This window comes from Anolis carolinensis, chromosome 3, assembly GCF_035594765.1.
Source record: "Anolis carolinensis isolate JA03-04 chromosome 3, rAnoCar3.1.pri, whole genome shotgun sequence".
In the NCBI taxonomy this organism is placed as follows: Eukaryota; Metazoa; Chordata; class Lepidosauria; order Squamata; family Dactyloidae; genus Anolis; species Anolis carolinensis.
The window spans coordinates 237697694-237841872 of NC_085843.1; the positions used below are offsets into that span (position 1 = coordinate 237697694).

Consider the following 144179-nt stretch of genomic DNA (forward strand, 5'->3'; position numbering starts at 1 on the left):
TTTGGTTTGCTACAAAAATATACGCTGGGCTTAGTATAGTACTTGCTGTTTTGATCATATTTGGCTTATTAATGTCTCTCTCTCTCCCCCTCCCTTCCCTCCGTTTTTTACATGTTTACAGTTTTAAAAAGATCCAGCTAAGTTGAGTTCTCCTGTATAAACAAGACAAGAGCATGAATGAGCGTGTGTCTTCAGAGGAAGAAGGGAAGACTGAAGATTTGTCAAACACTTCCAATCACAGCTTAACTGATGTTTATTTCCACCTCTAAAATTATCAAGTAAAAAACCCACCAACATTCCTCTAGGGCTATGAAATAAAGTAGCTGCTGTTCCTCCATGTCTTGTCTGCTCGATTGTTATTTGACAGGCACTGGTAGAGCTTCAGGTTGAGTTTAGCACCAGAAAGGACCGCAAAAGCTGGCTTTGACAAAAGCAAACAATATATGCTCAGATATAATACAACCAGTTTTTATTTAAGTTGTCTCTCTCTTGTTTTGTTTTTTTTAACCCTCATACTAGCAAGGGTTCAGAGGGAACTGAAAGTTCTGTAAACAAAAACTACCCCTTTGCCCCCTTTATAATTTTACAAAGCAAAGGAGATCAGGAGACCAGATCTGTGACAGCACCTAGACTCTCTGTGCTACTGGATCCAAAAACTATATACAAGTCTGAAATTGTATCTGTATAGTTTCTGTCCATGTTGGGGGTGAGGGTGACCAGAGAGAAAAATCAAATGAAGAAAAACCTAAATCAAACTGCCCTGGAGCAACTCCTCTTGTCTTCTTCAGGCAATGATGGCAGAAAATGTCTTCACACACAGCAGCAGCATCAACCTCCTTGGGCGTCTTGTGACCCTGTGCAAGTGGGAGCAAAGGGCAGGGGCTGGGAACTAAGTGCACGAGCCTCTTTGGCCTTTTCAACATTCTGGGGTGGGAACATGAGACTGAAGACAGAATACATAAATATATAAACACAATGGACTTGATGTAATGAGAAAGTGCACCATATCATTTTTTATATAAACAGAAACGCTGCCAATGCTCAGGTTCCTTGTCTCGTTTATTTCAGTATGAAGATGACAGCTCCCTGTTCCTGGGTGTTAAATGCTGCTGCAGGACTTACAACATTCCGAACCACCATCATGTGTAACCAGGTAAGATCTGGCTAGGTGTCAGGTTCCAAAAGTAGTGTCAACTCCCACGCAAAACCAACGGGTGAAGATACATATATATGGTAAGGATCCTATGCGTCTCTGAAACGAGACAAATTCATAGCAGAAGGGTCCAAAATAACTGGCCCAATCATTCTGGAGGAAATATAACTACAGGAGAAATTCAGCCTGAAGGAAGTGCCTCCTCCCACAATTTGAGACCCCCATTGTCCAGGAAGGCTGGAGTACATTGAAGCAGGAACTTCAGAAGCTCTGGCATCACCACCCAATTGAACTTCTCCAAATTCAGTGTGCTGAAGAGGGGCTGGCAGAGATGTGCAATATCAAACCAATCCAAAAATGAATGCTGCACACAGTCATCATTCCTTGCTGTTGCCAGCTCTAGTCAGCTTATGAATGCACCTCCTGAAATTGGAAGGCATCCTTTACCTTGATAGAGCGTAGAAGAAGTCAGTATCTGCATGGCATTTTGGTTCGGAAGGACACCTGTTAACCATGAGCTCTCCACCATGATTGCACCAGTTTAATGGGGTGAGAATGACAAGGGGAGGAGAAGAAAGGAAGCTACCATATGTAGACCTCCAAATGGCTTTCCAAATAAGTTTGGGAGAAGAAATAATTGCACAGTGAATTGCACACAGCCTCATGAATAAATCTTTCCCACCTATTCAACAGAAAAAAACAGAGGCTGATATAAATGGAAGTGGTTGGGCAGAAAGAGGTGTTGAGGCTGGAGAAATGAGCCTGAGATGATTCATACTGTGATCCATTTGCAAAGCAAAGTTGATTGCAGGGAATTGGAAGTACTCGGTCCAGCAGTGGAGAATGCATGGTTAACAGACACAGGAAAAGCCAGTCAAACTGTGTGTACTTAGTAGTCATCCAAAGTCTCTATTTCTCCCATGTTGAGCCGCTCCGATGAGGCATTGACTGAGAAACCTACAAAACAAGACAAAACTACATTTTTACTACACAGGTATGGTACATTTTGATACTCTAAGACTTTACAAATCTTTTAAAATAATAGCAAGTATAGATCAGGACAGTGTTTCAACAACTGCTTTATGGTGATTTACATTTTACAAGCATAGGGGGAAATCTTCCCAATAAGACCACATGTTATACAAAAATAGTAAAAAAAAACTATTCTCCCCATAGACAGAGAATAAATAATTTAAAAGCAGGCTGTTAGATATACACAACAAATCATCTGAACTTTTATCAGTCTGGCTTCTTGAATGTAACATAGTGTGGAAATAATAATAGTAAGACTGAGATTTGAACTTGTAATTATCTGACAACAGCTATACTTGAGATTAGAGCAGAGTTTCTCAAACTGTGCTCCTCCAGATGCTTTGGACTTCAGCTCCCACAATTCCTAACAGTTGGTAAGCTGGCTGGGATTTCTGGGAGCTGAAGTCCAAAACACCTGGAGGAGCACAGTTTGAGAAACACTGGGTTAGAGAATCACCAGCTTATACTAGAATCATAGTTTCCATTGAACTTTGTCCCCATTTATTTAATTCATCTCAAAACAAGCTGCAGTTGTATCACAGTAAAATGCTGCATTGAGACATTTAGGATTCGGATAGTAAAGCACTTTGGTTCTAATTGTGGATCACAGAACTCACCTAATAAGCTGGGATCTGCACGAACCATTTTTTGCTTTTTCTTCTTTTTGCCACTCTGTACTGCCTCGAAGTTGGATTGTTGGTTGTTACTCTGATTAGTTTGAAACACTGAATGCAATGAACTATGGTTCATCCCCCATACAGAGTCCTAAAACACAAATAAATTATGTATTACAAGCTAAAACTTTATTGCTTTCCCAGTCACAGGAAGCACAACAGCATACTTATTGGGAGTCATAATTCCTTGTAGCAATGGATTTTTTTTGTTTTTTGTTGTGTTGCAACATGAAATTGAAATGGATTAAATTAGCACTGTTACCATTTGTAAAGATGTCAAATACTTTTATTGTGGTACAGAACTTAAATAGAAAACATTAACGAGTATTTGTTGGCTATGCAAGTATTCCAGTCCTTGCTGTGACCAGCCTAAGTAAGTTCTGGTGCAAATCAGTACCTGCAGAAGTCACAAAAGAAGCTGAACAAAGTCCACCTATATTCAGTTCCAGTACTGAATGGTTAAAGACACTTATTTCTGAAAGACCCCTGAATTTACTAGAGTGTATATAAACAAAAAGCTTAATGAAGGCAAATAAAGTATTTTTAAAAAAAGTCAACGATAAAGTTGTGCAGAAGCATCAAAGAGGACTGGGTAAAAAAACCACTGGCCCAAATTATGAATATACCCAGAGCAACCTTAAATTAAATCTATTATTAAAAATAGAATGAATACTACTCAAGACATCTCTGTCCAGAGGATATCAATCAAACTTCGTGACTGGGTAATTAATGACCAATTAACTACCCAGTCACAACCAAAAAGAAACCAAAAGATCAATTAATTGGAGAAGCAAGCAAAATTGGATTCAACAACCAATACTGAATGGAGATTTAAAGCTGAGAAGATAGGACAAATCATAAACAGGACAACCATTACACAGACACTCCACAAAGCTGTCTGTATGATAGACACAATGGGAAAAAGCCTTGCCAAAACAAACTTTTATACCATAATAAAAATATCTGACACTTCAAAGTGTCAAGTATCTTGCATGACTATAGTGGTAACAATGTCAATTAGATTGATTTGAATTCCAGGTACAACAACAAAATATGGAAAACATTACAAATATAGAAATGATTTTTTAACAAAGCACTTTGTTCCTATTCTGTTTCACTGCACTGCCATGTTATATATATGAAATTTTAACAACAGATGTACCACTAACACAATTGTTGTCTTCTAAACTAGGAGACAGCAACAATTGGGGAGTAAAGGGGTGCCAAGTCCCGCCCCTCAAGGACCATTGATGGCCACTCTGATAATATTTTAAGAAGTTCTTTTGTCCTCAAATTCTCCCCCCGTGTCCTCTGGGCTGTGGATACCTGTCTCTCTGTGTGTCTGTCTGCACATACATACTTGTGAGAGCCACAGGGATAGATTGTTAGTGATGTGGTGCCCTCCAAAAGGTCCTTGCATATTTCCTATTCTAAACAATTTGCTTTTACAGTCATGAGGGCAATTTGCAAATGTTTTCCAAAACAGAAGTTTGCACCTGTTGCTGCCTTTGCTGGTTTGCTTTCTGTTTGGCACGGCGCTCAAGAAACTGCTTGGCAAATTCCTTAGCTTCAGGTGTATCCCCAAGGTAGGCTCTGATGTAATCATGGACCTCATAAGGAGATTCCACTTCCTTCAGGAAGGAAACAAATGTGGGCACTAAAAAAGGAAGGGAAGATGAACTGTGAGACTCATGCAAACACTACACAGATAAAAGAGCGTTTCAATATTAGCAATATTTTCCCATAAGTATTATGTAACAAAATGCAGCTCTGTAGGACATAACTGAAAGATAATCACCAGGTGACTGAGACAGAGAACAAGTTTACGATCTGAAGAGAATGAACAAGTTTATTTCTTTCTTTCTTTCTTTCTTTCTTTCTTTATTTTCGTGTCAGGAGCAACCGGAGTTGCTTCTGGAGTGAGAGAATTGGCCGTCTGCAAGGACGTTGCCCAGGGGACGCCTGGATGTTTTGATGTTTTTACCATCCTTGTGGGAGGCTTCTCTCATGTCCCTGCATGGAGCTGGAGCTGATAGAGGGAGCTCATCCACACTCTCCCCAGGTGGGATTCGAACCTGGCAGCTTTCAGGTCAGCAACCCAACCTTCAAGTCACTTAGTCCACTACGCCATCTGGGGGCTCCGAGTTTATTTATTAATGAATATAGTGGCATCAGTTTAACTAGCAGTCCTTTTGCCATGAATTTTTTTTAGCAGTGGCTTAAGCCCTAGGGAAGGATTTGCAATTTAACAATAAGCAGGATATAAACTGTAGCAATATTTTTCACCCCAACATGAATACTGAATGGAAAGCAGTTCTTTTGTCATTTTCTGCACAGTTTTGTACAAGGTGCAAAGGAGTACCATATAGTCAATTGTGTCAGTATCAATTCTCCATCATATATGCCTGAATACACTATAAAATGTGCATCCTCCTTTATGCTGCTTACCATCCAGGTTGTTGGCTGTATTGAGTGCATGAAGCATTTGTTCACACCACTGAGTGAATCCATCCTGGGCTTTATTAACACCTTGAAACAACTTCAACAATTTCTCTTCTTCTTCCACCTTCTTATTTGGCCTGCTTGTAACACCTACAGATTTACTAGGACAGGACAGAATGTCACAGGAAAATATGAGGAAGAGATTTTCAGGAAGCACCACACAAAGTAAAGAATTCTGGAATATTCAAGCACCTCCACAGATGTCTCCCTTTGGTCAAAAACACTATCTTTCAGGCACCAATTAAAAGATCTATTTATACAGACTTTCAAGAAATAATGCAAAAGATTATTTGTCTTTCACAGCTGCTTATGACATTATAGCAAATTATCAGTTATTTATGATGTTAGAGATTAAAAATTTTGGACATATCATTTTAGATAATTTCTTATTTTAACTATATGCTGTTACGTAAAACTGTTAGTGATCCTGGACTTTTATGAAGATGGTTGGTGTATAAATCAACATGACTCAACTCAACCAACGTGAAAGCATATTGAGATGAGAGCCTGGGCTAACACAATGCTGAATTTCCTACTGTGCTTTTACAGCACACTGCTAGTCCTGTAAAAAGATAGGTTTTACATGGTTTGAAATTGGCTTGAACTTCTACACTGAAAGAACGGAAGCTCACTATAGCCCAGTTCCTACCTGATGCTAGCATTGCTCTTGTTTTTATTAGTTGCATTACGAGGTCCCACTTCTTTGACTGCATCATCCCAGAATCCTATGTTTGAGTTTTTTGTGTCAGCATTGCTCCAAATGCTGCTGACGAGGTCTGATGCCCACTGACTGTTAGGACTTGTACTTAGAGTGCCCCATACTGAATTGCCGATGCTGGTGTGCAGATTAGAATGTTGCTGGGAAAAAAGTAAGCAAAATATATTTCATTAGTATAATGTTGAGAGAGAGAGGAAAAAAAAACAGTACAAAACAGTAAGTCCGATCATCAAAAGGAGAAGGGAAATGGAAATCTGGAACTGTACTCACTGTAGTGCTACGGGACCTGTTCTGCTGCTGGTGTTGCTGTTGCTGTTGCTTCTGCATGTGCCTTGCCTCCTCTTGCTGAATCTCCAACAAAGATTTTGTAGTGCCTGCAGGTTTGGCAACATTTCCCCAGCCAGACAGTTTTTGTTGCTGCTGTTGCTGTTGCTGCTGTTGCTGGAGGGCTTTCATTAATTCACGTTGCTGACGCCTTTGCTGAAAGACAGCATTCCAGTTGCTTTACATATACATCTATATTATTATCTTTTATCACTTTCTACAGAAAATATCTGCATTATAGGTGAATGAAATGGAACAAAAATATGTTTCATTAATGGTATCCATGAGACCCCCAACCCACTGATCAAAGTCAGAAAGAAATGCTGTTAAACTCTGATTTGCCTTCTCAACAGGCAAACAGCTCTAGTAGAGCAAACTACTTCTTCAAAAATCTTTATTCTGGAATTCGTTACTAAATCTCATGAGTAACTGATAGTTCATGTTTAAAATTAAAAGGGAATTAAGATGAATTAACAATTGCATCAGTTATTTTTTATCTTTAGTTGCTGTTGCCTTCAAGTAGTTTCTGACTTGTGGCAAATCTAAGGAGCATTTGCCAAAGGGATTTTGACAGGATTTGTTCAAGGGTAGTGGTGGTGGCCTTTAAAGCTGAGAAAATGTGACTTGCTTCATGTCACCCAATGGTTTCCATAGCTGAGCAAGGATTCAATTCCTGTTCAATAGAATCAGTTCAAAGACCACGCTACTATACCACACCAGCTCTGGGTCTAGATCTAGGATATATTTCTGAATATTTACGGTAGACTCTCACTTATCTGACATAAACGGGCCGGCAGAACATCGGATAAACAAAAATGTTTGATAATATGGAGGGATATTAAACACATACACCTTTTTTTAGGGGCTAAAAAAGCGCATCTGTCCCCACTTTGTCCTTCTCCCCTTTTCCCTTCCTTCCTGGCCCACCTGATGGATTCACCGCTGGTGGGGGCATCATACCATCCCTGAAGGGCACCCTCCCTCCTTTCATCCTCTGCTTCCCTTCCCAGCCTCTCCAGCCTGGGTTTTCCTTGCAATGTGGATGGGGAGCCCCGCCAAGGAGGGAAGCTGGTCCCTTGTTCTTCTCCCTTGGGTTGCAGCAACAGCAGCAGAGATGGACGCCAAAGCAGACCCCACCCCCTCAGTCCAGGAGCCCCTTCTCTTGGATCCTTGGGAAGCCCTCAGCTGAGATCTGTCATCCTTTTACCAAAGGCACACCAAGGAAAAGTCTGTGGGGCTCTCTCACGCTCTCCCTCTTTCTTTGGGGAAGGATTTGCAAGGTTTTGGGAGGGGGTTAACAATTGGAGAGGGAGGCAAGAAGAAAAGGAGGGCCCTCCCTCCCAGGAGCACTTGCTTCATTCTCTTTCTCCTGTGCAACATCGTCATCCTGATGGGCGTGGCTAAGGGCTATGCGCCCTGGCCAGTGCGAAGCGAAGGGGACAGGAGAGACCTTTAAGTACACATTGATTGGAGTTTCTTGGGGTTAACCTGGCATGATGTGAGTTGTAGTTCACCCACAATCTTGTGCATTTTGTAAAATTAAAAACTGACTTTTTCAAATACAGCAAGGCCTTCCATACCCTTCCGTAAGATAAGACGGAATGTTGGATAAGCGAAAGTCGGTTAAACAACTCTACTGTATAATATTTCTAAATGATTTAATCAGGTAAGTATCATGCTTCCTTAAAAGTTTCCAGTCCTGGTAATCTTAATAATAGAACTAGTCAGGACTATCAACTGAATTTAGGCTTAAAATCTCCAATTGACCATTGCTCCGCATTTTGTTCGAACTGGAAAATTGCTGTTACCAGTTTCAAGACAAGAATTAGAACTTGCTTTAAGGTCAATTTAGGTTTTTTGTATTGTTTTGAAAAGAAAAACTACATCATGGTAAGCACTATTTTTAGTTTTGGTTAAAGGGGAAGCCTGTAGTTAAGATTTGTTGAAATTTTGAGTTAAAATTGCTTCTTGCCAGTATAGGAAGAGAGAAGTAGTTCTGTGCATTCTGTACACATAAAGGCTTGTGTATCTTGTCTTATTGAGCTTTCTTATATGAAAACTTTTACTAAATGTCACAGTGACCCCTAGCAGTTTCAAGCAACAATTGCAGGCAAACTGTCAAATAAGCAATGACAGATTTCTTCAAAGAAGAAAAGGACAGGAGGACACCAAGAACAAATTATGTTTCAAAACATGGTCATCAATGGTTACAGCATCTGAACTTTATTTGTTCCAGAAATCTAGGTATGAAATTTACCTCTTCTTGAAGCTGTCGCTCTCTTTCTTCTTCAAGCTTCTGGATTTCTGCTAATGATAATGCTGCCTGAGATTGACACCCTCTTGAATTGGATTGCTGACCCCATGTTGAAGAAGAAGGGAGCTGGAAACAAAAACACACAGGATATACACCAAAAGTGTGAAGAATCAATCACATAACTTTGCTCTAAATAATAACTAGAAAGGTATCACAATGAAACAGGAGTTCTGCTGAGATAGCTAGCTTCTATATCAAGGAACCTTTGAAGTAAGCTGTAGAGATTTTGCAATTTTTTTTACCTATCTGAGCAATCTTAATGCCTCTCTGCATACCAAGGACTTTGATCTGTTCTGGTTACTCTGTTATGTGGTTTATTTTTTTATCAAATATCCTGAAAAGCCTTTAGGGGCAAGAAAAAACTCCTCTTAGTTCTAACCAGTTTATGATGTCATTGGAAGGAACACATTTTTAGGAGCAACTAGTTAATAGGTTTTTCTGTGTGTATATATGTATGTGTGTGTGTGTGTGTGTGTGTGTGTATGTTATTTTAAATGAAACACTGATAGGAAATATGTCTTGGCCCTCCACAATTAAGCCTGCCTTTGCTCTGCACTCACATTTCTAAAGTTACAAGGGTGCAGGAAAGGCACATTTTGGCAAAGGAAGTGTAAATCATTTTACAAGTAGCAGGCAGATTCCCGGCTAGGCTGGTTTGAGTACATAATCTATTCAAATGGCTATGGGGAAAAATACACACAGGAGGAATAAATACCTTCATCTGTGCAAGTTGTTGCTGCTGCTGCTGTTGCTGCAATCGACGCAAGGCCTCCTGCTGCTGTTGCCGCTGCCTCATAATTTCTTTCTGCCGTTGGAGTTCCAGCTCCTTACGCTTTCGTTCTTCCTCCTCATGCCGCTGCCGTGCTGCTTCCTCTTCCATTCGCAACCGGTTTTCTTCTAGTTGACGCTTGGCCTCTTCTTCTTCACGTGCCCATTTGGCCGCCTCCTCTTCCTTCCGAGAATAGAAATAATATGCAAATTCTTCAAAATTCTTCAGTAAAATGCTTCCTTTAATATGTTTTAAATATTTAAACATTTTAAATTATACAATATTAACAAATATTCTTTTCTTCAAAGAATATATACAGTTTTGAAATATGATTTCAACTGAGTATAGCTCCTTTTCTTAATCAATATTTTCCCATTATATCTTGTCAATTTTGTTTTGCAAGCCACAATATTGAGATCATTTATCAGTCTTGCATTCAACCAAAATCAAGGGTTTGTGCAGTATTATGTAAATATAAGTACACTTGAAAACATAAGTAATGCCTTGTTGCAGCCACCATGTGGTGAACATGCAGTTGTGGCTTCAATTGTTTCAGTTCCTAATTTTTGCCCTTTTTTCACCTGTTTACGAAGCAACTCTTCTCGTTGCCGCCTTTCTTCCTCTTCTCTCCTCCTCTCCTCTAGTCTTCTAAGTGCTTCTTCCTGCTGTTGACGTTCTTCTTCTTCCCGTTGCCGTCTTAGTGCAATTTCTTGTTCCCTCTGCCGCCTTAGGGCTTCCTCCTATACACAGAAATAAAATTATCTATTTATATCTGTAGTACTACTATATTTAATATTAAAACCATAAGCAATTCTGAACCCATTTGTCTTAAGTGGAATGTAGTATCAAATTTAGGCAAGGCATGAGGTACTCACAAAAGACTCACTTTTCATGAGTTGATTTAATGGGGCTCCTCTAATTTGGACTAATCAACACATTTCAGCCATTGTTTGTTATACTCCCAAGTTTATTTGATTGACATTACATTATCCTATACAGTGTTTCCTCACTTATCACGGGTGTTACGTTCCAGGACCACCCATGAAAAGTGAAAATCCGCAAAGTAGGGACGCTATATTTTAATATTTATACACGTTATTTTAGTAGTTAGACACTATTATCCGCTGCCTGGCTGCTTCTCAACATGGAGGGGGTGGGGCCAGCGATGACGTCCCTCCCACCCTTCGGAGAAGAAGAGGCTTGTGGGAAGAGGAGGGGATTCCTTCCTTTCTTCCTTCCTTGTAGCCCCTCCTTGCCACCTGCTGTCAATCAAAACTGGAAAGCGGCAGGCATCGAATGGGGGGGGGTCCCCCTCGGTGGGTGGGCGGGGCCTGACAGACTCAGCCAATGGGAGGGCAAAGGCCAGCTTCGAGAAAGGAGGAGGAGGAGGGAACTTCTTTAGCAGTTTCAGCGCCCGCCATTTCTGTGTGAAGACGGAGAGCGGCGGAGGAAGCAGAGGCACACACACACACAAACAGAGGTACCGGTATGTGAATCTTCTGAATATGTGTATCTCCGTAAGAAGCATCTGAGAAAACCCACGAAACAGCAAGTCCACGAAAAGCGAACCACGAAGTAACGAGGGAACACTATACTATCAACTAAACTGTAATCCTAATTACTGGTGACATAACTGCTTGGCCTATCATTGAATTTATTGCTGGTGATAGCACTAGCAGTAATGGAAGTTTCCCTCTTATGAGTAATTGTCATACTGGAGAACTGTAATACAGAGGTGGGGAAAGGATTGACCCTCCTCAGTGCAATCCCAGTTCTGTTTTCTCTTCTCACAGTTGCTGTTCTTAAATAAAAGTGCAGACACATTAAATGCAATCATTTGTTTAATCATGATCACTTTCAATTTTAAAGATTATCTGGGCAAAACAGAACCTGTAAGGTTTCTGTTCAAGTACAGGCAGTCACTGAGTTACAAACATCCGACTTACAAACGACTCATAGTTAAGAATGGGGGTGAGACAACAAGAAGTGAGAGAGATCTACGACTAGGAAGGGAAATTCACTCCTGAAGGAGTTATCATGGGAGAAAAGTGTCTCCACTGAAGATTTATCACCAATTCAAGCCAAAAATTTTCAAAATCCAATTGTCACAAGGATAGAAAGTGAAGTGAAAACTTCTGAACAGAGGCACAGACAGCAAAATAAATATCACAGGGGTGTTAACCCTTCCCTATGCTATCCAGAGCTAAAATGTACCTTTTCCGACTTACATACAAATTCAACTTAAAAACAAACATAAAGAACCTATCTTGTTCGTAACTTGGGGACTGCCTATACAGAAATGTATGTTAAATCACTGGAGATTTTAGTTGATAATTTATTTTTTAAATGAACATATAATTTTGACATGTAATATGAAAGTTAACCTTTGTAACATTGTGCAACATATTAAGCCTGTAAGAAAGGGCTACTGCTTTACATATTAAAAATGACTGAATAAGTTATTGCTACTCATTCTGAATTTATCATTCTTGAAGGTGCAGCAGAGCATTCTACATCACATGGAGTTCTTTCCTTGTGCCAAGTCAGAGACAGGAATCATTTAGCTCTCTTTCTGTTAATCACCTTCACATCACCAGGTTCATTACACAGGCTTGTTAACAATATAAATAATAGCACAACAGAAAAGACAGGAAATTAAGGCATTTCCCTAATTGAAGAATCTGAGCTGAGCAGCCATTATGTTTGGGTGGGAGTGGATTGGTTCCCTGCACCTCCAAACTGTGTCAGAGGTTAAGTAAGACCTTCTGAGATTGTAGTTCAGGTATCTTAATTATGCTGCTCCTGCTCTGGGTAGGTTAGCCAGTGTACTGTAGCGATTTGAGCACTGGACTCCGAATCCCCACCTCACCATGGAAAGCCATTCTCTCAGCTTCAGGTGGAGGCAAAGGCAACCCCCGTCTGAACAAATCTTGCTGAGAAATCCCTGTGGAAGGGTGGCCTTAGGGTCAACCTAATTTAGTAATGATTTGAAGGCACACAATAACAATTAGGAAATTTAAGTATGTCATGAGAAACTCCGGCCAGCCTTACCAGCAGGCTAAATTTCCAGTCATTTCCACCCAAACTTCTCTTCGTTGAGTTTCCACTGTATATGTTGTTGTTATTATTGTTATTTTTGTTGTTGTTGTTATTATTATTATTATTATTATTATTATTATTATTATTACACATAAAATGCAACTGATATACTGCAACATGTTTGTAAGCTGCCTTATGAGGGCAGTAAGTACATCTTGTGAGCTAGATGGGCATATGGAAAAACTAAAAACCTCCACCTAACAAATTTGATTTCCAGTAATCACAAAGCTGGCATGTATATTAAAATTAGAGAGAAGACAACGTAATAGTTAAACTAATTACTTGTGAATATTGTTATATAATTAGTGTTATACATACATTTCTAGGAATGGCTTTTCTTTATACTTATTGTACATATGTGAGTTTTCACCTGCTTCCTGCGTGCTAATTCCTCCTCTTCTCTTCTTTTCCTTTCTTCTTCTTGCCGTCTGATTATCTCCTCTTGCTGCCTCCGAAGCTCCTCTTGTCTCTTCCGTTCTTCCTCTTCTCTTTTGGCTCGTAGTTCAGCTTCCCTTCGCTCCTGCTCTAGCTGAAATTGTAAAAGTAGTGTTGGAAATGAAGATCACAATGAAATATTCCGGCAACTAGATGTATGAATCTTGCTAATTTGAATATTAACCATCCTATCCATCCTACCCCTCGACCCATCCTTACCCTTCTACCATTTCCATCACCTACCATACCTGAAATTTCTACCCACACTTACTTTACTCCCTTACAGGTTTTTCCTACTATCCTATCATATTATTGTTCTCCCACTTTATTTGTAGAAGAAAAATACCCCTCCCCCTTTTTTATTTTCCCTAATAAAAATATATATTTAAAAAAGAATATTAAATTGATTCTCATTGCCATTTTTCCAAATAGGTAAACTTCAACCTGGTCCATCTCAAATCACATCCTTAAGTTCACTTATCTGTAAATAGTGGTATCTAAAATTAGAACATAACTACTAAAACTTATTGAACTCCTATTATCATAGATCAGGATAGATAATCAGGATAGCTAATGTCACAATTACTTAGACAACATATAATATGAAATTAGTAACTGGAATTCCCAATGACATATTCGTATATATAGCTTGAACATCCCTTATTTGGAATTCTGAAATACTTCAAAATCTGAAACGGGACACGTAGGTGACACCTTTGCTTTCTGATATTTTAATGTACACAACTCATGTTTCATACAGAACATTATTGAACATTTTGTATATAAAATTACTTTCAAGCTATGTGTATATGGTGCCTGTGAAATGTCAACGAATTTCATATTTAGACTTGGGTCCCATCTCCAAGATATCTTATTATGAAAATACAGGTATTCCAAAATCCAAAGAACAATCTGAACTCCAAACCACTTCTGCTACCAAGTATTTTGGATAGGGGATACTCAATATGTACTGTTTCTTACCTTTGCAGCTTTAGCCTTTTCAAGCTGCTGTAACTGTTCTAGAGCTGGTCCCTGAGCCGCAGCATCAATTGGGAGATCCCAGACACTGCTCCCTTCCCAAACTACAAATAAAATGGAGAAATACAGTATTTAAATAATTTTTCAGAAAATTGTGATCTTTTGAACTGTAGCAAATTTACTGGGCATTTAGAAGTTTGAAGCTGAAGTTTGAGATCCTGGTTCAGTGATACCTTGCAAACTGTTTAAACAAACAAAAGTTTGACCTTACGCTTGATTGTTGTCAGTATCAAAAAGGTTCAACATTTATTTCTTACCTGTGGCCTGTGGAGCTGGCGACTGAAGTTCCCAAATTGAGCCATTGTCTGTTACAGACCTTGTTACAGGTGGCACCATGTTCTGCTCAGCTTTTCTGTAATATAAAAGTGAAGATTCAACATGATACCTCAACATTAATATAATTTCCCCCTTTCTTCAAAATCAGTATTATTGCCAATTTTTCTGCTAATACTAAAAGCATTATTTGATGCATGAGCTTCAAAAATTGTTCTTTTATTAATTCTGGCCAGAATATCATCATAGTATTTTCTGATACTAGTGCAGTGGTAACCTTCAACTACTAAAAACAATAAGTAGAGTCTCACTTATCCAACATTCACTTATCCAGCATTCTGGATTATCCAATGCAGTCTGCCTCCCACCCAGATCCACAGATATTTCTCTAGAAACTGAACTTTTTACGCATTTAATTTCTGACAATGTTGTTACTGTAAGTTCATTTTTTTCCATTCTATCTTTTTTGTAGTCAATTTGTTTGTAGTCAATGTTTCTGCAGTCAATGTTTTCAATACATTGCAATGTTTTGATGCTAAATTCGTAAATACAGTAATTACCACATAACGTTACCGTGTACTGAACTGCTTTTTCTGTCGATTTGTTGTAAAACATGATGTTTTGATGCTTAATTTGTAAAATCATAACATAATTTGACATTTATTAGGCTTTTCCTTAATCCCACCTTATTATCGAACATTTTTGCTTATCCAACATTCTGCTAGCCCATTTATGTTGGATAAGTGAGACTCTACTGTATATTTGGGCATGACTAAGCAACACAATGAATGTGATACTCAACCGCTAATTAAACTTGACTGTTACAATCTGTTTCAGAAAAGGTTAGGGCCTCAGTACAAAGGATTGAATCAAGCTGGTGCCATCAAGCTATCTGAATGCTCTCAAAATGAAGGACATTTTAAGCAATTTTATGTCCTCATATGCCTTCTGCACCACTCTTATGCTGCTGTGCAGCAGATTTTGGAGGCACAGAGCTTGCAGAACAGGAGGAATTTCTGCAAAAAAAAAAATTCCCTCCCCATTTCAGTGATGGAAGTCTTTGATGGCTCAAATAGCATTCCAAAAGGATACAATGTGCAATAATTCTGACCTGTCAGAGTGAAGCTCTATCTATATATATAAAAGAGTGATGGAATCCTGGCGACCGACAAAACAACAAAACTACAGGCCCCCCAACCTCGAAATTTGACAACACAATCCATCATCCACGCCTCTAGGTTGATACAACAAAAAGAAAAGAAAAATAAAGTCCTAATTAGAGGGAGAGGAATAATTGTTTTTATCCAATTGCTGCCATTTAGAAGGCTAAGCTCTGCCCACTTGGTCTCCTAGCAACCTACTCAACCCAGGGGACAGGCAGAATTAGGCCTCTTCCACACTGCCTATAAAATACAGATTATCAGATTTTATTATATGGCAGTGTAGACTCAAAGCCCTTCCACAGAGCTATATAACCCATTTATAATCTTATGTTATCTACTTTGAACTGGATTATATTGACTCCACACTGCCATATAATCCACTTCAGTGTGCATTTTATCCAGCTGGGTAGAAGGGGCCTCATATAATCCAGTTCTAAGCAGATAATATAAGATTATTAATATACAGTACAGTCTCACTTATCCAACATAAACAGGCCGGCAGAACGTTGGATAAGTGAATATGTTGGATAATAAGACGGGATTCAGGATAAGCCGATTAAACATCAAATTAGGTAATCATTATACAAATTAAGCATCAAAACATCATGTTATACAACAAATTTGACAGAAAAAGTAGTTCCATGTGCAGTAATGCTATGTAGTAATTACTGTATTTACAAATTTACCACCAAAATATCAATGAATTTAAAACACTGACTACAAAAACACTGACTACTAAAAGGCAGACTGCGTTGGATAATCCAGAACATTGGATAAGTGAATGTTGGATAAGTGAGATTCTACTGTAATATGAAACAATTACTGTGATAGAATAATACAGAACAATATAATCTCTAAAACCAGGACAGTAAATAAAGAGCAACACTCTGAAAGCAGGAAAATGGGAAATTCCACAAAGGAAACAATCAGGGCCAGCTAACACTTCCCAAGGAAGGATTCTTCCAGAAAGGAAGCTGCCAATGGAGTTAAACAGTGTGTATTACCAAAGTCATTTTTATTACTATTATTATTATTATTATTATTATTATTATTATTATTATTATTATTATTGTGTTGCTGTGAATCGTGAAAATGAATACAATCTGCCTTCAAGTATTCAAAAATACTAAAATCAGAATATATAAAAATTACTGTGGTATAATAAAACAGAACAATACAATCTCTAAAATCAGAACACTAAATAAAAAACACTCTGAAAACAGGGGAATTCCACACAGGAAACAATCAGGGCCAGCTAACACCTCCCAACAAAGTCTTCCCATCACCAAAGTCTGGCAAATCCTGTGTTTTCTGAGGGCCACAGACAGTAGAAGCACATAAAATATCGCAAACAACACCACTCTGAAAACAAGGGAATTCCTGACATGAAACAATCAGGGCCAGCTAACACCTCCCAACAAAAAATTCACTCAGGGAGGAAACAGCCAGGCTTTAAAGCTGCAAGGCCATTACATGCTAATCATTTTCCCTAATTACAACATTCATTCAGGTTTGAATTGGGGGAGCGGACAGAGCCCTCACTGTTAGCCCCAGCTTCTGCCAACCCTAAAGATCAAAAACATGCAAATGAGAGAAGATGAATAGGTACTCCTTCGGTGGGAAGGTAACGGCGCTCCATGCAGTCATGCCACATGACCTTGGAGAAGTCTACAGACAACACCACCTCTTCAGCTTAGAAATGGAGATGACCACCAACCCCCAAAGTCAGACACGACTCAACTTAATGTCAGGGGAAAACCTTTACCCTTTACCTTAACTACCATCAATTCCTCAGTACTTTATTTCCCATACCACCATACTTTGCCACAGCAACGCGTGGCCGGGCACAGCTAGTACATTATATATCTTTAGTGACATTTTAAGAGTACAAAGTGAGACATGTACAAGAAGGTTTTTTTAATGGAAGTATGTTCGCAATGACTGTGGTGTGTTTACTACCATGTTATAAGTCAAATAGCTCTGAAATGTGTATTCTTACCTCATTTTCAGTGCCTGGAACTGCTGTAAAAGGAGAGCCAGCTGTTGTTGTTGCTGAGATGAAAGGGCTGCTTTTTGCTGCTGTGCCATTACTTGTGCATACTGTTGTCTGGAAATGAGAATGGGAGAAGCTAGCTATATTTACATAATTAATATAAATATAACTTATAGTGCATACCACAGTAATATTCCAATACGTCAATAAAAATCAGGAAATACACACTTTATGAGAAATTAGAAAATAAGATAGTATGTAATAATGTTGATCTTGGATTATAAATGTCATTTCCTAATTGGTTCTATCATAAAAATATGGAAAAAGTTTATTAAACTGCAAAAACTGTGTTTTTGCAAGACATCCCATAGCACATTTTGCTATACTTTTCCAATGACTATCTCATCAAGTCTCAACCAATTCAACATAGTTTGTGGCAGCCACAAAAATAAAGTTTCTGAAGTTTAACAGCTACTTTCAAAGTAAGTATCACACAATTAAACAAGAAATAACACTTTCAAAACAGGAACCAAAAAAATTCAAATTTTCTTACATAGTGTAATTATTCATCGTAACAACTTGGATATGATTTCCTCTGTGAACAGCTTTCTTTCCATTCACATAATACACTGAATCAGCACAGCAGGTATAGGAGACGACTGTTGCTAATTATTGCATACACTCAAGTATAAATCAAGACATTTTAGTCAAAATATTGTTCCCCAAACCATGGGTCACCTTATCTACCAGTCAACGTAAATACTCTATCTGAGCTCCTAATGAAAAAGAAGCCTTTCCTTTTTTTGATAGGAAAAGTGGTAAAAGGTGAGAACTCAGTCCACCTTAGAAGAACATAAAAGAAGCATCAACCCCCTCTACACTTTCCAGCATATATTTATCCAGGAGTCATACCATACCAAAATCCGTAATTTTGGCCCCCAAACATGTCCTCAGTTTACAGTGGGGGAAAAGTATTAAGTCAGATACGAATTGTACAAGTTCTCCCACTTTAAAAGATGAGAGAGGCCTGCAATTGACATCACAGGTAGACCTCAACTATGAGAGACAACATGAGAAAACACATCCAGAAAATCACATTGTCTGATTTTTCACAAATTTATTTGCAAATTATGGTGGATATAGTTCACTATGGTTACACATTCTAAGGCCTCTAAGCAGTCATAATGTAAGAAAATACAAGCTTTAATACATCTTGCCATACTCTTAGGATAAAAGGAAACAAACAAAACCTTTGTGTCGTATTGGGCCTATCCTCTTTACATAAATTCTGAGAGCTCTCCTAACATCTACGGCAGGTCTGCATAATTTGCGGCCCTCCAGGTGTTTTGGACTTCAGCTCCCAGAATTTTTGACCATTGGACAAGCAGATTAAGAATTCTGGGAGTTGGGAGTCCCAAATACCTGGAGGGCCACAGGTTGTGCAGTACTGATCTACAGAGTGCCACTTCCTTTCCAAATGATGTAGCCTAAAGGGTGGATTTAGGGGTTGGCTATTCATGTGTTTGCCGCCTCCTCTTTTTATCTGAGAGCAAGTGCATGGATTCTTGTTCAGGATCTTCTATATCCTTAGCTTTTATTTAGCATCACAGTGATGCCATTTTTATATTTTAATACCTGTTTATGGGATTTGATAAATTCAAAATATAGAAATGTTTAAGATAGAGAGAATGAGAAAACCTTGACCAACTGATAAGGACTAATTTTTGAAATTGAGCTGAGAGAGTGATTTTTTTTAAAAAATAAAGAACTTTAAATCTCTGTTTTGATCAGATTGCATTAGGGGAAAACTCATGAGCCTGAATGGCTCAAACAATTATCCAGAGAATGGTCTTACGAATGCGTGTTTGCAACACTGAATCAGTGACGCACACAAAAGTCCAGGTAACTAAAACAACCTAGCATAACTACTAGCAGATCTCAATGAAGACTTACTGTAACAAAAACTGCTGGTACTGGAGGTGCTGCATTTGATACATGGCCGTGTATTCCTGTTGTCTAGTGAGTCGTTCCTGGTCCAGCTCACCCTGATGTTGCAAACAAACTATTAGCTAAATATTGAAAACACGCATCAACTATTTTAATGCATTAGATATTTATAGCAAGAATCTTCTCAACAATAACTCAGTGTTATTTTTCCATTTCAGTTCCATTCTCTAAAATGAGAATCATAATACAGTGCTGAGGCATACTCTAAAAACAAAGGACCTGATCTATCATTATGAAAATTGAACTGTGACTTGCTTCCATTAGGAAATGTAAGTAAAGAACAAGTAGTAACTTAATTATATGTAATTATTCTGGGAATAATGGAAAAGAGTTCCTTGCAACTACTCAAAATTCCTAGCCAGCCTCATCTCATTAGATTTCATAAGGCATTGCATATTCAAGGCTATTTTTCTGTAGTCACCAGGAATAGAACACTGGTTGTAATAAAGTGTATGAAATCATATGTTTGTAGTGGAGTAGATATAACTATGGGTGATATTTCAAGCCACCTATTTAAAAGTACTCCTCCATCTCTCTTATGCTGATAAAAGGAGAAGTAGATGTATCTCATATGCTCAACCAGAGTATAAAAGAAAAACAAGGCAGAGTAGAGTGGAAGAGAACAAAGAAAAAGGAAAACAGAGAGGGGATGAAGGTGTAGGGAGCCTGAGGACAAGCCCAAGCTTTGTTTCCATGTATTATTACTACAACTAGAGTACCTGAAGGTCTAAATAAGAGTTCTAATTAAACTAGTGGAAAAGAAAATGGTTGCCTGTTTTACTCCTCTAAGTACTGTGGGTCCACAATCTTTTCTTTATAGGAGATGTATGACACCTTGGTTATAGCTCAGCATTTCAACATAGGCAGCACTCCTAAAGGCCACTGCAGAATTATGCCCTTGTTTCACAAAAAGATATAAATTTCTATAATTAGCATATTTTGTCTTGGTTTTCTAATTTATTTGCACATTGTTTCTCACGTATTTACCAAATGCAAGGGTGGTGCTGGTCCTGGAGTAAAAGGGACCCTGCCCCACATTTTCATTATATCTCCAAGAGGCTGAAAGTTTTCATCACATGCTCTTTTCACCAACAGCGACATTGTGAAATACCCAGCTTGGAACCACTCTGTCATCTCCTGGTTACTGAACGGACCTGTGGAATCACCCACCAACACACAAAACGGTGACAAAAGGTGAAGTACATAGAAACAACAACAACACAGGTTTTTTCTACCTGCAGCCCTCCATGTGTTTGTGCCTCCAACTCCAGAATAACAAATCAGAAGGTCTGGAAGCTGAAGTCCAAAATACCTGGAGGAACGCAGGTTGAAGAGGCCTGCTTTATACGTCCTATATCCTCAGAAACACAGCTGATGAGCAAGAATCTATTTGGAAAACCACTGTTACATATACTGTAATAACATTTCCCAGCCGCACAGATATACATATTATATTTAATGTTTAAGTTTAACATTTATATTTTGCTTTTCATTCAAGGAACTCGAAATTATGTACCTGCTCACTCATATGTGTGACTGAACCAGGATCATCACATAATGAGTTTTCGTGGCTGAGTAAGAATTTGAGCCAAATATTCTCCAGTTCTAATCTGACATTTCATATAGTAGAAGACAAGCACAAGCTGGTTTGTGTGCAGAAAGCACGGTGGTTGACAATATTTTCATATAGGAACATTTATTATGTTAATACTTTAGGAACATTAAACAAATAAAGAGGCAGCAATAACGCCTTACCTTGAATTTCACCTTGTGGGTCTTTGTAGAACCACTTTTGCAGGGCTTCTGGATGCAATGATACTGAAGTACCCTTTGCTCTTTGCTCTTGAAGCTTGGCGGCTAATCTTTCATCATCCAGGGCACTGTCTTGTAAATATGCCACCATTTTCTCTGCTTGCTGCAGAAAGAAAAAAGGCAATATCTTAAGAATTATTTCTGGTGCTATTGCTAAATTAAACAGTCACTATAATAAAGCTACATTCAGGGAACAATATTTTGAACAATATTTTCAGATCCACTGAGTTCCAATATAAAAAGAAAAGAAACCTTTGTTGAAGAAATTTGAAAACACATTTATCAGGATTCTCACAGTGCGGTATAAATACTCAAGTTGTTGGAGTAACTTTAAAATTAAGCTCATGCTGGGACCGCAGAGCAAGTCAAATCCAAGTCTGAATCTGAACTCGAAATGACCACAGAGGAAAAAGATGGGATTCAAGGAGCTCAGAATGAAAAGTAGGTGGAAGGGGCATGAGTATTTATGGCTGAATCCATGACTGGTCTAGAAGATGGAGGCTGAGGTTGAGTGCCCCACTTCTCCAGGACAGGAGAACTTTACCCACTCCAGAATGGCAGACACATTCTTGTTGTATTTGGTATCGATCACCCACATCAAGGCAATGTTGAAGAGTATTATGTGAAGAGGTTTGATGAGGACATCCATCTGAGAGATACTGCTCCTTATCTTTACGCCGCCTCCCCCCTTCCTTCTTTTGTCTCCATTGAGATACAGATTCCATTTCAGAATGTTTTCATACAAGAGGGTTTCAATCCTAAAAGCCCTATCATGATAGACTTGTGGCATAAAGGCTCTACAATGAGAGCTAACATCCACAATGTGCCCTTCTCCTAAGCAGGGGGGACACTTAAAGTGGACACTTCTTGAACTAAGCCAGCAAGGCTATAAACCCCAAAGGGCAGGAGGAACCTACACTGCTCTACCATACTGAACTGAAGTCCAAGATGATCAAATCCAAATTCTTGTTCAAGTCAAATCAAAACGAAAGTCCTACAGAACAACAACACAAGGGAAATCCAAAAATAGCAGTCAGACAACCCAGAAGTCAAATACAATAAAGCTTAAAGATCCAAAAAATGTTCTTATTGGTATTGCTACAGTGGCACACAAAAAAACCTTGAGGGTTTAGGCAAGAATTGGTATGGTATATGCAAAACAGGTGGGGCTACCACCAAAACACACACATAAGAACTCTAAAAGATTCCAAATGGTGTACTGTGCACAGACACAAGTAACCCATTTGTGTGACCATGAAGAAGCAGCACGATACTACTCAAATCATCTCTCAGGAGCAACTTTACCTTCTAGTTCCACCCAGCCATAGATTTTTAGCTATGATTATTTTAAGTGTTCTAAGTCCCAAATTGGAGAAAAAGTGGGATATGAATTAATAAAAACACCCTTGGCTTGATACCACATTTTTGTTTAGGAGAGCTTTGGGGCAAAAAAATGTATAAAATAGTGGCACTGCACTGATTTACTGTCTAAAGTTTTACAATTGTTTAAATGACTGCTGTACATTCTGTTGCTTTTTGTAATGTTTGTTTTAAGCTTACTGTTATTATTGACTGAACCTTTAAAGGAAACACTGAAAAAAAATTAAAGCATTACTTCTATGTCATAAGCACAAGCTCATAATGTATGCATCAGAATCTGGATTAAAAGGAAAATTACACTATAACAAAATTTGAAGAATGTTCTGTTCCCGGTTTGAAAGTATTATTTCCTGTTTAATTCTGCGGTACTTACTTTGAAAGTAATTGCCATACTCTAAAAACTCTGTTTTTGTGGCTGCCACAAACCATGTTGAATTGGTTGCGACTCGATGAGATATTATTTGAAAAATTATAGCAAAATGTGCTGCAGGATGTCCCGCAAAAACAAGGTTTTTGTAGTTTAATAAACTTTTCCCATGTTTTCATGATAGAAACGATTAGGAAATGACACTTATAACCTAGGAACAAAAATTGTGTAAAGGTATTATTAGATACATTTTGTTCAAAAATGTTTTTGAATGTAGGTATCTAATTGAATATTATTTGGAGTTTCAGAAATGAAGTTATGGTTCTCTGTCTCCAGAGTGGAATTCACAAATCTCCCTCCAGTGAACAATTTATGTGAGCAACTTGAAGCAAGGCTTGCATGACCATCTAAAATTGTAATTAGTAAACATCTAAATTTGGCACTTTGCATTCTAACATCTCCTGCTTGTGAGTTTTGGGCACTGATAGGAACTGAATTTAATGGACTTTTGTTGCTGGAGCAAATCTGGTTACTAGAAAAGTAATCACATTTCTGGCTACAAATAAAAGTGTCTGTGTTCTATATAATTACCCAGACACTTCCTCTGTTGCAATCTGTTGCAAGACTACATGATTCCCAGAAATGGTGTGCATACAGCATGGCTTTTCAGATGGGAAATAGATTAGGGGTGCATGAAAATTGTTTGACACCCTTCATTCTAACCATTATCTAAACATTCATGTTGGTTATCGTCATATTGTTTTTATTAAGGCACAAACAAAAACTACATGAGAAAATAAATAAGTGACATTTTCTTCACGTCTTTGGGAAAAGGTAACTACAGTAGAGTTTCACTTATCCAACACTCACTTATCCAATGTTCTGGATTATCCAACACATTTTTGTAGTCAATGTTTTCAATGCATTGTGATATTTTGGTGCTAAATTAGTAAATACCGTAATTACTACATAGCATTAATGTGTAATGAACTACCTTTTTTGTCAAATTTGTTGTATAAAATGATGTTTTGGTGGTTAATTTGTAAAATCATAGCCTATTTTGATATTTAATAGGCTTTTTCTTAATCTCTCCTTATTATCCAACATATTCACTTATCCAACGTTCTGCCGGCCCATTTATGTTAGATAAGTGAGACTCTACTGTACCAAAATCACAAATGAAAACAAAGTTGGTAATTCACAGAGGTACTCTACCTGTTCTAAATGTTTAAGACCCTCTTCATCATCAGGATCAGTAGGAATATTTCCCATCCCTGGAGCAGCTGTGACCAACGTCTGAACTGGTCTTAAGGCAGAATTTGGATTAGATTCTGAAGGTGGAAGATGAACAGGAGAAACTGCTTCTGGAAGAATCTGTGGTAAAGGCTGGGCAGCAGAAACTGGATCTACTGGGGAGGAAATCAATATGAACTGCCTTGTTATTCTCTAGAAGTTTTGTATACCACAAGAGGGAGGCAATGACCCTCCTTTGATTTGCTTAGCTATAATATTCTGTAGTGTGCTGGCATAAAATAACTTTAATATTGCATCAAATTTTTTAGTTTTCAGAATCAAAAGCTACAAAGGGAAATGTATTACACTAAGAAAACAAAATTAGCAGGCTACAAGTCACAGATAATCACTTGTTAGCTTACCACATACATCGGCTTCCTTGGGAGACCATACGAGTTTCACCACCTACATCTTATTAGAGGGTATCTCTTCCTTTTATCATTGTTCATCAACTATGCATATATGTACATTACAAAGGGGCTAAATGGATCAAACCAGAAGCCAAGTACTGTTTTATATTGCACTTGTGTTAATATTTGAGTAAATAGTTACACAATATACAATATTTACAATTTTTTGAAGAATTAACAGACCAATTCTCAGTTAGCCCCACTTATCTTGTGTTGCCAACAGTTTTATAAGCATTTGGCTATATGTTTTTCAAAAGTACATTAAACCTCAAACACCCCAATATTGGTTTAATTACCTTCTCTACTGGGCACTTTGGCTGGTGGGATTTCCTCTGTTTGGTTCTCTTTATATTCCTTTTTTTCTATTACTTCTAGTACACAGTCTTCCCGCCTTTCGTGCAAGCTTGTTGGTAAAGGCTCTTGTGATAGGGGTTTTGGTGGAGTACCTGACCTAGTGGATGGTGAAGATTCTTTCACTGTTTCTTCTGTTACTTCTGAAATGATTGATAATTTTACTTAAATGATTTGGGAAATGTAAATCATACATAAGGGGTAAACTTGAAAAACTTTCTTACCCAAAACTGTTTGGTCTGTCTTAACCCTTTCCCTTGCAGGGGTCTTATCCAGTTCTTTGGCTTCTTCACTGTGGCTTCCTTCTGAATCAGATCGGTCTTCCCCTTCTTCAACTGGGCGGAAATCCATTTCCTGTTCCTCAGGAATTGGCTCCTTTTGAACCTTCTAAGAAGAAAACAATATATACATCAAACTTCATACTTTTAATAACAAATAATGCAGATCACATTATGTCAAGTCCACAGTTTCTCACTTTTAAGGACAGGAATGCTCCAGATGAGTCAAAAGTCCCCATTTCTTCTTCAGCATCTTCTAAGCACCATTCAGGAAGGCTATCCCTATCGTCATCCATACTGCCACTGCCACATCGTACTCTTCGGTAACCTCGTTCATCATCCCGATCTCGGAAATCAAATTCAAATCTTCTCCGTCGCTCCATATGCTCTCTCCAGCCTGCAGAACGAGGGCCGTCTAAGGGGGCGGGAAAGTTACTTTACAAAACAGTTCCATAGGGCAAGAACTTGTTTGGAAGGAGAAAAGGATGGAGGAAAAGAGGATAGGGAAAAGAGAGGACAAAGTGACAGAACTTCAGAATGTCACTAACCTGCAGACTACCTTGAAATAGGCATTTTATAAAATATTATTATTATTACTATTATTATTGTTGTTCTTCTCCAGAATGTGGAGAATATGCATATCCTCTTCTGAAAACATGTTATTAATGTAAATAACTGTCACTTACAAATTAAAGCAACTAAACCAATAAGAACTAACAAAAATGAAACTCAGTTTATTCCACAGTTTTCTGACAACTACTGATGCCATAACGTGATCAACCATAGGGGGCAGTCACTGCTAGTAAGACCACTCTACAAGGCTGCACCTACCTAGAGCTCCAGTCCACCCAAAATAACTTGTCAATGTCATCCTTTTCTATCATCAGCTAACAATCCTCTTTTTCTGGGGGCTGAAGTATAGACTATAATTTGTGCTTCCTAACTCAATTTATTAAATTCACCCCTGTGAAAGATTTTAGAGCTGAATAACTTATATCTACACTTCGCTTTTAATGGTGGTGCAAGGGTAACTGAGCTTGTGTGAGAATAAGGAAGAGTGAGGGGTGTGATTGGAAGGGGGGTGTTAAAGCTTAAATTGGGTTCTGCTAGACACTAGCTGCATAAATAACTGCCAGAATACAAATGCAAACCTCTCACTCACTGAGTACAGCCTATAATATACAAAATATTTAGTCAAAATGCACACAAAACATTTTTTTGAAAATGTAAAGGGTGTGCACTCTGCTGATCTAGAAATTACTAACATATGTTTTATAGTGCTAAATGACCTGTGTATCTTCTATCTATAGCAGGGGTCCCCAAACTTTTTAAACAGGGGTCCAGTTCACTGTCCCTCAGACCATTGGAGGGCCGGACTATAGTTTAAAAAACAAACAAACTATGAACAAATCCCTATGCACACTGCACATATCTTATTTTGAAGTAAAAAAACAAAACGGAAGCAAATACATCCTCAATGTCAATAATAATTATAATCATAATAAAAATAAATAAGAGGTTTGGAAGAGACCCCTTGGGCCATTTAGTCCAACCCCCTTCTGCCTTTGTGCACCAAAAGCACAAGCAAAGCACCCTTAATAATTATTAAATAAATAAATAAGCAATAATTAAAATACCGTGACAAAGAGCACAAGCAAAACATTGGAAGGCGTGCACCGGGCGAGAGAGGAGGCAGGAAAGGCATGCGCCTTCCTTGGCAGCGGCAGAAGCGATGGGAAAGGTGCCCTCCTCCTTCGCACCACATGTGGCTTCCTCAGCGGAGGAGGGAGCCGCCACCGTGGGGACAAACCTTGCCGCTGTGGGGACAAACCCACAGGACAGGCAGCGGCAGATAAGTGGTTTCGGGGGGCTGCATATGGCCCGCAGGCCGTAGTTTGGGGACCCCTGATCGATAGTATCCAAAATCTGCACTTAGCAGTAAATTGTTTTTCTTATTTCTGGAAATTTCCTTTCTATTATATCATACAAAACGTCTGCATAGCCCAATGAGCTAAATATTAGTATTATATACACAAAAAGAATGACACCATTCTATCACGTGTCTATAAAATCTTAAATCCAATTGCTTCATGTCTAATAGTATTATCTTGTAGGAAGGTGGCAAAATAATGCGTGCTAATTTATCTAGAAAGGTTGGCTTTAGCTTGAGTCTGTGAGTTTTAAAATTCAAGCTAAACAATACTCGGCTTCCAAAATAAGGGAGATATTCCACCATTACATGCAACAAATACTGAGAACATGTGGGCCTTCAGAAGGCTGCAGCATAAGAAATAGCCTAATAGGCCATCAGATCAGCCTAGAACTGTGGACACTAATTAACAGTCACTTTCTAGGGATACAGGCAGGAATGTTTCCAGTTCTGTCTGGCAATTTGTGATTTTCTACAAACAAAGTATTTGCTCTACCATTGAAACATGTCCTACTTTAGATACAACTGCCATCTCCCTTGAAAATTTGTCACACTGTTGAAGGCTGGAGCTGATGGACTTTCATAATATGTGGAGGATCATGGGATTTCCACTCTTGCTACATCCTACCAGTCACTGTAACATAGTGATTAGGGAGATACAAGGTTCAAGTGCTCAATGAACCATGAAATTCTTCCTTGTTGTGAGAGAGTGGAGAGAGAAAGCCATGTGCACTACCTTGAGTTCACAGGAGGGGAGGCAGAATAAAAATATAAATAACAAAGCAAACAAATAGTGCTGGGAAGATTCAAATTAGGCCTGAGGCCTAAAAGCACCAGATCATATCTGAGCTTGGAAACCAAACAGGTCCAGTCCTGGTTAGTACTTGGATGGCAAACTACCAATGAAACCAGACTTTATTTCACAGGAAGGAATTGACAAAACCTTGCCTAAGAAAATATATGAAGTTGCCATAAGTCAACAGATGACTTGAAGGCACATATGAACACACACTTGTGGACAAACATACCTGAAAAATGGGCTTAAACACTGTATCTAATCCCTGTTTAAAGGAATGTAGCTCTTCGAAAATGGCATTTCAGTTCCATGATCAGTAAGATCCCAAAACAATTATCTGCAAATTAAAGGGAAACTGAAAGAATATTCTAATATTTGACAAAACGCAGCATTATCTGCAATGAACATTTATTTCTGCCTCTTGTCAAATAGCAGAAAGTAGCCAACAACAGGACCTGTTATACAGATAGTTATTTAGTAGAATCATAATGCCATAAAGGGACTGCAATAATCCATGTCCTAAGTAAAACCCTGACATCTGACCATCATGAGGTGCTGGTTCAGCTGCTTTAATACTATTCAACTTAAGACACACTGCTGCTTTATTGTGCATTTATCAGTTACATCTGACGTCAGGCAGACACACAATGCAGCATTTTCTACAACAAAGATTGCTTTCCACTTCTATCAGAGTAGAAGGAAACATCTGATAATACTTTTGCTTCAAGATCTAGGGTGATTTGAAAAAGAAATAAGACTGGAGATCATTTAAAGGAAAAAGAATCAGATACGGTAAGGAGAGCTCTCTTATTCTTTAGTAATTCTGGAAAAAAATAGATTAAGACAAAAAAAAATTCCAAAAATTTACATGGATGATTGCCAACACAAAGGAGCCTTGCAATTTTTTTATGGTTTGTTCATTTCTTTACTAGTATCTAGTTCTCTCTTCTATATTTCTTCTCACCTGGACTATGGGGACGCCACCTCTCACCATCTCTTCGTGAACCAGCAAGTCGCCATCCTCCATCCTCCTCCTCACCATTTTGCTCTTCTCTGAAGATGCGCCAGTTCTCGCTCTCAGAGCGTATAAATTCGTGCTTCCTTCCTGCTGTTACAGTTCCAGAATCTTCAAAGTTTGGCCTTACTGCAAACAAAATTAAGAATTCAAGTGATGAGTATGCTCATCGTGAATGGCATCTATAATATAATTTAGAAATGTGCAATTTGAATTACACAATGTTAAGATGAAACAACAGTAGACCAAATATAGTGTTTATTTGCTTCTCTCTTAATAATGATAGGTTTATTTTCTTGAAGCGATTGTCATGATTTTTGTGCAGTAAAAAACAAATTTAGCATTTTAATCTTCAACAAGAAGATTTAGTAAAATAGCTAAGCACAGCTGTAACCATTTAAGAATGTCAAAAGTTCACTCTGCAACAAGTGATGGAAAAGCATCTGCAAAGTTTGTTTGCATAAACAAATGCCACCTGATGTTCAATGAGATTGCTTTACCATACTTCAGAGGTATCAAGACACTATTCCTGGTCACTGCAAAGTTTATAATGGCACAAGGATCCTGTTGTTCTTTGTATGGGAGGTGTTTTAAGCACTGCATAGTCTGAATCAAAAGAAAAGTTCTATTTTCTGTTCAAAAACATCCTATGAAGTGTAAATCAACATAATTTTCTACTTATTCTAAAATATGTAAAGCCTGCAAACAATATCTTTAAAAGAAGCATTTGTTCCACCAGTAATTGTTTAGTAAAATTTGGCTCTATACTTCAGGTAATATATTTTTATTATTTGCAGAATACTTCAACTTATATTGTACATTGTATGTACAGTAGAGTCTCACTTATCCAACATAAACGGGCCAGCAGAATGTTGGATAAGCGAATATGTTGGATAATAAGGAGAGATTAAGGAAAAGCCTCTTAAACATCAAATTAGGTTATGATTTTACAAATGAAGCACCAAAACATCATGTTAGACAACAAATTTGGCAGAAAAAGTAGTTCAATACGCAGTAATGCTATGTAGTAATTACTGTATTTATGAATTTAGCATCAAAATATCACGATATATTGAAAACATTGACTACAAAAATGCGTTGGATAATCCAGAACGTTGGATAAGCGAGTGTTGGATAAGTGAGACTCTACTGTACTTTGTATACTTGTGTATACATCTAGAAATTTTAGTTTAAAAATAACTCATAAAACCTGGATTGACTTGTTCATGGAGCAATATAAGTAGTGTATCTTAACTCTTATTTATAAAGGAACTATCCCCTTCTCTTAAGTAGAGTGGTGAAAGTTGAGAATGTAGTCAATTCCAGGAAAAACTAAAAGAAGAACTAACACCCTCTACTCTCTGTGTAGTGGCACCACATCTTATTTTTTGAAGGTCCAGACCAGAAAATAATGATGGCAGCCTCAGTCTTCTCACAAAAAGAAAGCCATCTTCAACCTCAGCAACATGGAATGGACGAAGCATTAGGGGAAATCCAACCCCAAATAGGGAAACAAGTTGTCCAGGAACACCTGGCCTCTCTAAACAAATTCAAGTCCCCAGGGCCAGATCAGCTACATCCAAGAGTATTGAAGGAACTAGCTGAGGTTATTTCAGAACCACTGGCATTATCTTCGAGAGTTCTTGGAGAATGGGAGAAGTCCCAGCAGATTGGAGGAGGGCGAATGTGGTCCCTATCTTCAAGAAGGGAAAAAAAAACGACCCAAACAATTACCGTCCGGTCAGCCTCACGTCGATACCAGGCAAGATACTGGAAAAGATCATTAAGGAAGTGGTCTGCGAACATCTAGAAACAAATGCAGTCATTGCTAATAGCCAACACGGATTTACAAAAAACAAGTCATGCCAGACTAATCTGATCTCTTTTTTCGATAGAGTTACGAGTTGGGTTGATACAGGGAACGCAATGGATGTAGCCTACCTGGATTTCAGTAAGGCCTTCGACAAAGTCCCCCACGACCTTCTGGCAAACAAACTAGTAAAATGTGGGCTAGACAAAACTATGGGTAGGTGGATCTGTAATTGGCTAAGCCAACGAACCCAAAGGGTGCTCACCAATGTGTCTTCTTCATCTTGGAAAGAAGTCACGAGTAGAGTGCCGCAGAGTTCTGTCCTGGGCCCGGTTCTGTTCAACATCTTTATTAATGACTTAGACGAAGGGTTAGAAGGCACGGTCATCAAGTTTGCAGATGACTCCAAACTGGGAGGGATAGCTAACACTCCAGAAGACAGGAGTAGAATTCAAAACGATCTTAACAGACCAGAGAGATGGACCGAAACTAACCAAATGAAGTTCAAGAGGGACAAATGCAAGATACTTCACTTCAGCAGAAAAAATGAACTGCAAAGATACAGAATGGGGGACGCCTGGCTCAACAGCAGTCCATGTGAAAAAGATCTTGGAGTCCTCGTGGACAACAAGCTAAACAGGAGCCAACAATGTGATGCGGCTGCTAAAAATGCCAATGGGATTCTGGCCTGCATAAATAGGGGTATAGCATCTAGATTCACGGAAGTCATGCTACCCCTCTATTCTGCCTTGGTCAGACCACATCTGGAATACCGTGTCCAATTCTGGGCACTGCAATTGAAGGGAGATGTTGACAGGCTGGAAAGCGTCCAGAGGAGGGCAACTAAAATGATCAAGGGTCTGGAGAACAAGCCCTATGAGGAGCGGCTTAAAGAACTAGGCATGTTTAGCCTGCAGAAGAGAAGGCTGAGAGGAGACATGATAGCCATGTACAAATACGTGAAGGGAAGTCATAGGGAGGAGGAAGCAAGCTTGTTTTCTTGCAGCCCTGGAGATTAGGACGCAGAACAATGGCTTCAAACTACAGGAAAGGAGATTCCAGCTGAACATCGGGAAGAATTTCCTCACTGTGAGGGCTGTTCGGCAGTGGAACTCTCTCCCCTGGACTGTGGCGGAGGCTCCTTCTTTGGAGGTTTTTAAGCAGAAGCTGGATGGCCATCTGTCGGGGGTGCTTTGAATGCGATTTCCTGCTTCTTGGCGGGGCTTGGACTGGATGGCCCATGAGGTCTCTTCCAACTCTACTATTCTATGATTCTATGATTCTATGATTCTATGGCAGCAGTTTAGCATGTCCTCACAAAGGAATGCTGACAGAATAGAGGGACTTGGCACTGCTTTTAGATTCTCCCAGGACCGGGTAAGCTCTTGCCTTTCGTCACTCTACTCGGAGAAGGGGATGATTTATTTTCTGACAAGAGTTAATACTGCACCTTAACTTTTATCAAGCAAAAGACATTAATAAATTCCTGGCTGTGCAAATGGTGGCAGCCTGGAGGTAACTAGTCCTCTGAGGTGATGCTGGTGCTTTCCTCTGCAGAATGACTCCCAACTTATTCACAGGACATCTCGAATTCCAACATTTTGCCCCCAAAACTTGCCCTGGAATTATGTATGAGGTCATCTTATGCACAAGTATATAAGGTAAATAGTAATATATAGCCAGTGCTTATATTACAGCATCCATACATTGTCTAAGCTCTAGTGTATTTTATGGACTAAGGGTTAAATATTAGACAGTGGGAAATGGCTATCTTGCTGTCTATAAAGGAGCATTAGGGAAAGTGCCATTCTACTGAATTAGATTTTCATAAAACTTAAAAAAATGTGGGTTGGGTTGGTGAGCACCATGCTCATTTTAGGCTTGCAATCCCTAAGCACACTTATTAGGGAGAAAGTCACAAGAATTCAGTGGGACTTGCTTCTGAATAAATGTGCAAACAAACAAGACTGTATGGACCTTGTGAAGCAACTAAAACTTGTTTAATAAGCAGCAGCAATACATTTCAAATCTGGAGCACAGTCAGATCAGAATATAACTGCATGATTTTTTTTATAAACCAAACAAAGAATAGTTTCACATAATTACATTCTGAAGTTCCTGAAAAGAACCAGCTAGCAGGGCTCTGTTTCCTAGTTCACATTTAAAGTATGCACGGACAAATGCTTGTGTACTGTTTAAAATGCTATATGTACACATGTCGTTTATACCCCTAGCACGTTCACCGTATTGGTTTTAAATTACTTGGCAGAGCAGTCCGTGTTTGGCTATGATTTCCCAGGATGAAAAGAAAAAGAAAAAGATCTGTGGCTTTGCCTCAAACTAATTGACTGGACTTCCTGAGGAGCAGGAGCAGTGAAAGGGCACCTGCATTCCATGTCTGACCCAAAGCCAGCAATGGTGTTTATGGAAAAGTTCAGATACAACAAAGACATCCAGCCAACAAACTACAGCTACGCAATTTGAAGTTTTAAAAGAGGCTAACTTCAAAGTACTGAAGTGGTTTTTGGGAATACAATCTTTTGAGAACTTGTTTTTTGAGGATTTAAGAAGAACTAGAATAGCAACTAACAATGTCAACCAACTTTGTATAAGATACTACAAATAATCATTCTGTTCTGTACTATGGATATATTTTATTTCGAATTGTCTCTCTCATGCTGTAATAATACACAGAACTAACACTGTTTTCAAATCACTTCAAGTATATGAGCAAATTTCCCATAGAAAATGCAGAGTGAGGTGTTGTGATATTGAGACTTTTTTCAAGAGGAGGAAAAGAGAGTCAGATACACCCAATCCACACCAAGGGGGATATAAGGAGAGACTCGGGTCAAATGTGCTCATCTGAATTTCAGATGTGTCCATGATTTTATCACAGCTTTCCTATAGATACAAGCTTCTGCCAAGAACTGAGGGGGGATAGCTGGGGGCATTCTTATCAAAAGCAGACTTTATACAACTGCATTCATATATTTCAATATCACATGTCTACTCTTTCAGATAAAGAAGTGCAACATTCCATAGCGATTATTTCCCAAATGTCTTAAAGTTAGTCTATAGTCTTGAACATATTACTGAACTTAACAGATAAATTAAGAAAGCTTCCCATTTACATAGTGGCATTTCTGCTCTTTCCCCTAGCCTACAGTACATTTGTGTGCTACATTTGTGGTAACTGTAAAAGATGCACCAGGAAAATGCCAGAAATATATAAAAGGATAAAGCCAATTTTTATTCTACAAAATAGATATTGAAGTATGAAATGAAAAGCTGCCTGTAATAAAAGAAACAACATATACCATGCTATACTGAAAGGTTCAACCAAATGAAAATATATATTGCAGTTTCTTCAATACGACGTGTCCCTACAGCCATGAAGGTCACAGTCATGTCTCAGTTCAACGGTGCTGTGTCTCAACATGTATTAAAATGTTCTTTACTAATGAAATTAAGGTTTTGCATTTTGTGGGAGGTTTTAAAAGGAAAAAAACATGAGAGAGATTTCAGTTTCTAAGTAGCATTATATTGGTCTACATTAATAATTTTCACAGCAGGTCTTCAGAAGTTTTACTGCAAACAATCACAGTCTTTGTTTCACAGATCCTCTTAGGTCTGACGTTCGATCAAAGTCCTCACATCAGCAGCTAACTTAGGAAAAATGTGAAATGCTGGTCTGCATTACAAAGCTGCCCTCACAAATCATGCAAGTGGTTCTGGAAGCTGGACATTGTGGGCCTAATTTTAGCCACTGTCTTTACATTTAAAAATCAAATCCACACAGGATTTCTTCTGAGCAGCATAGACTTACTCACTGCAAATTTGTGGTGTACTTTTTCCATCTTCACTCCAATATTAATTACACATAACATGCTAATTTGTCCCAAATTTAAAGACAATTATGTGAATAAATAATGAATGAGCAGATTTCTTAATAAAAACAAAGAGCCATTAGAGAGAAATATGTCCTGCATCTAAATGTAGGTGTAAATAATTTAAGACTGATTTTTACATCTGATATATAGTGCACTGATAATTCCCATTGCATTTATATCATATTAATATATATCACACTGATGACACATATGTTATTAAGACATGGGTATAAAAATCTTAAAAGGAGGAAAGAGAAATGGAAGCATTATCTTACTATAAGCTGCCTGACTTAGAAGGAAATATATCTGATAGTAGGAACTTTAAACAACTATCACAAGAAAAGCTGAATGGAAAACAGATCTGAGGAATTTCGTTCCTTTGAACCTCCAAGTAAAACCCTAAGTAAGATTATGCAAACCTAAAAACCCTATCCTGATTAAGAGGGAAAAAATGCACCCCTTTCTCCAAGTTCTTGTAGATTTCTCCACAGCTGCTAGGGGATGTGTTGGGTAAAGAAAGCTCTAACAAATCAGCATTCTTTTCCACATGACCACAGCTAATTGGCCCCCCTGCAGACCAAATGACCAATCACATCAGCATCATAAGAAAACCAACCCCCCCACATTATAAACTGTGGAATGAGACATGTAAGCCCATTTTGAACAAACATCCTTCAAAACTGGTTGTCAAAGGGGGGCTTTCTTCCTTGCATTGGAATAACTGTACAGAGAAACGCCTGGTGTACTTATATCCAAGACATCTACCTTGCTCCCTTTCCCCGCCGGGCAGATAAGCGCTACAAAGATACTGGTAAGTACATGAGACTAACACAACACTGTTATAACATTAAGATACCCTGCTGTGTGCTTTAGTTTTTCTTAAAAAAATATGTTAAAGGATTGAGAAAGGCATGTTAAAAAATACAAGTAATCCAAAAACACAAACTTTAGTGTGGGATTTTCCCAAAGTAGATTTTTTTCAATGTATTGTTGAAGACAACTTTGAGGGCAAAATCTCATGAGAAAGCACATCTGCTGTGCAGGAAAGTACTGAAAATAACATCAGCTTGTTATATATTTTCATGGTTTAAATAACATGTGAAGTACAAACTACATTTAGAGGGCCTTTTCTTTAAAAAAATAAACACACTTTTTCTCTGGTTAAGATTCGGATTTTAATTTCTACTGAAGTTAACTTGAGTACCTATGACCAAATTATCGTAAAGAGTCTTAAAAGAGTTATGTCAATTTTACCTGAGTAGCAGATGTAAAAACATACACAATTCTTAAAGAATCCTGATTTTGACTTAGTACTTGACATGTGATTTTGAAGGGAAAAAAAACCCAGTCTCCACAGCAGTTAAAAATACCAGATTTGTAAATACTTAAATTCCAAGCACCCTTTATTCTCCCCTCTTTAAAGGCTGTAAAAAATTTACAATGATGACATTTGTACTGAATCTCAAATTCATTATTTCGTGACTCGCAAGTACTATGAAATGAATGAACATTTGTGTAGCAGTGTATATTATTGTAAATGGACATTTTTGCAGCTGTGTATATTACTGAAAATAAATACTCATTTATTCTTAACCATCAAGTTAATCATTTAAGCGATTCTGTTTTGTGAACCTGGGAGTATTTTTGCTCAGCAAATGGGAAAACCTTTTGCTGTGTTGGATAAAAATAAAATTCTGAAAACATCATTTAACACTTCCTTATTGAGATTCTTTGAACGTTGTGTACCCTACAGATAGTCTATAAGTTCTAAACAGTGTTAACATTGAAATGGCACATGATTATTGACTACAACTTCCTGTTCACATACATCATTTTCACTTCCATTCACTGGAGAACCATGAAAATCAAGGGCGATAAATGCATGTAATGCATAGGTATTTCATGAGCAGCACCTTATTATGCGTAATGTTTTAAGACTTCAAAAAAAAATGTAAAATTACTCTTACATCTGTGATGCTGACAAAAGATTAGCACAATTTTGATTATATTCAATGATATAGTCAAGTTAATCTGGTCCAGTGTGCAAAGGGATCTATCTTGTAGCACCTTTGCTATTCACACATACACTTCCGCTCATATATTTAAAGGTTTATTTTTAGATACTTCATCCATCTGATGAAGTAGACTTAAATCAATGAAAAAAACCAACTTCTTTTTCTCATTCCCAAAAGTACTGCAAGATTCTTTTACATGTTGATTGTATGTTATATTGTGCAATGCTGTATCTGTGCAGCTATTTGTAAGACCTGTCCTAAGGAAATGTACCTTGGTAACATAAAAGTTTAAGACTAGATTAGTGTGTCAGGATTCAACTACGTCCCTAAAGTGCAGACTTAATTTTAAGCAATCTTACCTTTTATAAATTATTCAAAGTATGTTATTCCGTTCTATCAATTCTCATTATGTCTATTCAATGCAAAATGTCATTAAATGTAAAAGGATGAAGGTAACTGAGGTAACAGTCATTTGAGGTACCTCTCCTTTTTTTTTCCTGATGCTGGTTTCTTCCACTTCGCCACGCTGACCTCAGCCCTGGCAGTTGAGATAGGTCAAAATATGGCAATAAACTATGTTTGCTGCACATAGGTGCATGTGTGTAAGAAATACATATCTGGATTTAAAGAACAGAAATCATCATTTGAATTGTGACAGGTATTACTACAACAATTAGTTCATACCTCAAGGGGAGAATGGAAGGCCTCGCTCCTTGGCTACATACTTGGGACAGTTTACTTGCTCTATTCAAATAGTGAATTCCTAACAGAGAACAGCATTTCAAGTACTGTATGTTACAGGTGATCATATCAGTGCACCAGGCCATTAAAAAAACCTCTATGAATGGCAATGATGTACACCCTCAAACTTCTACAAGAGCATTCAGTTCCAAGGCCTTTACATTACCTACTCTGCATGTGAACCTTTACACTCACTACTTTGTAACAACAGCTACAGGAAGAGTTATCATGAGGCTTATCAGCAGTTGAAAAACAATTTATTCCATCTCAGCTGACATGTTTTCTGGAAACCTGAACACATTTATTACTTTAAAGTAGATACTGTACTAATGAAAGATTTTCAATTTGAATTCAAGATAAAATCACTATAGTTTTGATAAATGTTATTGAGGAACAAATTGATGAAGCCATTTTTACAGTTATTATCAACTTGGAGAATGCATATAACAACATTCTTAAGAGAAAAAAAATATCCTTCACAAAACCCTATTCCTCCCAAAAATCTAAACAAATGTCTTGAATTATTTAACTTGAAAATATAATTTTCACCTTAATAAGAAAAAACTTTGCATATTTAGAGTGTTATATCTTGCCCTGTAATACTGTACAGAAAGTTGATGAAATTTTTAGTAACTGAAGTTGGGGTTCTGAATTACCTAAAAGTGTATACAGTGGCAATTTGCAGGTTTTTTGCTTTTAATTTACTATACTTTGTTCAGACTGAAGGGTGTAACCAGTGTGTTGACATTTAATTTAAAAAGAAAAACAAATTACAAGTTACCAATCTTTATGTAACCAAACACCAATTAACAAGATAATTTTAAAAAATCACGAAGCTAAACTAGAAAACAGAAAACGTGGGCCAAGGGCTAGAGTCAGCTTATCAACCATAACGTAAGAAAAAGGGAACCATCAATTATTCCTAGTTATAATTTCTTTTGTTAGCAGTTATATACTTTGAATACTATAGTCATTTTCACAATTCACAATTACACATTTTCTGAACACAAAGTGGTTGAAATACAGATTAGCTAGAATTTCACCATTTGTCTTTTGAAAGTGTTCAGTAGACATGTCATAATTACTTTCCAAAAGCTTCTGACAAATATCTCACCAAAGACTCCTGGATATCTTTACAACAGTCTAAAAATATAGCTAAAATTAAGGAACGAATTGATAGCTTTCAGAATGAGCGTCGTAATCAGTAGTGTATCCTAAAATACGTACTGAAGTGTGATTTGATTTACTCATAAATTACTTTGAGTCTGGTGTTCAAGATTTGTGGATGAATTACTCTGGTTTTAAAAAATCCACATTAAATACAAAGTCTTTTCAAACTTAAAAGGTAACAACATTCAATGTAAGAAAGTGTTAACAAAGACTAAGCCAAACAATCCCGATCAATATGTGCCGATAGAATCCAAGCTAGCAATGACATTAAGGGAAAACTATCTTGAGGATATAAATATCTCAATGAAAATCTACAGCAATAAAAAAATGAGAAAATCCATTATAGGGGTTATTAGCAAATATATGCATTAAATAAAATGAAAGCACTGTAAGGTTTGTACAGAAATCTACACTACAGAAGGATTTGAAATGTTTAAAATTCTGGTCATTCCCCCACCTCCCAAAACCCCCCAGTAGCATTTGAAAAGGTACAGAAAAAGGCAGCCAGAATATCCTAAAGTTAGGCACTTTTCTTGGGGAGACAGGTTCTTTATTTTCAAACTCCGTATTTCATAAATTAGAAAGGCAGACTGCTAGGAACAAGCCAAAGGAAAATATTGGCTGAGTTGCAAGTGAATTCTTTTGCTCCAATGTTCATGTAAGTGTACTTGTAGTACACATATAATCATTGCTGCAATTCTCTCAGGAACTTTATTGCACTGGAGAGGTTTCTTGTCCCCGATCACCTTTTTCGCACTTACAAAGTGGAAATACAAGCACATAAAGGAAAATATACTTTTGTTATGTGTCACATTTACTTGATCTCAAGTAGCTGCTAGAGATCATAGCTCATCACAATATTCATCATATAAGTAAATGAATATTCACGAACATGACATACTATCAGCATTTTAATCAACATTTTGCTCTTCAACGGTTATTTAAAATTTACTTTTACAAATTTTAATACAAACACTGAAAATTCCATATGGAGAGAAAAAGCAGGATATAAATAATAACTGATCTTTTTTTAAAAAGAGAAGAACCCTACTCTATTCTACATGGCCTCCCTGTATGTCAATTGGAGCCTGCAGATTCCTTTATGTTCAAATTGCTCACCATATTGGTGTAAGAAATGGTGTGTGCATGCCTATCCAGACCACTCCCTCCCATTAGATCAAATAGCATGAGTTTCAAACCTGTCATCTGGACACTGATGATTTCTCTAAAATGGCATTAAAAGGATACTTTTTGAAATTATTAAGAAATATTATGTTGCATTAAACTTTATACAGACAATGTTAATTTACATATTACCATTTTGTTCAATAGTTGAGTAATTTCATTCTTTTTTTGAAACTAAAGTGAATGTTCGTGTAAATTGGGGAGCTCATGTCAAGTTGGAATAAAACTTTGTCCTCTCTGCTGAGGCAAAAGCTGAACTGTGAATTGGGGAGCCAAAAGCCTTTCCTTCTGCTATAAACTCAGCTTCCTTGTATTACTAATAATATGGGAATAATAATACTGACCTATTTTATAGGGCTATTGCAAAGATGACTGAGATAATGTATAAGAAGCACTTTGAACACTCTAAGGCACTTCAAAAGGCTAAGTATTACTATTATTCTTCAATGCCCCATCAGATTATTCAGTTGCTTCTGCTTCTGCACCTCAGTACTACTAACTAGAGATCTTTATCAACACTTGCCTTCCAATCTATAGCAATTTAGCAAGATTATACCATTCTTTCCCAGCCTTTTAATAAACACAGCAGAGGTGGGCAAAGTGGAGAGTTGTGTAGGCTGCATGCAAGTTCATAGAGCCTGTGTTGAGAGCCTTAATAGCTGCTAAAAAATTCAGAGTGGAAGCGGCTAGCCCTCGATGCTTCTCATGGACATGATTAACCATTTCTAACTGCTGTTTGGGGGAGGATTCAGTCTATTAAAAAGTCAAAATAGGCTTATAAAGAAACTGGATATTTCAGAATGGTCATTTCCTAAAATGATCTTGACACATTTAAAGGGAAGGCTGACTCTGTATACCTGAAAAGCCCCAGGGGGCAAAATAGCCTGTAAGTGTTCAAGTCTGGCCCCCAGACTCCTGGCACCATGATTTCTCATCACCATGGCCTGGATTTTTTAATGATATTTAAAATTGTTTTGGAAGCTGCCTGGGAGAAAGGCAGAACAGAATTGCAATAAACACATAAATGGATGCAGCTTGCCAAAGTTCAAAGACAATGGCCCCTGAACCCAGCAATCCCATTCCTGGAACACAGAGTAGAATATTTTGGTTGAGAGAATGGTGTTCTATGAATACAAATTTGTGATCAGCTCACTGTCGAATAGTCTCCCCAATTAGTGATTCCCAACCTTTGGTCCTCCAGTTGTTTGGGACTTTAGCTCCCACAATTCCTAGCAGCTGGTAAAATGGATGGCATTTCTGGGAGTTGAAGTCCAAGACACCTGGAGGACCAAAGTTTGGGAACACTGTCCTAGGTAATCAACACCAGAGGAGTTCTGGACAGCCACTCACTTAACTCTCCTCTACACTTTAAAGACATTCATTCTAGATAAATTAATTACTTTTGCTAAATGACCCGGAAATTGTATATACTTGAGATAACCAGCCTACAGTTTTGTTAAAACTTTAATTTCTTAAAAGTTAGTTTTTTACAATTTTTCTTATATCTGCAAAAAGCATATACCATACACTACATTTAGAAAGCATGCAAATATAATAAACAAATAAACAATGCGATTTCTATAGTTTCCACACACAAGAGAGCACGTTATTCACACGTTTATGATGGCATCAAGCTTAAAAACAAAAATGTAAAATGAGTGAATTGGAGCACTACAGACAATATAGTAAAAGGGAAAGCAAACAAGTAAGAAATCACTAGATATTGGTTTTGCCTTTTATTATGCTGCTACATTTAAAATTCTGAATTTTCTTACATCGAAAGAAAACAACGAATATAAAAAATAGGTTTGGTAGGGAGGGGGTTTAGATCTGCAACTTCCTTACGAACAAAATCTGCGAAAGGCATAATTAAGAACTTAAAATTAAAAACAGAATACAATTGTACTCTGGCAAATTTAGTTTAGAGTTGGACTTTTTTCCTCAGGACTTCCTTGCAGTTTATATAATATTTTACGTATTATTCTCTATCCCCTTTTTTAATGCAGCTTTACATCATCAGTGGCCTGAGTATGTTCAGCAGAAGAGGCTATATCCCAGGTACCACAATTCTAGACAATAAAAATATCATGGTTGGTAGCAGTAAAATTGAGGTTGAAATCTCACAAAAAGTTAATCATGAGGAAAATTTCCATGGAATAAATATGACATGAAAACTTGGAGATTGCCACCAAAAGAAATGTGTATCTGTAACAGTAAAAATTAACTTTGATAGAGTATTTATACAAATTTATTTCTATAACAACAGAAATAGCTTTGATAAAAGTACTTTGTTTAAACATTAAAACACCTATCCATTTTTTTAAAGGCAAAAAATACACGATTTTCTGAAGTCTAGAAGATTCAGACTTGCAATGCTACTTTCACTACCTTGGAATGAAAACCATTAGGACTACAATTAAAGCTAAGAAGTCAAAATATCAAAATTGTCTCATGCTATAAACTATACAGAAGTATGAAGAAGTCAACTGACATTGAAGGTTCTATGTGTTGTCGAAGGCTTTCATGGCCAAGATCATAGGGTTGTTGTATGTTTTCTGGGCTGTATGGCCATGTTCCAGAAGTATTCTTTCCTAACGTTTCATCCACATCTATGGCAGGCATCCTCAGAGGTTGTGATGTATATCATACCTCACAACCTCTGAGGATGCCTGCCATAGATGTGGGCGAAACGTTAGGAGAGAATCCTTCTGGAACATGGCCATACAGCCCAGAAAACATACAAAAACCCACTGAAGGTTCTTCTAGGTAATCATTATTGTACCATGAAAACAGTGGCAAAACCTGGTTCTCCAAAATTAATTTTCTCAGAACTGCATGTTTTAAGACTCCCTTGGTTAGCCATAGGTGGTATCTGGTCCACTGCCAATGCGACAGAATCTTTAATCATCATCTGAACTACAGATAAACAACCATCCAACAGTTATTCGCTTTTTATTTTCAGAAGATGAGGACAGAAGTGATAGAAGGCAACAACACCAAACCTACTGCTCCTCTCCTGACCCAACGGTATCCAAGAATGGTCACTAAAGATGGACATAGCACACTTCAGATTGATGGCGCCCAAGGGAAAGGTCTTGCATACCTGAAAGATGCCTGGGGAATACTAATGGATATGCGATGGAGATGGATGATGCTGGTGTTTTCTGCATCTTTTGTCCTTCACTGGCTTGTTTTTGCGGTTCTATGGTACCTGCTGGCTGAAATGAATGGGGATCTAGAGATTGATCATGATTCCCCACCTGAAAACCACACCATATGTGTAAAGTACATCACTAGCTTTACAGCTGCTTTTTCCTTTTCACTGGAGACACAGCTTACTATTGGTTATGGCACAATGTTCCCAAGTGGAGACTGTCCAAGCGCAATTGCTCTACTTGCTATACAAATGGTACTGGGTCTGATGCTGGAGGCATTCATCACAGGTAATTATATATTATTTCATAATTGAGTACTTTATGTAAGATGCTTTGAATAAAATGCTTAAAAACTGGAGGAGAGGATAAATAATGGGGCCACACATGCAATATTATTCCAGAGGGTGTGAATAGTTAGCAGTACTAACTTTTGTGCAGATTCCTGTAAGTCTGCCTAGATTTATCTGAACGGCTTAAAACTAACAGTATAATTCTAACTAGAAGAATAAATTTTATTTTATCCAACTGGATATTTCCCTCCAAAGAACCAATCAATAAATACTGGAGAGCTTTCAAAGATTATTCTTGTTCTCCCAGCACCCTATAAAATGTCTATTACAATTGATTTAAGCAGGGACAATTTTGTTTTTAAAATTACTGACCATAAACATGTTAACATGATTATCTGAACATGTATACCAGCACAGAATGCATAACAGCACTTTGATCATAATATGAAACCAAAACCTAAATTGTTCTTGGTTTCTATGTAAATGTGTAAGGGCAGCAGGAAACTACATACATATATATATATATATATATACACACACACACACACACACACACACACACACAAACACACACGCACACATACACATACATACATATATATATATTGTATATGATCTATATGTAAATTCTCCTTTTATTTAGGTGCATTTGTAGCAAAAATTGCTCGTCCAAAGAACCGAGCTCTCTCCATCCGGTTCACCTATTCCGCAGTAGTGACACACAGAGAAGGAAAGCCATACCTAATGTTTCAAGTGGCTAATACCCGCCCAAGCCCACTCACCAGTGTTCGGATTTCTGCAGTTCTTTATGAAGAGCAAGAAAATGGTCAGCTTCATCAAACTAGTGTAGATTTCCATCTAGACAGCATCACTTCTGAAGAGTGCCCATTCTTTATTTTCCCTCTGACCTATTACCATTCTATAAGTCCATCGAGCCCCCTAGCCATTCTCTTACAGAGAGAGGCTCATCGTCATTTTGAGCTAGTAGTCTTCCTTTCAGCCACACAAGAAGGCACGGGAGAAACATGCCAGAGGAGGACATCCTATCTTCCATCCGAGATCATATTACACCACCATTTTGCTTCCATGTTGGTCCGAGGAGCCAAAGGGGAATATCAGATCAAGATGGAGAATTTTGACAAGACAATCCCAGAACTTCCAGGAGCAGATCCCAAAAGCTCAAAGAGGACTGACATGGAGATCCGCATCAATGGACAGCACATGGACAGCTCCCAGATTTGTGAGACTCGTCTGACAGAATAGACTTTGAAAGTGGCAACTGTTTTTTTTTATTTTTTTAAAGAAAAGAACTGGATTAGACTTTTGTGTCTTCATTTTATCCCTGTTTTCTTGTGCTCTTTTTGTTCTCTATCGTTGACTTCAGAACAATGTGCAGAATAAAGAGCATAATATGCATGCAACTGGATGAGCCGCTGGATTAACGGCACAAAAACCGAGTCAGGGACAAGTAATACTGCACAAATTCTGGAAAACAGAAGTGCTACCTGCTGAATTCACTAGACTATGATTAAAGCTGCACTGACCCTGAAAAAAGAGACTTTCGGAACCAGACAGCTCATCAAAAATCTAATTAAATGACATGAGGGTAAATACTGTAGCAAAATGGACAAAACTATAGTAAATTATATCGACTTAAAAAGAAACTTCTCTTGAAAACTCTAAATTCTCTCAGATTCCTTGAATCAGTTCTCTCTTGCTATAAGGTTACAAGAGAATATGCTGATGTCTAAACATGCTATGAAGAATGTTGCTAGTATTTTCTGTGGCAATGAAATTGCAATCCTGCTGTGCTTGTTTATTAAGGAAAATCACAAGCATTTGCTGAAGCTCTTTGTTCCAGCAGTTTAGAACAAGTTCAACATCCTCCTTAGGCAGTTTTGCAAAAAAAAAAAAGTAAATGACAAGACACTTAACGTGTATTAGAATGTCACATTTTACTTTTGGACTATTTTCATATTTAAAATATGCATGAATCCAACAAGTTCTACTCTCCTATCAACAACTATCAACACCTCATGCTTCTGCCTTGTTGCAAGCCTGAGGTAGTCCTGTCATCAGAAAGATCCACTGCTTCATGCATTTATTGCAGTTTCTTCTCAATCCATACAATACAGAGATAAACTGACTTTACAGTCATTGTATAAACATGTAATTATGAGACTGAGCAAAAGGCTCTGTGGCACGAATGAATCATAATTATTATTAGAAATAACAATGTGGTTTATTTGTTTTCAATTAAAATGAACAGTTTGTAAATGGTCCAAGGGGCCACTTTTATGTTTTCTTAATGTTTTTTTTTCCAGCTAGAGACATTAGTAAGTATTCTGTACACAAAAATCAAGAAAGCTATAGTAAATTAAAGGATAATTAAACAGCTCTTCCTGAAACACATGGCATAAGGATCAATATTCTTACTTACAAATGACCATTTCTTTACTGATCTGTTGTAAGGAGCTTAACCTTTAACTCTTTGACCTTGATAAGCATATTTATATGTATATAGTACTGCTGATATTGATATTTGCTTTAAAAACATAGTATTTTCTAAGAAACCATTCCTCATTTACCCAAATATCTGGAATGGTTTTGTGCCTATCAGCAAAAATGTGGATAATGTGCTTAACTGAAAACATGGTAGGGTTTTGGACCATCAGCTGCCAAGTTACAGTGGTGCCACCTGCCAGCTGCTAAAAGTTTAAGACCACTAAAAGAACAAATATTATATTAAAGTTACGAATGTTGATGTTCTGTATAAGCAACTGATAGCATAGTTTGGCATTATGCTCAGATGGAAAAATGTCTTTGGAAACTGAATTATGAGAGAGCAGGGAGTCATAATTATGTATGTTAACAATAGTTTCCATCTGGGAAATATATTACACTATAGTAATGGACCCTTATGTTCCTTCACAGGGTTTTCAAAATATTTATTCCCATGTTTATGCTGAGGCTTTAATATTTTCATTCACAGTGTACTGTAATAATGGCTTAGCCCAATGCAGAGCCCAATTAAAAATAAAAATCACCAACTTGGATTAATATATATTAAATGGTATTTGGATTCACTTTCTTCTTTGTCCATTTTGGTCACTTCAAAGATTTTCTCCCCGTTCAACCATTCCTCTAAGCAATCAAAATGTTAACCTATTTGCCCTATTGTATCTCAATAAAATATCAACTTATCTATCCCAATTTTCTAACATTTCTTTCCATTTTATGAAAGTCCCCACTGCGTGACATATCCAATGCAATCAATAAAATTAATGCAAAAGTTCACTCACATAGTCACCCAGCCTGGGGATGATGTGCTTTCACATTCTTTTACATACAAATAAAATGTGCAGTGCCATTAAATTGATTTTACGGGTACATTTATTATTTAGACAACTTCCAGAGGGAAACTGTTTTTATAACCCAACAGTAGCTACCTGAGATATTATTAAGACAGATTTATACTAAAACTCTAATGCTCCAGAATCAGGTGGCTACGTATATTGAAAGTGTAACACATGACAAAGCAAACAGTCAGGTTAGACAACTTCAGTATTATGACAGCTACACTGGAAATATATGAATCTTGCACATAAAAAACAAATATAATCCTCTATCCCATCTTTGTTACACACATAGTAGAGGAATTCAAGCAGCAACATATGTTTATTTAATTCATTGCTACTGTTCAAGAATCAAAAGCTCAAAAATGTTATCTTATTAGTGTATAGATTATTTTGGCTAGACATGGAAAATGATTGTTCAAATCCCTGCTCAGCCATAGGCTTTCTTGAATAAAAAGAATGTTGTGAGAAAAAATGGCAAAAGAAATATTAAGTTATTTGATGTACTGAACTGTGTTAGAAACTAATAATAATAATAATAATAATAATAATAATAATTATTATTATTATACCCTGCCCCATCTTGGACTTGGGGCGGCTTACATGGGGCCAAGCCCAGGCTAAACAGGCAATGTAAAAACACAACAATAAAACAAATCAATCAACAATAATTGTAGTCTCTGAACTCAGAACTTGACAGTATTGATATTACTAAACTAAAATAATCTACAGAATACCAATGGCTTATGGAAGACTGAAAAAGTAGAATTTAGTTATATATTATTAAAATCATAAGAACTATAATAGAACAGCAAAACAAAATAATTTAGATGCTTTAAAGGGGATACAAGGAGAATTAAAGCAGATTATTCATACAATTTTCATGCACTAATCACCATAGAAATCTGGCATTGTTCAAAACACAGGGGTTATGTTTAGCAAAGAAATACCTCCTTATAGAGAAGGCTAAGCTGCAGTTATGTGCTCAAATCTTACTGACTTTCAGAATAAATGAGCCCTTCGTTTTTCCAAACTAAAGCCTAAGGTTTCACTCCTACCTACCCAAGAATTCACCAGAATCCTGAAAAAACTACTGAAAGACTAACACAAATAATCCTATGTAGGAAAACTGAGATAAAGATTGCTCAGATGATTTTAGCTGCTTTGAGTCTCATTTGTGGAGAGAAAAAGCAGAGTACTGTATAAATAAACATTATAATTTTCTTTTCATTTAGGGATTTTTTTAGACAGGGTTGAAAAATGTAATGTAAGAAATGACACTAGAAAGCAGAACAGCATAACACATTGTGAAACACGTCTTGTAAACACACACACACACCTAGTTCTGGAGATAACTGCATTCTAAATGACCAAATCGATGTTGACCACTCACAAATTATAGGCTGGGGAGAGAAGTGGGGCAGACAGTGCCAACTTGAAGAGAAATTCCAGGTGATTTTTTTCTAAGATGTAATTCCATGTTACATTTTAAAAATGTAATGTGAGTTATGTTGAAATCACTGTATTCAAGAAATAGGAATTTTTCTTGGAAGGCTCAAATTTTACATGACTCCAAACTCTGTCTTGCTCATGGGGAGAACCCAAGGTAAACTGTAGCTTATTACATACAATAAAGTACCTATTTACTTGGAGTAATACAAAATAGTCTTTAAAAAGACAACAAAACACATACCTGGTTCTTTTCGTCCTGGTTTTTCAAACCGTCTGTCTCCCCTAAGAATGCACAAATCATGTTTAGAAACCTTTCAAGGAATAAAATCTTAAATTTTCATAATTCAGAATAACAACTGCTTAAATGATACAAGAACAGGCATAAATAATGTGTTTTATTCATTCTTTTATTTATTTTAAAGAGACCATTCATATAAATCCAGTCATCAAAACCATAACCACTTTGAAGATGGCGTGCATTCAGCTAATCATTTCCTAAATAATTCAAGACTTTATCCCCCTATACAGACTCTTAACATTAACTATCATTGTCTATACCAGTGATGGCCAACCTATGACAAGCGTGTCAGCACTGACACGCCTAGCCATTTTTGCTGACACACTGCCGCAGGCAGATTGATTGGATGAGTATGTCTTTTGTGGCCAAATTTGGTATGATTTGGTCCAGTGGTTTTGTTGTTTATTCCATGGGAATTATACACATTAATTATTCTATTATTCTATTATTATTGTAGTATATTATCATATTATTACTATTATATTATATTATTATTATATTATTTATTATTCATGACTACATTGAAACTAGAATAGAGAGAAATCAGCGTGGAAACAGCAAGAGGTACCATAGATTGTTGTACATGGAAATAATTGTAGTAAATAGTTTTTGATTTATTAAATAGTTATATATTACAATTATATATTTTTGTTATTTAAACTATACATATTGCAAAATTATGGTTTTTTTCTTGAAGTGACACACTACCCAAGTCATGCTAGGTTTTTTTGGTGAATTTTGACACATCAAGCGCAAAAGGTTGCCCATCACTGGTCTATACATTAAATTTTACTCTAAAATCCGAGCACTCCTTTATTATATTCTATACACTTACAGCCATTACAAAGTATCCACTGATTACCCACTGCAAAAGTGTCAGTGATGCTTTTCAACTCAATACTTCTCAATTGACCCCAAATCTGTTTTTACTTATATAATTAAAAGCAATATATTTCAACCCACTACTTTACAATAACATTCATATTATACTAGCCCAATGGAATCTGACTTTTCTTTTTCCTGCTCAGATATTGCAGACCACAACCAAAATTTCCCTTAGATTCAAGAACACTTCTATGAAGTAGGGGTACAAAGAAACCCTTCAGGGTTTAGAGAACTAGTTTTATGAATATTGGCATCCATCAAATTATTTGATAACAGTAGCATAAAAGCCAGTTCAATTTTATGCATTCACCTGCTAAATACCTAGACAAGTACTAATTCACAATTCCAAGACATCTGTCAAGTCTCTCCAAAATTCCAAGGGACATTTTTCTGATTTGATTTATTAATTCACATATCCCTGCTTCAATTAATGTAAGTATTCTTTTCCATTTCTTCTTATAGCAAAATATAGAACCAGTTTTGGTTTCACGGCTCATCTTTTTTTTAAATACAATGGTAAAAATTCTAGGGTCATTTTAAACATTGAGATGAATAAAACAAATTTTCTATTAAATCTATTCTCAATGAGAAACTGTTAACAATAGATTTCTAGCCAGTTATTTTCATTTTATGTCTTCAGCTTATGAGTTGCCCCTATAAGCAAAGCAGACTGCGGGAGGAATATAATGCAACATGCCTGTACTACACCTACATTTAAGCACATGTTAGTCACATTCACTCTTGAATGTTTTTGAAAGCACAGGTAAAAATGTATGCTGTGCTAGATAAGCAGTCTTAAAATGGGGTGGAATCATGGATCTTTCAACACTATTCGACCATGATTATTCACCACTGATCAGGACTATTGGAACTTACAATCAAACAACATGTGGTGGACTGCATGTTTTTCACTACGCCTGAGAAAAATAAATATGATTGCCGAGCCAAGATTCTACTCAGACAGTTAATTTTCTGATATCCTCAACAGAAGCTAACATTTACATACATATATATGTACCTTTCCTCCCAGCTCTGTGATCTGTGCATTTCTCTGCCCCCTCCTCGTCCAAATCCGCCTTCCACATCATCAAAACTTCTTTGGTAGAAACCACTTTCTCCTCTGCCTCTGCCTGAAAGACAAAATGGGACTAATCACATTCTTCCACTTTTCTCCAGTCCACAGCCAATACAACTATTCAAGCAGAATTGAAGAGTACGCTCTAGATTCATGATGGAACAGACATTTTGGAGTCATTTAATGTTACTATTTAATCTTATTGCTTGGCTGGCTTGGGTGAGCAGAGAATGTCCCTTAAAATTCTGTGTCAGGTAGCAAACTCTGGCCAGCACTGCTCTCAACACTTTTCCACCATTACTCTCAAGCAATGTATTATTCCTAAAAGCAATGTATTCATGATATTTTCCTCGTGATCAATTATCACTCTTCTTCTAATTATAATGCTGAAAAGGAAACAAAACAAAACTCTGAAGAAACCTACAACCCCACACCTAAAGAAACACTGAAATTACATATTTTCTCCATCTTGCTTGCATATCACTTATCAATCCATTTTAGAAATGCAATTTTCTCATGAGTTCAACTTCAATTAATTTTTAAAAAGAAGGTGGGAAGAAAAAGGGAGGAAGAAATGTGCATTATTACTCAACACTTCAAAATTGCAGCAGTCACAGTGCAGGAATATCAACTACAATCCTACAATAATGTGGCCAGTATCAATGATACTGTTGAGGTTCTCCTTAAACCAACAGTAATTTGGATTAATAATGTATTATCTAGTCAAAGAACTGGTAAAACAATGATAGCAAATCCCACATAACCAAAATGCATATTGCTGGAAAGTGAAGTTAAACGTGCTTTGCAAAGTTGAAAATTGGATGATTATGCATGATCACAGCACAATTTTTGTTAGTCTTCACATCTATCTTCCACAGAAAGGCTGCTGTTAGAATTAAGTATCTTAATTCTAATCAGGCCCATGTAGACAGATTAAACTATTCTTCCAACATATGTTGTAGGCTGTTTGTATGTTTGTTTTGATAGCTTGCCTATTTTTACTATTTAACTGCTATATCCTATAGTATGCAATAAGACTTCCACTTCTATAAAAGCAGTTTTTCCCCTTTTCTCCCCCTTTCAAACACTTAAAATCATCTCCGGAGAACCTTCCAGAGTAGATTTTGAGGGTGCATTAGAACTGCAGAGAGAAAGGAAAATTTAGTCAGAGTCCACTGCATTGGCAGAAGGACCAAGGTTTGATACAGCTCTCATACTCACATGACTATGCTAGTCAGAAAGGGCAGAAATTATCAATTCCCCCAATTTTTACCAACTACAGCTGGTTTAGTATCTACAGGTTATTTATACACCTCCCATCTTTTCATGTAAGTTCACATTTCTAAAGTATGAACCACTACATTTTATGTTCCACACCTAATTCTGTGGTTGAACATCAATAAAATACAAGAGGCATATACAGGCAGTCCCCAAGTTATGAACAAGATAGTTTCTGTAGGTTTGTTCTTAAGCAGAATTTGTTTGTGTGTGTGTGTGTGTATGGAATTTTTGAGTGTAATTCTATCTATCTATCTATCTATCTATCTATCTATCTATCTATCTATCTATCTATCTATCTATATTTATATAGCTTTGGATAGCATAGGGAAGGGTTAACCCCCCTGTGGTGTTTGTTTTGCTCTCTGTGCTCCTGTTCAGAAGATTTCACCTCACTTTCTGTCCCTGTGAGAATTGGATTTTGAAAAACATGGCTTGTTGTGAAAATAAGGATTGGTGAGAAAGCTTCAGCAGAGACACTTTTTCTCCATGACAACTCTTTCAGGAGTTAATTTCCCTTCCAACGGGTAGATTTCTCTCACTTCCTGTTGGCTCACCCCCATTCTTAATTATGAGTTGTTTGTAAGTCAGATGTTTGTAACTAGGGGCCTGCCTGTATATATAGAATCAATTTGAATTATGTTGCAGAACTGAAGCTCTAACTTTCTTTCATTCTAGGATCTATATGTATGCAAATCTGTTCTATTTTCATTTTGAATTTTGGGTACCCCCTATTCTGTTTTTGGGAAGAATCCAGGAGATTAGGAAGGGGGGCATTTGGATTCATAATTCGGAACTCACAATTCAGAGTCCAGTATCCGTTTCAGGAAGAATCTTGAAAACAGAATAAAAAGAGACTGAAAACAGGATGGAATTCTGTGCTGTTTTGCACATTCCTTCGACCTACTATAAAATTTTATGTACTTTTTAAGCTTCTTTAGGCTAGATGTTTTAATGATTTCTATTTAGTATATGCACTATTATCCAAATTTTCCTTCCAAAAAAGCCAAGGAATTACAAACCTATATCTTTGCAAAGAGTTAAGCAGTTCAAATATAAGGTTGATTATGAAACATAAGGTTGATACTATTTTATGTTCGCAAACCTTACCTCGACCTCTAGAGGAACTTCGACCTCGAGGAGCCCCTACCACTGTTCCTCCTCCACGTCCCATTAATCTTAAGACAGCAGCGCTATTTACAGACATAGAGAAATTTCTCTGCCAAAAAGGAGAATATATACATATTCAGACATTTGCTCTCTTTTCCATTTTCATGCATCATTTTAGAAATACCGATTTTCAAGTGGTACTTTCAAATCAAGACCAAAAAACTTCGGAATAAGTGTTGCTGATAAATCAAACTTGAATTCTTTTCAGTTTTCAAATGAGCTATCTAAATGTATGCCATTTCTCACAGATGTATGTTCTAAACATTTCAAAAGTAGTTCTTACTGAATGAATTGATTCAACCTGCACAAATCCCAGGTTTAAATTATCCAAAATAGCAAAATCGGGAAAGAAGACCTTGAAGAACTCTTACAAGTTGGAACAGACATGTGATCTAAGACATATATGTTCATTCATTGTGTTTAGGATGTCAATCAAGCAATTACTTTATATAAATGCTATAAAAGTCCCTCAAAACAAGAAAAGTATTTTTCTTTTTCAGATTAACTATAGTGGTTTATGTTTTAAATCATCTGTTATCCACACATGCAAAATCATATGCCCCTTTAAAAACAACCCTTTTGTAAATTATATTAAACAATTGATCAGTGTTGAGTATGAGACAAAAGTTGGACTGGCTTAAAGACATTTCAAATAATGTTGTGCCCAAGAGAGAACTAGATTGGCTACTCCTATCTTTTGCACTCAATCCTTGAATTTCATCCATTCCTTTCCTCCTGTGTAGTATACAATAAAAGCATCAAGCTCCTGATCTAAATCTAGCTGCAATTTGGGACTACTTGTATGTCAGGAACGGTGATTAATTTAAACACAGTTTATTAGAACCAGTCAGTATCTGCATGGCAGGGGTTTTGACTAGATGGCCTTTGTAACTCTTCCCACTGATTGATTCTAGAATTATAAACTCTGATTGGACCTTGGTTTGCTAGAATAAGCACAATTTAAACTATACACAGTTTTGTCAAACACAGCAAACAACAATAAGTTTAAAAGTAGATATCAATACTTCTAAGCCAAATAAAGGAGATATATGTCTATGGCTCACCAAAGGTCAGTAACATAGAATTAAACTGAACTAAATTGTTTAACATGTGACTTCTGTGAGCAGTCAATGGGTGGGTATCACCACAGCTAATGTCTACATTGTTTGGGATGTTTTTATTTTTAACTGCAGGCCAACATGGATATTTCATTAGAAAAGTGGAAAAGTTAATAATAAAATTAAAATCCACATAACAGTACAGAATGCTAATAAAAATAATTCTTTACAATCTAACATACTAAGGATTTCTGTTTTAGACAAAAGGAAGCCCAAAAATATAAGAAAGCAATTTTAAATAGGGGGAAAACATGTATTACAAACTACTAAGATCTACCAGTTTAATTAATATATCCTCACACCCTGGTCTAAGATATTCCATGCCACAGCAGCATTTTTTAGATTTTGGATGGGGAATGTGCAACGCTCCATATATTATTAGACCAACTTCCTACAACTGGTTGCACAGGCGCAGGAAACTCATATGTGTGCATTTCCACATAAGGAGGTGTGATTTACAATGAAACATAGTACTATAGTTCAGCATAATAGAATACTGAGCTAGCATGGCACAAACGTTACAACTGGACATGTGTTTTTCAGTCACCGACACCTCTCTCAGCACAAATAAGCAAACCACAAGCTATGACTTCTGACCATACCCCACAAACCACTACTTTTTCCCCGAGACCCAGCAAATTAGATGGGTGATGGGTTGCTGAAATCATGCCACCAAGATCACTGGTTGACAGGAGAGGATTTCACTTCTCCAGGGATTTTTATTTAGATTGCTACTTTCCCCTTCACAGTAGCAGAAGCAAAACGGTGGCCTTAGTGGAATCTGTTGAGTGGATGAATATCCAAAATCACCACTGACTAAACTTCCAAAACTGCTGTATTCCCCCCTTCCCGTAACAACAGAGAAATATCCATCTTAGTGTAATTTTTGATGAAGGGGGTTAGAAACTTTAATTCTCCAATGAACCAAAGCATTTTTACCCATGCACAATGAGATGGGGAATGACACTGTGCACAAATAAGTAGTTCCACATGTATTGCAAACAACCAGCAGCCTTTGTGGTTGAAAGGTTATGCACTGCTTAATTTAGGTACCCAATCTGCTACAGTATTTGAATATTGAAACCTTCTTGCATTAATTAACTATATTGCTTATGATAATTGTGCCACTTCTCATTTATTTAGGAATATACCTGCTCTTCTTCTGTAAAAGGTACTAGTGCCAAAGGTGGTAGGGGCTCCTCTTGTAGAATGGGCAGAAATTCCTTATCCAGAAGATCTGAGGGAATCTTTAAAAAAGGCGGGGAAGTAGGAAAATGCATTACATCTTAAAATATAAATTATTACTATTATTGGATATATATGGCTATGTCCCTTAAAATACCTGAGTGCTAAATATAAAGTTTTATTCTTTGATATCTAGGACATGTAAAAAAAATTCTATAGGAATATAAATGCATTAATTCAGAAGACACAGGGAATGGATACACTCATAGTTCTACAGCAGTGATTCCCAAAGTGGGCGCTACTGCCCCCTGGTGGGCGCTGAAGTGATCCAGGGAGGCGGTGATGGCACCTATTAGGACTCAGGGGCGGGGAGGGGTGGGGCCTCTTCCCAAGTGCCGGAGACAGGGCTGAGCACCTGAGGTGCCTATTAGGACAAAGGGCTAGAGGAGTGGGCGTGGCTTCTTCCCAAGAGCCCGAGACAGGGCTGAGAATCTATACCTCTCCTGAGGCGCTTGTTGGGACACAGAGGGTGGAGCTAGGGAAGGGGACGGGGCCTCCTTCCCAGAGCCCGAGACAGGGTTGAGCCTCTATCCCTCTCCTGAGATGCCTTTTAGGACAAGGGTGGGGCTAGGGGTGGGGGTGGGGCCTCTTCCCAAGAGCGCGAGACAGGGCCAAGACTGTATACCTCCCCTGAGGCGCTTGTTAGAACACGGGGGCCGGGTATAGAGGTTCAGCCCCATCAGGCACTTGGGAAGAGGCCCCGCCCCCTCCTTTAGCTCCACCCCGTGTCCTGGCAGGCGCCGCAGGACAGGGATAGAAGCTCAGCCCTGCCTCAGAGCTCGTAACTCCACCCATCCCAGTCCTGGCCACCCATTTGTGGCCCCGCCCACCTCTCCCTCTTCCTCCCAGCCCTGCATCTTGGAGTAGGGGAGAGGCTCAGCCCCGCCCTCCTGAGAAGGAGCCACGCCCACCCCTCTAAGCCACGCCCCCCTCCAGGGGGTGCTGAGTAATATTTTTTTTCTGGAAAGGGGGCGGTAGGCCAAATAAGTTTGGGAACCACTGTTCTACAGCATGGCCAGAAGATGAAATAATCATGAATGAATGCCTAAAGCCTAACTTGAAACTCCTGTTAAACACTGAAATTACAATTAATTTATATCGCCTCTTTTTGAGGAAGTCAAGATGTTAATAAGGATAAAGACAATGGAATTGAAAACCCATGCTAGAATACTATGCAATGTAGAAGGGAGACGAATGCAAAAAGTGTGAATTTTGAAATATTTAACCATTTATCTTCCTTAGGATAGATTTAAAGATAAATGATCTCTCTCCTTAATAGGTCTTCTTCGGTTTCAGAATGTATATGACCTCAATATCTGAAACAGAATCTGGGTCATCCCACTAGATACTAGTCAGGAAAGTGTGCATTAAGAAAACTGGAACAGAAGAAAAATTCAAAGCACCAAATGGTGTCTTCTAGGGCCCCTTCTACACTGCCAAATAATCCAGATTATCAAACCAGATAATCCATATTATCTGCTTTCAACTGGATTATGAGTCTACACTGCCATTTAATTCAGTTCAAGACAGATAATCTGGATTTTATATGGCAGTGTAGAATGGGCCTAAATCTTCTGACATACCGGTATTAATTGCTGAAGACCTAAAAGATGAAAGGTTGTTCATTTCACATGGATTGTTGTAGTTAATCTTCTTTCCCTCCAGTATAATTACTGAATATGCTGAAGTTTCAAGTAATATAAGCATATGATTAATAGTGTCAATGAACTTTCTTTTTTTTAAAAAAAAATTGTAGTTCAATGACATACATCTGTAATCTTTTAATTGTGTATTTTCTCTTCCTGTAGCAATTTTAATTGAATCAATCTTTATTAGCGGACAGCATACAGCTAAAACTATGAATATGTTTGCAAACCACTAGAGTACTCTGCTTCTAACTTACCTTATTATCCTTCAAGAAAAGTGCTAACATTTCTTCTCTCCCATAACGATAATCTGCTAATTTATACTTTGGCAAAGCAGGAGAGAGAGGAGGAGATGTCACAGTCCCACCACTAGATAGAGCTCGCAGCCTATTGGGAGGAAAAAGAAGGGGAAATTAATACAACCAGTTATGTGTACAGTATTTTAATTTTCCTGGCCACAACTGGCAGGATGGCTTTTGCACATGTCAAAAATGTCTTACCCATTTGTAGAAAGAACAAAGGAAATGTGTTTTAAAATAACTTAACCTTAAAATTATTATTCACACAAGTCTCCTAAAACCTAAACCATTTCAAACTGACTTAATATAAAAAGGAGTCTACATAAAAAAAAGTTGTGCTTTAAAGTTTGGTTCCACATACTATTCTGATCTGGTTTCATTCTAGCCAATCTAAGGTGGCTACAAACTCCAGCATACTAAAACCAAATACAAAATCACTGACATTAAGACTTCAAATTGCACATGTATTAGGTTAGCTAGCAAAACATGTAAAATTGCAGTCAAACAGAAATATTCAGTATCCTAAGAAAAGGTGCTCTGGTAGGACCACCATGGCTAACACTGTTACTCATTTATTTTTAAGGCCTCAAGATGAGAGGAATACTAGGCCATCTGACTGAAGTCACTGCCAAATTACGGTATTTTAGCCAAACTATTTCCTCTCAGTGCTGTATGACACTGAAACAAAATGCTTCCTTTCTTAGTACACATCCTATGCCTGGACTGCTTGGCAGCACTGCCGCTGTCAACACTAGTCTCTTTCACTCTTGTTTGCACTGGATTGTGTTGAGAGGAACTGTGAGGTAACTGATGCCTACCATTGTTGACTCGACAGTCTCCAACTTGGAGAAGGCACTTAGGGAGAAGACACCCAATGGTCCAATGTCAACAATGTGTGAAACTATCTGGAACCTAGCACAGGTATTTAAGCTGTTCAAAGTGAAAAAGCTCTAGTAGCTAGGAGAATCTCCTAATTTAAATACAGTATTTCTTCAGTTGTAAGACACACCCTAATTTAGATACCATCATCACCAACAAAAATATGTAAAATATACCTGCGATTCTAAGACACACACAATTTTTAGAGATTTTCATATAGGGAAAAAGTGTGCCTTACAACTGAAAAAATACACCGTTCTTTGTAATCCAGTCCCAGAAATAAAAACACTTATACTGAATCCCTGCATCAGTATGAAAGGATGAAATTGAGGAGAAAATCTGAAGTTTTAAATATTATTTCCCCATTTTCTCACTTACTCAAGACTATTCTAGGTGTTACCAAATTTTCTTTCTCTAGTCTCTTGCCTAACAGTCTAATCCAGCAACTGATGACTGGTATGACCTGTATTCAATATGACCTTGAAGCCTAATAGACACAAATGAACTGTTTTAATAAAGCAATTATGCACACTCTTAAGGTCAAATGTTAGTGTGAAAAGCTTTCCATAGGACCTCTTAAAAGTTACAGAGACTAGCTGAGCATGCAGGAAGCATTCCACAGTACACAGAAATGCTATCCTTTCCCTTCCTTTACTAGGCTGTTTATCTTCACAGCCTGTGCTACACTGGATTGCAGCATTAAAGCAGCGGGTCTCCATCCTGCCTGCTGCTTCCTTGCTCATGAAGAAAGAAGGGTACAGAAGTCTGGTCCCATTCAAAATGTATTAAAAAATCTTCCACATATTATTTAATATTTTTGATTCAGCCTGACCATGGCCTGCATTATGTGCCACCACTTTCATCCTGAACTGGTAATATGAATGATTTGGGATGGGCTAGAGTGATCTGTTCTCGTTGAACAGATACAATTCAGGCTTTGGAAAAAAATATGGTTTTCGACTCAGGTTGTAATGTTTGCTGTTCATTTAAATTACTACAGTGTAGCCTTAAAGAGATAAGTGATACCTACTTCAAAGAATCATTGAAATATTGACTTGGAAAACTATGAAGTTTTTACAGGCTTTGATACTGAAACATGAATTCATGCCTCCATTCTGAAATGTTTTAAACCATAATGTGATACAATATCTTAACTGGAACACTATGATTAACAGATAACTCAACAACTAAGGCTAAGGTATCTCACAATGAGAGTGCAAACAGAGGATTACTGAGACACAAAAATACGGGGTTTATTTATTTAGAATGCTCATACCCAACCCTTCAGCCGAAGATATCCTAAGGTGGCTTACAATCTAAGACACGAAACAAGAAAAGAGGAATGGCAGTATGAAGAAACTGAGCCTGGCAAGTATTGGCAGGTAGAATGGAGTGGAAGGCCTTCAGCCACTGTTGGACAGTGGGATAATGGAATTCAACCTGTTCTTCTCTTCCTAAGGCCACAGCAGTGAATTCACCACAAAGCATCCACACTTTGGGAAGTTCAGAATTGTTTGTTCAAGCTTTCTTGAAAATAAGAACTTGAGATCTAAGGACATTACAGCTCCTCTCTGTAAACAAGAACTGCTGATAATGATTGTGACACCCCCCCCCCCCAGAATTAAGATGACATTAATACATTAATTCAAATTTGGCATGCATCCGTGCTACCTGATCTCACATGAACTATGGACTGGATCCAGACTAAGAACACGCTTACTACAGATCTACTGAAATGAACAGGAGTTTATATTAGTAATTTCTCATTTTCCCTACATATTTCTAAGGTCTATGGATCCAACTTCATAAGAATAAAGACAAATTCTATATTTTGAGGTAGATGAGAACGAGCTATTTAATTATAGTAAAGATAAAATTAAGTGCAATTATTTTTCATATTAGCAGATGTTCTATCTCTACTGCTATTCTCCAGAATAATCCAACAATTTGGCACTATTATACATTAGTTTGCTGCCACCGTATGGTCAATGTTTTCATGAAATGTGAATAAACATTACTTATATGTGAGTAACCTTCCATTTTCACATAAATTAGCAATCTGACAAAATAAGTATGATAGAAAGTATGAAAGGCATCAAAATAAGTATCTCAGAATTTCTCGAGTAAGTAATTCAAGAGCCAGAAATGTATTAGGGATTTTAACATTAAACAAATGATTGTTCTCAGTCTGACACCAGATTGCTTTTAGTGCCTAAAGCAAACAAAACCTCACATTACATTTCCTTGTTAGACAGAGATATGAGATTTTATTGAGATATTATTTTTACTAAGAAAATTCATCACATTTGCCTTGACCCATTAAAAGTTTATAATTTTATGCTTCTTCTTCAAATAGAACTAGGTCTTACACACAGCTTTCATTTACTGTTGTTTTAATTATGACACAAAGTGGCTACTGAACCGAAGGCCAGCATGGGAAAGAGGAACAAGGACTTCCTAATCTGTTTTCCTTCCACAATTTTCCCCACCCAAAATTATTCCTCAAATTGCTTTTATCTTTGCTGAGAAATGGAAAGAAATATCTAGATTTCCATGCCAAAGAAGGCAAAAACATTTAATGAGATAGTAAGAAATGGGAAGACATTTAATGCAAACTACCTTGATTATCAGGAAAGTAAATAGGATTACTTTCCCACAGTTGGTGGGAAAGCATGCATATTCAAGACTGATTCCTGATTTTCAAACTATGTTTTGCAGGGAGCCAGCACTACATCTGTACCAGGCCAGTATGTCAATTAATAACAGATGGAACAAAATAGTGGGAGGAAAATATCCTGTTGAACTGCAAAATATTTATCTTTTGTTTTATGTGTTGTAAAGGATATATGTTTGAAATAAAATAAATATTACATTATAAACATAAATCTTTTCAGTTAACAACATGAATACTTATTCCCTGATTAAGAGAATTTACTTGAGAACAGTTCTAGGATAAACAACATTCTTATGATAGAGAATGGCAATATTTAATTAGCTCGATGTAGATGCTGCTTATCAATTCTAATCTGGACACATAGGGCTCAAAATACTTAGTGTACATGGCTACCTTTGTTGTAGCTAATATCTCACTGAACAAGAACACATCTCAAATCCATGTATAAGGCACCAGGAAGTTCATTTTGAATATCATGTGCATTCCTTCAATCACTATTTTTATAACAGAATGGTAACTTCCACAGTTCTGGGGGTTGAACATACTTCTTTCCACTTCCTTCAGAGCAAGGTGGGCAAAGAGCAGCCTGAGGACTGCTGTGGGGTCATTTCCTTCCAAATAAACCCTTTTTGCTCCAAAAATTATAACTAAGAGTTGTGCAAGGCAATTTTGCCATATTTTGAGTAAGAATAGACTCATCATGGGGTCAAAATGAAATAATGCAGATTACTTTTTTAAAAGAAAATGCCTAATCCAGGAAGGATACAAAACATGTGCCCAATCATTAACTACAATGGGACTATCATATTCATAAGTTCCAGATCCAAAGATATAACCAATCTCAGACTGAGAATGCAAACATAGGGGCTGGGAAATTCCTGAGATCTACTGCAGCGAGGCTTAGAAGAAGTCCCAGAATTGCATCAAAGACAAAGTTACAAAGCCTAGCCACCAGGCGTGCATTCTTCAGTTTTGCTAAGTGGGCAAGTGACAGGCAACCCAGATGTAGAGGAGACAGTCCTTATTAATCCAATATACAGTAATATTGATGCAACAGAGGTGACAGCAAGCCATTCACACATGCTTCATGCTGCCCTGGCTCTAGGGAGCATGCCAGTCATCTATTTCCATCCTTGGAATGAAAAAGCAGAAATGATGCAGCAGGGCCTCGAAAGCACTTCTACACATTTGTTTCAAAGTTAGAAATAGGGAGCCCATGGGTGAGGGAGCCTGAAAAATGCACATCTGGTGGCCAGGCTTGCTGCTGCCTCCAACCCGTAGCCTATAACGGATTATTAATAGGGACTTGATCATTCATGCTTTTTGCTATCATTACAGCAGTGGTTCTCAACCTGTGGGTTCCCAGGTGTTTTGGCCTACAACTCCCAGAAATCCCAGCCAGTTTACCAGCTGTTAGGATTTCTGGGATTTGATGGCGAAAACACCTGGGGACCCACAAGTTGAGAACCACTGCTCTACAGGGTCCTGGAACCAAACCTCCACAGATACCAAATTTACTGAAAATGTTTTTTAAAAGATTAAAATGCCATAAAGAACCACAACCTCTCTATATCACAAAGAACAAGATATCAAAAGAACTATCAGCCATACCTAATCTATGTCCTCATTAGATGTGAGATTTCTTCAACATGGATAAAAGGAATTAATTCTCAATTTAAGGATTCAATTAGCCACTTGCCATTACAGGCAGTCCCCAAGTTATGAACAAGATAGGTTCTGCAGATGTGATCTTAAGTTGAATTTATTTGTAAGTCGGAATAGGTACATGCTTTTAGTGTAACTCCAACAAAAAATATATATCCGTATTTATTCGGGTATAATGCACCATCGAATCTAATGCACACCTCAGTTTCAAAAACCCTGAAACCAAAAAAATATTTGCTGACAAATGTAATGCGCAGCAGCAAAATTGCACTCTTTGTAACATGACCAAAAAAGATGCACATTACAGTTGCTGCATGTTTAGAATTCTTTTTTCAAAAACAAGTTTAGAATACTGAAGGAAAACCTTGGGTCCATTTATGCTGTAGAATGAATCCACTTAAACTTCTCTGGCTCAATGTTATGACATCATGTAGTTTTATAATGTCTTGAGCTTTCTCTGCCAAAGAATGCTAGTGGTTCACCAAACTACAAGGCCCAGGATTGCATAGCATTGAGCCATGGCAATTAAATTGAGGTGACATCCCTAAATAGGAGCTCTAGGCACCTCTGAAGCAGCTTCCTCATTTGCTTTGGCTTAGCATTAAGATTACTGTATTACGGGAGACCCTAAGTTTGGCTAAGTAATTTAGCCAAAAAATGTAAGCATTAGATTCGAGTAAATAGGATAATTTTTAAATTTGGATAGCATAGGAAAGGGTTAACACCTCTGTGGTGTTTGTTTTATTGTCTGTGCCCATGTTAAGAAGATTTCACCTCACTTTCTGTCCCTGTAAGAATTGGATTTTGAAAAATGTGGCTTGTTGGGAAAATAAGGATTGGTGAGAAAACTTCAATGGAAACACCTTTTCCCCCTAACTCTTTCAGGAGTGAATTTCCCTTCCTAGGGATAGATTTCTTTTATTTCCTGCTGTCTCACCCCTGCCTGTAAATGTGAGTCCTTTGTAAGTCAGATATTTGTAACTTGGGGACTACCTGTATATATGTACGTGGTTCAACAACACATATTTTTTCTTATCCACCAGCTGAAGCAAAGCATCTGTACAATGTAAGTCTTTACCATGTAAACTAACTTGTTGAAGGAGGCTTTTACTGACCGGCTTCTGTTTCTTTTATTACTGATGTATTTTTAATTTGTTTTAGCTGTATTATTATGTAAGTTCATTTGTGTTAGTTGCACTGAGTGCTGTCTGGCATAAAATAAATTTAATAAATAAATTAGGCAAGTGTAATAAAATTAATATTTAATATTTAGTTTAATAAATAAATAAGCCAAAATTCTTACTGGAATTCCTTGAACACATATATAATAGGAAACTCACCATTCAGGCCCGAAGTTAAGCGTCTGAGTTTCTGCTGCCATTTTTTAAAAAAAAGTATTAACCTAAAAAAAGAAAAAAAGATCATGAATCAGTATGCTCTTCCCAACAAATAAAACGTTACAGGAAAAAGTCCCAACACATACCCTCTCAAATGCATCAGTACCCAAGAACGGATATTCTTACTGCCAAACCGATGATGAAGAGGACTTTCATTGGTTTGACAGCATGGAGGGAGGTAGGGAGACAAAGCTACTGGATTCTTTCCCTAGGCTTACAAATCAAATTTCCCAAAGCCTGAAGGAAAATCTTTCAATGTGCACATCTAGTGTTGTTATCAAGGTCCAAAAATTCTGACATGACTACGAGCCAGGCATAATACATGTAAACCACTGAGCCATTCTCAAGAACAATTTCATGCCTGAGATATCTATGTATCATGCTGGGCTTGTTATTTCCTGCTACAGCATTTGGCAGAATTTCATTAAGAACCCCATTCCACCCAAGGAGAGGAGAGAATTTCAATGCCACATTGTTGAGAACCTTGAAAATGACCTGGATATTATAAATCAACATAAATAATCCTAAATAATTATGATTACTTATACAGTAGAGTCTCACTTATCCAACACTCGCATATCCAACATTCTGGATTATCCAATGCATTTTTGTAGTCAATGTTTTCAATATATCGTGATATTTTGATGCTAAATTCGTAAATACAGTAATTACTACATAGCATTATTGCATATTGAACTACTTTTTCTGTCAAATTTGTTGTATAACATGATGTTTTGGTGCTTAATTTGTAAAATCATAACCTAATTTAATGTTTAATAGGCTTTTCCTTAAGCTCTCCTTATTATCCAACATATTCGCTTATCCAATGTTCTGCCGGCCCGTTTATGTTGGATAAGTGAGACTCTACTGTACGTATAAACTATTTATCAGATTATAAAGAACAAACATTCATTTGATCAACCGCAACTAAGAAGTGCCTCCAGGCAAGGTAACTTTTAGAGACCAGAACAGAGTTGTCTATTTCATTTAATTTATTTGTATGTCACAGATAACTCAAGCAGCACTATCTGTGCAGACTAGTAATTTGTATACAGAAGCAGAGTGATTATTTTTACTCAGTGATTATGACAACTGTTTTCAAAATGGCAGTTCTGTTGTTTTTCTGAAGGAAGTTATAGTACTGAAACGTTACCAGCTCTTACACAGCATGATCAGCCAACTGCCAGATGTTTGAGGCCATGGTGGCTTGGTAAAGAGCCAATCTCTGCCATTATATCATCCATTTTTAATGCTTTAAAATTAAATGTGTTTTACACAATACTGAGGGGAGGAATTTAATTTTAAAAAATCGAAAGCAGGGCCCCCCAAAATGCCTTAGGTTTTGCATGTGCCCTATATTTGGTATGTATAACAGACAGCCACTTTAGAATATCTCTGTACAGCAAACCTGGGAGTTGGAAGTTGAGGTCTGATGTTATATACCTTCAAGTTGTTTCTGACTTATGACAACTTGAAGGCAAACCTACCACAGGATTTTCTTGACAAGATTTGATCAGAAGGTTCAACCTTTGCCTTCCTCTGAGAAGAATGTGATTTGCCCAAAGTCACCCAGTAGATTCATATTTAAGTGGGGATTTGAACACTGGTCTACAGAGTCACAGTCAAACACTCGAATGGCTCTTGGGAGTTGAGGTACTGCAGTATATTTGAGTTTTCCTATTTAGATATTTGATTCTAAACAGTGGTGCTGGAAGATAATTCTGTGCTCATAAAAAGCTATGCTATGTGTTTCCACAGGACTCCAGTCTACTCCTTTCCATTTTGTGATTTAACATTTACATGAAACCACTTCAAGAGGTGACCTGGATACTGACTGCTATCAATGTATTTGTGGTACCCACAGAACAGCAATGGCAACTCTATCTGCCGGTAGCCTTCTGTTTGGACTACTGCCATGCAATAAATATAGGCCTACTTTTGAACACATTTCAGAAGGACAGCAATGTTATTAAACAAAACTGGATATTTCCAGATTATGCAACAATTTTCATTTGCTTTAGCTACTCCATTTCCAGGTTAAATTTAAGGTGCTGGTGTTATCCGATCCTGAAGGTTGGAGGGTAACTGACTTAACATGGACAATAGGTCACAGCAATCTTGGTGGTTGGAGGATTCTGGGAGTTATAGTCCAAAATCCCTAATATGGGCAGATTTTCCCAAGTAATTGTCATAAGGGTAATATACACTGTAAAAGTCCTTACTTTTGGCACCACTTTAACAACAATGGATCAATGCTATGGAATTGAGCATAGTAGTTTGCAGCATTAAAAACCTATCTGCAGCCCAACATTTTTAGGCTATTTCAATTCTGCCCCCTACCTACTACCAGGTTATGAAGGTTTGGTCTATATCAAACCATACGTTCATTTACCAGACCTTCTGCTTAAGTTAATGAGACTAGCATTTGAAAGTCAACACAGAAACGTGTTTACTGGATGAAACACTTATATATTAATTCATAAAGATTAACGTAGAGCTTGAACTTATACTAGTCTTTCTTTGACTATATTATAGAGTTGGATCAAGGTGACACAATCAGAGTTTGCTTGAGCTTCACATCAAGTGCAGTTGCATAAAACAAGTCTAGGATTTGCAGAAATGCTATTTTATTATTCCCACCTTTTTATCTGCAAATGTGTTGTCTGGCAGTAGAGAGCTTCCTTTCTCTGGATTGATTCCTCTAAAAAAAAAAGTTAGAGAAAGCAACCAAGATTCCCTCCCCCCCCCCCCCCCCCCCGCCCTCTGATTTGCTGGAAAGAAACAAGCCAGAGAAGTGAAGCTCACATTGCCCAGAAGAAACAATAACTGAATGCAAATAAAAACTCTGTGATATGTATAGATGTAACAGGACATTACTCATTCACAACATTCCAGTGGATTTCTGGCTTGTCATGTAAAGCAAATACTTCCATTATCTTAAGCGGGACATGGCAACTTATGAGGGCCCATGAATCATTTCTGCCCTTACCAGACTTTGATGGGCCACATCTCCCTGTGTTTCTAAAATCCGACATTGCCAATCACTAATTTTATTTTACTCTCCAAGTGGCGAATCACATTCCCCAATTCTTTTGGGCAGCACATATCTAGTTTTAAAAAGGTGTTTTTAGTGACTGCCGCAGGGATGGGAAAGGGGAATCTCTAATCTTAGGCCTTTTCCACACAGCTGAATAAAATCCCACATTTTCTGCTTTGAATTGGAATATATGGCAGTGTGGACTGAGATAACCCAATTCAAAGAAGATTTTGTGGGATTTTCTGCCTTGATATTCTGGGTTATATGGCTGTGTGGAAAGGTCATTACTTTGTACGTTAAATTTTTGGATTAAGCTATCGCCCATATTCTGTTTAATCCTGTATCAATAGATTTCTTAATGTTTCCATACTTTGATTATATTATTCCTTGCAGCATGTACCAAAATGATATAAGGTGAACCAGGCAGGGATTTGAACCCTGGCTTCCAGAGTTGTATTCCAATGCTCAAACCAGTATGGTATGTTGGCTACACCCCCATCAAAGCTTAAAGCCTATCAGGAATGTTAACATAGAAATCTTCTTAATGTCAACAATCATTTAAAAAAAATAATAAGAAAAATTGAGTGTGAATTATTATTACTATTTATGTGATGAATGCCATAGCTTTTAATATGCAGTATGTTGCATTTTGAATTGTTTGTCAAGAAAATTAATCCACTCCACATGTATTCCATCCTGTCACAATCAATGTTCAGGAATCTTTCTTGTAATTACATCTGTGAACAAGCAAAGCAACAGACATTCTTTCTCCCAGATGAGAGAAAAGATCAGGGCAGACCTGCTGTAATATAGGTGAAACAGGTAGCACTTTTGTTTAAAAGGAGCAATTAAACAAGTTGTTGGTATCTGAACGGTGCAGCAACAGGGCTTTATCATTGAAGGTGGGAGAGGAAAATCTGGAGCTCTTTTTCAGACAGTGAACTACCTTTGACTGGGTACAGGGTAGAAAACTGTTAAGAACTGCTTAGCCATCAAGGCTACCCAAAATATATGGACGCTTGCCAAAATATGTAATAACCCAGCATTATTTACTGGACAGCCTTCACATTCAAAGGCATCAAAGCAACAAGCAAAAATATTTTATCCCAAAGAATCTACAGCTATGTATGTACCACAATCAACTGGCTAGATCTTTAAATAAAACTGAAGTTGCACCATACCATGCATCATCCTTTTCCCAGCTTGGTGCTCTATAGATGTTTTAGTCTACAACTCCTACATAATTCCTGATAATTGGGTGGCACTGAAGTGACTGAAATCCAAAACATCTGATGAGTATCAGGTTAGCAAAAGCTATCAAAATGCTTGCTCATTATTGAATAAAAAGCTTATATAGAGTCAGACTTTTCTATGATGGATCTAGTAGTCTATCCACAATGTTTGCTCACTGACAAGTTTTGGAGTGAAATGTGGATTCTATATACCAAAGCAATATTATGGAAGTGCTGTCTGCACTGAAGTGAACAAAAATACCAACTCAAGCAGAATCTGTGTAAAAGGTACCATATGTTGGTTATATAGTTTCTCCTAAATTGAAGACTGACTTCAATTAATTTTAATATTATACATGTGAACACTCCAAAGTTTCCAAACCAACACTAAGTTACAGAACTAACTTCTATGTTATAGAACCAGAATATCTACTCACATTTCTAAGCCTAGAGCTGAAAATGACACTATCATTTATGATGTTTAAAATGTTTTCTAAATTAGTACTAAGACAGCTGTGTACAACCTGAAGTTAAATATATGGTAAAGAGGACTGGAAATTACATTCAGATATTTTTGGGACAACAGTCCAAATAAAATTCCTAGATTGTAGTCTCACCTCCAAAATAACAGTTACCTTATTTAAATTTATATTCATATTTTCAGTTTAGTCTGTGACACTGGGAGATGTGAACAGATTACCAAAGATTGGTAGTGTTGTGGCCTTCCTGGATTGTGAAGTCAAATTGAAAGAGACTGGGAGGTTGAGTGAGATTGCTGAAAGATGTATATTGGTTTTTACAATCTTTAAATGAGGAGCTCAAGTCACCACCAAAAATGATATACTGATAATTCAACTAAGTTTAGATGTTTTTCTGGTTTACTAAACTCCACCCTGATCCATCCTTTTAGCCAATGTTTTCCTTACAGCTAGACTTGCAAAGCATCAGGTGGAATAGATGCTATAACCCTACTCATCTATATATATAAAAGAGTGATGGCATCACGACGATGGACAAAACAACAAATCTACAGCCCCCCCAAACTCGAAAATTGGCAACGCAATCCATCATCCCCGCCTCCAGTAAGATACAACACAAACAAACAAAAAACACAATCACAACACCAAAAAAACACAACAGGCGATGTGCGCATGCGCACAAACACAATCCTCCCAACTCTTCCCCCGCGTGCGCGTGCACACACAAAACCGTCCCCCCTCCCTCCCCCTCTATCGCCGCCTCCACCGCCGAAGCCAGAGACTCGCCAGGAGAAGGCACATCTCCGCCTCATGAGGCTGAGCTCCCCATCCTCGAATTGGGAGTTCCACTCCAAAACACCCGGAGGGCCTATGCTGGCCCGCCCCTGGCCTCACATCTCACCTGGGATACAAAAAAGGCTACTTTCCCCCTCCCTCAGTACCTTCCCGGTGTTTCGCGCCAACAATGTTACCTCCGCTTGAGGCGCTTGGGAAAGCGAGTCCTGCCTCTCTCTGTGTGTGTGGAGGTTCCTTTCCCACCCCTTTTCCTTCCTCTCGGCCCTGCAGCGGCGGATGAGCGCCCCATCGCCCGCCTTCCCGGCCCCGTTCTCCCCCTCCTCCTCCTCGCCGCTGCTCAGGCCTCCTCCTATCCTCCTCCGCGGGAAGAACATGGAGGCCGGCACCGGGAAGCGCGAGGCGGGGAGGAAGCCGCTACGCCCCGGGCCTGCGCCTCCACCGGAGCCCGCTCTTCCCTGGCCTACCAGGCCTGCCAACCCACCACCACACCGGCGCCGCCTTCGGTAGGAGAGGGAGGGCCGGGATGGAGGGGCAAAGGAGAAGGGCAGACCTTACCCCACCACGCCTCCCGCCTGGCCCCTGAGCAGGTACAGAGCGCCTTCTTCTCCTCTTCTCTTATTTATTTACCCTTTTCCAGTGCCCGGGGATGACGCAAACGCCTTCCTTACAAAATTATAAATATACAGTAGAATCTCACTTATCCAACATAAACATCCCTGCACAACATTGCATAACTGAATCTCTTGGATAATAAGAACAGATTCAGGAAAACCCAATTAAACATCAAATTAGGTAATCGTTATACAAATTAGCCACCAAAACATCATGTTATACAACAAATTTGACAGAAAAAGTATCACAATTTAAAACACTGACTACAAAAAAATTGACTACTAAAACGCACACTACGTTGGATAATCCAGAACATTGCATTACCAAATGTTGGATAACTGAGATTCTATTGTAAGATGAAATAATTACTGTGGTACAATAATGCACAACAATATAATCTCTAAAATCAGAACACTCAATAAAGAACAACACTCTGAAAACGGAAATTCGACACAGGAAACAATCAGGGCCAGCTAACACCTCCCAACAAAGTATACCCATCACCAAAGTCTGCCAAATCCTCTGTTCTCTGACGCCCACAGACACTAGAAGCACATAAAATATCACAAACAACACCACTCTGAAAACAAGGGAATTCCAGACAGGAAACAATCAGGGCCAGCTAACACCTCCCAACAAAGTATTCCCATCATCAAAGTCTGGCAAATCCTCTTTTCTGACGCCCACAGACACTAGAAGCACATAAAATATCACAAACAACACCACTCTGAAAACAAGGGAATTCCAGACAAGAAACAATCAGGGCCAGCTAACACCTCCCAACAAAGTATTCCCATCATCAAAGTCTGGCAAATCCTCTTTTCTGACGCCCACAGACACTAGAAGCACATAAAATATCACAAACAACACCACTCTGAAAACAAGGGAATTCCAGACAAGAAACAATCAGGGCCAGCTAACACCTCCCAACAAAAAATTCACTCAGGAAGGAAACAGCCAGGCTTTAAAGCTACAAGGCCATTACATGCTAATCATTTTTCCTCATTCCAGCATTCATATTTGCCTCCAACAGACAAAAACAATCAAAAATTTTGTATATTCACAACCTTTAGGAAATAATATCCCCTGATGGTGCAGCGTGTTAAAGCGCTGAGCTGCTAAACTTCTGGACTGAAAGGCCACAGGTTTGAATTGGGGGAGCGGAGAGAGCCCCCACTGTTAGCTCCAGCTTCTGCCAACCCAGAAGTTCGAAAACATGCAAATGTGAGTGCATCAATAGGTACTGCTCTGGCGGGAAGGTAACACCGCTCCATGTAGTCATCCCACATGACCTTGGAGGAGTCTACGGACAACGCCGGCTCTTTGGCTTAGAAATGGAGATGAGCACCAACCTCCAGAGTCAGACATGACTGGACTTAATGTCAGGGGAAACCTTTACCCTTGCCCTTAACTACCACCAATTCCTCAATACTTTATTTCCCAGACCACCAGACTTCGCCACAGCAACGCGTGGCCGGGCACAGCTAGTCTATATATATAAAAGGATAAAGTTGCGGGCGCAGTGACTATAACAACAAAACTAAACATCCCAGAAATACGAAACTTGGCAACACAATGCAAAAGCCTTGCCTCCCGGTTACAACAACACAACCACACCACAAAACCACAATCCCGACCCACAAAACTCACAACAACACATCATGACTATAACAACACAACTAAACGCCCCAGAAATACAAAACTTGGCAACACAATGCAAAAGCCTTGCCTCCCGGTTGTAACAACACAATCACACCACAAAACCACACTGGACCCACAAAACTCACAACAACGCATCGTGACTATAACAACACAACTAAACACCCCAGAAATACGAAACTTGGCGACACAACGCAAAAGCCTTCCCTCCCGGTTGTAACAACACAACCACACCACAAAACCACAATCCGGACCCATAAAACTCACAACAACGCATCGTGACTATAACAACACAACTAAACGCCCCAGAAATACGAAACTTGGCACACAACTAAACGCCCCAGAAATATAAAACTTGGCAACACAAGACAAAAGCCTTGCCTCCCGGTTGTAACAACACAACCACACCACAAAACCACAATCCGGACCCACAAAACTCACAACAATGCATCGTGACTATAACAACACAACTAAACGCCCCAGAAATACGAAACTTGGCACACAACTAAACGCCCCAGAAATATAAAACTTGACAACATAACGCAAAAGCCTTGCTTCCCGGTTGTAACAACACAACCACACCACAAAACCACAATCCAGGCCCACAAAACTCACAACAATGCATCGTGACTATAACAACACAACTAAACGGCCCAGAAATACGAAACTTGGCATACAACTAAACGCCCCAGAAATACAAAACTTGACAACACAACACAAAACCCTTTTCTCCCGGTTGTAACAGCACAACTACACCACAAAACCACAATCCGGACCCACAAAACTGACAACAACGTATCGTGACTATAATATAACTAAACGCCCCAGAAATACAAAATTTGACAACAGAACGCAAAAGCCTTGCCTCACAGTTGTAAGAACACAACCACAACACAAAACCACACTGGACTCACAAAACTCACAACAGCGCATCATGACTATAACAACACAACTAAACGCCCCAGAAATACGAAACTTGGCAACACAACACAAAAGCATTCCCTCCCGATTGTAACAACACAACCACACCACAAAACCACAATCCGGACCCACAAAACTCACAACAACGCATCATGACTATAACAACACAACTAAACGCCCCAGAAATACAAAACTTGGCAAAACAATGCAAAAGCCTTGCCTCCCAGTTGTAACAACACAACCACACCACAAAACCACACTGGACCCACAAAACTCACAACAGCGCATCATGACTATAACAACACAACTAAACGCCCCAGAAATACGAAACTTGGCAACACAACACAAAAGCATTCCCTCCCGATTGTAACAACACAACCACACCACAAAACCACAATCCGGACCCACAAAACTCACAACAGTGCATCGTGACTATAATAACACAACTAAATGCCCCAGAAATACAAAACTTGGCACACAACTAAACGCTCCAGAAATACAAAACTTGGCAACACAACACAAAAGCCTTGCCTCTCAGTTGTAACAACACAACCGCGCCACAAAACCACAATCTGGACCCACAAAACTCACAACAATGCATTGTGACTATAGCAAATACAAAATTTGACAACACAACTCATCCACCTCCCCAATCCCTACATTCACACTTGGCCTCCAAAAAAACAATTACAATAATAACAATGACACTAACAACAACAATAAGAATCAACACCATCACAGGCAAGAAACAGCCAGGCACTGAGGCTGAGAGGCCAGTCAGTGCTACACTGGGCCTCCAAAAAACAATACAGTAGCATCTAACTTATCCAACCTTCATGACCACTACAACAACAATAATAATAAACACCTACACAGGCAAAAAAAAAAGACTATTGTACCACAATAAAAATATAAACCGCACTCAGCAGAATCAAACATTACAACTAACAACAAACCAAAGACAACAGGGATCTCAAGCAATTATCAATCAACACAAAAATTGAAGAAGGTAACAGACTTCAAATACTACTACTAATGTGAGTATAAAGAAGGTGGAGGTCACAGCATAAATACAACCTAATGTAGACTGACCAACACCACCAGACTAAGCCACAGCAACGCGTGGCCGGGCACAGCTAGTATACATATAATTGTATTAATCATCCTATCATAAATAATGCCTGGACCAAGTGCTGCTATTTTCTGTAGTTCATAGAAACCTCCAAAGTGATTTCTATCTTTTGATATGCTCCAAAAAAATATCTTGTCCTGTCCATGGTTACTTTTACATTCCTTGTTTGGCCTACCAAGTCCACAAAAAGTTGGACATCTATTTAATGACAAGCACCTTGAATTTTCAGAACTACTTCACGTGGATTTCCAGCATGTTTGTATCTCTGTGAATGTGCATCTCTGTAAAAATACCTTCAAAGTATGCAACACCCCTAGTACTGAATTCCTAAATGTTTGGTAAAGCCTTTTTATTTCTCTTGACCATTACAAAAAGCAACTTTACAATCTCTATCATGTAAATTTGGTGTCCTCTAAATGAACCTTAAAAGGAAACATGAACCTTAAAATTGCTAGGGATCACAAGGGCCATTAAATTTCACCCTCTACCATTCAAAAATACAGAACTTGAGCAATCCTAAAAGATGCCCATCTGATCTCTGCTTAAAGCCCTCCAAAATTGGTAAGTCCACCATAATCCAATGTAGTCTACTTTGCTGGTGAACATATTTTACAATAAACAGGTTCTTCTTAAATGTTTAGGTGGAATATTTTTTCATGTAATTTGAATCAATTGGTTTGTGTTCTAGTCTTGGGAGCAGTAGAAAAGAAGCCTTTATCTAGTAGCCTATTTACTAAGGAACAAACACTGAAGAGTCTCACTTATCCAAGACACGCTTATCCAAGGTTCTGGATTATCCAAGGCATTTTTCTAGTCAATGTTTTCAATATATCCTGATATTTTGGTGCTAAATTCGTAAATACAGTAATTACAACATAACATTACTGCGTATTGAACTACTTTTTCTGTCAAATTTATTGTATAACATGATGTTTTGGTGCTTAATTTGTAAAATCATAACCTAATTTGATGTTTAATAGGCTTTTCCTTAATCCCTCCTTATTATCCAAGATATTCGATTATCCAATGTTCTGCCGGCCTGTTTAGCTTGGATAAGTGAGACTCTACTATAGGTGGAAATTTCTGAACACCTAATAGTGTTCATCAGCTCTGCTACAATGTACCTTTTTGTTTTTAAATAGTTGGTAAGTAGACATAATCAGAATCCCACTGGAACACTATATCCACTTACCTATGCTACTGTGAGAGAAAAGGGCAATGAGCACAGTGATCTATAAAGGAAGTAAACCATTAAAGAACTAGGTTGCTTGGACATGGCAACCACAGGAAAAGCGCTAAAGTAGTGAACCAATAAGACTTTAGCCAAAGAGTTTCCATATAGGTTTATAGATAGCCAAATATATTGCCAAATAAATAACCAAATGTTTTGGATTACTTATTTTACTAAAACAAATCAAGTAGTGTTTCCCCGCTTCTTCGCGGTTCACTTATTGTGGACTAGCTGTTTCACTGAAAAATTATTTATTTATTTACCCCCGTTGCTGCTGCCTCCTTGCTTCGTGCCCACCGTGTTGCTCTGGCTGCCTCTGCTCCTGCAGACTCTGCCCCTTCTTCTGCATCCTCCACGTTTCCCGTCATGGCCCAACTGGAGCGGCGGCAGAAGGAGCATGGACACCTATTTCAGGCTCCTGCCATGGCTGCCGCCTGCCCCCACTCTCTCACCCACCCTCCCTTGCTTGCTCATTCACCGGGCAGGAGCTGCATTCCTTCTTCCCTGGCTGCAGGAGCAGAGGCAGCCAGAGCAACATGGCGGGCACAGAGCAAGGGGCCCGCCACGCTGGTAGGGAAGGCTTCACTGGTTCCCCGGAGCTTGCAAGGGGGAGAAAGGCCATCTAACTATTTTCAAAATGCATAAATATTAAAATAAAAATAGTACCCCTATTTTGCGGATTTTCACTTATGGTCCTGGAACGTAACCCCCGCGATATGTGAGGGACCACTGTACTAATGTTCTCAAAAAAAGTGTCCCATTTTGCACTGTTCTCAAAATTAATTAATTAATATGGTGGAATGAACAAATTTCTGAGACAGCCATAAAGGTAAAAGGAGCAATGTATTATTTTAACTCTGCTACATTAAGATTTCAAAGCTACCAGATACTTGGAATTTACCATTTGTAATATCTGTTTACAAAGAATACACTCAGCTCACCTTGCAGTGCAACATAAGGAAATGCAAAAAAGAAAGAAAGAAAGAAAGAAAGAAAGAAAGAAAGAAAGAAAGAAAGAAAGAAAGAAAGAGAAAGAAAGAAAGACTACAGAACAGCAACTTCAACTGAATTGATGGGATAGTAATTCCCAGGGTTTGGGTCCAGGTTACCTAAAAGATTGTCTTATCCCAGTGCTTCTCAACCTGTGGGTCCCCAGGTGTTTTGGCCTACAACTCCCAGAAATCTCAACCAGTTTACCAGCTTTTAGAATCTCTGGGAGTTGATGGCCAAAACATCTAGGAACCCACAAGTTGAGAACCACTGCTTTATCCCATACAATCTGCTCCACACATCTGGGACTTCTGGGGGGCATCTGCTCCAACCAGCCAGAACCTGACTGGCAAGTACCACCCAGAGGACCTTTTGATCGGCCATCCCATGACTGTGGAACAACCTGCTGGAAGAACTAAATGTTGGAATTCAAAAACCATGTAGTCTTCGTGCAGGACTACCCAGTCTTTAAACATGAATTTTAAGTGTCCTTTGTTTGATCTCTGTTTTGTATGTTTTAGTGTGTGTTTTGTTGAGCTACATTTTGATGTGTAACTCTTATGGAGATACGTTTTAGTGTCTATATGTGTAGTGTTTTTGCTGTGCTTATGTATTTTTATTGTTTTGTAACCCACCTCAAGCCATGAAGGCGGGTAAGAAATAAAATTATTATTATTATTATTATTATTATTATTATTATTATTATTATTATTATTATTATTGTAGTAACAAATAATGTCAGGTTGAGCATCCCTTACCTGATATCCCAAAATCTGAACTACTTCAAAATCTAAAATGGGTGGATTATGTAGTAACACTTTTGCTTTCTGATGGATTCAGCGTACACAAACTTAATATCATGTATAAAACCACAAAAAATGCTGTATGAAATCACCTTTATGCTATGTGTGTAAGAAACAGAAATGAATTTTGTGTTTAAACTTGGGTATCGAGATAACTCATTTTGTACAGGTATTCCAAACCCCCCCCCAAAAAAAAACAGAACACTTGTGGTCCCAAGAATTTTGGATAAGGGATACTCTACTTGTAGATAGTCAAACAGAGTTTATAACCCTTGTTTTCTTTTTTTTAATGCTATTTTTATTGACAGAAAAAAGTAATACAACTATTCGGAAATGAAGAAAGTATAAGCTACAAAACTAATTTCTAACTAATACTATTACAGCACAACAAAAATTGGTGGGTTGTTGTGAGTTTTCTGGGCTGTATGACCATGTTTCAGCAACTGTCGCACCCCAGGACTGGATCACCTTGCTCTAGCACACAGACTCCACCACAACAGGCTTAAGTCTTTTCTGTTAATTGAAGAAAGGTAGAAAAAGCAGTAAAAAGTAATAGCACTAAGCAAAGATCACTGGCAAGTGTGACCTTACAAGTTAGTCCAAGCAGTCTTCTATAATAGGTAAAAAGCAAAAGAATACAGTAAGTCCAAAGGAGCTTGAATACAAAGACATCAAAAGAAATCCAAACACAGCTTGAATACATGAACCGCCCAAACACAGCTTCTTGGATGCAGCTTCTTTCCCATACACGAAGTTACCCTGAATGAAAGCTTTAAACTCCCACTTTTCTCCAAGGCCAGAGGAAGGTCAGCCTTATCGTTACTTGACTGAGAATCTTCCATCCTCCCGTCCGTTCCCATGTCAACCTCAGCCTGTGCTTCATCCACCTGGCTTTCTCCTGAATCAACAGCCCCCTCTACGAGCAACTGAACTCCCCATTCCTCGTCATCAGAATCATGGGCAGGCTGAGCCACAACAGAAGCATTATCTCCTGACGTTTGCCCATATCTATGGCGGGCATTCTCAGAAGTTCTGATGTATATTGGAAACTAGGCAAGGGAGGTGTATATATCTGTGGAAGGTCCAGGGTGGGAGAAAGAACTCTTGTCTGTTGGAGGCAAGTGTGAATGTTGCAATTAATAACTTTGATTAGCATTGAAAACCTTACAGCTTCAAGGCCTGGCATGTGAACAATTTCAACAGAAAGTAGGAAACCATGAAAATGAACAAAACCTGGCTACCAGTATTTTAAAAAACTCTAAAATCAGGACAGTAAATAAAGAAGACTCTGACAACAAGAGAATTCCAGACATGGAAAAAATCAAGGTCAGTTAACACCTCCCAACAAAGGATTCCCCCAGGCAGGAATCAGCCAGGCCTTTAAGCTGTAAGGCCTTTCAATGCTAATCAAGGTGATTAATTGCAACATTCACATCTACCTCCAACAGACAAGAGTTCTTTCTCCACCCTGGATCTGCCACAGATATATAAACCCCACTTGCTTAGTTTCCAATATACCTCACAACCTCTGAGGATGCCTGCCATAGATGTGGATGAAACGTCAGGAGAGAATGCTTCTGGCCATACAATCAGGAAAACTCACAGAAACCCATCTATGAAAGTCTTTGACAACACAAATTCCAAATGCCAAATTATCATCATCATCTCAGTAGAAGTGAGAACAGATGTGGGGTGGGGAGGAAATCTTACATTCCATACTGTATATGCATTCTGGGTCGCTCTTCTTAGAATAGTTGTTTTGTGTGCCCAGCCACACACCTTTTGGCGTACACTGTGATTGATACACTTCTGCCAGATGTGATCCAGTTTTCAGCTGTAAAATGTTGGAGTTTCTGAAAGTGGAATCATTAATACCATAACTGTGTAGTGTGAAAGTGGACATGATTACATAAAGTGAGTGAACCTGGGTCAGTTTATTCCCACACATAAAATCTTCACTTTGTCCAGGTATAGCTGTATACTCTGTATTTGTGTTGATTTATGTATATGGATACTAATCAGGAATGAACACGGGGGTAAAGATTCCCAGAAACATCTGAACTTGTCTACATACAGTTAATAGGTGAGCATGTGTTTCGCTTTAGAATAAGTAAAGGAACTACATGTTGCCAAACAACACAACAAAAATCTACCACAAGTGACAACAAAAAAACACAGAAACATAGAAAATAAAATAATCAAATACACAAAGAATATATGCTTAAACAAGACTTAAAAACATAAACACTAATTTACAGACCTCTCACTATCTGACTGGGTTTAGAACTAGTTATTTTTTTCTATTTATATATTTATTTTTTAGTTCATTCAAATATACATACATTTGCGAGTGTTTGTTGCATACAGTACAATACTTTTCAACTATCAGTCTTCCATAATATTTCTCAGGTAATATATTTTTATTAAGGGGGCACAGTCTTCTATTTAAATAGTTCAAATAAAGGTATTATAGGCTCCAAATTGATATCCTTGTCTACAGTCTTATAGCTTCCCTACATACATTTTGAGATAATTTTCCATTGAGATATTGGATCATTGGTTGCCATTCATTAACAAAGTTCCCTAAAGGTTCTCCTCTAAAGAGTACAGTTGTTTTATCAATTATCAACAAATTTGTAATCTCTGGAGGACTAAACTGTACTTCTGCCACCATGCTTTCAGGAGAAGCACCTGTCACTTTCAGTGGCCTGTATGCTGCGGATGTTGGCAACTATCAAGAGTCACTCACTTCTTCCAGCTCCTCTCCAGCCTAGTTCTTCCCCACGGCCTTCCCAAAATATCCACGGCCCTCCATTCCATAAACCCTCTGCATAACCATAGAGCCCGAGTGCCATTCCTATGCACAATCAACCTCATTGGCCACAGGCAGCAGCTGGTGGCGCCTCCTTCCTTTTTTGTGTGTTGGCAAGTCACTGCCACGGAAGGAGAGCGCTTTCCTATATACATGTCACCCGGCATCACTATGAGGAAGTGATCGCCTAGAAACAAGGAGGATTCGGCGGCCCATGGAAGGAAAAAGAATCGGGGGAGAAACTATCCCCGGCCAAGGCGCCGCATGAAGATGGCAAGGCCCACAGCTGTGTGGTGTCAAGGCGAGAAGGGGCCACGCTGACCGACCCCTGACTCCTCACTCTCGCCACGCATTACACACATGTCAGCAACCAACAACCCCTCCCTTCCATATGACACTTCGCCGTTCTCCCACAGTTTCCCGGGCCACGGCACCTAAGCGAGGCCGGTGCTCGGACTGAGGCCTAGCCGCGTTGGCTGCCAAAGAGCCGCGACAGTGGGCCAAGCAAAGGCCTGGGAGGGAAACACGGACACTAGGGACAGGGTAGCGCCCGGAGGGGAAAAGCGAGGGTCGCCACTGCCAGTCGCTTTACCTGAGGTCGCCGACGGAGAGTCTCTCGGATCCCAAGCCTATCCTCAGCCCCCGACAACACAAGATGGCTCCTGCGGCGTCACGCAAGGTCATGTGATCCGCGGCCGCGTGGCTCCGCCCCCTTTTCCCTCTGCTTGAGCGAAAGGAGCCTGAGGAGGGTTAGAACGTTGGGGCCAACGGTTTCAACGGCCGAGGTTGTTGGCCTGGGACAGTACGGCGCTGTCGTGGAAGGGAAAGGATAAAGCAATAGAACGCTCTCTACAGGAAGAGGCTCTGGGCTGAGCTGCCCCTTGCTGCTGCCCAGAAGAAAACCTGCCTCATGCCTGTCTGTTCATGGAAACCCGGCATGGGCCAACTTGGGCCCTCCCTCCAGGTGTTTTGGACTTCAACTCCCACCATTCCTAACAGCCTCAGGCCCCTTCCTTTTCCCCCTCAGCCGCTTAAGTTCAGGAAAGGGCCTGCGGCTGTTAGGAATGGTGGGAGTTGAAGTCCAAAACACCTGGAGGGAGGGCCCACGTTGGCCCATGCCTGATATAAACAAAAGTGCCAAAGCTGGGATGCAGTTAAGCATCAAGAAAATTAAGATTATGTCAACCAGATTGATAGAGCTAGAGGGAAAAAAGGTGGAGGCAGTGACAGACTTTGTATTTCTAGGTGCGAAGGTGACTGCAGACGCAGACTGCAGCCAGAAAATTAGAAGACATTTACTTCTTCGTAAGAGAGCAATGACCAACCTCGATAAAATAGTGAAGAGTAGAGACATCACACTGGCAACGAAGATCCATATAGTTAAAGCAATGTAGTAACTTACGCATGTGAGAGCTGGACCATAAGGAAGGCTGAGTGAAGGAAGATAAGATGCTTTTGAACTGTGGTGTTGGAGGAAAATTCTGAGAGTGCCTTGGACCACAAGAAGATCAAAACAGTCCATACTCCGGGAAATAATGCCCAGCTACTCACTGGAGAGAAGGATATTAGATGTAAAGATGAAGCACTTTGGCCACATAATGAGAAGACAGGGAGGCTTGGAGAAAACAATGATGTTGGGGGAAAAGGAAGGAAAAAGGAAAAGGGGTCAACCAAAGGCAAAATGGATGGATGGTTTCCTTGAAGTGACTGGCTTGACCTTGAAGTTGCTGAGGGTGGTGATGGCCAACAGGGAGCTCTGGCGTGTGCTGGTCCATGAGGTCACGGAGAGTTAGAAGCGACTGAATGAATAAACAACAACAACATGGCAACCAGACTGATTGATAAACTGGCAAATAGAAAATGTGGAGGCAGTGACAGACCTTTTATTTCTAGGCATGAAGATGACTAGATGCGGACTGCAGCCAGGAAATCAGCAGACCATGCAAAAAGAATCTGCGAACCCCACCTCCTCGAAGGGGAACAGAACCACCTAAACTGGGCTCTACAGGTCAATGGATAATCCACCACAGACATCGGAAGAGTTGCAAGGCCAAGAACAAGCCACCAGAGTAAAGACAAAGACCCACCCAGAGGAAAAGTGTTCTTGCCCCATACATCAAGGGAACCACTGACCGCATAGGGAAACTGGTGAAGAAACACAGCCTACAAACTATCTACAGACTGAAGAGGCTTGGCTCCCTCTGACTTCAGGGTCATGCGTTCCAATTTTAGATTCTGAGGAGAAGAGATGATACAACAGACTTTATTTTGCAAAACAAGATCCGCAGGTAGCATGAAACAGTGCCACCCCAAGACACAGCTTGGTTGAACTTTTATAGAATTTCCAAGGATATTTCACACCTTCAAAATTCTTTCTTTCTTTTCAGCCTACACATGGCACCATTTAGTTAGACGCCTATCAAAACAGCAAATGTTCATCTATCAAAATCAAACAAACAAAATGCCATCTCTGACGCCTACATCTAAGGCCACTTTCTCCAAAGAATATATTGCCTGATGGTGTGACTTTCCTGAGCCAGTGATTTTTGCATCTCTAAGGAATGTAATGGGCTGTTTATTGCTGCTGTTTGGTGGTGTTTGTGGAAAACCCTTCTTATTGATCTCTTCTAACACTTAAGACTATTTATTTAATCAAACTATTCTTAATAGCATTGCTATTTATAAATCAAATTAAATCAAGCCCCTTGTGTCCCTTCAAGACCCACTAAGAAAATTCAGCAAATGCTATGTTCAGCAAAGGACAAAAGGGATCCTCTCACCTCTGCAGTGGTCTACCGTATACCATGCAGCTGTGGACAAGTCTACATAGGGACCACCAAACGCAGTGCTGCCCAAACACAAATCAAAGAACATGAAAGGCACTGCAGACTAACTCAACCAGAGAAGTTGACCATAGCAGGGAACTTGATGAACCAACCTGGACACCGCATATTATTTGAGATCACAGAAATGCTGGGTCACTCCAACAACCACCATGTCAGACAACACAGGTAAGCCATTGAAATCCACAAGCATGTGGACAATTTCAACAGAAAGGAGGAAACCATGAAAATGAACAAAATCTGGCTACCAGTATTAAAAAAACTAAAATCAGGACAGTAAATAAGGAACAACACTCAAAAACGGAAATTCCAGACAGGAAACAATCAGGGCCAGCTAATCACCTCCCAATAAAGGAGGTGCGGGGCTTGATGAATCCAAGGCTGGAGTTAAAAATTGCTGGAAGAAACATTAACAATCTTAAGACATGCTGCAGATGATAACACTTTGATGGTTGAAAACAAGGAGCCTTATGATCAAGGTGAAAGAAGAAAGTGCAAAGCTGGGTTGCAGTTAAACATTAAAAAACCAAGATTATGGCATCCAGATTGATTGATAACTGGCAAACAGAGGGAGAAAACGTGGAGGCAGTGGCAGACTTTGTATTTCTAGGCATAAAGATTTCTGCAGACGCGGACTGCAGCCAGGAAATTAAGAGGACATTTAGTTCTTGGGATGAGAGCAATGATTCATAGTAATCTATGGATGCAAGAGCTGGACCATAAGGAAGTTTGAGCGAAGGAAGATAGAACTGTGGTGTTGGAGGAAAATTCCGAGAGTGCCATGAACTGCAAGATCAAATAAGTCCATACTCCAGGAAATAAAACCCGACTGCTCACTGGAGGAAAGGATATTAGAGGCAAAGATGAAGTATTTTGGCCACATAATGAGAAAACAGGAAAGCTTGGAGAAAATGATGCTGGGGGAAAAGGAAAGGAAAAGGAAAAGGGGTCAACCAAAGGCAAGATGGATGGATGGATGGTATCCTTGAAGTGACTGGTTTGGCCTTGAAGGAGCTGGGGGTGGCGACAGCCGACAGGGAGCTCTGGCATGGACTAGTCCATAAGGTCATGAAGAGTTGGAAGTGACGGAACGAATAAACAACACCAGATCTGTGCACGCTGGACCATCAGAAAGCAAAAGGGTCACTTATCTCAGACAGTCACTCATGTGGACCTTTTTAGAGCATTTCAGAATTCCAGATTAAGGGATGCTCAATCCATATGATTTATGCAGTGTTTTGTCTTGTATTTCTTCACACAGTTGTGCACCTGACTTTCCCCACTTCCAACCCCTGCCTTTTAAAATCCTCACAAGTGCACACACAAAACATACCCTAGAAGCTAAATTTTGCTAAATCCAATTATCACAGGGACAGAAAGTTAGGTGAAATCTTCTGATGAATGGGCTCAGACAGCAAAACAAACACCACAGGGATACTAACCCTTCCCTATACTAGCCAAAGCTTAACTATATGTATATATGTTTATATCTGGAGTTACGCTGCAAAAATGTCTCTGTTCCAACTGTCATGCAAATTTAAGAACAAACCTACAGAATCCATAGTTTGCAGACTGCCAGTGCAATAGATTCTTAGCTAAACAGACCTAATACTATATACATACCACAAATGGGTAAATTTTGGGATTTCTGGTGTTTTGGACCACAATTCCTAACAGGTAGGTAGGTAGGCTGTTGGGAATATGGGAGCTGAAGTCCAAAACACCTGAAATCCCAAAGTTTGCCCATGCCCGGCATATACCCCACACTATACTATACCATACCTAACACTCTGTATTGACTTGTTCTAAATATTGAAATACAATAATTAAAAGGAAATAAAATTTACATTTCCACTAAAAGTTGATTTTATTTTATTTTAATTAAAGCATTGTTTCTTTCATTTCTTTTGCCAGTTGCTAAAGAGTTCTGATTGCTTGAGTTCCAGTTAACTGAGAGTCTATTGTACTTGGAAGGAAGGCCACCAAGAATATCAAGTGCTGTACGCTATATTTCAGAACAAGGAATTGGCAAAACCACCTCTTGCATACTCTTTGCCTAGAAAATACCTAGGAAATTCACCAGGTTGCCATAAATTGACTAGTGGCTTACAAGCACATAAGCCCACAATTATTGTCATGTATATTATACCTCTATGTTCAGTCATAGTTACTGTATTAGTTTCTCCATACATACATATTATTTAATTGCATGAACTTGCAATCCATCTGGCTCTGGACAGTACCAATTTACTTGTTGCTTGCATTTCATAGTGCCAAAAACAACTTAATCTCATATATTTACCTTATTTCTAATACTGTGAACATCAAAGGGCTTCTGGAATGCACACATTGTGTTGAACTGTACACATGTTACATGTCTGTTCATGTAAGGAATATCACTGTCCACTGGATCTCATGCCAGAAGATGCAATTTTCAGTCCTCAGGAATCAAATGGGCAATAATCCCTATTTGGTAAAGTTGGAGAGATGAGTCTTGCCTCTCTTGTAAGTAATGTAATTTAATTTCAGAAGTCAGCAAGGTTTATGATTATTCATATCTTTTCTCATTGTAAAGGTCACTATTATCTGTAACAATGTAGTTTTGCTTTCTGCATGCATGCAATAGTTATCATGATTGAAAGGAAATAAAAAGGAAAATTACTTGCAGAAAGAATGGAAGTTCCTTATATACTGATAAGATAGATAACACTGTATCTGAACCTATGGTTACTCTTCAGAAGGCTTTACAAACGTTATCTGTCCTTATGTGAATGCCTTAAGGCATCCAAGACAGGATGAAAAATCTGTATTATTGGCCTCTAACGTGATTTTGGAAAAATAAAAGGGATCTTTATAGAAATATTTTGCATCTCTTCCAAATGGTACATGAAATTTGATCCATCTTAAGTAGAGATATGTATTTATTATTTATTTAATTTATATACCACTCTTCTCCTCCAGGGGTACCCAGAGCGGGTCTTACATAATGGCAAGATTAATGCCACATATAATACAAAATATAGTAAAAAACCAACAATCGTAAAACACACTTAAAAACCAATATCATACCCAATTAAAACAGTAAAACACTATGTGACCATTACAACAGGGCCAGTAGCATTGGGCCAAAAGTCAGAGCCAGTCTGTATTCAACTTCACATTAATGCAACGAACACATCAGGTTCGTTGAATTAATTATTATTATTATATGTCAATTAGTCCAATCATACACACACACACACACACACAAAATTTGATAAGAAGTTTACATTTAGAAAAATGATGTGGAATCATTCTGCTCTTAAGCTAAGGGATGCCACATGAATATTCATATAATTGTGTGGAACCATGTTGGCATAATCTTCCTCTCTGCCATGATTTTTTTGTGTGTGTGTGTGTGTGAGGGGGATTAATTCAACTAATTGAGCCTCTGTGCAAGTGAACATCTCATGAGAAGACATGACTCACTAGGGGGGAGACGACAATGTTTGGTTAGGTAGAAGGCAATAGAAAAAGAGGAAGGTCACATCAGCTCTGAGTTTGCAAGGCTTGAGTAGGGCGGTTGAGGACAGGGTGACTTGGAGGCCTCTCATTCACAGGGCCGCCAGAAATCCAAGTTGACGGCAATTAACAGTAACTTATACATTCTTGTGCCACTAATAGTGGTATAAAGTTTAAATAGTAGTTTGCCTTCTGAAAAAATAGGACATTGGCACAATTTGAGATAGCATAGTAGGGAAAAGGATTTGCCCCCGATATACAGAGATATGATTTTGCACACGATGTAATCCAATTTGGTTATGGAAACCCAATGGGTAACCTTGGGCAAATCACTCTCTCAATATTAAGATAAAGGCAACGGCAAGTTTCCTTTGAATGAATCTTTCCAGGAAAAACCTTATGAGCAAGTTATGGTGTGCTGTAGAAGACCTGAAGGCACATTACATCAATTTAATACATTGTTCAGTTTTTAAAGGTTTGAATGACAAGCACTATCATCATTTTTAATCATTCACTTTTTGTTTCAGGCTAATTGCACTAGATGAACTAATGCATGGTTTGCCATAGGTTGGGCTTGATGGTCTTGGTCTGGATTTATTCATTTGTTCATTTCTTTAAGACATAGAACCTCTAATGGCATGGACTGATCCCAGTATTATTCTGAATTGTCTTTATTAGATAAAAGGCCCTTTACCGTACTGGTTTGTGGATTGCTACGCCATGCTGACAATTGTTGACCAAAAAAAGAATATACAGTTACATGCCAGTTTAAACAAAATACAAACATAGACAGATAACAGAAGAACCTGATACAGTTTGCTTGAAAGATCTCAGTTCCCCTTTGACATATTTTGAAGCATATCGTAAATACATTTCTAAGAAGCATGTGGTTTAAGTCTGCCTCTCAATGCGGAGATCACCAGGTCCTCGCATGCTGTGATAATTACTGACTTATGTACTATAATGTGCTTTATACAGAGCATGCATACAGGGATATCTTTTGTTTGGTCTCCATTGAAGAAATATTAACACTGATTCATTGTTCGTTTAACTTGCTTATATTTATGCTAGATCAGCAACACTGGATTTAACCTTAAAAGCCTGAAAGAGCATAGCTTCATTACACCATTACAGTGAGGTTCTGATGCAATAATACTTTAAGTACAACTACCTCAATACTGAAGTAAATAAAATCATCTCCTTAAAATTATTTATAACCACTTTATAGGTTTCAGTTTCCTTCCAAATTGCAAGCAGCACATAAAGTAACAAAATCCAATATTAATACACATCAGTATCAAAATGCAAAAAGAGCTGAAAAAAACCCTATTTTATTTAAGCCAGCCATTATGATTTAGTATTCCAGCTCTGGAAAATTAGACAGCCCTGCTACTCCAGCATGTTCTGCAAATCTGTGAAAACTTTTAAAATGTCATATGGCTTTCCAATAACTAAAAGTGCACCCAATAAGAGATTGACAGCTGCTGTACAAATGATTTTTTAACCAATTTTTTTATTATTTTGTAGGGTAACTTCATTTCATTGTCTTGAGAATCTCTTTAGTTAAAGGTGAAAAGATTCTTACCAAATGGGTGACACAAGTACTCTTAGTTTAATAGTATGAGTATAGCAATAGTGTTTTCTCTCCAGTGGAAAAAAAGATAAGGACAAAATCCAGTAACTTCATAATCATAAACAACAACTATACATTGCAAGGTTGAGCTTGAATGTTAGTCATCCACCCTGGGCAAAACTTTATATACCAACAGTTGTTTTATGTAGTTCCTATCACAGAGCAAGATCAAGAGCCTGCAATTTTAATTTAGGACAAGCATAGAAAACAGTTAGGAACTCTCAAGGATTCCTGCACCTGGCTACACCCAATTTGGATGTTATACCATATATCACCATCTTTTCTTCAGTCACTCATGCAGTTACCAAGTTGCTGAATCTCAACTCTCAGGTTTCTTTGTGCAAAGAAGGAAGCTGTTTCACATTGTTTTATCATTGTTAGCCCTTTGCACTTTTGCATCTGCTGTAGGTACAAATGAACATTACTTTAAAAAACCAGTTTATGAAAACACATTTTTAAAAATGCAGACCTAAAAGCACAGCAGTAGTAATCGACATTATCTGAAAGGCCAAGGTCTTTGCCTAACTTAAAAATAATGAAGTGGGGGCATCAGAAAAGGCTCCGTGGAAACAGATGGGATGCCAGAATTGAAAAGGGTTAGGATTAGAGGTCCAACATTTGTCTAATTTTAGAAAATGTGACACCAAGAGAATGACTCCAAAGATGGCTAAAGCATGCGAACAAGTTCAAGTTCAATGCAATTGTCTATAGGTCTGTAGGCTCCAAACAGTCTACAGTAGTTTGAAAAGGTGTCAACTGACACTTCTGATTTTACTTGCAAACAGTGGAATTACCGTATTTCTTCAATTGTGAGACACCATCGATTGTAAGGCGCACCCTATTTTCAGTGCAACCACCATCAACAAAAATGCATGATACACCTGTGATTCTAAGATGCACCCTAGTTTTAGAGATGTTTACCTAGGAAAAGGTGAGTCTTAGAGTTGAAGAAATACCATATTTCAAAACTAAATACATGTTTTCTTATGATAGTTCATTGGGAATCTAGCAGCTATATTTCGGATAAGCTGAAGTTTCTGGGAAGTCTCAAATAGCAATCCTGAACAATACAATACAATATTCTAGTTTGTGGGTTGTCAAAGCACAGCTAGGTGTAGTTGGATTCTGTTTGTCCAATTGTAGTCACATCTGGAGTACTAGCACAGCTAATTAAAGGCACCCAAGTGATAAACCAATTAATGCTATTTGGACGTCCTTCAGTTCTTATTCTCCTCAAGATCTGCACCTTGCACGTAAACAATGATTTAGTGAGTCCTTGAGAAGTGAAGTAAGGATGAGTAACACTTAACTGTGACAAGTAAAGTGCAGTGCTATATTGGGTAGCGAAAGCAGAAGACAGAATATGTCAGGTTTGGAATAATTATTCTGAATAAGAAAACAGAAGAACATAATTTCAGCGTACATTAACATTCAAGTACCAAATGGGTATATGATTAAACTGTTTTGTCTCATTTTTGTACCTTGTTCATGCGAGCAGTAACCAGTCCTCTTGCCTGTATGTTTCTCTGTATGTTTTAAATTAGGGAATTTTAATTCCTCAAGGCAATGCCCACTAGAGTGAAAATGTCCCCTTGACCGCTCTTTAGCATTTGCATCAATCATAATACATGGCATATACTCCAGCTTCTAATTAGGAAGTTCTTTTTTAAAAATAAGTCATATAGAATCAAAACTGTTTTGTTTCTTTTTAAAAAAATCTTTTTTATGATTTTAACATGTACATAAAATGAGAAAACATAAGAAGAACATATTGGAAAAAGTGAAAATAAAAAAGAAAAAAAAGAAGGAAAATGAGACGAGGAAGACCCATTACCACTTCCAGCTCCTCTGCATTGTATTATAAATCAACCTTAGAACATTTGTTATTTTTGGCGTACCGTTCTATGTAACCTGAAGTCTAAGAATTCCTGTGTCATCTCAGTTCTGTATTGCTTCCTGACAAATATTGACTTAATTTGTTCCAATCCGTCCCTTGTCTTGGCGAGATATTCTGTGATACTTTCTGTGATAATAAATCCATATTTTTGATGTCAATTAGCTTCAGTATCCATTTTTCTATTGTAGGAATTTCTTGTGTTTTCCATACTTTGGCAATGCATATCCTGGCCGCTGTTACCATGTATGTAAAAAGTTTTTCCGTGTTGGAGTCCATATGAAAGTCAACCATGCCTAATAGAAAATATTCTGGTTTTGTATTAAGTTTAATTTGCAATATTTTCTCAATTTCTTTCCTTATTTCCAGCCAGAACTTTTTTTATTTTTTTACATCTCCACCACATATGCATGAAGTCTCCATTATGTTTCTGGCATTTCCAGCACCTCCCGTCTCCTTTACCCTTGCTAAACTTTGCAAGTCTTTCTGGAGTGAGATACCATCTATAGAAGACCTTAAACCAGTTTTCCCTAATTTCAGTTGCATATGTAAGCTTTTGATTCTTTATCCATATCTTTTCCCAGTCTGAAAACATAATCGTATGGCCTAATTCTCGTGCCCATTTTGTCATTACCGTTTTTACCTGGTTATCTTCTGTATCCCATATCAGTAGTTGTTGATATAATGTTTTTATTATTTTTGTTTCTATTTTTAATATTCTGTCCCAGCATGTTTCCTTTTATTCAAAGCCTATTCTTCTGTCCTCTAGGAAAATACCTCTTATTTGCCAGTAGTTAAGCCATGTCAATGTGGGATCGATTTTTTTTATCTCTTCGTATGGTTTAAGATTAGCTTCTTGGTTTTCTATTCTTAATATTTGCCTGTAGGTCAACCAGGTTTCCCTTGGTAGTTCTCTCATGTGCTCCGCTTCAAGGGGGGAGCACCACATTGGAACCTTTTCATAGAATCTTATTTTATACTTCTCCCAAGTTCCTATGAGCTCTTAGGAAATGGTTTTTAAAATTTCTTTCTTTAATGGGTTTCTCACTACACAAATAGCTGTGTCACCCAGCAGTAACCAGTCCTCTTGCCTGCTCCTCAAAGGCAGAGTTGTTATTCTGTACCATTTTGCTCACATTCATCTGTTTTACTCTATCTCCAGTATAAGATTCAACATCATATTTTATGTTATCCACACAGGAATGCTACTTGCAAAGCTCTACTTGGATGTTCCTACATTAGCTCTGCTCATTGGAGAAACAGCTACTAATGAACAATTTAAAAGGAGGCAGTCTTGCTATTGATAGGGATAAGACTATACATTGCAATATATATAGTCTTATTCCATTTATATTGTATATGCTACACTGTCAGCAAAAGGAGCCAAGGGCCTAGATAATTCAGTGAGGAGCTTTATTGGCTTCTGCCTAAATACGGTACATTAAAGGCACTGGGTTCCACTTTCACACACTTAGGGCTCTTTCACACAGCCATACAACCCAGAATATCAAGTCAGATAATCCACAATATCTGCTTTGAATTGGATTATCTGAGTCCACACTGCCATATAATCCAGTTCAATGTGGATTTTATACAGCTGTGTGGAAGGGGCCTAAGCTTGGTTAGTACTGGGACTGGAGACCACCAATGATTACCAAATGCTATAGGTTGTATTTCAGAGGAAGAAACTGGCAAAACCACTTCTAACTATTTATTGCCTAAGAAAACCTATGAAATGTCCCAAATCAATGGGCAACTAAAAGGAAGATACACATATACAACTAACTGCTTCATGTTTGTGACAATTTTCTAAGAAAGTTGTGTGTGTGCCTTTCAGGAAAGTCCTGTTATTATAAAATGCTTACTCCAAGATCTTTCTGTAGGTGGCGCACAAATAAAAGGAATATAAGCCATATTAGTTTAGTAATGAGAAAGTTTTGGTTCTCTTCATTGAGGAATTATTCAATAAAATATGTACTAGAGCATTTTTTTCTTAACTAGGTACCTTAAAGGAATTACAACAAAAATAGGTTTCAAATAACTTTGTTAAATGGAGTCAAACAAAACAAAAATAGTCTTGCATTGTTCTCACAAGAAAAAATCCAAATGGTTCTACAAATAGGACACATAAATCGCATCACATAAATTTACAAAAAATACCAAAAAAATACAAATAACTGGATCTATATTTTTAAACATACATTTTGCAGACAAAAAAATAAGTGAGAATAAGTTTAATGGAATTTTAGACTCTTGAGAATGAACCATATGAGCATTTCATCAAGATTTAAGCTATGCTGGCGCAATGTGTTAAACCCTTGTGCCAGCCGAACTGCTGACCTGAAGATTGCCGGTTCAAATCCACGAGATGGGGTGAGCTCCCATCTGTCAGCTCTAGTTTGCAGGGACATAAGAGTAGCCTCCCAGCTAACACATCCAGGCATCCCCAGGGCAACGTCCCTGTAGATGGCCAATTCTCTCACACCAGTAGCGACTTGCTGTATGTTCTCAAGCCACTTCTGGCATGATAAAAACCAATATTTGCAGGCAGTATTATCTTTAAGGCTCAAAATAATACTCCAATAATTGTTATCGCAAAATTCTATACAGTCAAAACAGCTGTGTTAGTGGTAATTCTACAATATCCTCAAGCAGTGGTACTCAACCCCAGATGTTTTGGCCTTCAACTCCCAGAAATCCTAAGAGCTGCTAAACTGGCTGAGATTTCTGGGGGTTGTAGGCCAAATCACCACAGGTTAAGAACCACTGTCCTAAAGCATAAAGATCTGACTTTAGTACCAAGTGCTGACAGACTGAAGAAAATTAAGACAGCCTCAGGTTTAATAAAAGTTTATTTGCACAACTAAGCAAGAAAGAAATAACAATTCAAACTTTGTAAAGTATAAAAACATTTTTATAAATATTGTTTAGCTAAAACATGTGAATCTTATCAAATATAATTTGTGGACTTGCAAATATAGTTTTAATTTTTTAGCAATTCTTTCGCCCATTACTAAATGGGCTCCCTTGAATTACTCAAGACTCACAGTTTAGTGTCTTAGTGTAAAAAGCTAAAAAGACTAGTCAAAATAAAGATGAAATATCTTGATTGTGATCTGAAGACAGAAGGCATTTTTGTTTTCTAAGGTATGCAGAAATATATACATAAGTGTAAATTCTGAATATAATACAGGCTTGAATAGTATAAATACCACAATCTGCATTTGGAATGTGTTTCCTCTTGCAAACAGAAACTGATGGAAGGGACCATTAACTGGTTACTACAGAAGTTGTTGGATTCCCACATGTCCACAAGAAGAAAGATTTGCAAGTCAGAAAGATAATTTGTCCCCAAAGCATGTTATCCATTTCCCTAAATGACCTATTGATTGATGTTTTCTTGCTTCTGAAAGCCTAGTGGCTTTCAAAAGCATGGAATGTGTCCAAAGAAGTAGGCAGTACTATTAGAAACATTTGTTTCCTATTTAGAGCACAGCCACTTATGTGAATGTGGAAAGAAACAAAAATGAACAGTGGTTGTTATACCCTTGAACAAAATGTTACTTCACAAAATATTTGACTGGCTTGGATTGAGAAAAGTGTGAATGGAATTCTATCCATTCAACATGGCTTTCCTAACACCTCTTATTTTCAGCCCCTTATGTTGCTTGAAACCTGAAAAGAAAAAGCTGCAGCATATGAAAGGCAAGTAGAAGTAACTGGCAGAAACTTGCTTGCATGAAAGCAAGTGTCTGCCACTCATGTATTGCCAATATCGACTAAGTGATCAATTGCTGGGGATGGCCTAGAAATCTATTTTCTAGGTAAGAAGAACAAAGAGAGTAATTAGCCAATAGGGCATTTATTTGTGCATGAAAAAAACTATAATGTGTACCCAAAGGAATACCCTGTTTATTGGGAAGCAAGAAATTAGTTTTATGAAAATCAGAAAGATCCAAAGAGGTAATGAGCATGGAACGCTAAAGAAAAATTATAACGCTACAAGACAAAGGCATTCAGAATGACAAAAAAAAAATCTAACCACAAAACGCAATTGGTCGGCATTATTGTTACTTATCAATTGCCCCAATATTCTCTGTATGTTTTAAATTAGGGAATTTTAATTCCTCAAGGCAATGCCCACTAGAGTGAAAATGTCCCCTTGACCGCTCTTTAGCATTTGCATCAATCATAATACATGGCATATACTCCAGCTTCTAATTAGGAAGTTCTTTTTTAAAAATAAGTCATATAGAATCAAATCTGTTTTGTTTCTTCTGCAGGTGAATGGCTCACCAAAGCCAAGGTTTTTAAGAATGTACTCCAGTCTCCAGTAACAGATAGGTTGCTCTGTTTACTGACTGAATGCTGACTTGAGTTCTCGGAACGCTGCTCTGCGGTGCTTTCTTTCCTCTTCCTCACGTTTTCGCTCATCTTGCTCTGCTTTTATCTCTGCTTCAAACTTGCTGGCACAAGACAAAGCTTGAACCTAAAATACAGGCAAGGATCAGGAGAGAAAATACATTTTATTATGAGTTGTTCTGAGCAATCAGCAAAACATAACAATACTCCCAAGCCAAAATATTAGGACCGTCAACTTGCATGTTAGGTTTAAAACCGATGTATAAAGTGACAGTCCTGAACTTTTGGACTGCAATGGTGTAAAATGGATCATCTACATACAGATGACATCATCATTATCTTCTTCATCATCATTTTATTAACTTCTATTGTTTTTCCTGAACCATGGTACAGTATTTTAAATTATTACAGATATTGGCCATATTACACAACAGACCTAACAGTACAAGCTCGTTTAGAACTTATAACAGGTTATCAATAAAAGGGGGGGGGGGGAAACTAGAGTTGTAATACATTTCTCTCTATCCCACCCACCATATTTAGGGCTCCTCCCCCATTTACATGTAAAATAGTTATGGATATTTTTTTTAATTGCTTAGAATAGGTTTATAATATTACTGCTTCTATCCAGAATTGTATACAGTTAGACTCAATCACAAACACACAGGATGAGTTTCCTCTCTAACTTGATCTAGAAGAAAAGTTTGTCCAGAAGAAAAATACATATTATGTATACGTATTACCTTCTTCTGAACACACTCTGTAAAATGGATTTGTGTTTCATCTGACAGATCCAACTAGTTCAGCAAAAGTGTAATGCCATATATACTTGAGTATAAGCCACATTTCAAGCACCCCTCGGCTTATACTTGAGTGAGCATGCTGGCTGGTTTATATTTGGGTTGGCTTATACACGAGAATATAGGTAATCAGAGTTGGACAGTCTTATCTTACATTACAGTTTTATGTAAATATTCAAAAACATTTAACACACTGATCCCTCAATTAATGTAATTTTATTGGTATCTATTTTTATTTTTGAAATTTACCAATAGCTGCTGCATTTCCCACCCTCATCTTATACTCAAGTGAATAAGTTTTCCCAGTTTTTGTGGTAAAATATGGGGCCTAGGCTTATATTAAAGTACAGTATATACGGGTCTTACTGGAAGCCATTCGGGGCACTAGATTTTTTCTGGTATGCTTACTAACTTATAACTTAAGTCTTCTTGTGTTCAGTTGGGCTTACTTTGGAAAAAAACTGTTTTAAGATTTCAGTCTAAGGCCAGGACACTTGGTAATATGCTCATGTTACAAGATATTATTGAGCATTTGTTATTTTTAGGACATAATGGAAGGTGTTCAATCCCTCCTCATGCAGAGTAGGAGAGACCAAACTAGCATCCAGAAAGAACATGAACTTGACAAAATAATCACAGTAGCGCATTCTGGCACTTGGAAATTGTCTTCTGGAGGTCATGAAACATTATTTTTGGAGTTTTATGTTCCAGATGTGCCATGCAGTATCTTCTGCTAGTTGGTGGGCCAGATATGCTTTTAAAGGGCTTGTGTAAGGAGGTCTTCTTTTGCAAACAGCTTTGAGTAGTTCCCTGCCAACACAATTATCAGTACTCTTAGCAAGGCACTCAGGCACAGCTCCACTCCTTGCTCTCTCAAGCTTGACACTTATGTCCTCTCAACTATTCGGTGGAGTTGTATCACAGAGGTTTCCAGCTATTATGTGCTCCCTTTTGCTCCCATCACCACCAGACTCAACACTCTTGTTCATACCTTTGCTTCAAAGAAATTCTTGGCTCCTTTTACCCCTTCAAGGACAACATCTATTTCAGAGAGCTTTGCCAAAGCCATCAAGCCACTGTCTTCTTCAAGCTCTCCAGCTCCAGCTTTGTGGAAAATGAGTAAAAACTAAAGAAAAGAAAAAGGGTGAAAATCAATTATTCGAGAAAGGTAATACAGTAAATTTAACATGATGCGAGCTCATTTTTATAATTGGGAGCTGCAACAGAATAGAGTGGAAAATGATCAGTTAAATCCTGCACTGATCCTGGTTGTGTATTTATTTAAGTCAAAGTTGATAAAATGCAAACAATTCATAACTTGGATTTCCCAATATTTTAGTTCATTTTTACCAAAACGAATCTAAGAGGGGTGCATCTACAAATCAGAGTAGTAGTAATTGGAAGTGCTACTAACAAGTCATTTAAGTGTTTCTGAACAGTTTGCACTGATATCACTATTCATTCATGCACAGACCATATTCCTTCTCTAGAGGGCACCAAAATCTCGGCATGCTAGAAACTACATCCAGGAAATTAGGCATCTGGCAGAAGCCTTTGTTCCCATGTTTGCTCTCCAGCTGCTTACTAATATAGCATTTGAAACAAAAATTGGGGGGGGGAAACCCTCCGAAAGTCTCATGGGAAAGAGAGGGAATATAATGAAACTGCTCGGCTGCTTTCTAGCCATGCACATAATATGTTTATTCATTTAATTTCCTGCAAGTTTTGCTGGGACAGAGCTGAGCAGACCTTTGTAGTGAATCACATTCTTAGTCTCAACACATTTCTCATGAAGACATTGTCATGACATGGCCATTACTCATTGAGAGGACGAAAACTGGGATAGGGTGGAGATAGGGAGAGGCTCTGTGGCTTGGCTAACACACCCTGTCTCTGGATTTCTCTTGCAGAGTATCATTCGGTTTGTGATGCAAGACACACTATTTAAACCTTCCTGCAATTGGAGAACTGTAAACAATTAGGAAGCCACCTGCTAGCAGGTCAGATCATTGGTATGCCTACCTAAGTACTGTCTAATCAAAATGGTTTACTAGACCTTCAGACACAGGTCATCCTTCCTAGGATTACCAGATATCCTTTAAACAAGGTTTAGAACGGTATCAGTTTGCATGCATTACAGAAATCTTGTGGGTGAAATTAAGCTTCAGCAACTGTGCCTCTCTGCAATTTTGGTGTAATACCAAAACAGGCCTGACTTGCACCAATGGTGTGTAGAAAAAAGGACTTGTGGAATCTGCGAGGGTTCTCTATCTTTGGTCAGGCCTTCCGATACAATCAGTTGCCAATTTTAAGTGTTTGTATCTTGTGTTGTGCAACTGGGACATACTAATAATTCTGTTAATGTGCCACTAGCTGAAATGACAAGTCATACTGCAGACCTCCCAGGTGCTGGTCCTGTAAACTCCTGGCTCAAGACTTCATACAACAAGTCTATACATCATCACAACACAAGATGCAAATCCTATTCTGAACTCGGTGTTCATGTCAGGGCCTGAGAATAAAGGTGCAATACTTTTCAAAAGCATTTCCTTGTCACAGTGAAATCACCTGCTGTTCAGGTTTAGGCTCCTTGTGATTTTTGTCTGCTGGAGTTGGGCATCAATGACAATGATCTATACTAAAAAGTTGATGGATCTAGATGAGTTCCTTGATAACATGGTGGGCATTTCGATCAATGCTCCACTAACTTTATGGAACACAAAGATTACTCTGACACATTCAATTCTAAGAGTCCTTTTCCACCAGTAAGAAGCAGGTTTGTGGGGGAGAGGGCAATGATGAAGATGAGGAAATCGCTAAAAACAGGTATCAAAATTCAGAAGAGACTCAACCAAACACAACAACTCACTTCAGAGTCCACTTTGCAGTGAGGATAGTGGCAAACAGACAATACTTCTCTACTATCACAACATTTGTGCAGTGCTTTAGATAAGTGCTTTTCAATGGTCTCAGGCTATTAGTATGATGTTCAGAAATCAATGTTTACCATGTTTTATTTGCTAAGCTTCTTGATGATAACACTGCATTCATCTAACAGCAACCTAGCTATTCTTATTATCTGTACATATTATTACATATATTATTACATATTGTTATTATTGAGTTCCTTCGGGGAGATGGAGGCGGGGCACAAAAAATAAAGTAGTAGTAGTAGTTGTTGTTGCTGTTGTTGTTATCTGTACATGTCTCCAGACATTACTAAACAAATTTCATTTATTAGCATTCAAGCAAGGCTGACAAGATGTCTGGAAAGGGACAACATACCTACCACATTTTAGTCATTTGTTTATTCTTCTGTGCTGCAAAAGAAGGTTACCCTGGATGCTGTAAGTGCTTTTTTGTTAGAGGGAGTGGTTCCAATCAACTTTAAAGAAGCAGCTTTCTTCACCATAAGGACTGATGTAACTGTAAGCTAGTCTTGAATATATTATCCTTGGGCAAGTGAATGGTAGCTTGGCAAACCCAGATATTCTTGGATAATATCCAAACATTCAATCAAAAGCCCCTTCTACACTGTCCTATATCCCAGGATCTGATCTCAGATTATCTGCTTATCTCAGAATATATGACAATGGAGACTCATATAATTCAGTTCAAATCAGATAATCTGGGATCAGATCCTGGGATATAAGGCTATGTAGATTTATTTATTTATTTATTTTATATACCGCTCTTCTCCCCCAGGAGGACGGGCATAGGTAAACAGAAACCTGTTTTTATGCTAGATACTTTTATATCATTATGATACCATCAACTATGGTATCCTTTTAGAGAAAGTATGCAGTATGGAAATGGGGGTGGATGCTACTATGTTCTGGTAATCACATTCCTATATAGATCAGAATTTCCAGAATGTTATTATGATTCTGTTCCAAGAGTGAAGTTCCCAACATGGTTCTTCTCCAAGAGTGTAGTCCCCAAAATTCCAGAACCCCTGACCATTGGTCATAGTGAGTAAGTCTTCTGGAAGTTAAAAATCAAAGTTTCACATCAAATTTGAAATGCAATTCCTCTGGAGACCCAGGTTTAGGAAGCACTACCTTGCACAAAGCTACAGGGTTCTATTTTGTCCTTCATTTTCCTTATTGATCAATTTCAGGTGAATCTGTAAAAGTGATGAACCACTACTGCCAACTGGAAAAAGATCAAATGTTTAGTAACCCATAAAGCTCAGCCCAGACGTAATGGCATTACTACTGTGAGTCCTTTACATAGTCAGAAACTGTTTTTTTCCTAGAATCATAGACTTGAAAGAAACTCTTACCATACGGTGTGCAAGGATATTATAAGGGACGTGTCAAAGGCTTCACTGAAATCAAGGTAGACTACATCACAACATTCTGCTCATCTACCACACTGGTAACTCTATAGAAAAAAAGGAAGTCCCAACCATCAAATTTCCTTCTCTTTACTTAATCTTAAAGTCTAGAATGTTTATCTGATTACTCGGTTTCCCTTTTTTTTTTGGGTAGAAAAAACTCTAGAATATCATGGCCACTCCCATCTAAGGAACCCATCACTTCCACCCCATTAACTAGATCATCATTGGTTAGGATCATATCTAAAATAGATAATCCCCTACCAATTTTAATGATAGCACTTTACCTGCTAGCTCTTTATTGTTGTTTCACCATATTTTAAATTCTGTGTAAATCTGCTCTGGGAATATGCTGACTGAAGAAAGGGCAAGATATAGATAAACCTATACATTTTATATGAAAAATACATTCTGTACCACTCACTTATGGGGTGTCCCCATTTCGCTGGTCACTGATAAAGAAGCCAATACCATGTTGAAAGAAGCCTGATACATGGGAGTGGTTTTAGTATCTTGTTCTCATTGGAGAATGAACTTTTAAATAACAACAACAACAATTTTATTTCTTACCCACCTCTCCTCGAGGCAGGTTATAACATAGCTAAGAAAACAATTATCAACCCTTACCAAAGAAATGGGAAACCAAGTGTAATCAGATACATTCTAGACTTTAAGGAAACTGATGAAGTAAAGAGAAGGGAATTTCTGCCAGTCGAAAGGAAGACCAGGAATAGGGATCCAGCCTGTCCTTGATGGGGTCACACTCCCCCTGAAGACACAGGTCCACAGTTTGGTGGTCCTCCTGGACTTGGCATTGAACCTGGAAGCCCAGGTATTGGCAATGGCCAGGAAGGCCTTTGTGTGCCAACTGTGCCTGTGTCAATTCCTTGAGAAGCCAGACCTGGCCACAGTGGTACATGCCTTAGTTACATCCCATTTGGATAACTGTAACACACTCTACGTGGGGCTGCCTCTGAAAAGTGTTCAGAAATTTCAGCTGGTCCAAAGAGCTGCAGCCAGGTTGCTAACTGGGGCTGGCTACTGGGAGCGGACAACCCCCATTGAAGTAACTCCTCTGGCTGCCAGTCTGTTACCGGGCACAAATCAAAGTGCTGGATATGACCTTTAAGGCCCTAGTCGGTTCTGGTTCAGGCTATTTGACCAACAACATCCCCTTGTACGATCCTGCCAGGACCCCGAGATCTTCAGGAGAGCACCTTTCTCTTGGTCCCACCTCCATCTCAAGCACAATTAGTGAGAACAAAAGAGTGGGCCTTTTCTCTTGGTGGCTGCCTCTCAACTCTGGAACTCCTTGCCCAGGAAGTCAGAATGGCCACTTCCCTGCTGTTCTTCAAGAGGCAGCCTAAAACCTTACTTTTCAGACCGCTTTTTTAAATGAAGGTGTTTGAGACTATCAAGGGCTGTGTTGTGATGGAGTCTTCGAGTAGAGATACTACTAGTTGTATTAGAAGAGGCAGGAAGACTGCTCGTGAGCAAGACTCTGATGAGGAGCAACAAAGGAAGAGAATCCGGGAAATACTTATGGAGCCCTCTGATGATGATACCTTTAAGGGTTTTGAAGGGGATTGTGGGACTGGGAGTCAGGAGGATGGGATGTCAGACTCTGGGAGTGAGGTGATTGATTGGACTAAGGTTCAGGAGATCCGGGAGATTCTTGAGGAGCCCACAAGCAGTGGTACATTTGAGGGATGGCACGGAGAAGACACAGATGGATCTTATGGGTTTGGATAGAAGGTGGTCTGGCTGGAGAGATCGTAGAAGGGCTGCAGCTGGAGGTGGGGCATTGGGTGACTCCAGCTCTGATGAGGATTTGCAGCAACCAGCTGTGGATGGGGCATTGGCTGGTTCAAGTTCAGAAGAGGACTTATAGATAAAAGTAAGTTTGTTGCTAATGTAACTTCCAAATCGGCAAAGTGTTTGTTGGGCGCTTTCGGGATCTCTGTTTCAGAAGACGTGTTTGGAAGACTGCTTTGGGACGTAAGTGTTAACCTAGGTTTTTAGTGGCAACGGGGGCTGGCATTGTGTGGGTTTGCGCTGGATTGTCCTGTGTTGGTTTTATGCATTAGCTGCCAGCTTGCCTCCGTCGCTTTGGCTCTTTGTGTTTACCTTGGACTGGAATTTGGTGACTGACTTCTTCCTGATGACCTGGACTGGAATTTGGTGACTGTGGCTTCTCCCTGACGACTTGGACTGGAACTCAACGCCTGTGACTTCTCCCTAACGACACGGATCGGACGTGGCAGCTGTGACTTCTCCTTTACAACGTGGTTTTGCTTTAGCAACATTTTGGGGCATTGTGTGACCATTGGTCACTGTGGGTTACTGCTGGTAGCTTTCATGTGTTTGTTTAGCTCCAACTAGCAGGTGGAGCAAGTTTCCGGCTTTTTCAACTAAGTTTGTTTTAATCTGGATTATTTCCCAGGATAAGACCAAGTTTGGGTCTTTTGAGTTCTTTTTGGACATTGTTACCTCACATTGAAGAGAAAGTGTTTTGAGCCTCCTTTTGGGTGTTTCTTAGGCTCCTTTGTGTTGTTTTTGCAAGTTGTTTATATTGGCTGGCATCTGACTCGTAACAGGCTGCTGTGCCTTTGTGTTGTGATTTTATATGATTTGTTATAACTTGGATTGTTTTAATATTAATGTTGTTTAATACTGTTTTGATATTTGTATATTTGAAGTTGTACTGAAATGCTTTTAGTTGTGAGCCACTTTGAGTCTCGTATGGAGAGAAAAAGCAGGACAATAATAATAATAATAATAATAATAATAATAATAATAATAAAGCATTCTATAAAATACACTTATTAAAATACATTACTATAAAATCTATTCTAAAATACACAGAACAAAAATTAAAAAACAAGATGCAAGTTTAAAATTCATAATAAACTGGCTGGAGTAAGCCTGCTGGAAAAGATAGGTTTTCAGGTGTGTTTCAAATTCTGACAGCTCATTTAGCTGTTGGAACTCTTCTGGCAGGTCGTTCCACAGTCTTGAAGTGGCCAATGACAAGGTCCTCTGGGTGACGGTCACCAATCGGGTTTTGGTAGGCCGGAACAGCCCCAACCCCCCCCCCCCCTCCGAGGACCTAAGTGTTTGGGACAGATTGTACGGGAGAAGGCAATCCTGTAGGTAACCTGGACCCAAACCATGTAGGTCTTTGAAGGTTAAAACCTTTTACTTTACACAGAGATATAATTAAAGATTTGTTTGAATAAAAAGTCCAGCTAACAATACAAACACTTCAGTCAAGCACTACCCACTAATCAAATAATGCAAGATGATTTGTTCCAACTAAATATAAGCACGTCCAATATGTCCAGCACATAATTCCATGGACCTGATGCTAGGTCCATATCATTATCAGTCAGTTATTCCTTTCCCTGGTTCCAACACCACCTCCACAGAGCTTATTCATATGTTTACTTCTAACAGGAAGCCCTTGATACCAAATAACACTCTAGTCTAGAGAATGCCAGTTCAGACCACGCAAGCATATTGTGAAGGACAGGCAGAGGAGAAAAAATAATTCAGCCTTCAAAAGTGAGCAGAATCTCCCATTTGGCTGGGAAAGGAGAAAAATATGCTTTTGTACCAGTGGACACAGTACAGAAAAAGCATGTGGGAATGACTCACCAAACAGCTGGGAACAGGTCATAGATACAAGTTGCCAAATCCAGATCATCTCTGTGTACAGGGACAGAAGGGACTCTGTGCATAAATGGCAAGCAAGCACTTCAGCATGTTCACAGAATTTGTGTGGCTTTTTGAGAGATCCTTCACAATATATTGTATATACATTGTATATACATGTAATATTAATAATAATATTATGATGTAATACAATGTAATAATTATTATAATTCACTATTATAATTGTATATTTATATTACATGCAATATGTTATGATTGAGCCTCATGGCTCTGTTACTGACAGACGTGGGCGTAAGACTCCTCGAGAGTCAGATACTCTCGAGGAGCGAGAGAGAAAAAGACTGCGAGACATATTTGCAGCACCATCTGACGAGGAGTCTTTCGAAGGGTTTACGGAGAGAATGGAGGAGGGGCTGGTTAGCTCAGAGGAGGATGAGATGGATTGGACTCGGGTAAGGGAGGAAGTGGGTGCCACTGGCCATGATGGGACAGAAGATGAATGGGGACCTTCAGGATTAGACCCATGGTTTAGCTGGAGGGATGGGACGGGATCCACAGCTGGAGATGCTGTTGGGCGTAGTCAGAGGTGTTCCAGCTCTGACGAGGAAAGTGATGAGGAAACGCCCGGGTTAAGGAGGACAGCTGACAGTGATGAAGATTTGTAACTGGCATAAAATGGGGCTTGAGAGCAATTGCAAATTGCGTTGGGCAAGGTAATCTGGGCAAACGCTTGGGATCCGTGTGTGTGTGGGACGCTTCTCTGAAGACTTGTGTGCTTTCCTGTGCTGTGACGTAAGTTGATTGGAATCCAGGGTCAGACGGCGGGAGGGATTGTGTGGGCATTTGTTTGTGCAAACCTGTGCTTACTCTTATTAGCTTGACCTTCCGTCGTCTTCTTGACGGACGCCATCTCCTGCTTTGAGAACTCGGACTGAACTGACCACGGCTTGTCTTCCCCCCTTCTTGGACTTGGAAAAACTACAAACGTCTGCTTCTGGCTTTGATCTACGGAACGGAACTGGTCTACTCAACTGCTACAATCCTTGGCTGATTTACTCGTGTTGGAGATCCTGTCTGCTGTGTGTGTGGGGGAGCGACGCAAGCTACTCTAAGCACAGTGTTGGCAGCAGAGAGGAATCTGCTGCCAATTAGTTGCATTCTTTGTATCTTTTGTTCCTTGGCTTTCGTTTCGTTTATACCCAGGCTGAAGCAAGCAGTTTGTTTTTACCCGGATTAAACTCCGGTTTAATCCGGTTTATCTTTTGAACATTTACTTTTGCCCCTTTTTGCTCCTAAAGGCAAAAACTGCCTGGCCCTTGTGTTTTACGGGCATTTTTGAGTTCTGTAATCTAATAAACTCTGTTACTTTGAATCTTGTGGCGTTCTGTCCTTGACAGATTGCCCAACGCCCATAAAAAGTTTATTGCAGCAATAAACCCGTCAGGAAGACGATGGATGAGTTAAGGGCCAAAGTAGACCAATTGCAAACGGCTTTTACCGTTATCCAAACAGCTCAGGCTGTGAAAGGACATGTTTTGACTCCTGAACGCTTTGACGGAACCAGGTGCAAGTTGCCAACCTTTTTGGCACAAGTGGAGCTTTATTTTTCTCAGCTCAGTGCTCATGCTTTTCCTACAGACACTAGCAAGGTGGCCTTTATTTTGAGTTTGTTGACCGGTCCCGCAGGACAATGGGCCACTAATTTAATTTTGGGAAATGACCCAGTCAAGGACAATTTGAATAATTTCAAAAAGTTGTTAACTGATACTTTTGGGGATCCTCTCCGCACGGAGAACGCTGGGTGGGCTCTGTATCGGTTGAAACAGGGAAAGGGGACTGTTTTGGATTACTTAAATAAGTTTAACCTGTATCGCCACCAGCTGGATTGGGGGGAAAATGCATTCATGCTTTTATTTACTGCCGGGTTAAGTGATATGCTCCAGGATGAATTAGCACGCTTGGAGCCGGCTGAAAGCTGGGACGCCTTAGTAGCTAAGGTGCTGCGTTTAGACGCAAGGTTCGAGGCTCGTAAACACTCAAAAGCAATGTGTGCGCCACCCATGCATGTAACCAGGGCACCTGTGGTGATGGGGGAAGAGCCCATGGAGCTTGGGGTCTTTAAAAAGCTGTCTACAGAGGAAAAGAGCCGTAGGAGGCAGCTGGGCTTGTGTTTGTACTGTGGGAATGCTGGGCATTTTGCCAAAAATTGTAATGTGAAACCTTCCCAGCTTTCGGGAAAAGGCCAGCCCTAGTGCGACGTGAGTCCAACGCACTAGGGCTCCTCAAGCAGTCAACTGAGGGGAGGAAGCATGTTTTCGTACCCATTACATTATCTGTTGGGGGAAGGGAACTTGTTTCTACTTTGGCACTGCTGGACTCAGGAGCTACGGTCTCCTATGTAGATATTGAGTTTGCTAAGAAGCATGGCATTCCTAGAGTGCGCAAGGCATGCGACGTGTGGGTGGAAGGAGCAGATGGGAGACTGCTGGAGACTGGGGTGGTTAACCATGAAACCTCAGCAGTAACGTGGGAGGTGCAGGGAGTAACGGGAACGTTTGTGTGGGATATTACGAGCTTGCCTAGATATGATGTGATCCTGGGGATGGATTGGCTAGCTGTAGTAAACCCACATGTAGATTGGGCAACACGTAAAGTGATCTTAAAGAGGCAGGATTGTTGCACTCTAAATGTTACTCATTCTGATATGGAGGGAGTGCCTGCTGAGTATGGGGAGTTCTCTGATGTATTTTGTAAAAGAGAAGCGGACAAATTACCACCGCACAGGCCATATGATTGCGCCATCAAGTTGGCAGAAGGTGCGAAACTGCCAGCAGGGAGGCTGTATGCCTTGACTGTACCGGAAAGGCAAGCTTTGCGGGAGTTTCTAGATGAAAATTTAGCCAAGGGGTTTATTCGCCCATCTAGTTCTCCAACTGCGGCACCGGTATTCTTTGTAGCCAAAAAGACTGGGGAACTTAGGTTGGTCTGCGATTATCGGATCCTAAACAAATACACCATTCGGGATAGGTACCCGCTGCCTTTAATCTCGGAACTGTTATCAAGGGTGCAAGGGGCTAAGGTCTTTACCAAGCTTGACCTGCGGGGGGCCTATAACTTAATCCGTATACGGGAAGGGGATGAATGGAAGACGGCATTTAACACGTGTTTCGGATGCCACGAGTTCCGAGTCATGCCTTTTGGGCTTTGTAATGCTCCTGCGGTATTCCAGAGGTTCATGAACGATGTGTTCAGGGACCTAATTGACCAATTTTTAGTGATTTATTTGGATGATATCTTGATTTTTTCTAAGGACGAGAAAGAACATCGTCAACATGTCAAGCAGGTTCTGCACCGACTGCGGGCTAATGGGCTTTTCGCCAAGGCTTCCAAGTGCGTCTTTCATGTGCCTGAAGTGGAGTTCCTAGGTCATGTAGTGTCAGGTAGGGAACTTAAAATGGACCCACATAAGGTTGACGCCGTCAACTCATGGCAGGAGTTGAAGACTAAGAAGGATGTACAAAGGTTCTTGGGTTTCGCTAATTACTACCGGGAGTTTATTCCGAATTTTGCAAAGCTCACGGTACCTTTGACGCAGCTTCTGCGCAAGAAACAGCCATTTGTGTGGGGGCGGGAAGCTCACGAGGCGTTTCTACAACTAAAGTCTAGTTTTCAATCGGACAACATACTAACCCATCCTGATGTTGACAGACCGTTCGTGGTAGAAGCGGACGCTTCTAGCTACGCGTTGGGGGCTGTATTGTCTCAGAAGGATTCCTCAGGGACCTTGCGTCCCTGTGGATTTTACTCGCGGCAACTAACACCCTTCGAGCAGAACTATACCATATGGGAGAAGGAGTTGTTGGCGATTAAGGTGGCGTTTGAGGTGTGGCGGCACTGGCTTGAAGGGGCACGGCACCAGATCGTGGTCAGATCTGATCACAAGAACTTAGAGCACTTGCAAACAGCAAAGAAGTTAAACCAGCGTCAAATCCGCTGGGCTTTGTTTTTCTCCAGGTTTAACTTCAAGGTGCAGTTCGTGGAGGGGAAGGCAAACTTGCGGGCCGATGCTTTATCCCGCAAGCCGGAATTTAAGACCAATGAGCAGGTAGTATGTCAGACCATCTTGCCTACTGCCTCTCTGTGTGTTGTAGATAATGAGCTTGGGTTACATGACCAGATCCTTGAGGCTCAGAAGGATGATGTATGGACTCAGGAGCAACTGATGCTGCTCTCTGCAGGTAACCGTACCATACTGCCGCATCTCCAGGATCAAGACGGGGTATTGGTGCGTAGGGGGCAGGTTTACGTACCAGTAGGGACCCTCAGGTTGGAGGTGATTAGAGCCCACCATGACGAACCCATGGCTGGGCACTTTGGCAGGTTCAAGACCGTACAGCTTATCACCAGGAGCTACTGGTGGCCAAAGATGCGGCAAGACATTCTGCGCTTTTGTGACAGCTGCGCCGTTTGTCAGCAGAGTAAGACGCCTGTTGGGCGCCCTAGAGGGTTGTTATCGTCTTTACCTGTTCCGGAGAGGCCATGGCAAATCATTTCCATGGATTTTATTTCAGATTTGCCTAAGTCTGGGGGTTATACTTGTATTTGGGTGGTGGTGGATTTATTTAGTAAACTGGCTCATTTTATTCCTTGTTCAACCATTCCGGCGGCCCCTACGTTGGCCTTACTATTTACAAAGCACATCTATCGTTTGCACGGAGCACCCGAGGTGATTATTTCAGATAGGGCTCCGCAATTTGTGTCACGCTTTTGGAAACACTTCCATGAGTGTTTGGGGACTAAGTTAAACGTGTCTTCAGCTTTCCATCCGCAAACGGATGGACAGTCGGAACGGGTTAATGGGCTCTTAGAGCAGTATCTGCGTTGTTTTTGTTTAGATCAACCCACGGCTTGGGTAAAGTGGTTACCGGTGGCGGAATTTGCTTACAACAATGCGGTGCACACGTCTAGTCAGCATACGCCATTTGAGCTAACTTATGGTTTTCATCCACGGGGAGGTGTGGCGCCGTCGACCAATGTGGTCTCTTCGGACCCTGTGTACCGCTCTTCGGAAATGGCTGCATTGCATGATGTTGCCCGTCGCTTACTGTTGGAAGCTAAGGCAACGCAGAAGACTCAGGCTGACCGCCACAGGCAGGCAGGGGAGGAGTTGGAAGAAGGGGATTTGGTGTGGTTATCTTCCAAACATATTAAACAGGCTGGGGGAAAGTTTGCGCCTCGGTATTTGGGTCCCTTTCCTATCGTTAAAAAGATTTCTTCTGTTGCGTTTCGTTTGCGTTTACCGTCTAATTTAAAGGTCCATCCAGTCTTTCATCGTTCGCTGTTGAAACTTGATACCTCTAGTCGTCGTGGTGCTATAGCGGAGGGTATCACTGCCACTTCTCCGCCATCGGGGGAGGAGGCCTTTGTGAGAGGGGATAGTGTTATGATTGAGCCTCATGGCTCTGTTACTGACAGACGTGGGCGTAAGACTCCTCGAGAGTCAGATACTCTCGAGGAGCGAGAGAGAAAAAGACTGCGAGACATATTTGCAGCACCATCTGACGAGGAGTCTTTCGAAGGGTTTACGGAGAGAATGGAGGAGGGGCTGGTTAGCTCAGAGGAGGATGAGATGGATTGGACTCGGGTAAGGGAGGAAGTGGGTGCCACTGGCCATGATGGGACAGAAGATGAATGGGGACCTTCAGGATTAGACCCATGGTTTAGCTGGAGGGATGGGACGGGATCCACAGCTGGAGATGCTGTTGGGCGTAGTCAGAGGTGTTCCAGCTCTGACGAGGAAAGTGATGAGGAAACGCCCGGGTTAAGGAGGACAGCTGACAGTGATGAAGATTTGTAACTGGCATAAAATGGGGCTTGAGAGCAATTGCAAATTGCGTTGGGCAAGGTAATCTGGGCAAACGCTTGGGATCCGTGTGTGTGTGGGACGCTTCTCTGAAGACTTGTGTGCTTTCCTGTGCTGTGACGTAAGTTGATTGGAATCCAGGGTCAGACGGCGGGAGGGATTGTGTGGGCATTTGTTTGTGCAAACCTGTGCTTACTCTTATTAGCTTGACCTTCCGTCGTCTTCTTGACGGACGCCATCTCCTGCTTTGAGAACTCGGACTGAACTGACCACGGCTTGTCTTCCCCCCTTCTTGGACTTGGAAAAACTACAAACGTCTGCTTCTGGCTTTGATCTACGGAACGGAACTGGTCTACTCAACTGCTACAATCCTTGGCTGATTTACTCGTGTTGGAGATCCTGTCTGCTGTGTGTGTGGGGGAGCGACGCAAGCTACTCTAAGCACAGTGTTGGCAGCAGAGAGGAATCTGCTGCCAATTAGTTGCATTCTTTGTATCTTTTGTTCCTTGGCTTTCGTTTCGTTTATACCCAGGCTGAAGCAAGCAGTTTGTTTTTACCCGGATTAAACTCCGGTTTAATCCGGTTTATCTTTTGAACATTTACTTTTGCCCCTTTTTGCTCCTAAAGGCAAAAACTGCCTGGCCCTTGTGTTTTACGGGCATTTTTGAGTTCTGTAATCTAATAAACTCTGTTACTTTGAATCTTGTGGCGTTCTGTCCTTGACACAATATTACTAATAATATTGCAATTTAGTTGTATAATATAATATATTGTATGTATATATACTTGTAAACCGCCCTGAGTCCCCTTCGGGGTGAGAAGGGCGGTATATAAATGTCGCAAATAAATAAATAATAATAAATAATATTTCAGGACAGAATTAGCAGAGCTTGGATGCAAATCAGGGTTTTATAAATGATGTAGCTATCTATACTCTTCAGATACCAATAGATGAAATCCATACTGTTCTTCAGTATGGTCACTAGGTTTTGGACAGAATAACAAACAATATCACTGCTACTATATTATACTGCTAAATTGCAGGTTCACTGTGGAATTCTCGTGAATAGACACTATCTTGTTATGGGTCACAATGATACACATATAGTAAAGTCTCGCTTATCCAACATAAACAGGCCAGCAGAATGCTGTATAAGCGAAAACGTTGGATAATAAAGAAGGATTAAGAGAAAGCCTATTAAACGTCAAATTACATTATGATTTTACAAATTAAGCACCAAAACCATGTTTTACAACAAATCGACAGAAAAAGTAGTTCAATAGACAGTAATGTTATGTAGTAATTACTGTATTTACAAATTTAGCACCAAAACATTGCAATGTATTGAAAACATTGATTACAAAAACCCTTGACTACTAAAAAATTGACTACAAAGAAAGATAGAATTGCTGCCTAGAGAAACAGCTGTGGATCCGGATGGGAGGCAGTCTGTGTTGGATAATACAGAACATTGGATTAGCGAAGGTGGGATAAGCAAGACTCTACTGTATTTTAAATATAACTCTGCTAAAAATACATAAAAAGAGCAAGAATAGTAGCACAGCCAGATTTTGTGCATGTATTTTGAATTAGCCTTATTAACACTTCTAATCACTATTCTGGTTGAAGTAAAGTTAGTGACAGTTGCCGTATGGCTTTAAATATAACTTTATTCACCTTGAAATTTAGAGTTCACTAGTTTGGAAGCAATTGGTGATGTATTGACAGGCTTAAAATGTCAGAAAGTACAAAATTAACTTTATTAAAATGCCCCTTTGTTAAGGCAAGTTGCAATAGGTCACTGACGTAACAGGAAAGAGTTGTGTAAGTTCCATAGTTATTGCATCATCCTAGGGAATTCCCATTAGTTCCTTTCCTCCAGCACAGGGTGGTAGTGGAACATAGTCTGAAGCAATATAAAAAGCAGAAAAATATGAGCTTATCCTACAGTTCCAAACGGCTAAGCTGCCAGAATGCTGATGGAAGAACATATGTAGGTGCAAGTTGCTTATGTCTAGATAAAACTTATAGTTGGTTTCAGTGTGAATAACATCACAGGATTCTCTCTGTGAAGCAGTTTTGTACACTTTTATAGACTTCTTAGTTGTAACAGATCAGCACAAAATCACATAATTCATCCTCTTCTTGATGCTTATTTTTAAAATGCAGAGAAAGCAGTTTCGTTCTCTTGAATGTTACATGTCAAGTGATTCATTATTTCAAAGCTGATTTATGAGTTCAAAATAGGGGAAATGAGATGTTCTCTTACAAAAAAAAATAGTATCTGCCTAAGCCTGATACATTCTCTTAGTGCTCATGGTACTACTCCGTAAGAAATTAAAAGTTATGCTTATTTATTGACTTTTTTAAACCAACTTAAACATTATTTTTATTCTATTTTTCATGATGATGTGCATTGTACAAAACTGTTTTCAAAAATTAAAATGAACGTCCATGTAAGAAGTATGTTAAAAACAAAATTAAGATCAGCAGGTAATGGTCAAAAAGACTTAATGCAACTTAATGCCAGGAAACAGCAATGTAGGGATAATATATTGTCTCTTTAAGACTTTGAGCAAATCTTGTTGATGTTTAAAAAACTGGTTGAAACTTGTTAAGTTAGTGTTAGTTAGTTGGCAGAGGAAGAGAAGCCATCTTTAGAGATAACATTTACTATGCTGCAGGAACTATCTTTAAAGTTAGTAAATAATTTGTGTTGGGGATTTCCACAAGGTCCTGGGAACAAGAGAGAGCATACTTAATAGCAAGGTCACAAATGAGAAATGCACGTAACTAAGGGTCACCTGGTGTTCCTCCCAGGTCCCATAAAGATCCTACAAAATTACTATTTTGTCTAGCTTTGTCTCTTGTGGGTTGTGTGCATCAAAAGTGGAAACCTGACAGAACAAAATTGACCCATATTGGGGTTGTTGTATGTCTTTCGGGCTGTGTGGCCATGTTCCAGAAGCATTCTCTCCTGACGTTTCGCCCACATCTATGGCAGGCATCCTCAGAGGTTGTGAGGTATGGAGAAAACTAAGCAAAGAGGTTAATATATATCTGTGGAAAGTCTAGGGTGAGAGAGGTCAGTGTGAATGTGTAGTTAATCACTTAAATTAGCATTGAAAAGCTTATCTGCTGTCTTCTTCCTGCCTCTGGGGCATCCTTTGTTTAGAGTCGTTAACTGCCCTTGGTTGATTCATGTCTGGAAACCCTCTGTTTTCAGAGTATTGCTTTTTATTTACTGTTCTGATTTTTGAGTTTTGTAATACTGGTAGCCAGATTTTGTTCATTTTCATGGTTTCTTCCTTTCTGTTGAAGCCTTCGACAACACATTGACCCATATTCATAATAAAAGCTGCCAGAGGACGACCGGCCAATTAATTGATTGAGGTTGCAAATGCTTCTTTGAAAGAAGACTATGTATGTTTCAACCTCTATAAACCAGCAAACTTGGTTAGTTATGAAAAAGAAATAGCCCTGAACCTACACTAAGAACTGGACAAAGGAAGTGATATACTATTGGTTCTCCTAGATCAGTGGTTCTCAACCTGTGGGTCCCCAAATATTTTGGCTTTCAACTCCCAGAAATCCTAACAGCTGGTAAACTGGCTGGGATTTCTGGGGATTGTAGGCCAAAATACCTGGGGACCTACAAGTTGAGAACTACTGTTTTAGATCTTTTAGTGGCATTTAATACCACAGTATGCTATACTGACCAATTGGTCAAAAAGGGGCACAGAGAAGGGACAAAGCTGACGGGACAGCCAAGTTCCACGTTCTGATCCCCCATTGGATTCTGCGTTTTATTTTCTGCTGATGTTTACCTCACGGAAACTGAGTTTGCCATCAAAGTCCTCATCCACTTCCTTGATCATGTTCTTCAGACCCAGATGAGTTTGAGGTGCACCAAGCTTCTCCATCATCAACTTCAATTCCATAAGGTCAATGTAACCATCCTTCCCGGAGTCATACCTAAAGGGAAAAAAAGGAATAAAGATATTAGAGGGTTCTGTTGACTGGCTTTCAGTAACTGTATCACTCATTGTTCCTTGACAAAGAGGAGACAGACATCAGAGTTCAAGTTATATCCAAAATTTCAAAATATATTGTTACATAAGACAATAATTCCTACATTTATCTTACAAGCACCTCCAGCACTATAAAAAGCTGCTTTAGTTCATTGCATAATGCAAACAGACCTAAAGTAAGCTATTTCCAGAGTGGAGCAAAAATAAATGGGTAGGATCAACAGATTTGTAAACTATAATAAACATTCTGCATCACATAGAAAATAAGTACATTCACTTATGCTTATTGAAAAAGAAAACATTTGGCTTTTGGGAACTCAACTCAAAACCATACCTCTCTATCCCTGTATTGCACTATTCCTTTCATATGAATAGTAAAACTCCCTTTAAGTACTATCCAAATTTTCATATACCGGTATGATATATAGCACAAAGGTTCTCCCATATATTTTCATGTTACATATGCACTGAAAAAAACTCAAAACCGCTTCAAGTCATTACATTACCTAGATGTAGAAAGAACACTATCCATTTATGTTAACTATTTAGAAAGTCTAAGAACAACTTTGTAATTAATACATGCATTTCTGTCATATATGAGAGCTAAGCAAACTTTGCCCGCTCAAGTTTTACTAGAGCAGTGATTCTCAACCTGGGGTCCCCAGATGTTTTTTGCCTACAACTCCCAGAAATCCCAGCTAGTTTACCAGCTGTCAAATCCCAGCCAGTTTACCAGCTGTTAGGGATTGTGAGAGCTGAAGTCCAAAACATCTGGAGGAGCACAGTTTGAGAAACTCTGCATTTGCAATGTGTTGCATTTGCAGTTTATGAGCATTTCTTGTGAAAGTCTCTTTGCAAGTAGTGTGTCTAGCATCTGCACTGCCCAAGCCTTTTGACATTTATAACACACTACAAACTGGATATGAGGGATTGAGCATCTACTTCCTTTGGACAAATCATTTTACAGGCTTTGCAAGCATGACTCTCTTATCCATGAGCTGACCAGATTGTTAGTCTCTCATGTGTGTGAATGAAAGAGACCATGAAGAGGTTAGCAACCTCTTAACTGTGGTCCTTCAAATATCCACCTGTAAACTCATACAACTTTCCAGCCCATCATCATACTTCTCCTGACTGTTTTATTCCACAACAGTAAACATGAACAGAGGAGAGCAGAGCAAGAAATATCTAGAGAACATGCAGAATGGAGGGGCAGGGTTACCACCAAAACTCTATAGATGTTTCAGAAGATTGGCTTCAAGGGCATAGAATGACACATACATAGGAGTTTACAAATGGCCACTTAAAGAATCACATCAACAAGTAAACAAACTGTTATTACCACCTATTTAGTCAAGAATGCAGAAGAAGAAAGAGTGAGAATGGCTAAAAATCCTGTATATCAGACTTATTTAGGACAAAGAATTCTAGAACCTAAGTTCTTTGAAAAATGACAATAAAATACACACTTCTTTCTTCTTCTTTTTTTTTTTGAAGATCCCATTTTAAAATAGTTGCTTGATTTGCAGTTAAAAAATGATAATACAGAGTCATGTGACCCAGAGTGTATTCAAACTCATTCATTCCCACACACAAACACACACAACTGAACGTGCTGGCAGCAGTAATCTAAAACTAGATAGTACAGTTCCAGTTATAACAACAAAGGAGTACTTCATCTATATATGATTCGTTTTCAATAGAAAAAATAGTTGAATGCTTTCTGAAGCTTTTCTGTTTCCCTCGAGCCCCTAACTCTCCTCTGACACCCTCCCCAACTTCCTGTTACTCAAAAAGAATCCATAAAGACAAAAGCCAGTTTTGTAAATAGAGTGATGGAAGGAATGAAGAAGAATCAAAAGGAACCAAGGAGCAATTAGGAATGGCAGAGGATATGCTTGCAGATAGGTTGAGGGGTCGAGGGACAGAGACCTATCTGACACAAATGAAGTTACTTGACGCATTGGAAGGAATAAAAATGGAAAGCATATCTGTTATGTAACACAAGCACCCTTGTTTATCTTTCATGTGTTTGCCAGGGCAGTCCATTTTAAGATAACAAAAGGGTCACTTTTTAAATTGTGCTCTTCAGGTTTGTGTGCTTGCTCTCAATCCCTGGACAGACTTCTGAAATCATTTTTACCATGAAATCTTCCCTAGTTCTGGCAATGTGCTTGCTAACGCAGCAATCCTAACACAGACTTTCCTCAAGGCATATTTCCACATAGGTGTTTCTCTGGACATAGGATCCCATGAGGTTATCTTGAAGACTATGTTGAAACATAGTCTTCAAGACAATCCAATGGGATCCTGGAAACATATTCTATCATCTGAAAGAAATAGCGCCACTTTCTTCTATCTGTTTTCTTATCCTGTGCTTGTGTGAGTGCTGAGAAATCAGTTCTTTCAACCAAACTGTCATCAAAAGTCTATTACTTAAAGCTGGTTGTGCACTTTAGAGATGTGTGCGGTATTTGTCTCATATGTTTCAATCATATTTCTGTTTCGTATCGTCCATTTGGATGGCACAAAACAGGAAGACCCCCAACGAAACAAAAACTGCCTCGAAACGAAAAGCAGGTGGGAGCCAATATCGGCTCCAAGCCTGCCATTTGGATCCATCAGCTGTAGGCCTGTGAGGCCCGGGTGTGTAGGCCCAAAGCCTGCACCCGTGGGGCCAAAGCTCCCGGGCCTACGGGTGCAGGTTTTGGCCTACGCATCCGGGCCATGCAGGGCCTGCAGCCAATTGCAGAGTAAGGAGCGATCCTTACTCGGCAATCAGTTGGGCCTCACAGGGCCTACAGACGATTGCCGAGTAAAGATCGTTCCTTACTCTGCAATCGGCTGTAGGTCCTGTGAGGCCTGGGTGCCTAGGCCCAAAGGCTGCACCCGTAGGCTACGGGAGCAGGCTTTGGGCCTACGCGCCCAGGCAATCCTTTCTCAGCAATCGTCTGTAGGCCCTGTGAGGCTCGGCTAGGCCCGGCCCAAAGCCTGCACTCGTAGGCCCGGGCGTCTGGGTCTATGGGTGCTAGCTTTGGGCCTACGTGCACAGACCTGCCGGGGGGGGGGGTGAGATTGGGGTGGCTAGATCATCCTGTGCCCCCCCCCTTTGCCGGGCTCCTTACTGGACATCCTTACTGGCTGTGGCCTTGGCCGGCGCCTTCTCCCCTCTCCAAAAAAACCAAAAACAAAATAAGTGTCTGACCTCCCAATTTCGGGGGTCAGACAACTAATCAGGGCTTTGATGAAAGCCAGGACACGACACAGAACAAGGTAAGTCCCGAAAGCTCATCTAGCACTGCACTTGCCTGAACACACAGTATTAAACATGGGCGAAGATACCAGTAGCTCTGTCCAATAGCATCTTTGGACACCTCTTTGATGCAACTTTTCCCATGGTCAACCTCTCTAGAGGGTTTGGGGAACTCAGAACATAATCTGTAATCTTTCGGTTGTCAGTGGTTTTTCACCAGTTCTTCCAGGGTGTGCAAGGCATAAAGGCCCTTAACTGCAAGCCCATTCAATGCTAATCAAGATGACTACCTACAGCATTCATATTTGCCTTGACAAACAAAAACTCACTTAGGGCGACGCCAGGTTGGTTCATCAAGTGCTCTGCTATGGCTGAAATCAGGACAGTAAATAATTCCAGACATGAAACAATCAGGGCCAGCTAACACCTCCCAACAAAGGATTCCCTCATGCAGGAAGCAGCCAGGCTTTGAATCTGCAAGGCCATTAAATGCTAATCAAGGTGATCAATTGCAACATTCACACCTGCCTCCAAGAGACAAGCGTTCTGGACCCTGGACCTGCCATAGATATATAAACCTCCCTTCTCTAGTTTTCAATATACCTCACAACTTCTGAGGATGCCTGCCATAGATGTGGGCAAAATGTCAAGAAAGAATGCTTTTAGAACATGGCCATACAGCCCGGAAAAGTCACAGCAACCCAGTGATTCTGGCCATGAAAGCCTTCGACAACACAGCTTTAAGGCTGCTTTTCAAGAGCAGTAACAGCCCCACAGGGGTTAACATACTGTACTCAAGATCCACAGCCAGCAAAGCAAACCTCACGTATCCGTCATTCCAGGACAGAGGCAATACAAAGCCAGGATTGTGAGAAACTGGGTCTTGCCAGAAGCAGTGGGCTGGGATGGTAAAGCAATGCACTATCCCAGCAGCACAATAGGTGTTCAGTCTGTGCCAGGGCCAGCCTTCAAAGCGCAGCTTCCCAAAGTTGTGTGGCCTCAAAAGCAAAGTGGCCAAGGAATACTCAATCTGTCCTCAATTCAGCAAGAGCCAGGCAGCAGATGAAACAGTTCAGTAATACAGAAGGGAATTATAAGGAGATAATGTTTCTTCTCCTAAGAGGCAGCATTTCCAAAAAAGAAAAGAAATCTAGTCTGTGGGTGTGGAACAAAAGAGACAAACTTGTTTTTCCAGACCTCAATACAAATTCCAGCAGAGACTCAAAGTTGCATCATATAGCTGGGCTGCAGTCTTCCCCACCACCCCTTTAGAGTTGTTGTTCTAAAGGCCTGTGTGTTTAGCCATCCCACAGAATCATCAACGGCACTGGCTCCTGGTCCACTGGCAGCCTCAATTCAAAGTTTTGGCTTTGAGTTTTTATGACTTGGGAACAGGTCCCTGAAAGAATGCTTACCTTTGCATATACCTCTTTATCCAAGCCCCTTCTCTACATACCTAAGTACTACGTATTTGAAATATGTTGGATGGTTACTTTATATTGAAAGGCCTATGAAAATTAAAAATATAATAAAGGACTTGTGCCTTTATTATATTTTTAATTTTCATAGGCCTTTCAATATAAAGTGACCTGTTTTATTTGTCTGAGTGATACTGTGCTAGAGCCAGTATGGTGTAGTATAGGGGTCCCCAAACGAGATGCGGTCCTCCAAGGTCATTTACCCGTCCCCTCCCTAAACTTTAGACTTAAGGGTTGCCCTAAGTTTGAAACATCTTGAAGGCATACAACTACAACAACAACCCTAATTAACTTGTAGAAAACAGGCCCACACTTCCCATTGAAACACTGGTAAGTTTATTATTTATTATTTTATTGATTGGTTCTATTTATATCTCGCCTTTCTCTATCCCGAAGGGGATTCAAGGCGGCTTTACATATGGCAACTATTTGATGCCTTTAGACAACAGACAATTAAATACGGTACATTTAAGTTAAAATTTAAAAACAGAGTTAAAAAGCGCATTAAAACATATAAACATTATAATCACTGTTAAAATCACGCCACCCATAATCGTAATCCGGGGCCGTTCCAAGAATCATTGCACATATTTTGTAGTTATTATTGCACTGTATGGTAGTTAATCTCCAAAAGCTTGATCCCAGAGCCAGGTTTTCACTTTCCTTCTGAAGGCCAGGAGGGAGGGAGCTGCTCTAATATCACTGGGGAGGGAGTTCCACAGCCAAGGGGCCACCACTGAGAAGGCCCTGTATCTCGTTCCTATCAGACACACCTGCAAAGGTGGCAGGACTGAGAGCAGGGCTTCCCCCCAATGATCTTAATGTTGGTTAAAATGGTTCTTTATTTTAAATATTGTACAGTGGAACCTCTACTTAAGAGCATCCCAACTTAAGGGTGTTTTGAGTTAAGACTTGTTTGGACTGAGTTTTGAATGGACATAAGAGCAGTGTTTTGAGTTAAGAGCTAGCACCAGAGAGAGTGCTACCGTGAGAGTACAGGGCTTTAAAGGAGCAGCCTCTGTGCCTCGTTGTCCTTGTCTGCTTTGGGAAGATTGCTGTCTGCTTTGCTCTTGTCTGCTTTGAGGAACCTTGGTTTAGTTGATTTTGTATGCTTTTTATTTCTGGTTATGTTTAGTTTCAAGAAGAGAGAGAACAAGGGAAGGAGGGAGGCTGGAATGAGTACAGTATAAAGAAAATGGTGCTTCTGCGTCTTTGCTTTGTGCTTCCTTGCCACAACTTTGTGCTTCTACCATTTTAAAGAAACAATAATATTAAATGCATTGTACCATATTAAATACATTCAATAGGCAAATATGACTGCAGCTATACAATTCTATTCTGGAATAAATGCAATTGGGTAATAATAATGCATATAATATTATATTAAACAACAAACACACAGGTAGCCCTCCAATGCAACTTCCTTAGACACACAGGAGGAGTGGTGTATTCCTTTCCTGATCCAGGGACCAGGGAAAATACATAATAGGATCTTGGCCCCTGCAGCTCTAAAAGACAGGTCAAGCATTAAGATCTAATTATAGTTAAGAACAGGTCTCATCCGATGAGTATGTGTCCAGACATTATAGGACTATGGACAAAGGTGGTAGTACTTGGCATTTGCTTTCAGATGATGTTAATGAAAATATCCATGCATTTCCTGAAAAGGTAGAGGAGGATGCAGTTTTCCAATTCTGTGCAGGCATAGGCCTATGCATGTACAATATTTCACCTGCTATTGCTAAAGGCACAGAGGCCAAGTGATAAGTTCTACTCCACAAACCATGACTTCAATAAATGTGAAGATTGAGGAAGATATCTTAATACAGTAGGCCCCCAGAAAAGTGGAACCAGTATTTTTTTTACCCGAAAGAACATATCTCTAGTTCCTCCAAGGTGATTCTATGGTCAACTTCTGCCAAAGGTTGACCGTACATTTGCCTGGAGGACCCAGAGATTCCTAGAGAGAACATATTAATCAAATCCATAAAAATTAAACCTGCAGATGTGGAAGCTATACTAGGCATGGACAAACTTTGGCCCTCCAGGCATTTTGGACTCCAATTCCCACAATTCCTAACAGCCTGGCTGTTAGGAATTGTGGGAGTTGAAATCCAAAACACCTGGAGGGCTGAAGTTTGCCCATGCCTGCCCTATACTGACAGTACAGAACAGACATACAGTACAGAATAGACATACAGTGCAGTACAGTGCAGTCAGACATACAATGATGACATCCTTCTCTAGATCTCCATTAGTTGCCAAAGGAGGTCTTCTGTATATCACATGGAGGGGATTTAAGATGCACTATAGTTCTGTCTGCTAAAATCTTACAGTACATCTGTATGATGCAGGAACTAGGGCATTTTTATGGTCTCAGAAGCAACTTGAGAACATACTGCAAGTTGCTTCTGGTGTGAGAGAATTGACCGTCTACGGAGACGTTGTCCAGGGGACACCCAGGAGCCTTCTCTCGTGTCTCTGCAAGCTAAAGCTGACAGATGGAAGGTTCACCCCATCTTGAAGATTCAAACCGCCAACCTTCAGGTCAGCAACCCAACCTTCAAGTCAGCAGTTCAGCTGGCACAAAGGGTTTAACCCACTGCGACACCGCGGCTCCTACTAGGCCATTATATCAGTGTCAATCAATCAATGTCTCACTCCTAGCATGTGAACAGCAGGTTTCATTATTAAATGTACATTGTATATATCTTTTTTCTACTGAACATCCTGATGAAACTAAACTAATGGAAGTTGTGTTGCAGGAATAGGGAGACCAAGACCTGAAGGCAGGATCTCTAAACCCCATTTTCAGATTTTTACATGGATACAAACTGGTCATTAGTCGAAACCATAAGGTGGTACCAAGGCAAGTCACAATACTCAGCAGAATTTCTTTGATAGCTTCCAAGAAGAATGGAATCCAATGTCATTAGATGTTTTGTCATTTTGAATCAACAAACTGATTAGATGAAAGAAAGACAAAATCTGATGCCGCAACCCACTCCACTTGGAAGAGATGTTAAGTGGACACCTTGTGGACAAGTAAACGTGGTAAAAACTCTACACAGCGCATCACTTGCATATAGCAAGTTACTGCACAGTTCTACTGAATGTACAAAAATAGTATGCCGTGTAAGTTCAGCTGAAACATGGAAAATAGGTTTAGCCTTTTCTGTGTATTATGTGAAAAGTGTCCTTTGATGCAGGACAGACCAGAGGCAGGGTGGTACACTGACTGGAATAAAAGGCTTAGATCATTGTTTTACACACACTCCCACCTTTAGTAGCAGGGCTCTCTGGGTGACCAGACCAGACAAAACTTCCCCGCATGATTAGGTAAAGGTTGTCCCCTGACATAAAGTTTAGTCGTGTCCGACTCTGGGGATTGGTGATCATCTGCATTTCTAAGCCGAAGAGTCGGCGTTGTCTGTAGACAATTCCAAGGCTATATGGCCAGCATGACTACCCTTCCCACCAGAGCAGTACCTATTGATCTACTCACATTTGCATGTTTTGAACCGCTAGGTTGGCAGAAGCTGGGGCTAACAGTGGGAGCTCACCACGTTCCCTAAATTCAAACCTCCAACCTTTCAGTCAGCAAGTTCAGCAGCTCAGCGGTTTAACCCGCTGCACTAGTGGGGCCCCCCGCATGATTATGAACATAAAATGTGAGGAGGGAATGCATAGTCTCACATTCCTTCGAAGAAAGGTGGTATAAAACTATAGAAAACATTTACAAATCACACTTGTCAAGACCAGGACTTTTATCTTACAGTAGGCATCCCAGACTCATTCCTCCTACACACCCTCCTAAAGAATTCCCCAGTGTATGGTTTCCAAGTATCAGCAGACATCTGTTCCAGAAAGAAGCATTTGTTTTAGAAATTCCAATTGGTTGCTGACTGCTGTTGATGTAAGTAACAAAGGGGAATGCTGTAGATCTAAGCAAGTTGCTAATTTTAACCAACAGTGAAGGCTGGGTTAACGGCTGTGCTCTCTTGTAACTTTCCATCGAACACCAACCTCTCATATGATTGCCTTGTCAACTGAACCAGGGCAGGGGCACTGAATATGAGGAGCTGAAGCAGCACACTCAGCCCCTCATCCACATGCCTGATAACAACTTACAAAAGGGTTATGAAGAAAGCAGTGTAACTTCCTCCACCATGAACATGGCTGGGTTTCACTGGATGGTGACTGGGCTGCTAAAGGGCAGCGTTCTTTCCCTGCTTTGCCAGCCCAACTGGCGACTGTGCAAGTGCCATGCAGACTAACCCCTGCCACAGCCACTTCTCCATTTACCTAGACATGGTAGTGAACCTAGAGTTGGGTCAGCTAATGCTCTGCTGTAGAATAGCAGGTCTGCAAATAAAAAAAGGATCCTATTTTGGTTTTTTAAAAGAAGAAGTTGGATAAGGGCTTTACTAAAGAAGTAAAAGAGGAAGAGATGGGGGATGGAAAATATAGTTAGCTTCTTTTTTGTTGACTCAAGAAATAAAAAAAACAAGGAAGAAAAATGCTTGCGATAGTGTCACTTTTTGGAGTCTGGTTGCAAGACTGAGCTGAATGTTGTCAAGTTCTAGGTTGGAAGAAACACTCAATATAGACAAAAGGAAAGTATATTCTAATTGAGTGAGTTAGTTGGCTAACTATGTTGTTGGGTTTGGTCCTGCTTGTAAGCTGCCCCGAGTTCCTTCAGGGAAATGGTGGCGGGATATTTTAAAAAATAAAGTTAAATCAAGCAATGAAAACATTATCCCACCTGGTGGGCTGCATTTAAATGTGTAAATGTAATGTGAATGAATAGTATGGTTTTGGACCCACCCACCACTGGCATTAATCCCTTAAAAGGCTAAGGAATATAGCCTTTAGCTTCAATGAAATTCTCCACACATCCAGAAAATCCAGAAATCTCACCTGTCCTCTGTTCTCCATTTTCAAAACAACTTATTTTCTAAATCATGAGTGTCTTTAATTATAGACAAATGTATTATATACAACAATCTTAAAACCACTATTGGGTGTGAGGATAGCAATACATTGTTGGCATCAACTAAAATCTTTGCTTAACCAGATACTCTTTCAAGTATCATTCAAGTAACATCTTGCGGAAACTTACTACAGTAAGTAGTTATCCAAGCTAAACGGGCTGGCAGAAGCTTGGATAAGCGAATTTGGATAATAAGGAAGGATTAAGGAAAAGCCTATTAAACATCAAATTAAGTTATGATTTTAAAAATTAAACGCCAAAACATCATGTTATACAACAAATTTGACAGAAAAAGTAGTTCAATACGCAGTAATGTTATGTTGTAATTACTGTATTTACGAATTTAGAACCGAAATATCATGATATATTGAAAACATTGACTACAAAAATGGCTTGGATAATCCAGAAGCTTGGATAAGCAAGGCTTGGATAAGTGAGACTCTACTGTAATAGTGCATGGGATGCAGACCCAAAATGAATAAGAACATCAGCCCTGGCCTTGTCTTACTCAGCTGCTGAGTATGCCTGTCCCATCTAGCATAAATCTGCCCACGCAAAGCAGGTGAATATAGCACTGAATGAGACATGTAGAATAATCACAGGATGTCTTAAACCTACACTTGGCATTTCCTCCCCCCCCTCTCCCCCGGGAAGTTGCTGCCAATTGCAAGAGAAATAAGGTTGAACACTGCGAAAGCCACCCAATGTATGGCTATCAACCTCCTCCCAGCAGACTTAAACCAAGGAAAAGCTTCATGAGAACCACCACTCCTCTTAATGTTCCTCCAGCAACAGCAACAATATCCCTGTGGGCAGCAAAATCAGGCAATTCCAACTGGATGAACCCCACGAGGGTCTTCCTCCAGAGGCAAACCAAGAACGGGCAACTTGGAAGTCCCTGAACAAACTCAGAAGCGGAGTTAGCAGATCAAAAGACAAAGTGGTGCTACCTAGAAGAATCCTCCACCTTATGCGACTGGGGAGCAGAACAAACAACTCAGTATCAGAATGCTTGCCTACAATGCCCTGCCTCATGCACAGAGGAAGAATTGTTTAAAGCTACAGACAATGCTGTTGCCAGTTTTCATCTAAAACTATTTAGCAGCTTGTGATCCCTTTATTTTATCAGTTTTAAACATATTTATTTATGCAAGGCTTCTGACACGAAATAAAAAATAAGTATCATTTGCATATCATTGCCATTCAGACCAGAGATTCATTGATAGCAGTTCCTTGAAAAACACTTCTGTGTGGTTTATGTATGGTGTTCCAAGCAGTAGGTTAGCCACTGTGTTGGCTCTAACTACTGCACCTGTCTAGCTTTCAAGGGCAGCCCTTTGTAGAGTGCAATAGTAGTAATTTAATCTGGATGGTATGAGTGTTTATAATACTACTAGCTGTGCCCGGCCACGCGTTGCTGTGGCGAAGTCTGGTGGTATGGGAAAGAAAGTATTGAGGAATTGGTGGTAGTTAAGGTAAAGGTTAAACGTTTTCCCCAGACATTAAGTCCAGTCGTGTCTGACTCTGGGGGTTGGTGCTCATCTGCATTTCTACGCCGAAGAGCCGGCGTTGTCCGTAGACTCCTCCAAGGTCATGTGGGATGACTACATGGAGCAGCGTTACCTTCCCGCCGGAGCAGTACCTATTGATGCACTCACATTTGCATGTTTTTGAACTTCTGGGTTGGCAGAAGCTGGGGCTAACAGTGGGGGCTCTCTCCGCTCCCCCAATTCAAACCTGCGGCCTTTCGGTCCAGAAGTTCAGCAGCTCAGTGCTTTAACACACTGCGCCATCAGGGGATATTATTTCCTAAAGGTTGTAAATATACAATATTTCTGATTGTTTTTTTTTTGTCTGTTGGAGGCAAGTATGAATGCTGCAATTAGGAAAAATGATTAGGATGTAATGGCCTTGCAGCTTTAAGGCCTGGCTGTTTTCTCCCTGAGTGAATTTTTTGTTGGGAGGTGTTAGCTGGCCCTGATTGTTTCCTGTCTGGAATTCCCTTGTTTTCAGAGTGGTGTTGTTTGCGATATTTTATGTGCTTCTACTGTCTGTGGCCCTGAGGAAACAGGATTTGCCAGACTTTAATGATGGGAATACTTTGTTGGGAGGTGTAGCTGGCCCTGATTGTTTCCTGTGTGGAATTCCCCTGTTTATTTACTGTCCTGGTTTTAGAGATTTATGAATTTAGCCCCAAAATATCACGATATATTGAAAGCATTGACTACAAAAATCCGTTGGATAATCCAGAACGTTGGATAAGCGAGTGTTGGATAAGTGAGACTCTACTGTAATTACTACATAGCATTACTGCGTATGGAACTACTTTTTCTGTCAAATTTGTTTTATAATATTATGTTTTGGTGCTTAATTTGTATAATGATTACTTAATTTGATGGTTAATTGGCTTTTCCTGAATCGCTTCTTATTATCCAACATGTTCACTTATCCTGCCGGCCTGTTTATGTTGGATAAGTGAGAATCTACTGTATATTTCTAATCTTATATTATCTGCTTAGAACTGGATTATATGAGGCCCCTTCTTCACAGCTGTATAAAATGCACACTGAAGTGGATTCTATGGCAGTGTGGACTCAATATAATCCAGTGCAAAGCAGATAATATAAGATTATAAATGGGTTATATAGCTGTGTGGAAGGGCCTTGAGTCTACACTGCCATATAATCCAGTGCAAATCTGATAATCTGTGGAAGAAGTCTAAGTGAGGCCTAAATCTGCCTGTCCCCTAACTGAAACCTGGCTGTGCCTTGGTTGCTAGGCAACCAAGTGGGCAGAGATTAGCCCTCTAAACTGGCAGCAATTGGATAAAAAAAATTATTGCTCTCCCTCTAATTAGTACTTTATTTTTCTTTTCTTTTTGTTGTATCAACCTAGAGGCGTGGATGATGGGTTGTGTTGTCAAATTTTGAGGTTGGGGGGCCTGTACTTTTGTTGTTTTGTGAGTCGCCGTGATGCCGTCACTCTTTTATATATATAGATGGTTAAGCTATCCCTATCCAGGAAAGGCCATACCTGGTTGATCAATAAAAACTGGCCCCAAGCAGTCTGAGGCTCCTTCTACATTGCCCTATATCTCAGGATCTGATCCCAGATTATCTGATTTAAACTGGATTAGGAGTCTCCACTGCCAGATAATCAGGGATAAAAAGATAATCTTGAATTAGATCTTGAGATATAGGGCAGTGTGGAAGTAGCCTGATGGAGGCACCTCGGTCTCCAGTGATAAAAATGGATGAAAGGAGAGCTATGAGCCTCCTTCCTCAGGGGAAGGGTAACTTCACAAAGGATTTGCCAGAGAACCACCATTACTTAGAGCTTCCATCTTATTAGGATTCAGTTTCAGTTTACTGGCTCTCATCCAGACAATTACTGTATCCAGGCACTGATCCAGCACCTGCATAGCCTCAGCTGACTTGGACAATAAGAAGCAATAAAGCATATCGATGGCACCCAACCTCAAAAAATCTTAATGACCCTCCCCTCCACCCTCACTGACTTCTTATAGATTTTGAACAGCACAAGAGTTAAGAAAGAAACTTGGGGCACCCCACAGCTTAATGCAGCTGAACAGTTCTCCCAGTCCCTCCTGAAATGGCCCTGTAAAAAGGATCCTGTCCAACAGAGCCAGTTCAGTAGGATACTATGATCAGTGGTATCAAAAGCTACAGAGATCCAGGAAGACTCCCCTTGTTTTTCATCTGAAGTAGGTAATGAGTCAAGGCAACCAAGGCTGTCATGAATCCAGATAGAAATGGGTGCAGATAGCAATTTCTTTCAAAGTTGCCCAGCACTAGATGTTCAAGTATCAAATGATCGGGTGGTACTTCTGGATCTAGGCAGTCCTCTTCATCAGAGATCACACTACAGCCTCCTTCACGCCATTGGGCAACTTCCCCTGGTGTAGCAAGGAACTTAACGTCCCTGGACCCACCCAATTAAACCATCTCTTCTCGTTCTTGTCAGTGCAGATAAACTCATGCCTGAGTGAGTCATTCAAATATCCAGTCCACTTCATCAGGCTGCAACAACTGAAAACCAGCCCAAGAAAACTAGCACACTGGACACTTCCCAAACTTTGCAATAACTGTGGCATCAAATTCTTAGTCAATATGAGCAGCTTTCACCTCAAAGTACCCTGAAAATTTACTACAGCAATGACCAAGAACTAAACTACTATTTGTTTCTCTTTGCCTGGTCCCAAAGCACCCCCAACCCCACCCTCCATCCACCACACAACATGAAATAACCCTGTTGGGCAACAAGCTGAGGACAATAAAAGAGGCACAGTAAGATTTTTTAATGCACTGACATCACTGCTGTATAATAGGCACAATGAAGAAGCCTCACAAATTTTTGGCAATATTATTATGTTCCTAATAAGATTAAATGTTGATACGGAAAACATTTTTTCCCCAAAATAGTCCTTACAGAAAACGAGATTACAATATCTTTACATCATCTTTAAGATACCGATTATCAGTTGCTCCAAAATCTGGCAAAAAAAGATATTCTCCATCCAAAATATAATGCTCATTTGCATTCAGCTGCAGACTCTATCATTCCCGTTGCTACAGGATTCTCTATGATGGCTCTGCTGTTTTTAACCACATAACAGATACATTATATTTATATGCAGTACACATCCAATCAAGATGGGAGCAGCTCATTTCCAATTAGTGTGTGGCTAATCAGTATTAGAAGAGAGTACCTTCTAAAGAATTTCAGAAACCTTAGATGGCCATGTTGCAATAGTGGGGGTGGAAATTTTAAAAAACACCACTGGGCAACAGCTTTATTGTTATTGTTGTATGCCTTCAAGGCTTTTCCGATTTATGGTGAATCTGTTATAAGATTTTCTCATCAAAGTTTCTTCAGGTATGGGGGTGTTCCTTTGCCATTTTCTAAGGTTTGCTCAAAGTGGGTTTCCATGACCTAGTGGGGATTTGGATATTAATCTCCCAGAATCCCAGTTCAAACCCAAATCACCATGATGGCTCTCCACAGGTTTTTTTAGGAACAACAAAAATAGTTGATGAGCTTCATGTTTTGAAACTTCACGTTTTGAAGCTGCATATTTTGTTTACCATCTCTTCCATTTGTTAAAAAATTCTAACACAGAGCTGGTAACTTCTCCATGACAGAACCTTGTGCCATTTTTTCAGTCTTAGCTTAACATCTGGAAGTGTTTGAAAGTCCAGCTACAACTTTCTTCTCTCCAACAGGCTGACGAGAGAGGATGACAGATTACAGCATCATAGCATCGCTCCCTTCCTGGCATACCATAGTGTTGAAAAGAAGGCTTTGGGACTGTAGATCCGGCACATTCCCTATATAATTAAAGAGGGCTGTTCCATCAAAACAGAAACATTACAGAGCAGTAGAAATACGATTTGTTTCATTCTTTCAGATGGTTTATAGAAACTTTTCTTGTTCACCCTCCATCACTTATCTCTCTGCTCACAGAGAGACTCAGATGTTGCAAATGTTTATTTTAAGTGTTGTCGAAGGCTTTCATGGATGGAATCACTGGGCGGCTGTGTGTTTTTTGGGCTGTATGGCCATGTTCCAGAAGCATTCTCTCCTGACATTTCACCTTCATCTATGGCAGGCATCCTCAGAGGTTGTGAGGTCTGTTGGAAACTAGGCAAGTGGGGTTTATATATCTGTGGAATGTCCAGGTTGGGAGAAAGGACTCCGGTCTGTTGGAGGCAAGTGTGAATGTTGCAATTGGCCACCTTGATTAGAATTGAATAGCCTTGCAGTTTCACAGCCTGACTGCTTCCTGCCTGGGATAATCTAATCAAGGTGGCCAATTGCAACATTCACACTTGCCTCAAGCAGACAAGAGTTCTTTCTCCCATTCTGGACATTCCAGATACATAAACCCCACTTGCCTAGTTTCCAACAGACCTCACAACCTCTGAGGATGCCTGCCATAGATGTGGGGGATAATACTTCTGGAACAAGGACATACAGCCCAGAAAACTCACAGTAACCCAGTTTCTTTTATGCAATACAACTTGCAACCCCCCCCCCCCCCCGCTTGCTGTTCAGGGGATTCTGGGGAGTATAGTTCAAAAAGGGACCTTTTCCCAAGCTCTGTATACTAGCATCTATGATCTGTGAAGGAATGTGGACTTTACAACAACAGAAACACAGAGAACGTTTTCAGATCTTGACATAAATAAAATAAATATCTCATGTCCTTTGCAAGAGAGGTAGCCTTTTGCAAACAGTTCCCTTCCAACCATTACATATGCCAATTTGTTGGTAGCTGTGGGTGGAGAAGAGGTTTTAAGGAGCGGCACTTCCTTTTCGGGTTAGGATTTTTTTCATGTTTCTTGCCAGATTAAAAGAGTAACAGAGAACTTTATCCTACACAGGACATTTGATTGAAGGGGTACAAAGGCAGCTGTCTGAATGGCAGAGAAACAGAGACAACTCATAGCACCAGAGGCTGGACTGCAGCCAACGAGAGAATGAAAAGGCTAAGTGTTGCTTTAAAAATATGCACCAATGCAACTGTGTGTGGGGTAGGGAGGGAGGGGGAAGAATTCAGTTCCAAAGCCCCTATTTAATTGTATGCATTAGTTGGTTTCATGTCAAGATAGTGAGGAATAGGTACAGTGCCAAAACTGTATGCATGTTTACTCGCAGCTATAAAATCCTGACACTACTACAATGAATGTTCAAATTTCCTTGAAATATTTACACCACTTGCCAAAAGGCAGAATTTATTTCACTTGGCCTTATCTTGGCTGTTTACTCACATGGAAAATACCTTGTTTTTGTCCCTTTATTTCCACAGAAAAACAGGGGCATTACAAAGTTGGAAACTATCAGGAACAACACAATACTTTCAGTAGGCAAGAGGGTTGAAACTTATCAAACCATTAATAATAAACCTGTTACTATGATTTCCACTGGCAATTACAGATTAGTCATGCCCACACATATATCCAAGACATCTGAAAGAGAATGTGAGCTCACATTCCCAAGTTAAGTAGTGATTTGCATGTGAATAGATGTGTCAGAAAAATGCATTCATTATATACTTCCATATGAGCAAACTCTGATATCTTCATAAGATCCTCTTCTCTCAATCCACACAGGGACACAAAAGAAATTTCTTGCAGGGGCTGCCCGCAGGGTCTTGAACTCTCTTCCCATGAAAGCTAGTCTAGTACTAGCTGAATTAGGAAGTGCTTAAAAAGTTGTAGAAATGCCAGGCTTGCATTCAATTGACATATATATGCCCACTGGGTTTTTATCCTTCTTTGAAACATACTAGGAAGTTACTCAGCAATTATTTCTTAAGCAATCATAAGCAGGTATTTTGTTAGCACTGCCAGGATCTTGTGCATTAAACTCTCTAGGCTAAACGTGTTTTTCATTAACAAAGGAGGAAACAAATTTCATGGATGTACTGTAATTGACTTGCCTTATGAGAACAACAATGATAAAACTCTACAACAACCTTAAACTTTTTAATGATTATTGGCAGAAACACTCTCATCCATAAATTCTGAGTGTGTGGTTGTGGTTTCTTTGTATAAATTTGTATTTTTCTGATTTCATTCTTGATTTACTTGAAAAATCAAATAGTATGCAAATATGAACCAATGCTGAATCTATTGCCATTACAAAAAGCATGTCATATATCACATACAGATGGCTTACTATCATATATACTCGAGTATAAGCTGAATTTCTGCCCTTTTAGGGCTGAAAAAGCCCTGTTTGGCTTCTATTCGAATGAGGGTCCTTGCCGGCTTATATCTGAGTTGGCTTATATAAGCAATTGGTTCAATGTTTACAAAGCTCAGTTGGTGTTAGACTTTTAATACTTTTGATATGTTTAAATAGTTTAAAAGACTATTTTAATTGATATGTATAGGTTTTTTACAATTTTATAATATTGTGTTTTACTGATATTATTGTCTGAATCTGGCATTTAATTATTGCCATAGTTTGTAAGCCACCCTGAGTCACTCTTCGGGGGTGAGACGAGCGGGGTATAAGTATAGTAAATAAATAAATAATATATTTGACTATATAGGTAATCAGAGTTGGACAGTCTTACCTTAAATTACTGTTTTATATAAACATCAATTAATACCTCAATTAATGTAATTTTATTAGTACTCTTATCCAAGCTAAATGGGCCGGCAGAACCTTGGATAAGCGAATATCTTGGATAATAAAGAGGGATTAAGGAAAAGCCTATTAAACATTAAATTAGGTTACGATTTTACAAATTAAGCACCAAAACATCATGTTATACAACAAATTTGACAGAAAAAGTAGTTCAATGCGCAGTAATGTTATACTGTAATTACTGTATTTACAAATTTAGCACCAAAATATCATGATATATTGAAAATGTTGACTACAAAAATGCCTTGGATAATCCAGAACCTTGGATAAGAGAGTCTTGGATAAGTGAGGCTCTACTGTATCTATTTTTATTTTTGAAATGTACTAGTAGCTGCTGCATTTCCCACCCTCATCTTGTACTAGAGTCTATAAGCTTTCCCAGCTTTTTTTGGTAAAATTAGGTACCTTGGCTTATATTTCTGTCCAGGTGGTAGCAGGGGAAAGCTATGTTACATGTTTATTCATTTATAATGCTAGATTTATAGTATGCAATGTTTGAATCATGATGGACCTCTGGCAATGGACCTGACTAGAGCCCAAATGAATCAATTTTAGATGGGTTTTTGTCACGACCCAGGCTACAGAGCACCAATAACCATACGCAGAGGCCAGATTCTATCTAATATCTTTATTAAGGAAATATATAAGATTAATAAAAATAAATGTAAAAGTTAGTTCAGAAGCAGACCTTTCAGGAAAGGTCAAAATTAGTCCAAAAAAGCAATGTCCAATATGAAATATTATGATCCAAAGTTGTAATCCAATAACCGAAACACTCACTTTGCCAGGCAAAGTGAGGGGAGATGACAAGGTCCTTTAGTCCATAAACTTGAGCAAGGCTAGGAAATAACTTGATACTTGAAGCAAGGCTTAAAACGTGAAACAAGGTAACAAGGAACAAGAACAAGGTCCGTGGAATAACTTGGTAAAATCCGTGATACAAGGCAAGGTATAGTCCTGGAAAACAAGCAAGGTCCGTAGGTAAACAAAGGCTGGAAACTGGAGCGAAGGCTGGGAAGCAGGGCAAGGCTTGAGCAGGAACGAGGCTTGAAACGGAGCGCGCTGTCCAGACACAACTCGCTCCGGAGGCTGACGAATTGACTCCGCGAAGTTACTACGCGGGTAAAACACCTATATAGAGTCTAACTTTCTCGCCGAAGCAGTTCTCTGGGAACCAGAAACGAAAGCTAAACTCTGGGACCAGATGTTTGACTCCCTAAAGATTCTCACGGAAAGCAGTCTTAATTGGCTACATTCTTAGCTGCAATTCTAGCACTCCTGCGCGAAGCTGCTTCCAAACCCCTCTGTTGTTTACAAAACTCACGGCGCAAGAACACGGGAGATGTGGGCTCTGGGTTTGTTTGACATACTTCTGGGACACAACTTTCTTGCAGGTGCAAGGTTCCCAGATCTGCCTGGGAAAGATCTGGCTGAGAAGATTCCAGTTCTGACTGGGAAGGCAAAAAACCCAAGTTTTCTTCTTCATCAGGGATTACAATGTCCTGAGCAGGACTACAAGGCCCATGGGTCATCACACTATCCCCCTCCTCAAGGCCCCTCTCAAACTGGGGCCCTCTCCCCGAGGCGCGAGGTCGCGGCTTGGCGGGATAGGTCTGATGAAAGCGACGGGTTAGATCAGGAGCATGGACTGTGGAGGCGTCTTCCCAAGAGCGTTCCTCAGGGCCAAAACCCACCCAGTCAATGAGATATTGTAGGCGGCGGCGGTGAAAGCGAGAATCCAAAATGTCCTCAACCTCGAACTCCTCCTCCCCATTCATCAAAACAGGAGGGGGGGCCGGTTGGTCTGTATCAGGACGCACACCATCCGCCGGAAGGAGCAGGGAACGGTGAAACACTGGGTGGATGCGCATTGAACGCGGAAGTTGGAGTTTGAAAGTCACGGGGTTTAATTGCGCCACCACTGGATAGGGGCCAATGAAACGGGCATCTAACTTCCGGCAAGGGCGGTGGGAGGGCAGAAAGCGAGTGGACAGAAAAACCCGATCTCCTACCTTGATTTCGGGGCCCGGCTGGCGATGTTTGTCAGCGTGGCGTTTATAGTCCTCCTTGGCTTGGTCTAGTTGCTGGAGCAAAAGTTGTTGTACCGCTGTGAGTTCCTGCAGCCAATCCTCTGCTGCGGGAACTTCTGAAGTTTCAATGACAGGGGGAAAGAAACGTGGATGGAAGCCGTAGTTTGCAAAGAACGGCGTTTCTTTTGTAGAAGCTTGAACTCCATTGTTATAGGCAAACTCTGACAGTGGTAACAGAGAAGCCCAATTGTCCTGTTGGTAGTTTACATAACAGCGAAGATACTGCTCCAAAGTGGCATTGGTGCGCTCCGTTTGCCCATCTGTTTGGGGATGATGAGCTGAAGATAAGCGAGAGTCTATGCCCAATAGTTTTTGTAGTGCTTTCCAAAAACGAGAGGTGAATTGAGATCCACGGTCTGTGACTAAACTCTTGGGCAATCCATGTAGTCTGAAAACATGTTGAAGGAATAGATCTGCAGTCTCTTTGGCCGTGGGAAGACCTTCACAGGGAATGAAATGGGCTAACTTGGTGAAAAGGTCCACCACCACTAGAATCGTGGTGAATCCACAGGAAGGTGGTAGGTCAGTGATGAAATCCGCAGAAATTATTTCCCATGGCCGAGATGGGGTAGGAAGGGGATGCAGAAGCCCTGAGGGCTTCTCCCTTCTTATCTTGGAGCGCTGGCATACTGGGCAGGTGTTGACATATTTTTCCACATCTTTGCGGATCTTGGGCCACCAAAAATCCCTTAGGATCAGATGCATGGTTTTAAATAGTCCGAAATGCCCTGCTGGTTTGCAGTCATGACACAGACGAAGCGCTTTCTCCCTGCCCGGTCCGGGTGGGATATAAACATGATTTCTATAGCATAGCAGTCCATCTTTAAGCGAAAAGGGAAAATGCAGACCTTGACGAAGTTGGTCCTGCGCCCAGGCATCTGCTTGCTGACTAGCCCTGATTTCTTGAGCACAGATGGGTCCTGGAGTAGAGGAAGTTGAACCAATGGGAGTGGATTTGGTGTTCCCCACTGTGAGCGTGGCAAAGTTCTCGGGTTGTAGTAATTGGGATTCAAAGGTCTCCTTGCGTCCTGCAGCGTATTCCGGTTTACGTGACAGGGCGTCTGCTTGCTTGGTTTGGGCTGGGGTCACATAATGAATCTGGAAGTTAAAACGTTCAAAGAACAAAGCCCAACGTTGCTGCCTCTGATTTAGTTTGCGGGCAGTTCTTAGATGTTCTAGATTTCGATGATCAGTGTGGACTTCAATGGGAAATTTGGCCCCTTCTAGCCAATGTCTCCAAGTTTCAAAGGCTGCCTTTATGGCCAGTAGTTCCTTTTCCCAAATGGTGTAATTTCTCTCTGGTGTGGTTAGTTGACGGGAGTAAAAGGCACAGGGATGAAGGTGGTCTCCCACCGGTTGTAAGAGTACAGCCCCAATTGCCACATCAGAGGCGTCCGCTTGCACAACAAAAGGGGTTCCAGGATCTGGGTGCTGTAGAATTGGCTGGGACGTGAATAATTTCTTTAGTTGCTGGAACCCTTTCTCTGCTTGATCAGTCCAGCGGAAGGGCTGTTTTCCACGGATGCAGCTAGTGATTGGGTCAGACCAGCGGGCAAAATCTGGAATGAACTTGCGGTAATAGTTCGCGAACCCCAAGAAACGCTGCACCTCTTTCTTGTTAGTTGGCGCCCGCCATTCCAATACTGCTGAAACCTTGGCTGGATCCATGGAGAGCCCTAGAGGCGAGATACGGTAACCAAGGAAATCTACCTCTTGTAGATCAAAAGCGCAGTTTTCCAACTTGGCATAAAGTCCATGATCCCGCAATCGTTGTAACACCATTTTGACGTGGTTCTCATGTTCTGATTGTGATCTAGAAAACACCAAAAAATCGTCCAGGTAGATTATCAAGAACCTATCTAGATAGTCCTGAAAAATGTCATTGACAAAATGCTGGAACGTTGCGGGAGCTCCGCATAATCCATAATTCATAACTCGGGACTCGAATAATCCGAATTTGGTCTGGAAGGCGGTCTTCCACTCGTCCCCTTCTCTGATGCGAACTAAGTTGTAAGCCCCCCGAAGATCCAGCTTGGTGTAAACCTTGGCTCCTCGAAGCCGATCCAGTAGATCCGAGATTAAGGGCAGGGGATAGCTGTTCCGCTTGGTGATATTGTTCAATGCTCTGTAGTCCACCACCAAGCGTAGTTCCCCTGACTTCTTCTTCACAAACATCACTGGGGAGGCGGCTGGGGATTGAGAGGGTCTAATGAATCCCTTATGAAGGTTTGTCTCTATGAATTCCCTGAGAGCTTCTTGCTCTGGTTCAGTCAGGGAGTATAGGTGCCCTCGCGGGATCGGGGCCCCCTCCACCAGGTCAATGGCACAGTCATAAGGTCTATGTGGGGGTAATTTCTCGGCTTCTTTTTCATTGAATACATCCCAATACTCGGAGTACTTCTTGGGCAGGGTGATGATGGGCTCGGTGTCTGTGGCATGGCAGACCTTGGCTACAAGGCAATGGTTTTGGCAGTACTGTGAAGCAAACTGCAGTTCTCTGTTGGACCAGGAGATGCTTGGGTCGTGGAGAGTCAGCCATGGAATTCCCAAAATCACAGGGAAATGGGGAACCTCGGTAACAAAGAAGGAAATCTCTTCCATATGTTCCCTTATCCACATCCTGGTGGGTTCCGACCACTGACTTACGGGGCCCGTCTTGAGGGGGCGGCCGTCTATGGCTTGCACCACACGGGCATTCTTGAAATCATGATATTGTAATCCCAGAGAGTCGGCATACTCTCTATCAATGAAATTGTTGGTGGCTCCGGAGTCTATCATGGCGTGGATCATGACGGGTCCCCTTTTTGCTGACCATAAGGTGACCACGAGAAGGAACAGGACCCCGGTTGGCGGCTCTTGAACGGGTTTTTTGACCGGGTTGGCGAGCCTCTCTACGCCCGGTCGTTGGCTTCCCCCGCCGGCTGTGTGCCAGCCGGCTCAGACGCCTTCGTCTCCGTGGAGGACGCCGCCGCAAGACGGGCGGCGGGCTTCCCTTTGGCTGGGCACTCTCTGGCGAAGTGGCCCCCGTTCCCGCAGTACCAACAGAGGTTTAAGCGTTGACGACGGGCCTTCTCGGCGGCATCTAATCTGGGACGCACGTTGCCCAACTGCATCGGCACCTCCTCGCTTCCTCTGGGGTATGGGGTTGGTGGTGGGGGTCTCCACACTGGACGTGGCTGAACGCTGGCGGGAGCGGGGGGTTTTGCCCCAGCTCTACCGCTCTGGCCTCGAACCCACTGTTTCCTGTTGGCAATCATGACTTCAGCCCGTAAACATTGATCAATGAGTGCTTCGAGGGTCTGGGGAGGATCCACCTTGGAGATTTCCTCCAGCATTTCGATGTTGAGACCCTCCCGGAATTGTCCTCTGAGGGCTACATCATTCCAGCCGGTGTTGTGGGCCAGCACTCGGAACTCGGCTATGTACTGAGACATAGGTCTGTCTCCTTGGAAGAGGCGACGGAGTTTGTGACCGGCTGCCTCCAAATTGTCCTCGATTCCCCAAGTCTCTTTAAGGTGGTCCAAGAAGCGTTGCGCGGATCTTAGGTGTGGAGAGGCTTGGTCGAACAGTGCCGTCGCCCAGTTGGCCGCTGGCCCGTCTAGAAGACTGTAAACCCATGCCACCTTGATGTCTTCTTGGGGAAATTCGGCAGCACGGGCCTCTAGATAAGCTTGGCATTGGCGACGGAAAACATGAACCTTAGAAGCTTCTCCAGTAAACTTGGTTGGCAACGCCATGGCCGGTAGACGGATTCCGCGTTCCTTCAAACCTTTTATTTCTCCATCCTGGGCATTGAGCTTATCACGGATTCGATCCACCTCATCCTTGTCGATGGTGTAGGTAATCGGCTGGCCGCTCGGCCCAGGTACGGTTCCGGTAGACATTCTGGCCGAGGTTAATTGGTGCTTAGGGTGGCGGAGTCAAACTGTCACGACCCAGGCTACAGAGCACCAATAACCATACGCAGAGGCCAGATTCTATCTAATATCTTTATTAAGGAAATATATAAGATTAATAAAAATAAATGTAAAAGTTAGTTCAGAAGCAGACCTTTCAGGAAAGGTCAAAATTAGTCCAAAAAAGCAATGTCCAATATGAAATATTATGATCCAAAGTTGTAATCCAATAACCGAAACACTCACTTTGCCAGGCAAAGTGAGGGGAGATGACAAGGTCCTTTAGTCCATAAACTTGAGCAAGGCTAGGAAATAACTTGATACTTGAAGCAAGGCTTAAAACGTGAAACAAGGTAACAAGGAACAAGAACAAGGTCCGTGGAATAACTTGGTAAAATCCGTGATACAAGGCAAGGTATAGTCCTGGAAAACAAGCAAGGTCCGTAGGTAAACAAAGGCTGGAAACTGGAGCGAAGGCTGGGAAGCAGGGCAAGGCTTGAGCAGGAACGAGGCTTGAAACGGAGCGCGCTGTCCAGACACAACTCGCTCCGGAGGCTGACGAATTGACTCCGCGAAGTTACTACGCGGGTAAAACACCTATATAGAGTCTAACTTTCTCGCCGAAGCAGTTCTCTGGGAACCAGAAACGAAAGCTAAACTCTGGGACCAGATGTTTGACTCCCTAAAGATTCTCACGGAAAGCAGTCTTAATTGGCTACATTCTTAGCTGCAATTCTAGCACTCCTGCGCGAAGCTGCTTCCAAACCCCTCTGTTGTTTACAAAACTCACGGCGCAAGAACACGGGAGATGTGGGCTCTGGGTTTGTTTGACATACTTCTGGGACACAACTTTCTTGCAGGTGCAAGGTTCCCAGATCTGCCTGGGAAAGATCTGGCTGAGAAGATTCCAGTTCTGACTGGGAAGGCAAAAAACCCAAGTTTTCTTCTTCATCAGGGATTACAATGTCCTGAGCAGGACTACAAGGCCCATGGGTCATCACAGTTTTAATCTATTGTTGTTTAATTATGTTTGTGCTAGTTGTCAATTACGCTGATGTTGGTTTGTAATATTTACTTCCTTTAATTAAATATGATTATAATGGTGCTGTTCATTTTTATTGCATGTTATGTTTTTCTACTTTTTACATGTTAGTCACTTTGAGTCCCAACTCAGGAGAAAAGCAGAATAGAAATATATAAATAAATATTTATTTATTTGGGCAGCGCCCAAACAAGAATCAAGGAACATGAAAGGCATTGCAGACTAACTTAACCAGAGAAGTCAGCCATATCAGAGCACTTGATGAACCAACCTGGACACAACATATTATCTGAGAACATAGAAATGCTGGACCACTCTAACAACCACCATGTCAGACTACACAGAGAAGCCATTGAAAGCTACAAGCATGAGGACAATTTCAACAAAAAGGAAGAAACCATGAAAACAAACAAAATCTGGCTACCAGTATTTAATACACTCTAAAATCAGGACATAAATTAAAAAAAAAAAACCACTCAGAATTCCAGACAAGAAACAATCAGGAACGGCTAACACCGCCCATCAGAGGGCTGGGCTGTGACGCAACTGGTTAGTAGCCAGCTGCAATAAATCACTACTAACAGAGAGGTCATGCGTTTGAAGCCAGCCTGGGTCGGATTGAGCACCCGACCATTAAATAGCCTAGCTCATTGTTGCAAAGACAGTTGCGTCTGTCTAGTAGGACATTTAGGTATGCTTTATGAGGGGAGGCTAATTTAACTAATTTACAACACCATAAAAACGTCCAGCAGCGTGTGGAACAATGAGGAAGTACTCCATCAAGGACTCGGTGTCATAACAGATGATGAAGCAGCAGCTCCCACTGTGGCTGGAATCGAGCATACCCTCATGAAGCTGGAAAATGCTAAATTTCCCGTGTCTCTGTCTGTATGTCTTATGTCTAATGGCATTGAATGTTTGTCATGTATACGTACATTGTGATCCGCTCTGAGTCCCCTTCGGGGTGAGAAGGCTGGAATATAAATACTGTAAATAAATAAATAAAGTATCCCCCTGGCAGGAAACAGCCAAGCTTTGAAGCTGCCAGGCTATTCAATGCTAATCAAGCTGGCCAATTGCAACATTCACACTTGCCTCATACAGACAAGAGTTCTTTATCCCAACATGGACATTCCACAGATATATAATAAACCCCACTTGCCTAGTTTCCAACCAACCCCACAACCTCTGAGGATGCCTGTCATAGATGTGGGCGAAATGTCAGGAGAGAATGCTTCTGGAACATGGCCATACAGCCTGGAAAACCCACATCACCTCAATAAATAATTTATCTAATTTATATTCCGTCTACATTCACAGACCTGAGGCTCAGGTAAGTTGCCTGATATACAAGTCTTGACCAGTGAAACATAAGTTTTCATTTTAAAGCATTAAGAGACATGGAAAATAGGGAAACTGGCAGACAAATTCAGCACTCATCGTTGCCCCTTGTGTACTTTAAAAGTACCAGTAAAGGACCATGAAGGATAAGGCTTTCAATGGCTACCTGCCATTACATGTATCGCTACCAGAATCCCTCTGAATGCCCATTGCTGGGAAACACAATTGAGAAAGTGCCATGTTCTCCTTGTGGGCTTCCCATTGGCATCTGGCAAGCTACTGTGGGAATAAAATGTTGGACCAGACAGGCCTTTGATCCAGCACAGACATTGAATACAGCATTTTTTACATAATTGGGTGCCTTTCCACGTTCAGAGGCCTGGCCATTGCCATTGGTACTTGTACTTTGGCTCAGTGTGATTATAGAGTATCACTACAAGCCATGGCACAAAGCTAGACTTGCAGTATTGAAAGCAAGTACCAATCTGTAATTCAACTCCCTTTCACTCTTGCCATGGTTGAGAAGCAGCTGAACAGAGAGAAGTGCCTATTCAGAAACACACTCGCTGAAAATTCTACCATTATTTGCTTCCACTTTTGAGTATGTATCATTAACAGATGTTCCTAAGAATTCTTTCACTCTGCCATCACTACCATTTGCATTCTTCAAAAAAGAAAGGATATATAATTGTCCACTAGACATACCAAAGCTCTGTGAGTAGAAAATGAAAGGTTGATTACAGGAACTACTCACTGTCAACACACATAAACTGCTTAATATAAATATTATGGAGTTATTCTGGCAATAAGGAAATGGAAGGGAAAGGATGACAGAAGACATGAAGCAGAGATAAGTTCTGCATAAAAGGGCTGAATGATAAAGAGCTTCAGAGTGAATAGAAGCCCATTTCCTTAACCACAGGATTCCTCTTGTGAAAACTAAATAGCCTACTAACATTTTTAAATGCAATGAGCACAAATTCTCAGAGTTTTGGTAAAGTTATCAGCTTCTATAACTCACAGAGAAATTGCCACGACTGAGCACATTTTGGCACTCACTAGTTATGACCTAGGGTTCAATCTGCACAGGGCTGCAATGTCCAGCAATAATATGTAGGTGCCCATTGTCCATCTATATGCAAAGAAGAAATAAAATAAGGTTAAGTAAACTTCAGCTCTCCAGAAATAGATGAACTATTATATATAAGCTGGAGCCCCTGGTAGCGAAATGGGTTAAATACTTGCGCCGCCAAGACTGCTGACTTGAAGGTTAGGTTGCTGACCTGAAGGTTGCCGGTTTGAATCCGGAGAGTGGGTGAGCTCCTTCTGTCAGCCCCAGCTCCCCATGCGAGGACATGAGAGAAGCCTCCCACAAGGATGGTAAAACATCAAAGATCCAGACATCCCCTGAGCAATATCCTTGCACATGGCCAATTATCTCACACCAGAAGTGACTTGCAGTTTCTCAAATCGCTCCTGACACTGAATATATATATACCTCATGCATAAATTAAAGGTAAATCTGGGCGACAAAATTGGGGGTTTTGATATGACTCATTGATAAGCCAAAGGTCATTCCATGGAGAGCACAAACACCACCTCAGAAGTTCAACTGCCATTTTCCTGGTATTCAATAAGCCCAGATGCGTTGCCACAGTGGGCACAATAGAAGGAGGCATTGCGTCTTTTAGGTTTTCCCTTTTGCCACTCTACTCAGAGAAAGGGGTGATTTCTTTTTTGATGGGGGGTTAAACTAAAGTACTTAAATTGATCCATGAAAATTTCTAGATGTATACATTATGGACTACCACCATATTCCACAGCGGGCCAGTCTGATTAGTTCAACATCTGGAGGGCTACCAGCTTCCCAAGTCCTGAAGCAAATGCACACTAACACACAAAGATGTCCAAGTGAAATGTTCATATGACATCCATCTCCAATCCTTCCCCCATCCTGATCAGAATAAAGAAAAAAATTGTGCATGCCTGTTCATAGTGACCATACACTGAGCTGATAGAAACAATGAGCAGTTCATTTATCTCCTAAGAGCCAAAATGGCCTATTGGAGCAAAAGCAAAACACACTGCCTGGCATCCAATTAGTGAATTACAATTGTATAAATAAAACCTATGCCACTGTAACTCAGATTCTGGTTGCTAAAGATATCTGAATAATTACTGAACAACAAAATCCCTCAATCCACTTATTCTCAGCTGCAGCTCTCATGATCTGGCCATTTCCTGGTAGATGGAGATGAAGAAAGCAGCAGACCATGACCTAGATACTTCTTATATGTAAAGGGAAAGGTTTCCCCTTGACATTTAGTCTAGTTGTGTCTGACTCTAGGGGTTAGTGCTCATCTCCATTTCTAAGCCAAAGAGCAGGAGTTGTCTGTAGACACCTCCAAGGTCACGTGGCTGGCATGACTGCATGGAGGGTCATTACCTTCCCGCTGAAGCAGTACCTACTGATCTACTCACATTTGCATGTTTTTGAACTGCTAGGTTGTAGAAGCTGGGGCTAACAATAGGAGCTCATCCCATTTGCAGATTTAAACTGCTGACCTTCCGATCAGCAAGTTCTGTAGCTTAGCAATTTAACCCACTGCAGCCCCTTTATTTTTCTTATAACTGGACACAAAACAATGTCATCGTCCACAGGGATTCCCAAAGCACTTCAAGAGAGATTGCTAATTTCTATTGCTGTGCATTCATCTATAGGAAAACAGATGGACACAGCTGCTCCCCTACTAATTAAGAAACGGCTGGATTTGGGAAAGAAAATGTGGTGTTGAGTGGTGTTGGATGGGAGACTATCATAGCTACAGCTTATTAGACAGGATGGTGGCCACTAATTGAAATTGCTCCACTAAGTTTCAAGTGACATTAGAAGTGGAGTGCAGCAGATGCAATCTGTGAAAGGAAATAATGTCCACAGTTTAAATCTGGCCTTGGACATTTACTTGTACCTATCCAACAGTAGAGCCGAGTTAAAAAAATGGGCAAAATGAATGAATGTGAATATTTTGACATCTACTGATATGAGTATGGGTACAACATTTATTCTTTCATGACTGAAGATGGTCTCAAAAGGTAAACATGCCCAGATATGACCTGCTGTTCTGTGAATGACCTCTCCGCTCAAGTATTTCTTCTGAAAGGTAAAGATTTGATCATTGAATTAAGTTCACAGAGAAGATACTGGGCCCCAAAGAGCACTGATGTGGCTCCATGAGGCTCTTTTATTATGTTGTTCCTTTCAAATGTTTAAACATTAAAAAGTTAATATGGGTGTCATTAAAGGGAAAAAACTGGACTTTGAAGCGGATAAATTTTATAGCTAAAATTCCAGCTGTGTGCATGTCAAGTATTCCAGCAAAACTGACTAAAGCCCTTTTGCCAAATCCCCATGCTGAATAGTAACTGTTTTGTTTTTCTATGTGTTATTTGATCGGGAATACTCTCAGGACTGTTCTTTTCCTTCTGTGATTTTTATTTGATTCCAGCCCTCACCCCCTCTTAAATTAGAAACATACCTTCTTTATTTTAAAACTATTTTATACTAAGGTAAATGTGACGGCGAACAATAGCTATTTATGCTTAATTAGAACTCTGGAGACCAGGGTTTGAATCTTGACCATGGAAACCTACTGGGTGATCTTAGGTGAGTCACACTTTCTCAGCCTCAGAGGAAGGCAAAGGAAAGCCCCCGCTGAATAAATCTTGCCAAGAAAATCCCATGAAAAGTCCATGTCGGAAATTACTTGAAGGCACACAACAAGGGCTGAGTAAATCAAGTTGTATCAGTATCCATCTGCTTTGGGAAACATCTTCAGTATGCCTGGAAGAAGCCTCCTTCATATATACTAATCTCACTAGTTTTTAAAATCCCAACCAAACTTCCTTCTTGAATTTTAGACTGAGATTTTTAAAAGATAAGCCAATATGTGGCCCCTTGAGATGCTGTTGAAATACATCTAGAGCACCACAAGAACTCCACCCACTTTACTTGGAAGAAAAAGTGTGAAAGAAGGATCATAAAAACCCCACCACACCAGAAAAGCCAAAGCAAACCTCCTATGAACAAATCTTGCCAAGAAACCCTGAAATAAGGTCACTATATGCCAGAAAAAAGAAGGAACACAACTAACAACATGGATTGAACACAGAAAGGTACAGAAAAGCCCAAGGTCACCCAATAAAATTAGATATTCAGTGAAGGTGGGAGACCAAGATCACACAGTCAATGATAAGATGACAGCTACTAGATGGCCTTGAAAAAGAAGACAAATTCATGAAAGATGAAGTAGTTCATATGGATATCCTCCAGGTCAGGATAAGAGATAGCATGTCTCTGAAGTTGAAGATGAGCAATGGGATAGAACTACTGTCCTTTTTGTCCTGCTAATGGACTTCCCAAGGGCATCTCCTTGGTCATTGTGAGAAACAGGATGCTTAGCTACACAAGTCTTTGTTATTATGTTCTTGTGATCCCAAGTCAAAGGAAAACTGTTTACAGACAACAAGGACAAGGAGAGCATACAGCCTTTAACATTTTTCAAGCAACGCTTTGGATCCTATCCTGAAGGCCAACCATTCTTGTCTGTCTATCCTAGCATACAAACATGGTTTAAACATTTCCTAGTTCATATTTGTACAAAATTACCACACGTTGAACAGACATACTCTGAGAATAGCAAAAGTTGGGAAAATATCAGGAGCTGCTTCTAAGGTGATGACTGGACAGTCTTACTGCAGAAGGGAAATCTAGGGATATGCAACAGCTTTCATAGCACTATATAATGCAGCAATGTCGACTATTCCACACTTCATGTGTTATCATATTATAACTTTCATCAGCCTTAACCCAAAGTTTAGAAATTTACCTCTTAAAAGAGACTACAGCTTGAGTATCCATTGTCCGGAATTCTGAACTACAAAATACTACAAAATTATAAATTCCTCACATGGATGGCTGAGATATTGATACCTTTACTATCTGATGGTTCAGTGTAGGGGAAAAAATTATGCACCCAATTATTTAAAATATTGTGCATAAAATTACATTGAAGCTATATCTGTACATGCATATGATATATAAATGCATTCTGAGTTTAGACTTGGCCTTCACCTTAAAGATCTCATTATTTATACATGTGTATTCCAAAATCTGAATAAATCCAAAATCTAAAACACATCCGGTCCCAAACATTTTGACCACAACACCCAGACTGTAGTTGATAGACTCACCATTATTAACATGTTATTGTTATTCTTGGGCTACCACAGAATGCAGAATGCTTTCGTGCAATCCACCAGTATCCACAGTATTTTGTGAACTCCTCCCACTCAGGTTTGGTATACCTGACCATGCATCCATCATGCTCATTGTACACTGACACACTGGCTGGGCCCATAGGAGCAGTCACTTAGGAGCTCTT

At 39.7% G+C, this 144179-nt stretch overlaps 3 protein-coding genes across 11 annotated transcripts in view; 1 reads left to right on the plus strand and 2 right to left on the minus strand.

Annotated features, from left to right (window-relative positions):
- Positions 1 to 452: 452 nt before the first annotated feature.
- On the minus strand, positions 453 to 80220 carry gigyf2 (GRB10 interacting GYF protein 2). 3 transcript variants are annotated; one of them, XM_062976418.1, is made up of 28 exons: positions 80118 to 80220; positions 63766 to 63827; positions 57166 to 57295; positions 55169 to 55264; positions 52840 to 52948; positions 50395 to 50506; positions 48435 to 48475; positions 29076 to 29255; positions 25583 to 25800; positions 25332 to 25491; positions 25053 to 25250; positions 24269 to 24462; positions 21250 to 21409; positions 20482 to 20648; positions 19441 to 19532; positions 17494 to 17601; positions 14316 to 14410; positions 14002 to 14102; positions 12956 to 13114; positions 10068 to 10226; positions 9433 to 9669; positions 8661 to 8783; positions 6350 to 6559; positions 6011 to 6219; positions 5308 to 5462; positions 4356 to 4516; positions 2803 to 2950; positions 453 to 2110 (listed from the first exon to the last, which is right to left on the minus strand). In XM_062976418.1, the coding sequence occupies exons 2-28, from the start codon at positions 63804 to 63806 to the stop codon at positions 2043 to 2045; spliced, it is 3831 nt and encodes a 1276-aa protein (XP_062832488.1). In that variant the 5' UTR covers positions 63807 to 63827; positions 80118 to 80220; the 3' UTR covers positions 453 to 2042. The 3 variants fall into 3 exon arrangements, with proteins under 3 accessions (XP_062832488.1, XP_062832487.1, XP_062832486.1); XM_062976417.1 differs by having other exon boundaries at positions 24269 to 24459; positions 25332 to 25494; XM_062976416.1 differs by having other exon boundaries at positions 25332 to 25494.
- Positions 32213 to 66565, plus strand: kcnj13 (potassium inwardly rectifying channel subfamily J member 13). Of its 7 annotated transcripts, none has more exons than XM_062976420.1 (4): positions 32213 to 32597; positions 41947 to 41998; positions 42903 to 43383; positions 44029 to 46598. In XM_062976420.1, the coding sequence occupies exons 3-4, from the start codon at positions 42906 to 42908 to the stop codon at positions 44646 to 44648; spliced, it is 1098 nt and encodes a 365-aa protein (XP_062832490.1). In that variant the 5' UTR covers positions 32213 to 32597; positions 41947 to 41998; positions 42903 to 42905; the 3' UTR covers positions 44649 to 46598. The 7 variants fall into 7 exon arrangements, with proteins under 7 accessions (XP_062832490.1, XP_062832492.1, XP_062832489.1 ...); XM_062976422.1 differs by having other exon boundaries at positions 42906 to 43383; XM_062976419.1 differs by lacking the exon at positions 32213 to 32597 and adding an exon at positions 34399 to 35640 and having other exon boundaries at positions 40296 to 41998.
- A 12010-nt stretch (positions 80221 to 92230) lies between the features above and the next one.
- The window catches only part of efhd1 (EF-hand domain family member D1), a 60807-nt gene continuing 8858 nt past the window's right edge, over positions 92231 to 144179 (minus strand). The window contains exons 2-4 of the mRNA XM_003218435.3: positions 112264 to 112411; positions 95550 to 95684; positions 92231 to 93885 (exon numbers count right to left, since the gene is read on the minus strand). Coding sequence (XP_003218483.1) covers positions 93751 to 93885; positions 95550 to 95684; positions 112264 to 112411 — 418 coding nt within the window. The 3' untranslated portion in view covers positions 92231 to 93750. The remainder of the gene's footprint in view (positions 93886 to 95549; positions 95685 to 112263; positions 112412 to 144179) is intronic.

What these genes read in the sequence shown, in the direction of transcription:
- kcnj13 (XM_062976420.1), top strand. Translation starts at nt 42,906, where the DNA reads ATGAGGACAGAAGTGATAGAAGGCAACAACACCAAACCTACTGCTCCT. An exon ending in GCTGGAGGCATTCATCACAG is followed by an intron (nt 43,384 to 44,028) that starts GTAATTATATAT and finishes CCTTTTATTTAG; the next exon opens with GTGCATTTGTAGCAAAAATT.
- gigyf2 (XM_062976416.1), bottom strand. Translation starts at nt 63,806, where the DNA reads ATGGCAGCAGAAACTCAGACGCTTAACTTCGGGCCTGAATG. An exon ending in TCACAGAGCTGGGAGGAAAG is followed by an intron (nt 48,476 to 50,394) that starts GTACATATATAT and finishes GTGCATTCTTAG; the next exon opens with GGGAGACAGACGGTTTGAAA. An exon ending in AAGAGCAATGCTAGCATCAG is followed by an intron (nt 5,463 to 6,010) that starts GTAGGAACTGGG and finishes GTCCTGTCCTAG; the next exon opens with TAAATCTGTAGGTGTTACAA.